The 116,268-nt window shown below is 40.9% G+C and overlaps 2 protein-coding genes across 9 annotated transcripts; one reads left to right on the top strand and one right to left on the bottom strand.

Annotated features, from left to right (window-relative positions):
• The first annotated feature begins 725 nt into the window (after nt 1–725).
• Nucleotides 726–86,630, top strand: ZDHHC20 (zinc finger DHHC-type palmitoyltransferase 20). Of its 8 annotated transcripts, none has more exons than XM_054446292.2 (13): nt 1,445–1,700; nt 32,905–32,931; nt 37,410–37,513; nt 44,848–44,968; nt 56,369–56,438; nt 57,548–57,580; nt 58,737–58,857; nt 67,358–67,490; nt 71,761–71,887; nt 76,408–76,497; nt 77,873–77,985; nt 80,690–80,767; nt 82,316–86,630. In XM_054446292.2, exons 1-12 carry the CDS (start codon nt 1,583–1,585, stop codon nt 80,725–80,727), a joined length of 1,095 nt encoding a protein of 364 aa, XP_054302267.2. In that variant the 5' UTR covers nt 1,445–1,582; the 3' UTR covers nt 80,728–80,767; nt 82,316–86,630. The 8 variants fall into 8 exon arrangements, with proteins under 8 accessions (XP_054302272.1, XP_054302269.1, XP_054302271.1 ...); XM_054446295.2 differs by having other exon boundaries at nt 77,870–77,985; XM_054446297.2 differs by lacking the exons at nt 1,445–1,700; nt 80,690–80,767 and adding an exon at nt 726–874 and having other exon boundaries at nt 77,870–77,985.
• Nucleotides 86,631–106,569: 19,939 nt separating this feature from the next.
• On the bottom strand, nt 106,570–111,364 carry LOC129011394 (serine/arginine-rich splicing factor 9-like). The gene has a single exon (XM_063650612.1). It carries the CDS (start codon nt 110,866–110,868, stop codon nt 110,509–110,511), a length of 360 nt encoding a protein of 119 aa, XP_063506682.1. The 5' UTR covers nt 110,869–111,364; the 3' UTR covers nt 106,570–110,508.
• Between the last annotated feature and the right edge of the window lie 4,904 nt (nt 111,365–116,268).

The raw sequence follows: 116,268 nt of genomic DNA, 5'->3' as shown, positions 1-116,268 counted from the left end.
TGTTGAGGTCTAACCCTCCTAAGCAGCCTCTCTGGAAAACTAGTTGAACTTGAACCTGAACCTACTGTCAACTAGGCCACTAACTAATATGACTTTTAAGGCACAAAATCGGGAAGAACAGAATCTTTTATACATGCTTTATTACTCAAGCAGCAGTGTGCAGTGATTAAATAATTACTCGCTTTTACTACATTTCTCTGACACTGCAAAGGGTGAAGTCTTCTTCATGGAGACTTTAGTGAACAGTAGCTAATTTAAAGCTCAGTGTAGGCCGGGCGTGGTGGCTCACACCTGTAATCTCAGCACTTCTTTGGGAGGTGGAGAGGGGTTGGGATTCCTTGAGCCTTGGAGTTCAGGGCCAGCATGGCAACAGGGCGAAACCTAGTTTTTGCACAAAATACAAACATCAGCTGGGCATGGTGGCGGGCCTGCAGTCCCTGCTACTCTGCAGGCTGAAGCAGGAGGAGTGTTTTAGCCGGGAGGTCGAGGCTTCAATGAGCCCAGGTCGCGCCACTGCACTCCAGCTTGGGCGACAGAGCGAGAAGACCCTGTTTCAAAAAACAAACACAAAAATTCATTCTAACCAAAACTGAATGCTAGTAGCAGGAACTGGTATGAAGATTGCGGTCTGCAATCCCTTCTAATGCGTCTGACCTTGCATTGTGAAGTCTTCACAGTGATGCTTCTGGGTTCTATACGATTATCGTCATTGCTTAGCAATCTCTAGTTGTAAATAAATTCTTTAGATTTCCGTAGTCGTTTGCGGGGCAAGGAGAGGGTCATTTACATGCCCTTTCCTTCTCGCTACTCAATCTTAAATTTGGGTTACGAATCAAACTGATGGACCCTACATGGCTTCTACCCGAAATTACAGGTATCTACCGTTCCATCTTCAAGAAAGGGAGGGGTTCCGCCAAGATGGACATAAAAACCACAGGAGGAGCCTTCTAACAATGCATTCTTCGCACACTGAGTGGGGAATGGCCTTGTCATGTTTGAAACAGTGCCCCTACTACTCAATGTCCCAGGAACCCCAGTGGAGCGAGTTCTGTACACAGAGAGGCCCAAGATCCACAAATCAGCTAAGGAATTATTTCCATAGTCTCCCTCCCCCAATGAGTCTAGATCCACAAAAGCTATCCCCTGTCCCTCTCATCCATCAAGGGCGTGTTTTTCGCCTCTCCTTCCCCGGCCTCCCGCGTCTGCCCAGCCTGTCCGCATCCAGCCCCGCCACGCCCCATGGGCGGTCCCGAGCTGCGGCCCCGCCACCTCACCGACTCCCCGGCCGCGGAAACCCCGCCCCAACGGCGCGGAGACCGGGGGCGGCCCGCAGCCCGCGGCGGGCGGGCGGGGACGGACGCGGGGGGAGGGGGGCGACGGGATGTGGGGTGGGGGCGGGGCCTGGCCGGGCGCCGGGACGGGAGGAGTCCCGGCGGCGCCTCGGACTTTTGCTCCCACAAGTCCTGCCTCGGAGGCGGGGGAGCTGGACCAGCAGCCGCCTGGAGCGTCCGAGTCGCAGTCGCCGGGGCTCCCGCGTTCCCCAGAACGGTGGGACGCGGGGCTTGGCAGCCGCCAGCGGAACATGGCGCCCTGGACGCTGTGGCGCTGCTGCCAGCGCGTCGTGGGCTGGGTGCCGGTGCTCTTCATCACCTTCGTGGTCGTCTGGTCCTACTACGCGTACGTGGTGGAGCTCTGCGTGTGTGAGTACCGTCCCCGGGGACTGCGGCGGAGCGCGGGCCGCGGCTAGGGCGCTAGATAGGCCTCTGCGCCCGGCGCCCGCCGCCTTTCTGGAGCCAGCGCCGGACGCCGGGCGTCCGGCCCCGAACGCGCTCGGAAGCGCCGAGGTCGCTGCGCCCGCCGCTTTGTTCAATCCTGCGGCGCGGCCTTCGGGCGACCTGGGGCTCCTGAAGCCTTGCGGCGGCTTCCCTGGTGCAGGTCTGGCCCAGGGAGGCCCCAAGAGCTTCCTGGTTCCCGCCGACACCGGGGGTCCGCATCCTTCTGGGAAGGAACGTGCAGAACGGGAGTAGTCGAGCTTCTTAGAAGGTTTAGGTTGTGTTTGTGGCCTTTTTGGCTTTTGTTCATTTTTTCAAAAAAACCAAATCTGTTCCTTCTGGATTGTTTTTGTTCAAACTGCGCGAGAAGAAACGCCTGTTACCTGTAGAGCCGGCTGTGGCGGGTTGGGGGAAGGGAGGTGTGTGTTTTGGTAGCCTCGGGCTGGAGGCGAGTCAGACCTGGAGGACGAGTAAGCTCCCACTTTTGATTTTTTATGGTACTTGACTCATTGTAAAATTCATTTATTTCTACTCTGAATCCAGCCGACTTTTGCAAAAGGTTAAGACAGAAAGAATGGGTGGGAAGAGACATAACTTGATTATCTTTTTCTTGGCTGATTATTAAGGAGGCTTATATTTCTTATACTCATATTTTGGCGTGTTGTTTTCGTTACTTCCATTTCCCTGATTAGTTCTTAGCACAAAATTCTCATCTGATTCCCTGGAAAAAAAGGAGTAGCATTGCAGTGTACTTCAAGGATTTAACCTACTGGCTTGAATTGGTTGCCTTTAAGATTGAAGGAAATTGGTTGTCATTAATCAAAACACTGTTTAGGGGTGACTGCTATATTTGTGATATTGGGCAATTTCTCCAAGATTGTTTTGTCTTAAGTAAATTCTTCTTAGGCTTTGAGTACGTGGGTATTTTACACTTAAACCGGCCTCAACTAGGTTGTTCTGTATACATCTGCTGCCTATATCAATTTTTTATGAAAACCTAGGACCAAATGGTAAGTGGTGTTTGTAAACGTTATTGTTATTCCAGAATGTTCTACTCTTAGTCCTTAGACTGAATCTACCATTTTATGAAGGACTGTTAATAGTATTCTTTGAATAAAGAACCACATGAGCTAGAAACTAATGCTATGAATGAGAAGAATCTGTACCACCCACTCTTGAAAGTGGCAGAATCAAGACTTCAATTATGTTTGGATTTGTACAGCTTTCAACCAAGTATTTGGTTAAAACCCTAGTTCTATACATGGGAGAGAATGCTTTGGCTCAGAAAATTTATAAGTTTTGAAATTAAAACATCCACTGTTAAAATTACTTTGTACCTATAGAACGTTTAATTTTGAGACGACTATCCCTGCAGGTAGGCCCAGAATAAATTAGTTGTGGAATACATTTTCAAATAATATTAATCTTTTCAATATCACTGTTTAGTCTCATCCTTTTGGATACCAGAATGTTTACTAAAAATGATGTTTGAGTCAATTAAAATTACTAGATTTAAATATTTCTGGGAGCTACTTCCAGAAAGTGATAGTGATCGTAGGATTCTCATCAACTTATGATGATACCTCCTTTATCTTATTTACTCTGAAGTGAGCATTTATTCCAAAAGTTATATCATTTCTATTCTGTCAGAAGATTATTCCTACCATATTTTAATTCCCATAGTGGTTTTGAAGTAAAGCTGAAGGAGCACTAAAAATGTGCGTTTATGTTGAGATTCCACAGCTTAACCTGTAGATGGTTTTTGTCAAAAATATTAAAAAATGAGATCAAGCAGTGCTGTGAAAAGTCTTAAATTGCTTCTGATTTCTTTTACCACTTCAAATAAAGAAAGAGAAATGAACTTGAATTGAGAAGTGCCATGTGCTAGTGGGCATAGAGGGGACATTTCATTCACCCTCTCCTTTAATTCTTTCAGTATGTCACAGCATAGGTATCTCTACAGGTGGAGGAAGTGAGACTGAGCGAATAGGTCTTTTTGATTAGGTCACACAATTGTTGATTATTGGAATGTGACCCACATCTTTCCGTTCTTTCATATAACTTCAGTGAGCTATGAGGGTCAATGGAGCTGTAATTCTTTGGTCCATAATGGTGTGGGGGGTTAAAGACGTTGGCATATTTTTGGAGATCACTTAGTTAGGCTTGAGGCCCATTCTGTAGAGATTATACCCTACAATTTCATTAAGTTAAAACATTCTACAACTATGGCCTGATGCTTGGCAGAATCTTAAAATATTTGGTGATGAAAGGTCTTATGTAGAGGCTGTATTAACTTCTGAGTTATCTCATTTTAACTAGAGAGAATTTGGGAGGTCTGCAGTGTCACTGGAGTATAAAATAGTTGAGCATAAAAGTGCATTTACTCATATTAAAACTATCCTTTAAACTACTTGTATGTATTTGTTTTCATAAGTACTGACCCTCCCACTGAAATATGTATAGATATATTACTTTATAGGAGGACTTAAATGGAGGGAAGTGTGAGTTTTACTTAAAAGTGCTGTTTTAATAATTTTATAGATATTCTTTTTATTTATATATATATTTTTTGAGTCGGAGTTTCACTCTTGTTGCCCAGGCTGGAGTGCAATGGTGCGATCTTGGCTCACTGCAACCTCTGCCTCCTGGGTTCAAGTGATTCTCCTGCCTCAGCCTCCCAAGTAGTTGGGATTACAGGCGCCCGACACCACGCCCAGCTAATTTTTTTTGTATTTTTAGTAGAGATGGGGTTTCACTATGTTGGTAAGGCTGGTCTCGAACTCCTGACCTCAGGCAATCCACCCGCCTTGGCCTCCCAAAGTGCTGGGATTACAGGCATGAGCCACTGCTCCCGGCCTATAGGATATTCTTAGATTCTGATATTCTTTATCAAACTAGGGGGAGAAGATCATAATTATATCTTTACATGTATGTATTAATTCATTTAATCTTAATAATGATCCCCATAAGGTTAAGTAATTTGTCTACGGTTATAGAGCCAGTAAGTAGCATGGTAAGAATTGGAATTCAAGGGGTTTGGCTCCAAAGCCCATGCTGTTAACCACTATACAATGAATGACTAATCTATTTGGTGTCCAGATCTGGACACTCAGGACAGATTTCAGTCCTGTATATGATATATTTTTATAAAGTACTTTTCTCCTAAAAGGCAGCTGCAGAAGATTCCTAAATATCTCAGACAATAAAAATACCTGGCCCACAGTTGGCTGTAAGTTGAACAAATTGTTGATTACCAAGAGGCCCTCATTCCTTCTCACCCTCTGTAACTTCCTAATTTTGTAATTAGACGCACACACACACACACACCCCACTTCACTGGGAGTAATACTGAGGACGAAATTGAGGAAGAAGGTTAATGCATGTAAAACGGCCATCTCACAGGAGTGATAAGCTGAGAAGCAAAGATTAAGTAATTAGTAATGTTGGTCCTTGATTTTAAATTAGACTGAAATTCTCCTATGATTTTTTTCCCCAGGGTTGATATTTAAAGTATGAATGGATTGAATAACTTCTTCTCTTTGGTTAAGGTGGTTATTTTTGAGTAAAGTGCTAATTCTGGTTCCCAAGGTTTTATCAGAATATCTTGTTGTTCAGGTCATCTTGAGTTGTTAGTAGATGTGTACCTCTTCTTTGGCATGTAGAGAATCTTAGAACTTAAAGAGATTTTAAAGATAATCTCATTCAGTCCCTTTACTTCTGAGGAAACTGTTGCTCAAAAGAGCTATGTTGGCCGGGCGTGGTGGCTCACACCTGTAATCCCGGCACTTTGGGAGGCTGAGGCGGGCGGATCACGAGGTCAGGAGATTGAAACCATCCTGGCTAACACGGTGAAACCCCGTCTCTACTAAAAATACAAAAAATTAGCTGAGTGTGGTGGCGGGTGCCTGTAGTCCCAGCTACTCGGGAGGCTGAGGCAGGAGAATGGCATGAACCTGGGAGGCGGAGCTTGCAGTCAGCGGAGATCGCACCCCTGCACTCCAGCCTGGGCGACAGAGCGAGACTCTGTCTCAAAAACAAACCAACCAACCAACAAACAAAAGAGCTATGTTGTTTGTCCAAGAACAGGTATACCTTTTACATTTTTTCAGACAAATTTGTGGAGTGGACTCTAAACTTTGAGTCTGTATCAAATACTTCCTTGTGTCTCCTGCATAACTTCTTCAAATTTAGAGACAGATTAAGATAAATAACTTAAGCACTATCATTGCACACACTAGCTTGACACAGTTGATTCTGAAGTATCTTATTGTTCTTGAAAGAACCAGTTTTCTGTTTCATTGATTTTTCTCTTTTCTGTTTTGTTGTTTTCCTGTTTGATCTTTACTATTTCCTTTCTTTTACTTTGGGTTTAATATGCTCTTTTTCTAAATTAGTGTGGAAACCAAGGTCATTGATTTGAGCCCTTTCTTAGGTAGTTAGTCGTATAAATTTACTTCCAAATATTGCTTTAGTTTTATTCTATCAATTTTGATATGTTGTGTTGTCATTGTCATTCAATTCAAATTATTTTCTTGGGCTGGGCACAGTGGCTCACATCTGTACTACCAGCACTTTGGGATGCTTGATGAAACCTCGTCTTTTTGTTTGTTTGTTTTTGTTTTTGTTTTTGTTTTTTTGAGATGGAGTCTCATTTTGTCACCCAAGCTAGAGTGCAGTGTGGCGATCTTGGTTCACTGCAACCTCCTCCTCCAGGGTTCAAGCAATTCTCCTGCCTCAGCCTCTTGAGTAGCTGGGATTATAGGCATGTGCCACCACGCCTGGCTAATTTTTGTATTTTTAATAGAGATGGGGTTTTGCCGTGTTGGCCAGGGTGGTCTTCAACTCCTGACCTCAAGCGATCCACCCACCTCGGCCTCCCAAAGTGCTGGGATTACGGATGTGAGCCACCATGCCTGCCAAAACTCCATCTCTACAAAAAATACAAAAAATTAGATGGGCATGGTAGCTTGTGTCTGAAGTCCAACCGGAGGCTGAGACGGGAGGATCCCATGAGCCCAGGAGTTCAAGGCTGCGTTGAGCCATGATTGTGCCATTGCACTCCAGCCTGGGTTACAGAGCAAGACCCTTTCCCAAAGAACAAACAAATCCTTTTATTTTGTTTTGTTTTAAGACAGTTTTGCTCTGTTGCCCAGGCTGGAGTGCAATGGCGCAATCTCGGCTCACTCAGCTTCCACCCTTCAAAATTCAAATTATTTTCTAATTTCACTTTTGGTTTCATCTTTGACCCCATGGATTTAGTTTCCATTTATTTGGGGGTTTTCCAGATATCTTTCTGTTATTGATTTCAAATTTCCTTGTGGTCAGAGAACATACTTTGTATGACTTAAATCCTTTAAAATGTATTCAGGCTTGTTTTATAGCCCAGAATGTGGTCTGTCTGAGCTGTGTTCCATGTGTGCTTATGAAAAATATGTCTGTACTCAGCAATGTATTGTGCTGTTTGTTGCTGGGTGGAGTATTCTGTTATGTCATAATGCTCCATAAATGTCAATTAAGGCAAGTTGGTAGTGTTATTCAAGTCCTCTATATTCTTGCTTTCCTGTTTGTTCTCTCAATTATTAAGAGAGGTATAACTATAATTGTGATTTATTTCTCCTTGCAGTTCTATCAGTTTTTGCCTCATGTATTTTACATCTGTGTAATTAGGTGCATAAAACATTTAGGATTGCGATATCCTATTGACCAGTTGGCTCATTTAACATTATGAAGTGACTTTATTATCCCTGGTGATATTGTTTGCTCTGAAATCTGCTTTGGCAGATATTAACATGGGCACTAATCTTTCCTTTAATTATTGTTAGCATGGTGTATCTTTCTCCATCCTTTTAATGTGTATATGTCTTATATTTAAATTGTAATTCTTGTAAAGAGCATATATTTGGGTCTTTTAAAATCCAACCTGAAAATCTCTGCCTTTTAATAGGGGGTTTTGACCATTTACATTTAATGTGATTATTGATATAGGCTTAAGTCTATCATTTGCTCTCTGTTTTATTGTCTGTCCTCTTCTTTGTTCCATTTTCCTCCTTCTTTGACCTTCTTTTGAATTAATTGATCTTTACAATTTTTTTAATTTTGATTTTTAAAAATGATTCATTTTATCTCCTTATTGGCTTATTACTAGTAATTCTTTTTGTTACTTTATTGATTGCTTTAGGGCTTGTAACATGCGTCTTTGAGTTATCACAGTCCACCTTCAAGTTACATACTGTTTCATATATAATACCTTATAAAAGTATACTTCTATCTCTTCCATCTTGGCCTTTATGCTATTATTGTGCATTTTATATGTTGTAAACCTCACACTGTATTGCTACTAAGTTTAAACAGTTGATTATATTAATAGTTTTTAAAGATTTAGTTTTAAAAAACTCAAAATATATATATTTATTCCTATAGTTACCATTTCTAGTTCTCTTCATTCCTTTTTATAAACCCATCTAGTGTCATTTCCTTCTGCCTGAAGGGCCTCTTTTAACGTTCATTGTAGTGCACGTCAGCTGGACTGAATCATTTCAGTTTTTCTATGTCTGTAAAGTTTTAATTTTGCCTTTGGTTTTTAAAAGACAACTTGATCGAGATATAGTTTGCATGTCATAAAATTCACTAATTTAAGATGTACAATGCAGTTATTTTTAGTAAATTTGCCAAGTTTTGCAGTCATCACAACAATCCGTTTTTAGAACATTTCTGTCGCCACATTAAGATCCCTCATGCCTATTTACAGTTAATCCTTCTTCCCACCCCCAGCCCGAGGCAACCACTAATCCATGTTGTCTCCAAATGCCTTTTCTGAGCATCTCATACAACTGGAATAATACATGCTTGCAACACATATACTAAAATTGGAAGAGTACAGAGAAGATTAGCATAAAAACCAAGAAAAATTTAAAAAGGGAAAAAAATAAATGGAATCATACAATAAGTGTTTTTTTGTTTTTTTTGGAGATGGAACTTCACTCCTGTTGCTCAGGGTGGAGTGCAATAGTGTGATCTTGGCTCACTGCAACCTCCACCTCCTGAGTTCAAACGATTCTCCTGCCTCAGCCTCTCAAGTAGTTGGGACTACAGGTGTGTGCCGCCATGCCCTGCTAATTTTTTTTGTATTTTTAATAGAGACAGGGTTTCACCATGTTGGCCAGGCTAGTCTTGAACTCCTGACCTCAGGTGATCCACCTGCCTCAGCCTCCCAAAGTGCTGGGGTTACAGGTGTGAGCCACCATGCCCGGCCAATAAGTGGTCTTTTTGTCAGGTGTATTTTGCATAGCATAATGTTTTTGAGGTTCATCTGTGTATTATGTATCAGTATTTCTCCCCTACTCTTCACTTCACATCCTAATTTGTATTTTTCTGTTTTCAAAACATATTCACAGTTTTATTTAGGAATATATTTCTAGTGAGCCTCCCCACATCATTTGTACATTGAATTAGAATATAAATTAAAAGTATGCACTTTCTTATATTTATTTATGTACCTGAATAATCCTGCTTACAAGACTTGTAGTATAATTGGGTCCTGTTTGTTCTTGTATCCATTAGAGCCTAGTGCTAATAGACTTTAAATTAATATAACTTGAATTGAATTGAATCATACTCTTGTAAACTCACTTGAATCATGTTTGAATGTTAGGACACACAAACATCTAGAATAATAATACTAATTATAGTTACAAAACATGTATTTCACAATCTTTAGTGGTAAAGTCTACCTGAAATGGCTTATTGGTCCTACATACAGTCTTTGTTTTGGGTTATGAAACAGTGATTCTTTGAAATTATGCTGACATGGTTTAAAAAAATCTATTTCCCTAAATCTTATCCTCAGTGGTTGGCATACTTATAGGAAAAGTTAAATGTGATTAGAATTAAAAACAAAAAACTTTTGGCCAGGCATGGTGATTCATGCCTCTAATTTCAGTACTTTGGGAAGCCCAAGTAGGAGGATTGCTTGAAGCCAGGAATTCAAGGGCAGTTTGGGCAACATAGCAATACCCTTTACAAAAATAAAATAAAAAATTAGCCAGGCATGGTGGTACCCACCTGTAGTCCCAGCTACTTGGGAGGCTGAAGTAGGAGGATTACTTGAGCCCGGGATTTCGAGGCTGCAGTGAGCTATGATCACACCACTGCACTCCAGCCTGAGTTACAGAGACCCTGTCTCCCCCCCCAAAAAAAAAACACCTTTTTATTAATTTTATCATTTTGCATCTATTTTCAGATGCGAGAGTGTAGTAATTTTCTAGCTAACTTGCCTTTGAAAGATACAGTGGCCAGAAGACCTATTTATTTGAATTCTGCAGTTACCTTAGCCTTCTCTTTTACTTTTTGTTATTTTTGAAGAAAAGGGTTTTTTTCTCATGACTACTGGTGAGTTAATCTGTCCTGGTATTATTTTCTGTGTGACTAGATAGCAAACTGGTCTGAGAGAGCTCTGTAAATATATATTTTTTAAAACCCACCTAAACTCAAATGAAAAAAAAGATCTGTTTTATTTCCCCTCATAAACTAAACCTTCTTTGGGGCTTCCCTGCTTTCTTGAAAGACAGGAAATATGGAGGAGAAAGATGCTGGACAACCTAGAAACCAAGTCAGACTGTTTAGAAGAACCTTATGCCCTAGTCATGCAAATAACAGCCTGGCTGCTTCTCTGCCCACTCGCTTTCCGGCAGAGAAGTAGTACTATGCTGAACTCCAGACTCTAATCTGTTTACTTGACATCTCTGCTTGGAGATCTAATAGGCATTGTAGACAAAACTCTTGATTTTCTTTTTTGTCCTCACTTGAACCTGCTGCTCCTAATAGCTCAGTAAATGACAGTTGTATCCTTCTACTTCTTGGGTTGAAAAGTCATTCTACATCCGGTTAATCAGCTTGTTCTGTCATTAAATGTATAAAATCCAGCTGCTTCTCACCGCTACTACTGCAACTGTTATACTCCTTTAAACCACCATGATCTCTGCTTAGTGTAATGGATTGAAAAACATGACTATAATAATTTGCACCGTCTAGGTGCAGTGGCTCACGCCTGTAATCTCAGCACTTTGGGAGGCCGAGGTGGGCAGATCACCTGAGGTCAGGAGTTCGAGAGCAGCTTCATCAACATGGCAAAACCCCATCTCTACTAAAAATACAAAAATTAGCTGGGAGTGGTGGCACACACCTGTAATCCCAGGTACTCAGGAGGCTGAGGCAGGAGAATCGCTTGAACCCGGGAGGCAGAGGTTGCAGTGAGCTGAGATCATGTCACTGCTCTCCAGCCTGGGCGACAGAGTGAGACTCTGTCTCCAAAAATATATATATATATAATAATAATAATAATTTGTACCATCTTCCATCAAGAAATAGTCTGTTTACCACCCATTGAATCTGGGCTGGCCTTGTACTTGCTTTGGCCAGTAGAATGTGGTAGGTATGTGCGTTCTGGAACTCAGGCCTCAAGACAGCATACATCTTCTGCCTTAGCTCTTTTGGGACATTCTGGTCATCGTGTAAGGAGTCCAGACTAGACTGCTGAGTGAGAGACCACATGGAGAAGAGGCCCAGCCAAGAGAAACCAGAACCCCTAATGTGTGAACAAGGCCATTTTAGACTCCCACCCCATTCGAGCTGCCTGATGACTGCTGTTAGTAGAAAAACATTCCAGCTGATCATAGCCCAAACTGCTGACCTACACAATTGCAGGAAATATTGAACAGTGGTTGTTTAAAGTAACTAAGTTTTAGGGTGGGTTGTTAATGCCATATTATCACCTATATTGTTATAGTATCCTTGTAAACCTGTCTCTTTCTCTACTTCACCCCCACCTTTATTCCATGTGTTCTCCAGGAAGCAGTCAGAATGGTCTTTTTCAAATTAATATCAGTTTGTTACTCCCATTCTCAAGACCTCGACTGGCTTCCTCTCTTGCTCAGCAAGATATCTAAAAGCCTTACCATGGCCTTTAAGGCATTATGTATTCATTACTTCATTACTTCTCTGACATAATTTCCTTTCCACTCTTCCTCTAATTTTATCTCTAACTTAAGAAATCTATTTTCTATAGACAGAGGTGTGGGAGGGTGTGTTGTCTAAGGGAGGGAGCCCTCCACATCATCACCATGTGGGATTTTAAGATTAATATCTGACACTATTCCTGTAAGCATATAAGCAATGCATTTAGATACTGCTCAAATATGTAGAACATATACTTGAACAGATGGGCATTACACTTAAGTAACTGATATAATAAAGAATAAAGGTGACTAGTTTTATGGAGAATAGATTCCCTTAAGTAGAGATCCATAGGTCTTTAAAATAAAATGTAAAAAAAAAATTGGTTTTAAAACATCTCTATTTTGGCTTTCCCAATGCATTTTACTAACTATCGTGAACTTTGAACCACTCATTGGAATCATAGGAAGAGTTAATTTTTATGGACATACTAATTCAACAGCATATAAAAACAAACACAGACTTATTAAATGTGAAGTCTTCTGGGAAGCTTTTAAGACTAATTGCAGGAAAAGGATATCCTCAGCATCTGAAGGAAATAATACCAAATATACCAAAATATTAACAGTGTATGTTGCTGGGTGTGAGATTATACTGATTTTTTCCTTATGCAATACATAGCCTCTTAATAGACTTTTGTATTTTCCCCTTACAGCATATTCTTCCCTTATCCCCCAAAGAGCTAATGAATCTGCTAAAAAAATACAAGTCATGATTATTACTCCTCTGCTCAGCACCCTCTGATGGCTTTCCACTTTGCTTAAAATGAAATTCAAAGTTGAAAATATATAAGGCTCTAGATGCTCTGGCCTGCCACTGCTTCTGACCTAATTTCTTCCTTTGCTCATTCTGCTTCAGCCAACAGACCACCTTTCTTTTCATCTGTCAGGCCACCGGAGGACCCTTGAACTTCCTGTTCCTTCTGCCTGGAATGCTTTCCTCCCAGATTTCCGCATGGCTAGCTCTCACTTCGTCTAGATCGCTGTTTAGATAGTCACCTATCAGAGAGGCGTTCCTGACTACCCTCTGTAAAAGAAGTACTTGTCTTTTACTGTCTCCTCACCCTGCATTTTTCCCCCCTCATAGCGCCTATTATTACTTGACATACAGTTATTTTTGTTTCTCTCCAGAGTCGTATATTCACTGCTGTATTTCCAGAACCTAAAATAGGGTCTGGTATAATATGTTCTCAATAGGATATTTGTTGAATGAGTGAATTGATTGTGTAGCTGCTAGTTCCCATGCTAGTAGAAGAGGGAGAATTGGAATGTTTTCATATAGTAGACAACTTGCAATTATTGATAATCGGTATTATTGATAATCTTAAAGTTGCCTCTCGATTTCAGATAGCCTGTTCATTAGGCAGGTGAGGAAACTGTCTTGAATTGTCAGGAGGAAATGTTAATTATAATAGCTATTATTATTATTATTTATTGTATGCCCACTATGTGTCTGACATATAGTCTAAGGCATTTCACTTATGTTAGGTCTTTTTTAATTCTAGCTGTATTGGAGAGAGATTGTTAGCATTATTTTATGGATTAAAAACAAAGACTCATAGGTTAAAGATCTCTTTTCAGGCCATACAATTGATACATAAAACCAAAGCTCAAATCCACATCTGTGTAACTCTATAAGTTGTGCCCTTTCCATTATACATTTGTCCATTAAAATATTTAATAATTTATAAGCTCTATTTGCAGGCCTTTCATTATATTTGTTATAACTAGTCAAATCTTGTGTTTGGGGCATGTAATGCAAATAAGACAAAACCTCTCCCATATATATATATAAAAATATATAAAACATACATGTAAAACGTGTGTGTGTATGTGTGTGTGTGTGTATGTGTTTTGAGACAGGGTCTCACTCTGTTGCCCAGGCTGGAGTGCATTTGGCTTGCTGCAGCCTCAAACTCCCAGACTCAAGTAATCCTTCCACCTTAGCCTCCTGAGTAGCTGGGACTACAGGCGCATAACACCATGGCTGGCCAATTTTTGTATTTTTTATAGAGACGAGGTCTTGCTATGTTGCCAGGGCTGGTCTCGAACTCCTAAGCTCAAGCAGTCCTCCCACCTCAGCCTCCCAGAGTGCTGGGATTGAAGACATGAGCCATTGTGCCCAGCCCTATATTTTTATGCAGGTGACATTTGGTATAACAGTACCTATCGAGCAGTTTGGAGGAAAAAGATCATAAAAAGGTAGGGGATGGATATACCTACTAACTTTCACGTAGAGAAGGCTGATTTACTGGCTGTTTGTATTTATAACTATTTCAGATCTATCCTTATTTCTTGGGTTTATGGCCCAATACAAATAATTTAGTAGAACAACATAAATTTACAATTTTATCATATATAATGTATTTTTTGAAAGTACCCTTTATTATCACTATCATTTTATAAAAGGATATTCTAATATCAAAGTATGAGACATCATCTGAATGAAGACTTCAGTGCTTTTAAATTATGGCAGTTTATGAAAAATTATCTCCTTTTTGCTCATGTTTCTTGTTTTACTGTGGCCTGGGTCATAGACTTGGATTTGGGAGTCATTTCTTCAGCATACCAATTTATCTCTCCAACTAGTTTCTATGTTGATCTACATATTAAACAAGTAACCTTCCGTGACTTCCAGGCAGTCTGTTTAGAGCCTAAAGCCTTAACCTGAAACCAGGGAGGTGAGGTATTCCTGGTTCTAACAACAAAATTTTGCTTATTTATTTATTAATTTTTTTGAGACAGAATCTCGCTCTGTCACCCAGGCTAGAGTGCAGTGGCACAATCTCAGCTCCGTGCAACCCCCACCTCCTGGGTTCAAGCACTTCTCCTGCCTCAGCCTCCCAAGTAGCTGGGACTATAGGCACACGCCACCACACCTGGCTAATTTTTGTATTTTTAGTAGAGATGGGGTCTCCCCATGTTGGCCAGGCTGACTCTGACCTCAAGTGATCCTCCCGCCTTGGCCTCCCTAAGTGCAGGAATTACAGGTGTGAGCCACCGCATGCAGCCAAAATTTTAGAACACAGACTAATCATAAGATCATGTTATCTATAGCTGTATGTGGAAGTTCTAGAAAAATGAGAGTTGGCAGATAATATTTTAAATCCTTCTGACAATATTGAAGGACCCCAGGAAATAGTAATAATTATCCTTACTATTCATGCATTTAATGCGGTAAGTAATTAAGTGGTCTCTCTATATCTTTTGATCTTTACAATAACTCTACAAAGGAGATGCATATTTTTCTTCAATTTATAATTTGACAAGTTGACTTAGTTCCTCAATTCAGACCTTTCCACATATCCTTCTAAAACCCATACAGGTTAGTAAGAGCAAATAAAATCAACTATATAACCTGGTCCTATGGCATAACTAGGACATAGAGAATTTTTAAAACTGCAGTTTATATGTGAGTGGGGAAATAGTCATCTAAGAATAGCTAGGTGAACTCTGGTGACTATATCAGAACTAAGAGTAAGGGACTCTGCAGAGGATAACAGGCTCTTTGCTCATCCTCAGAAGATGAGAACCCTATCCGGAGTGGGAAATACTGAAAACAGGTCTGAAATCTGGTGGATCAGAGCATGGCAGCTGAGAATGCAAAAGAAAAGGGACTTGTAAAAGTGTTTATGACTTGAGATGGCAGCCTTAAAAAAAAACTCCTAGGGGAGAAGGTGGCACCTTGGAAGTTGAAAGTGTCCCATGAAGTATTAATATTTAATAGTAAAGAGAAAGAAGGAAATAACTGGAAGGACACAGCTGAAACAAGAGTATCAAAGCAATAGAGGATAAATAAATGCACTGTCCATCTAGCAAATAAACTGTACTTCATTGAAGTAACAGGAGAAGGCACTGGTAGAAATAAGAAATTAAGCAAGCCCTTTTGCCCCAGAGGGTGTCTTGCTGTGGATGGTCCATGAAAATCAGTGTAACTCAGCATGAACAATAATTAAAACAGCATCCATGTAGATTTCTCTGATTCAAAAAATGAGAATCAATGCTTTTCAGTAGATGAAAATACATTAAAAGGCAACAAAGAAGAGAACTAATTCAGCATCCAGACATAAATTAAATATAAATAAATATCTGCTGAATAAAAGAAACTCCAAGTCAAAAGTTGTTTTTTTTTTTTTGCTTGTTTTTTTTTTTTTTTTGAGATAGAGTCTCGCTCTGTTGCCCAGACTGGAGTCCAGTGGTGTGATCTTGGCTCACTGTAATCTCTGCCTCCCGGGTTCAAGCAATTCTCGTGCCTCAGCCTCCTGAGTAGCTGGGATTACAAGCGCATGCTACCACACCCAGCTAATTTTTGTATTTTTAGTAGAGACAGGGTTTCACCATGTTGGCCAGGCTGGTCTTGAACTCCTGACCCCAAGTGATCCACCCGCCTTGGCCTCCCAAAGTGCTGAGATTACGGGCGTGAGTCACCATGCCCGGCCAAGTCAAAAGTTTTTAAAACTCAATAAAAACAGTCAACGAGCCGGAAGATCTGAAATAAAAGCTGTTCAAACTCAGGAAAGAAATGGAAAATAAGACAGTATCAGAAATGAAGACTAAACTACAAGATACCCAAAGGTGAACAGATGTGATTGAAGATACAGTGAAGGCATAGAGGATAGAAATGGAAAAAGCCAGGAGCCTGAAATCACGATAAAGGGAAAGGTAAAAGGATTGGAGGAAAAAATGATGGATATACAAGCTAGGCTAAGATTCATTATTATAATTCACCATCTTAATACATCCAGTAAGAAAAATCATTATTTCTATATATACCAAAAAGGTATTTGAAAAGTCCAACACATCCATTCTTGATAAACAGTAAAATAGGGATACATAACGTAAACAACGTAAACAAAATTTATGATACCTAACGTAAACAAAATTTATGTACACACAAAGTGCTTGATAAAATTCCACTATAAAACCAGGAATAATGATGCCTACTATGTCCATTACTTGGTAATATTGTATTGACGGAATTAATTACCACATTCATTCAAGAGAAAATAATCAGGAGCGTGAGACTTTGGAAAAGGGAAAACTATTTCTGTGTGCAGATTATCTGATAGTGTATGTTGAAAAGCCAAGAGAATAACAACAGAAAACCTAGACAAAAAGAATTGAGTAAAATGGCAGAATAAAAAATTAGCAAACAAAACCCAATACTTTTTATATATACAATAATTTAGTTTGAAAATATAGTGGAAGAGGGCTGGGCGCGGTGGCTCATGCCTGTATCCCAGCACTTTGGGAGGCCGAGGTGGGCAGATCACGAGGTCAGGAGATCAAGACCATCCTGGCTAACACGGTGAAACCCCGTCTCTACTAAAAATACAAAAAAAAAAAATTAGCTGGGCGTGGTGGCGAGCGCCTGTACTCCCAGTTACTTGGGAGGCTGAGGCAAATGGCATGAACCCGGGAGGCGGAGCTTGCAGTAAGTGGTGGTCGCCACTGCACTCCAGCCTGAGCGACAGTGCGAGACTCTGTCTCAGGAGAGAAAAAAAAAAAAAAAAAAAAGAAAAGAAAAGAAAATAGAGTGGAAGAGAACTGTCCATATCTGGTAACATCCAAAAGAGAAAATACCTTAGAAAAAAACAAGAAAAATGTCACATTCACAAGAGGAAAACATTCTTAAAAGACCCAAAATGTGACTTGAACAAATGGAAAGACATTTCATTCTTTATGTTCATAGACAGAATAATTCAACATTACAAAGATGCCAGCCAGTTCTCCCCCAATTAATGTGTAAGTGAATTCTAATCCCAGTAAACATTTTTTTGTTTCTGGTGCTAGACAAGTTGATACCAGAGGTCTTATGGAAAAATAAGAAAGAATAAGCCACCAGGAAATCTCTGAAAAATAAGAGCAATAAGTAGGGGAAATACCCCAGATTTTAAACCAAAAAGCCTTATAATTAAAATTGTGGGGGCAGGAAGTATATGAGAACTTTCTACTTTCTGCCCAATTTTGCTGTGAACTGAAAACTGCTCTAAAAATAGTCTCTCTCTCTCTCTTTTTTAAAACTGTGTGGTATGGTGCATGGACAGATGTGTTGACTAATGGAACAGTATATAATGTCCAGAAATAGACTAATTCAAGAAATTTAGAATATTGTAAAAATAGCACATCAAATTACAGAGGAAAAGATGGGACAACTGGATACATATTTTCTAACAGTAAAATCAGGTCCATACCTCATGCTGTGTTTTAGTATAAACTAAAAATGGATAAAATCTTTTGTCATACACACACACACACACACACACACACACACACTTTTTGTTTGTTTTTGAGACAGAGTTTTGCTCTTGTCATCCAGGCTGGAGTGCAATGGCATGATCTTGGCTCACTGCAACCTCAGCCTCCCGGATTGAAGTGATTCTCCTCCCTCAGCCTCCCAAGTAGCTGGGACTACAGCTGTGTGCCACCATACCTGGCTAATTTTTGTATTTTTAGTAGAGACAGTTTCACCATGTTGGCCAAGCTGGTCTCAAACTCCTGACATCAGGTGATCCACCCACCTCGGCCTCCCAGAGTGCTGGGATTACAGGCGTTGATCCGCACGTGGCGGATCTTATATTTTTAACTTTTTATTTTAAAATAATTTGACTTTTGAAAAACAGTACAAACAATTATCATATAACCTTCACCCACATTTTCTAAGTGTTACTATTTGTCATATGTGCTTTGTCATTCATTCATTCATTCTCTCTCTGAAATGTATGAGACTAAGTTGTAGAGCTAATGCCCCTTTACCTATGTTTACCTTTATTTCCTAAGAACGAGAACATTGTCTTTTTTTTTTTTTCTGAGAAAGAGTCGCCCAGGCTGGAGTGTCGTGGTGCGATCTTGGCTCACTGAAACCTCTGCCTCCTGGATTTGAGCAATTCTCGTGCCTCACCTCTCGAGTAGCTGGGATTACAGGCGCATGCCACCATACCTGGCTAATTTTTGTATTTTTAGTAGAGATGGGGTCTCACCATGTTGGCCAGGCTGGTCTTGAACTTGTGACCTCAGGTGATCCACCTGCCTCAGCCTCCCATATTGCTGGTATTACAGGCATGAGCCACCATGCCTGGGAATTAGAATATTATATAACCAGAGTGCAGTTATTAAAATCAATAAATTAGTATTGATTAAATACTAATCTTTAATCTGTAGGCCTATTCAGACTTCATTTGTCCACTCAGTTCCTTGTTCTGCTCCACAGTTCAGTCTAGGATCACACAGTGCAGATGTCATGTCTCTTTAGTGTCCTTATATTCGGAAGAGGTCTTCAGTCTTTATTTCATAATCATGATTTTTTAAGAGTACAGGTTTGTTTTACTTTGTTTTGTTTTGAGACAGGGTATCACTCTGTTATCACTCTGCTGCAGTGCAGAGTGCAGGCTGGAGTGCAGTGGTGTGTTCGCGGCTCACTGCAGCCTAGACCTCCTGGGCTCAGGCAATCCTCCTGCCTCAGCCTCTTTAGTAGCCGAGACCACAGGCATATGCCACCATGCCTGGCTAATATTTGAAATTTTTGTAGAAACAGGGTCCCACTATGTTGCCCAAACTGGTCTTAAGTTCCTGGGCTCAAGCGATCCTCTTGCCTCAGCCTCCTTACGTGTTGGGATTACAGGCGTGAGCCACTGCACTCGGCCAAGGTTTATTTTGTAAATGTTCCTCAATTTAGGTTTATCTGATCTTTCCTCATGTTTAGATTCAGAGAATTGCAGGCATGCCTTGGTGGGAAAATTGCAGGTTTGATTTCATACCACCACAATAAAGCAAATATCAAAACAAAGCAAGTCACACAAGGTTTTGGTTTCCTACTGCATGTAAAAGTTGTGTTCACTCTATACTGTAGTCTGTTAAGTGTGCAATAGCATTATGTCTTTAAAAAATACTTTTTGCTAAAAAATGCTAGCAATTAGCAATCACCTAATCCTTCAGCAAGTCTTGATCTTTTTGCTGGTGAAGGTCTTGCCTCGATCGTGATGGCTGCTGACTGATCAGGGAGGTGGTTGCTGAAGGCTGGGGTAGCTGTGGCAATTTCTCAAAACAAGACAAGAACGAAGTTTGCCACATCTGTTGACTCTTCCTTTCACAATATTTTTCTGTAGCATGTGATGCTGTTTGATAGCATTTTACTCACGGTAGAACTTCTTTCAGAAATTGGAGTCAGTCCTCTCAAACCCTGCTGATACTTTATCAACTAAGTTTATGTAATATTCTAAATCGTTTTTGTCATTTCATCAGTGTTCACGGTATCTTCACCAGGTATAGATGCCATGTCAAAAAAACCATTTTCTTTTCTCTTCCATAAAAAGCAACTCCTCATCTGTTCAAGTTTTATCATGAGGTTGCAGCAATTCCATCACATCTTCAGCTCTGTTTCTTATTCTACTTCTCTTGCTGTTTTCACCACATGTGCAGTCCCTTCCTCCACTGAAGTCTTGAACTGTTCAGTGTCATCCATGATCTTGTACTGGAATCAGCTTCTTCTATGCTCCTGTTAATGTTGATATTTTGACCTCCTCCCATGAAAAACGAAGTGTTCTTAATGGCATCTAGAAATGATGACTCCTTTCCAGAAGGTGATCGATGTACTTTGCCTAGATCCATCAGAGGAATCACCGTGGCATCGATAGCCTTGTGAAATGTATTTCTTAAATAAATAATAAGACTTGAAAGTTGAAATGACTCCCTGATCCATGGGCTGCAGAATAGATGTGTTAGCAGGCATAAAAACAACATGAATCTCCTTGTACATCTCCATCAGAGCCCTTGGGTGACAAGGTGCATTTTCAATGAGCAGTAATATTTTGAAAGGAATCTTTTTTCTGAGCACTTTTTCTCAAGAGTGGGCTTAAAATATTCAATAAAGCCACTGGGTGCGGTGACTCATGCCTGTAATCCCAGAACTTTGGGAGGCCGAGGTGGGTGGATCACGAGGTCAGGAGATCGAGACCATCCTGGCTAACATGGTGAAACCTTGTCTCTACTAAAAATACAAAAAATTAGCCGGGCGTGGTGGCTGGCGCCTGTAGTCCCAGCTACTCAGGAGGCTGAGGCAGGAGAATGGTGTGAACCCAGAAGGTGGAGGTTGCAGTGAGCTGAGATTGTGACACTGCACTCCAGCCTGGGCGACAGTGTGAGACTCCATCTCAAAAAAAAAAAAAAAAAAAAATGAATAAAGCATACTGTAAACAGATGTGCTGTCACCCAGGTTTTGTTGTTCCGTTTCTAGAGTGTAGGCAGAGTGGATTTAGCATAATTCTTCAGAGCCCTAGGGTTTTTGGAACGGCAAATGAGCATTGGCTTCAACTTAAAGTCCCCAGCTACATTAGCTCCTGAGAAGAGTCTGCCTGTTCTTTGAAGCTGGACATTGACTTCCTCTCTCTGGCTAGGAAAGTTCTAGGTGACCTCTTCTTCCAATAAAAGGCTGTTTCATCTACAGCAGGCATCTGTTATTTAGTGTAGCCACTGATGTGGTGTGGCTCTGTGTCCCCACCCAAATTTCACAGTGTGAAAATGGACTAATATAGCTACCTTCATCAATTATCTCAGCTAGATCTTCTGAATAACTTGCTGCAGCTTTTACGTAAAAACTTGCTGCCTCGTCCTGTACTTTTGTGTTATGGAGATGGCTTTTTTCCTTAAACCTCATAAATCAGCTTCTGCTAGCTTAAGACTTTTCTCCTGCAGCTTTCTCATCTCTCTCAGCCTTCACAAAATTAAAGAGAGTTAGGACTTTGCTCTGAATTAGGCTTTGGCTTAAGGAAATGTTGTGGCTGGTTTGATTCTCTGTGTAGAAAACTCAAACTTTTTTTGTATCAGCCTCGTTGCACTTTCTTATTCATCTATTCACTGGAGTAGTACTTTTTTAAAATTAATTAATTAATTTTTTAATTATACTTTAAGTTCTAGGGTACATGTACACAACGTGGGCCAAAGTTAGTGCTACTCCATTGGAGTAGTACTTTTAATTTTCTTCAAGAACTTTTCCTTGGCATTCACAGCTTGGCTAACTTTGGCCCAAGAGGCCTAGCGTTTAGCCTGTCTTGGTTTTTAACATGTCTTTCTCACTAAGCTTAGTCATTTCTAGCTGTTGATTTAAAGTGGCAGGTGTGTGACTCTTCCTTTCACTTGAACACTTAGAGGCCATTGTAGGATTATTAATTGGCTTGATTGCAGTATTGTTGTGTCTCCGGGAATAGGGAGGCCCAAGGACACGGAGAGAGAGGAATGTCTGGTCAGTGGAGTGGTATATTAAGTTTTCCATCGTATATGGATGCAGTTGGTGGTACTCCAAAACAATTACAGTAGTAACCTCACAGATCACTGATCACAGAGCACCAGAGCAGATATTATGATAATGAAAAAGGTTGAAATACTGTGAGAATTAACCAAAATGTGACATGGAGACACAAAGTGAGCACAAAGTGTTGGAAAAACAGCACAGATAGACTAGCTTAATGCAGGGTTGCCACAACCTTCGATTTGTAAAAAACATAATGTCTGCAAAGCACAATAAATCGAAGCACCTTATGAGGTGAAATGTGCCTATATGTATTTTCAGCAAGAATATCACAGAAGTAATGCTGTGTCATTATAATATTTTGGGGTCCGTTAATGTTGATCAGCACCTAAGGTAGTGTGTGCTATGTTTCTCCATTCTATAAAGGTACAGTTTTTCTTTGTAATTAATATTCTATTAGACCACCACATCACACGGATTCCTTTTTGAGGAAGGACTTGTTGCTCAGTTTTGGTCAGTGCAGTCAGCAGGATAGCTTCCAGCACTTTCAGCATGACTCATGTCACCCAAGGTCACACCCTTCCTGGTGCAGCTTGCACACAATGCCTGAGTGAGGTGGGGTGGGACTGCCCACTTCAGAGCTCCCTGCCAGTTGCTGAAGCTGGGCCTACATTGCAGTGAGATTGCTCCCTTAGCCCGATTATACCTCTTCCCCCTTCCTTTCACATATGCTGGTCCCTAGTAAATACATTGTACCCCAAACTCTTTGTCTTAGCATCTGGTTCCAGAGAACCCAACCTGAGTCATTTCTTATTGGGAGACATTTTGAAACCCTGTGAATAATCTGTTATTACTTTCACTTACTCCTTTTAGCATCTATTGAGAATTCTTGCTTGAAACAGTTATTACTGTGCTGGTTGCCAAATGGTGGTTTTCTAATTCCACGATTTCTTCTACATTTACTAGTTAGAATTCTACTGTATGGAAGGCATTATCCTTCTCCCATTTACTTATTTATTGATTCACTCACATATATCAGCATTCACCGGCAAATTCTACTTTGTGAATTATAATCTAACATTTATTTTATTGTTCAATTTGTCCCAGATTTGGCCAGTAGGGGCCGTTTCCATCTTGTTTCTGTGTGCTTTGATGTGTCCTTATTGTTTTTTTAGTACTTCCTTTCTTTCTGGCAACATATTTCAGCATTGTTTGATACTTTTCCTGCCCCTGGAATTGGTCATTTCAACAGGGACCAAGAATGAATATAAAAAAATGGAAACACTCAAGCATTAGAAGAAAATATGGGTGGATGATCTTAAGGCAATGAGGAAAGCCTCTAACATCTCAGAATCACCAAGCCCAATAGAAAAAACAAACAAACAAAAAAATAAGCAGATGTTTCACAGGAAAAAAAAATGAAAATGACACATAAGCATAAGAAAAGATACTGACCCTCACTTATAAGATAAATATGAGGTAAAATTACCCTGCCATACCAAAAGATTGAAAACTTCATTGACTAGACTGCAGAGAAACAGTTTCATTCATTGCTGGTAGAAGTATAAAATGATACAACCCGTATAAAAGGGTTTTTGCAAAAAGCTAAAGACATGGTGGACAGATTTACTTATGGTTCAGTAATCCCACTATTAGGAATCTACACTGAAGATAAACTTCCAGAAATAAACAACACATGCACAAGGTTATTTATTGCAACATTGTAGTAGCAAAGGATTGGAGACAACACAGATGCCCATCAATAGAAGGCTGATTGTATAACTGGAATATCCACACAATGGAATATTGTGCAATGCTTTTAAAAAAAAAAAAGGATGTCTCTGTGTGCTAATGGGTAGTGATTTCTAGAATTTGTAGGACATTTCACAAGACATATGGCCTGATCTTTTCAAAAAGTCATCATCATATGGATTTAGGGAAGATGATGGTAATAGTGCATTATTTTTGAGTCACTCCAAATCACTGCATAAAAACAGAACATGAACAGTAATTGTAGCAAAACTAGTTTGCTAGAGAATGACAGTGAGCTTCAGACAACCACATTGACTGCAGAGATACAAATTAAACTCTAATACGAACATTAAATATTTATTTTATTGTGGACCCAAGACTAAGACTAAATGAGGAAAAATGTTTGTAATGAATACTATATGCTTTAACAATGTAGATTCAGCACAACTACTAGAGAATGGAGTGAGAATATGTGAAAAAATTATTCAAACTTTTAAGTAATCATATTACTGGCAGTGTTATTGGTGTCATTATCTTGAGATTATTGGGTAAGCAATATGGGATATTCTAATTCTTCATCCCTTGTGTCCTTGAGAACCAGAATTCTCAATGGAAAAAGGAGATACAAATGTGAGATAGAAGATGTTAAGTAAAAACCCTGTAGACTTTAATTTTAATTGGAAATATCAGTGTCAACTTATCAGGTATTTAATCTTCCTTTTAAAATGGTATGCACGCACACACACAGACACACACACAGACACACACACACACACACACACACACACACTAGGAAAGGAAAACAAACCCTGTTGATTACCAGACTAGTCATTTATGTAGAAAATCCCAAAGAAACTGCAAACAAGCTACTAAAACCGAAAAGTGAATTTAGCCAGCATACAAGGTCAATAAAAAAACTAAAACATATTTCTAAATAGTATTCTATAGCAATGAGTAATTAAAATTGGAATTTTTAGAAATGCTGTTTATAATAGCATCAAAAACATGAAATATTTTAGGGATAAATCTAACAAAATATGTGCAAGGTTCTATGTGATAGAGAAAATCTAAAATGAAGAGCTACGCCATGGTCATGGGCTGTAAGACAATATTTCTAAGACATTAGTTCTCCCCAGATTGATCTGTAAGTTCAGCCAGTCAAAATCCAGGCATCAGCCAGCACTGGATCTGCCAGAACAAACAAACAAAAAACAAAACCAGGCAGATTTTTGTTTGTGAATTCCCACCCCCCACCCCCACCAGATGGAGTCTTGCTCTGTCGCCCAGGCTGGAGTGCAGTGGAGTGATCTCGGCTCACTGAAAACTCCGCCTTCCGGGTTCATGCCATTCTCCTGCCTCACCCTCCTGAGTAGCTGGGACTACAGGCGCCCGCCACCACGCCCAGCTAATTTTTTGTATTTTTAGTAGAGACGGAGTTTCACTGTGTTAGCCAGGATGGTCTCGATCTCCTGACCTCATGATCCGCCCGCCTCAGCCTCCCAAAGTTCTGGGATTACAGGCATGAGCCACTGTGCCTGGCCTTGTTTGAGTATTTTTTTAAGGAAATCAATAAGATGAGTTTAAAATTTACATGGGCCAGACACAATGGCATGCAAACTGTCTAGCTACTCAGGAGGCCTATAGTCCTAGCTACTTGGGAGGCTGAGACAGACAGATTGCTTGAGACCAGGAGTTTGAGACTAGCCTGGGCAATACAGCAAAATCCTGTCTCTAAAAAAGGTAAAAACAAGTAAATATTTATATGAAAATGCAAACCTAAAATAGCCAAAATACTTTTGAAAAATAGTAAGTTGGAGGGCTCACACTATCTGATTTCAAGATTTACTGAAAGCTATATGTAATCAAGACTGTAGTATCTGAGTAAGAATGGACATATAGATCAGTGGAACAAAATAGAGTTCAGAAATAAACCCTTCCACGTATAGTCAGTTGATTCCCATAAAAAAATTCCAAGTTAATTTAATGAAGAACAAATAGTCATTTCAACTGACAGTGTAAGAACTATTCGCCATTCATATGTAAAAAAAATTAACCTCAACCATTACCATATACAAAGTATCAACTTTTAAAATGGATTACATGTCCGGGCATCGTGGGTCACACCTGTAATCCCAGCACTTTGAGAGGCCATGGTAGGCGGATCATTTGAGGTCAAGAGTTCAAGACAAGCCTGGCCAACATGGTGAAACCCTATCTCTATTAAAAATACAAAAAAGTTGGCCAGGAGAGGTGGCTCATGCCTGTAATCCCAGCACTTTGGGAGGCCGAGGCAGGTGGATCACGAGGTCAGGAGATTGAGACCACCTTGGCTAACATGGTGAAACCCCATCTCTACTAAAAAATAAAAAAAAAATTAGTCAGGCATGATGGTGGGCACCTGTAGTCCCAGCTACTCGGGAGGCTGAGGCAGGAGAATGGTGTGAACCCAGGAGGTGGAGCTTGTAGTGAGCCGAGATCACGCCACTGCACATCAGCCTGGGCTACAGAGCGAGACTCCATCTCAAAAAAAAAAAAAAAAAAAAAAAATTAGTGGGACATTGTGGTGCATGCCTTTAGTCCTAGCTCCTTGTGAGGCTGAGGCAGGAAAATGACTTGAACCGGGAAGCGGAGGTTTTAGTGAGCTGAAATCGCACCACTGCACTCCAGCCTGGGCGACAGAGCGAGACTCTGTCTCAAAAATAATAAAATAAAATATGAAATAAAACGAGAGCAAGACTCTGTCTCAAAAATAATAAAAAATATGAAATGATAAAAAATGAAAAATATATTACAGACATAAATATAAAACTTCTAGAAGAAAGCATATGAGACACTGTGACTTTCATGGGTTGGCAAAGATTTCCCAGGCATGAATGATAAAAGAAAAAAATTGATAAATTAAGACTTCATCAAAATTAAGAGTTTGTGCTCTTCAAAAGACACTGTTAAAAATATAAAGAGGCAAGTTATGGCCTGGGAGAAAATATTGGCAAGATTTGTATCCAGAATATATAAAGAACTCATGACTCAATAAGCAATACAGTTAAAAGAGGGGCACCATTGAACATATAAGTTCACAAATAAGGGATAGTGATTGTTAATAAACACATGAAAAGATGCTGTAGTTATTAGAAAAACACAAAAGTAAAATGAAGATACCACTGCATATTTTTTAGAACAGCTAAATTTTAAAAACTGTCAATTCTAAGTATTGGTGAGGATGTGGAGCAACTATAACTCTGATCCATTTTAGGTGGAAGTGCCAAACACTTTGTGCCAAATACAGCCACTTTGAAAATAGTTTGGCCGTTCCTGGTAAAGTTAAACACATATTTAACATTAGACCCAGCAATCCCATTTTTAGATATTTACTTAAGTAATGAAAATTGATATTGTTTGGCTGTGTCCCCATCCAAATCTCATCTTGAATTGTACTCCCATAATTCCCCTGTGTTGTGGGAGGGACCCAGTGGGAGATAATTTGAATCATGGGGGTGGTTTCCCCCATACTGTTCTCCTGGTAGTGAATGAGTCTCAAGAGAGATCTGATGGTTTTATCAGGGGTTTCTGCATTTGCATCCTCATTTTCTCTTGCCTCCACTGTGTAAAAAGTGCCTTTTGCCTCCGGCCATAATTCTGAGGCCTCACCAGCCATGTGGAAATGTAAGTCCAGTTAAACCTCTTTTTCCTCCTAGTCTGGTATGTCTTTATCACCAGCGTGAAAATGGACTAATAGAAAAATATTATGTCCACCCAAAGGCTTGGTGAATACACGAGTAATCATAATAGACAAAAAGGTGAAATCATTCAAATGTCAATGAACTGATTAATGGATAAAGTTGTCGTACCTCCATATAACAGAATGCTTTTTGGCAGTAAAAGGACAAGCAGGGACTTCCAGTTCTGAGACAAGATGAAATAGAGACTCTTCTTCCTTTTCTTAGTAAGTACAGCTAAAATCCCTGGAAAATGTACAGAAAACAAACCTGAGAAGACTCTGAAAGGTAGCAAGAAGAAGCCAGATCAGCTAGGGACCTTGTGACCTGAGGAATAACATGGTGATGTGTTCCCTAGATTTTTTTTTTTTCTTCATATGTGTGCTAGAGAAGCTGTCAACCTGGAAACACCAATGAATACAGACCAAGACAAACCCTAGAAAAGACCATTTTTATTAGTCAAGCCAGGAAAGGGACAACCTAGTAAGACAGAAAACTTGTAGACAAAAACTGCCCTACTCTAGCCAAAAACAATAGACAAACTGTGCTCCATCCCCCACTCTCACCTGCAAAGACTGAGTATTGAGCTTAAGACTTCCCCCGTTTGCCCAGCTGTAACAAGACCCCCCTTCCTGTGTCTCTTCCCCAACATTCCTGCTGGGATAGTATCAGAAAAGGTGAAGCCCTAGTCAGGAGCCTAGATTTTCATTCCCACTGGGCAGTAATGATGTGTCCCTTCCATCCCCCCAACCCAAACAGTAACAAGTTCCCTCTCATGGTGTCAATGGAGGCTATCTGGGAAGCACTAAGGAGGTACCTCTACCCTTCCCAGCCAAGATGTGTGTGCAGAAGCCTAGCGGGGAGCTGGGACTTGGACTCCCACCTGATGGCAACAAGGTGGTGCTCCCACATCTCTCACTGCATGGAGTCAGATGAGGCCTGCAAAAACAAATTTAAATAAGATCTAGAGTCTCAGCATAATACTAAAACATTTCAGGATACAATTGAAAACCATCCATCCTACCAAGAACCAGGAAAACTAATTTAAATGAGAAAAGACAATAGATACTAAAACCAAAAAGACACAGATGTTGGAATTACTTGACAAGGACTTTAATGCAGCTATCTTTAAAATGATTCAATATGCAATTGAATCATGAAAAAATAGAATTCTCAACAAAGAAATAGAAGATGTAAAGAACCAGATGGAGATTTTTAAACTGAAAATACAATAGCCAAAATTTTAAAAAGTCAACTGAACAGCAGAATGGAGAGGACAGAGGAAAAAAGTGAATGAACTCGAAGATAAAACATCAGAAATTACCCAGTCTGAACAAAAGAGAGAAAATATACTGAAAAATATAAATGAACAAATCATCAGGGACTGTGGGACTATTTTTAGAAGTTCTAATATTTGTACCGTCAGAGTCCCAGGGGAGAAGAAAGACGATATGGTTGAAAAGGTATTCAAAGAAATGATAGCTTAAAATTTTCGAACTTGGCGAAGGACATATTCAAGAAGAACTCAAGAAGTTCAGCAAACTCCAAACAGGAAAATCCCAAAGAAATCCACTCCAACATACATTATAACCAAATTTCTGACAACTAAATATAAAATCTTGAAAACAGTGAGGACACTTTACCTGTAGGGGAAAAACAGAATAACAGCAGATTTGTCATCAGAAACCATGGAATTTAGAAGGCAGTAGTACATATTTAAAGTACTGAATGAAAAGAGCTGTCAACCCAGAATTCTATATCCAGCATATAACTGGCCCATCACGGTTGAAAGTTGACAGTTGTACCTTCAGATAGCACATCCTCAAATTATAAGAATACAAAGCAAAAACAGGATAAAGGAAATAATACAGCTTCTTTCTCCACATGCTTCTCATTTGTTAAGGAGGGCAAAAAAAAATTTTCCCAGTGACAGTTTTTCCCTCCCTCAAGATCTACGCATTTGCAAGAACTGGATCCCATAGCCATAGTAGATACAAGTATACTGATAAAGTGAGTATCTGACGTTTTCAGGCTCAATAAGTGGGAGACAGGCAAGAAAAAGGGGCAATGAAGTGAAGAATAGGACATAGCCAGCCCTCATGTTCACAAAGAACCATAAATTAATGTTGTCTCTAAATGAGGTTAGTGTCATTGACAAGATTGAAATATGACATTTCTTACATTAAAAAAATCATGTATAAACATTTAGTGGTCCTAATAGGTTTTTTTGTTGTTGTTATTGTTGGTTTTTTTTTTTGAGACAGAGTCTCACTCTTTCACCCAGGCTGGAGTGCAGTGGTGTGATCTTGGCTCACTGCAACCTCTGCCTCCCAGGTTCAAGCGATTCTCCTGCCTCATCCTCCTGAGTAGCTGGGACTACAGGCACACGCCGCCACACCCAGCTAATTTTTTGTATTTTTAGTAGAGATGGGGTTTCGCCATCTTGGCCAGGCTGGTCTTGAACTCCTGACCTCGTGATCCACCTGCCTCAGCCTCCCAAAGTGCTGAGATTACAGGCATGAGCCACCACGCCCAGCCCTAATAGTTTTTATAAGCTTGGTTTTGTCATCAAAAGAATTTTTAAAAAACATAGTTTGGAGTTGGGTGCGGTGGCTCACGCCTGTAATCCCAGCACTTCAGGAGTCCAAGGCGGGTGGATCATGAGGTCAGGAGGTCAAGACCATTCTGGCCAACATGGTGAAACTCCGTCTCTACTAAAAATACAAAAATTAGCCAGGCGTGGTGGCATGCACCTGTAATCCCAGCTACTCAGGAGGTTGAGGCAGGAGAATTGCTTGAACCCGGAGAGTGGATGTTGCAGTGAGCCAAGATCGCGCCACTTCACTCCAGCCTGGGTGACAGAACAAAACTCTGTCTCAAAAACAAAACAAAACAAAAAAGAAAAAAATATTTTGGGATCCCCATAAAAAGGAATAGCCTTGTCTCACTGTGAGAGGTTCTGCAGATTGCTGTTCCCAGCCATGTCTTTGTCTCTGTAGTTAGAGGTGCCATTAGCAAATATTGAGAGTTTGTTCCATGCTGTACACTGTTTCAGATGCTGGTGAAAAAGTCATGTCCTCTACCTCCAGGAAAAAAACCTAGGAGGAACTATGAACTGTAAACCAGTAATTACAAGTGTCAGGGGTGTTATGAAAGGGAAAGTATAAAGTGTTGTGAGAATATATACCGAGATTTATTTAACCCATTCTGTGGTCAGGAAAGTCCTCTGTGAAGAAGTGATTCTAGCCATTGTTGGTTTGGTTTTTTTTTTTTTTTTTGAAACAGAGTCTAATTCTGTTGTCCAGGCTGGAGTGCAGTGGTGCAATCTTGGCTCAGTGCAACCTCTGCCCCATGGGTTCAAGTGATTCTCCTGCCTCAGCCTCCTGAATAGGTGGGACTATAGGTGCATGCCACCACACCTGGCTAATTTTTGCATTTTTTAGTGCAGATGGGGTTTCACCATGTTGGCCAGGCTGGTCTCGAATTCCTGACCTCAAGTGATCCGCCCATCTCAGCCTCCCAAAGTGCTGAGATTACAGGCGTGAGCCACCGTGCCGGGCCTAGCTTTGTTTTTATATGAAGCAGTTTTATTGTTCCCTGAATATCTTAGTGAGAAACTGGAAGAGACAACCACTGGAAACTGTTAGCTAGATGTTATTTTAAATTCAGATTTTCTACTTGGAGGAGGGTGATAACACAGTATATTATCAAGTTTTCGTCCTTACCAGTAGTCTGAACAGACTTAATTCAAATCCCATCTATACTACATATACTAGCTCTGTGACCTTAGGAAGGTCATTTAATTATTTTGAGCCTTAGTTTACTTATCTGTAAAATGGAGCTAATGATAACTTGCAGGGTTGTTACTATTCTAAGACATGATTCCACACTTCAAGGAGCATTTATTCCAGTAAGGTGAGACAGACATATTGACAAGTAATTGAAAAAATAAAAAGAAAAGAAGAAAAATGAGATGGTGTGGTAAAGATGGAAGAATGATCAGTGGTGATATAAAGGAGTGATCTACTCTGCCTAAAGAGGGACTCAGGAAGGCTTTACAAAGGAGCTAGTATTCAAAACGGGCCTTGAAGGATGAATAGACAAGGTACATGGCACATATGAAACAGCTTGATGCATTTGGGAAACCACAATTTGTTTAGAATAATTAGACCAGAAATATGGGCAAATGACAGAAGAAACTAGAGAGAGCCTGGCGCGGTGGCTCACATCTGTAATTCCAAAACTTTGGGAGGCTGAGGCGGGCGGATTCACTTGAAGTCAGGAGTTCGAGACCAGCCTGGCCAACATGGTGGAAACCCATCTCTACTAAAAATACAAAAATTAGCCAGGCGTGGTGGCACGCACCTGTAATCCCAGCTACTCGGGAGGCTGAGGCAGGAGAATCACTTGAACCTGGGAGGTGGAGGTTGCAGTGAGCCAAGATTGTGCCACTGCACTCCAGGCTGGGCGACAGAGCTAGACCCTGTCTCAAAAAAAAACCGAAAAAAAAGGAAGAAACTAGAGAGGTAGACAGATTGTAGATTACAGAGGGCTTGTAGTGTTTGCTACCCTGAAGATTTTGGACTTCATTCTGAAAGTGACTCACAGATATTGAAGAGTATTCATCAGATTTGCTAGTGGTGGTGGTGTGTTAACACTGACTGTAGGAAGATGCCTTAAGCTGTTGCATTTGAGGAGGACAGTGGGGAGGGATTAAAGAATAGGTGACAGATTATAAAGAGACTTAGATAGTAGAAACAACAGGACTCGAGGCCATTGAATTATCCAGGAAGAAAGAGTAAATAGCAGTTCACAGGGTTTCAGGCTTGGTAGACTGAAGTGGTTGTTGGCTTTATTCATCACAATAGTAATACAAGATGGAAAAAAACATAAGAGAGGTAGACACTGAATTACTGTGCGTAGTCTGACTTTTTCAGTATTTGATTATTCAGAGAAAAAAACACTAAAAATTAGCAGGGTAAGTTCATCTACTTTTTTCTTTAGAAAAATACATTTGTCTTGAGTATAGATTCACAAAGAGGTTGATAAGAGTACATCACAGACTAACAAATAAGTTATGGGGGTCATAGAGGACAGTTCTGTTCATTCTGCGGATATCATTAAGGAAAGAGCTAAAGAAAACATTGCAGCTATAACCATGTGGATACACTTAATAAAGTTCTGAAAACATTTAGTGTGACTGTAGTGTTAATGATCAAGAATTTGGATTTTAGCATTTTAATGGTTTTGGAGTTTTTTAAGTGCAATTTTGACTTTGCATTAGTGTCTGCAATTTATAACTAAAGTTTATTTTTTTGAAAATGATATTAAGATGAATATTCAACCTGAAATAAAACTTACATACAAAATGTTTAAAGTATATTTATTCACTATTTTTTCTTCTATTCTAGTTACTATTTTTGGAAATGAAGAAAATGGTAAGGCACTTTTAGTTTCAATTTAAGTTAAATGCTTAATGATATTTTAATTGGAACATACTTTTTATTTAGTGATGAATGCATGTGTTTTTGCTTTTTAGAAATAAAATCCCTGTCTTTACATTTTAAGTAATTAAAAGGAGATCTAGTAATGGGGTTATTTCCAGACCAAGACATTTCATGTATTCTCATTTTGTATTGTGTATGTAAATTAAAGTAGACATTATTTTGTACAACACCTAGTACCCAAACTTCTTTGTGTATTTATATAAATATTTCTGTCTCATATGTTCTTCACAACTTTTTAGTTAGATTTTTTAATGAGTTCTAGCTAGGTTGAGGAGACAATTCTGCTTTCGTGATGTCTACATTTTATTGATGGTTCTCGTTGAGGCATTTGTTAAAATCGCACTTTACAATGCACAGATATTTAAGAAAATAACCAGACTGTAAATTTGTAAATTGCATTACCAGTTTAAGGAAGCTAAAGTTTTTATAACAACTAAGTAAAAAAGATGGTGCCTAGAGGGAAAAATCATTTCTCAAAATTTCACTGGGATAAAAGCAAATTTCATAAGTCTGTTGAGATTAAATTTAAACAAAATTTAATTGGACATACAAAACTCCAGAGGATTTCTAAAATACTTGAACAGTTAGAAATTATTAATAAATAGTAATTCCTCTTACTGGAGACAATTAGGCATTAAGTGTGTAAATCTTAAATTACCTTTAAATTTAATTTGTCAGTAACAGAATAAACGCAGACTCAATCTTGGTTGGCTTATTTTCTTTCTTTAAATCAAAAATGTTTCCTGTATGTTGGAAGCACAGATATAGAAAGCAAAGAATTTCAGAAGTTCTTATAAAAGAACTTTTAACTTATATCATTATCTCTTGGGGCTATTTTTACCGTGTCTCTCAAAGAGTCTTTTTTTTTTTTTTTTTGAGACAGAGTCTCGCTCTGTCGCCCAGGCTGGAGTGCAGTGGCGCAATCTCCGCTCACTGCAAGCTCCGCCTCCCAGGTTCACGCCATTGTCCTGCCTTAGCCTCCTGAGTAGCTGGGACTACAGGCGCTCGCCACGACGCCCGGCTAATTTTTTGTATTTTTTTAGTAGAGACAGGGTTTTCCTGTGTTAGTCAGGATGGTCTCGATCTCCTGACCTCGTGATCCGCCCGCCTCTGCCTCCCAAGGTGCTGGGATTACAAGCATGAGCCACGTTGCCTGGCCAAAGAGTCTTTCAATACAGTCTTTTGTTGTTGTTAGCTTGTTTGTTTTTAAATTCAGTTACAGGTGATTTTTGAACTTCTGAACACAGAATTTGGTATATAGGTTTCAGGTTTTTCTTTCAACTTTGATTTAATTTTCTCAGTTAACTATGATTTTACTTCCTATATTACTTGTAACCAATGGTTTAATAGCATGTATATGTAACCAGAAGTTTGCCTATTGATAATCACGTTAATTTGAATGTAGTGAAAAGCATTGTTTTCTGTTATTCTTTACTCATTATAATTTAATGGCAACATCTTTTAGGTACTTACTATATTCTAGGTCTTGTGTTAAGAGCTTTATCTATTTTTTAACAGAATATATTTTTAAGCAAAACCATTTTCTTTTGTTTTCATGAAGAAAGGAAATTTTCTAAAATTATATTAAATGTTTTTAAAACTATGAAGAGTATATTGTTTTTACATTTAAAGTATCTCCAAGTTACCATCTATCTCAAAGTTATACGATAGTGTATAGATGAGGAGCAACAAGCTTGATTTAATATGGGGTCTAGGCAAAAATATTTATAAAGGAAGTAAGCAAAGTGAAGATAACATTGCATGGTTGTTAAATGGTCTCAGTGTTATCATAGCAGTAGGAAACTAAGTTCTTGCACGCTTTTCCAAAGGAAAAACAAATGAAGCAATTATATATAATATATAAAATATACATATAATATATATATTTTTTCTTTTTCTTTTTTTTTGCGACGGAGTCTCGCTCTGTCACTCAGGCTAGAGTGCAGTGGCATGATCTTGGCTCACTGCAACCTTTGCCTCCCAGGTTTAGGCGATCCTCCCACCTCAGCCTACCAAGTAGCTGAGATTACAAGTGTGCACCACTACGCCCAGGTAATTTTTTGTATTAGTAGAGATGGAGTTCTACCATGTTGGCCAGGCTGGTCTTGAACTCCTGACCTCAAGTGATCCGCCCACCCCAGCCTCCAAAAGTGTCGGGAATACAGGCGTGAGCCGCTGCACCTAGCCAAAGCAATGATACTGAGTCCATTGGGTACACCATGGGGTTCAACCTGAAGGGAACTGACAGGATAGAGAAAGCAGATTTTGAGAAACCAGTTTTTAATGTGTATGACAATCAATGTTAGTGGAAACAAAAAGAGCACATTTGAAAATGGAAGGAAGTTAGGGTTACGATTTTATCTTGGCATCAGATATTGGCTTAGAAGTAGAATATGACCATTAAGATGGTGGTTTAAAACGTGGAGGAAACTATAATTTTAGCTAGGACATAGTGAAAAGAACCTTGGATTATTGTCAAACAGATATGGGTTTGAATTCTGGCTTCATCATTTAATAACTAAGTGATGTTGGGCAAAGTATTAAATTCTCTGAGCCTCACTGTTTACATCTGTAAACTAGAATGATACCTTAGAAGACTTACTGTGAGGGTTAGAAATAAGGCATAGATTATATGCCTTCTAGTTGGCTTTCAGTACATAGGAATGGTGATTTCAGTACCTGTAGTCAAATATGGTGACTGAGTAGTCCCACGGTTTTACTAGGATGCACTGGTCGTGAGGTTGGAATTATTTCTTAGGAATTCCACAGCCAAGAGGGAAAAGAAACTATGAGCAACATGTTTTACATCAACCACTGAGATGGATTGGAAGCAAGGAGACCAATTGGCTTTTGCAGCAATCCAAAGAACATAGGCAACAATTTATGAACTATGCACTGGCAGTGAAAAAATGATAATTATTGAAATTATTGAAAAATAATGAAAATAATAATAATGAGTTCACTTGGAGAGAAATTCTAGGAGCTAGAATTAGTAGTATTTGTACTGATAAGCTGTGAGATACAAGGAGTCATTTCAGGCCTGGGTTTCTGCATTGGTCAACTGCGTGACTGGAGTTTCTGTTCTCTGAGATCAGGCATGAATCCAATACAATTTCAGAAGAAAAGGTTGGGTTGCAACAGAGTGGTCAAATTATTATTATTATTTTATTTGAAAAGTACAAGCAATTTTTAAACCAAAAACATAAAGGAAAATAAACCTCAGACCAAAGGAAGGACAGTACTTCAAACTGAATACATGTTAGCTTTTACAAAAGCCTCCTTACATTGTTCTTGGTCTTTCTTTTCTTTTTTTTTTTTTTCAGCGCAGACCAGTGAACACTTTGTCACTTCTTAAAATTGAGAAACACTGATATAGGGAATGCACAAAAAGGACCAAATTTTGGAGAAAATAATTAAAATACCTGGATAAGACTAATAGTAATAATATTAATAATCAGTATTTATTGTGTGCCAGCCATTCTTCTAAGTGTTTTGCATGTATTACCTCATCAGTATTAAGCAGCTAACTTTACTGAAATAAGTACTTTAATTGAAATCTAAGCAAATTATTTGGAGAGTGCAATATGAAGAAGTAATGAATTCTGAAAGTAACAGAAAAGACCTTTGTGGAAGGAGTAGCATTTTATCTGAACTTTAAAAATGAGTAGAATTTCAGACTTGTCTGTATTTATTATCTTCAGTGGGTTTATGGTGCTGCATTACAAACTGAAAAAGAGTTTAAGCATCTGGTAGATAGTTCTTGCTTCTTAAAGAAATCAGTACTGCTTCTTTCAAGTATGTAGAATACAACAAAAAGCTTTTGAAATATGTTGGAATGTTACATTAATCTACTTGGGAAACAGTTATGTTAGATATTCAAAATGGCCAAAACTTTTTCTTGTTAGCCTGTATTGAACAGGAGAATGAAATTTAGGATACTTTTTCTGAACAATACAGGGAATGAGTTATTCAGATGTATTCATCATTTATGGTGATGGTAACTTATTTTATTTACTTTCAGTTGACAGTTCCTTGGATTTAATGCTCATAGTAATAGATTCTGTTTTAAATAATTTTAAGTCATTTAAAATGAACTTTTGGAGAACTTGAAATACAGTGAGTGAAGGAAGTGTTTTAGCTTAAATCCAGCAATTTAATACAATCAAATCTCATCTTAAATCTCGTCTTATAAACCAGACTGATAATCCTTAAATATAGGAACAGAATATTTCTTCATATCTAGTAATGTTTCCTCATGCAAGTAAAGTTTATATATTTGATGTTTCAGTACATTTTGATGTAATTGTTTATTGGATTCTGCCTCCTGACCCAATTATTGTGTTTTAATGTAATGCTTTTTGCTGTTTTCACCTGGATTCAATGAACTGTTATTTGTTTTTATTTACCAGGAAAGACCGTTGTTTACCTTGTGGCTTTCCATCTGTTCTTTGTTATGTTTGTATGGTCCTATTGGATGACAATTTTCACATCTCCCGCTTCCCCCTCCAAAGAGGTAAATTTAATGTTGGTAAATTACCAAATGTTTTAACTGATTATGGAATTTTTTTCCCTTGTGTTACCTTTGTTAAAACTTTACATAATGCATGTGTTCTGTTTCCATTCATAAAACTGCTTGGTTGCTCTGTACTGTGAATGTGAGTCATCAGCCTATTCTCAGATACAGTCCACTGACACAGCATAGTAAAAGTTCAGCAGTATAGAAATGCTTACTATTTTTCTGCCATGCTATGTTTCCTTAAAGACATACTTTATATTACTGGAATAAAAAGTCTTAAGGAACAGAATTGAGTTAGGAAAGTAGAGTTTATTTTTAGAAACTCTCAACATTTATATTTTCTCAGGCATGAACAGATATGCTGCAATTAAAGAAAGTTTTGTGATGGAAACAAATTGTCTAGGCTATTGCTTGCTGCACTTTAATATGACTAGTGTTTCTTCTAATTGGAGGTTCCATTTGGAAAATAATATAGGTAAACATTTATGTGGAGTAGGTTTTATGACCGGTATGTCTCTCTTACCTCGCCATAGCTGACTGAATTCTTCCTTCACTGAAAATTTCATATAGCAAGGTGGTTAAGAATATATTCTCTAGAGTTAGAGTTGTCTGAGTTTGATCTTTTGCTCTAATAATTTAATCTCTCCAAGCTGCAGTTTTCTTATCAAAAAATGGAACTAACAATTGTGCCTGTCTCTGTAGGATGTTTGTAAAGATTGTGAGATTTATTCAGTTAAAACATGTATATTTATTTATTTATTTATTGAGATGGAGTTTCGCTCTTGTCACCCAGGCTGGATTACAATGGCGCGATCTTGGCTCACTGCAACCTCCGCCTCCCAGGTTCAAGCGATTCTCCTGCCTCAGCCTCCTGAGTAGCTGGGATTACAGGCACGCATCACCATGCCCGGCTAATTTTTGTATTTTTAGTAGAGACGGGATTTCCCCATGTTGGTCAGGCTGGTCTTGAACTCCTGGCCTCAGGTGATCCACCCGCCTCAGCCTCCCAAAGTGCTGGGATTACAGGCGTGAGCCATTACGCCCGGCCTAAGCTTTTAAAATAGTAGTGTACCTGCCACATTGTTAGGACTCAAATATTAGATGATGATGATAATGTAAGCGTTTTCCTTTGTGTTAAATTTATCAAAATCATTAAAAATTATAGACCATATGTTTAAAAATAGTATCAACTTCTATTTAACTTTGCAATGAAGAACATATATACAAAAAGTATGCATATGTGTACACACCTGTGTAACTACCACCCAATTCAAGAAACAGAACATTACCAGAACCCCATCAACCCCCGATGCTTCCTTTCAGTCATCCACTTTATAAGAAGCCACTCTCTTGCCTTCTAACAGCATAGATTAGTTTTGCCTGTTTTTTGTATTAAATATAAATGGAGTTTTCTAGTAGTGTGTGTATGTGTATGTGTGTAGTCATAGTCATATGTGTGTGTGGCTTCTTTCATTAACATTCTATTTGTAAGATTCATCTGTATTACGTATAGTTGCAGATCATTTATTCTCATTATTGTTTAGTATTCAGCTGTAGTATGTAACACAATTTATTTACTCAATCTACTGTTGATGAGCATGTGGGTAGCCTCCAGCTTAGAGCTGTTACAAATAGGGCTGCTGTAAACATTCTAGTGCATGTCTCTTGGATAATATATATGTAGTTCTTTTGAGTAGATGCCTAGTAGTAGAACTGGTATATATACATTTAACATTAGCAAGTAATGCCGTACAGTCTTTTGCCTGCTTTTTCTGTTAGATGCTTTTGTTTTAAAAGGTAAAGTAAACCATAAGTCAGACTTTCGTGTTGCTTCAAATATATTCATCAGGCATTTGTTACTAATTAGTCAACTCTTAAAGTTATGTTACAAACTATCCATTTCTTAATCTTGAAATTGAAAAGGACTTAATTTTACTTAATCAATTACTAGTAGTGATGACTATTGAAAACATAGCATGTGTAAAAAGTAAATAATTCTCATTTCAGGAAATAAGAAATAGAATAATAAAAATAATTGGTAGTACTTTTGAGAAGCAGTATAATGTAGAGGTTAAGAATACAGGCCAGGCGTGGTGACTTATGCCTGTAATCCAGCACTTTGGAAGGCCAAGGTAGGCAGGCAGATCACTTTAGCCCAGGACTTTGACATCAGCCTTGGCAAAGTAGCAAACCCCGTCTCTACAAAGGATAAAAAAAAATTAGCTGGGCATGGTGGCATGCACCTGTAGTCCCAGCTACTCGGGAGGCTGAGGTGGGAGGATCACTGAGCCCAGGAAGGTTGAGCCTGCAGTGAGCCGTGATCATGCCACTGCACTCCAGCCTAGGCAGCAGAGTGAGACCATGTCTCAGACAACAGCAACAACAACAGTACCACACGGACTCTGGACTAAAACTGTTCAGGTTCAGCTCATCCTTCTGCAGCCTACTAGCTGTGTTAGCTGTGTGACTTTGGAGACTTTCCTTAGTTGATCCCTCCTCTGTAAAGTGAGGGTGATATTAGTACCCACCTCATAGGATAGCTATAAGAATTGGGCAAATTAGCAATCTATGTAATTAATAATAGATAATTAATATATGGAGTTAATAGTGTATATAAAGAGCTCAGAAGAATGCTTAGCACCTAATAAGCACCATCAAAATGTTATTATTAATTTTTTTGGTGGTGGTTCTAGCATATTGCATCCATTTAGCATTCAGCCCAGAGCTTAAGCCTTTATATCAACTTCTCCTTCATATTCTCCTCTACTCCTATAAGGTCATCTGACTGCCCAAGCCTGTATCCAGTGACCTTGCTGTGGCATGCTCCATTTGCCCTGTCAGAGAACTTACCATCTGGTAGTGTAATTGCCTGTTTACTAATATGCATCACATTATTAAATTTTAAATTTTGTGAGGGCAGGGATATTTACATTGCATTCTTCACTATATCCCTTCCCACACTGTCTGGCACTTAGTGGATTTTCAGTAACTATTAAATGAATTAGTTATTAAATCGTCATGGGCTAGCTAAGCTAAGCTCTAGAGACAACCAAGAACAGGAATTTAAGATTCTCTTTGTCACTGAGCTTACAGTGTGCTGACTGAAGTAGGCCTGTATAAGCAATTACAAAGCTGTGAGTTTGGTGCTAATGTAATACCAAGCTCACAGCTTTGTTAGGAGGATTCTGTCAGCTCAGAGGTTGGTGCTAATATAACACCAAACTCACAGCTTTTATTAGGAGGATTCAGTCAGCTCAGAGGTCAGAACAATGCTTGGAGATCTAGGTCTAGGGGAATTGATTGGGTCTAAAAAGCAAAAACTAGGGCCAGACGTGGTAGCTCACGCCTATAATCCTAGTACTTTGGGAGGCCGAGGCAGGTGGATCACCTGAGGTCAGGAGTTTGAGACCAGCCTGACCAACATGGTGAAACCCCATCTCTACTAAAAATACAAAATTAGCCGGGTGTGGTGGCGTGCTCCTGTAATCCCAGCAGCTTAGGAGGCTGAGGCAGGAGAATTGCTTGAACCTGGGAGGCAGAGGATGCAGTAAGCCAAGATTGCGCCATTGCATTCCAGCCTGGGCAACGAGAGTGAAACTCTGTCTCAAAAATAATAATAATAAAAAGCAAAAACTATAAATCTTTAAGGAAGTTAAGTTATAAATACGGGTGGGATGTCTTTTCTGTTTTTCATTGTTTCAATCAAGTACTTCTTGACCACCCACCGGATATCAGACTGTGCTAGGCTTAAAGGTAGAGACAGACAGTAAACAAATAAAATAATTATAAATTGTGATAAATTTAGAAAAATAACATGGTAATATGATAGAATATAACAAAGTAACAGCTACTTTTGGAGAGAAAGAGCTACTTTAGATAGTATGGTCTAATAAATCTCTGAGGAAGTGGTATTTAAGCTGAGACCTTTATAAATATCTCTTCCACTAAGCTTTTTGAAGGAAAAATCTTTGTTGTTTATTCCTGTATCCCCAGTACTTAGAATCAGACCTCGTATATAACAGGCAGATTGATAAAGACTTAAATGAAGAAATGGTGAGGAAGAGGCAGCATGTGAATAGCTGATAGTCATCTCCCATCACCAAGTGTCATCTTTTCTAAAAAGAAAATACGGTCCCATCCCTTCCCTGACTGTAATCCTACAGAGTTTGCCAATTAGCTGTAAGATAAAGCTCATGTTCATTTGCATGGTACACCAAATCCCTTCATGAACTAAAATCTTACTAATTTAATCTTCATTGCTTCTTCATAGAACTCTATACTCAAGCAGTGTATTGAGCTGAATATACTGTACTATTTTCACATCCTTGTGCTTTCTGTATGCTGTTCCCTTTGCCAAGATTTTCTTTTCTTCTCTGTCTTCCTGAAAGATTCCTGTTTATCTTTCAAAACTTAGGTACACTGCCTTCAAGAAACTTTCATTGATATCTCCCACTACCTCCCAAGGGAGCTTTTATCATACCTTGTAATATATTACTAATGTTGTACTTTATGCTGATTCATATTTTGTAATTCTTTGTTTATATGGCTCTCTTACTAGACTATAGAAATATACTTTTTGAAGTCAAGAATTGTTTTTATTCATCTTTGGATCTCTGATATCTGGGACAACACCTCACTCTTAATTGGCATTTAATATATATTTAAATAGAACTGTATGAACACTGAATTTAAGGCAATAATAGCATTTCATAGTTTGAATTCTGTTCACTAGTTTTGAATAAAAAGACAAACTTGTAGTACTAATTCAAAATTACAATCTGTTTGAATATTTGTTTTGTTCCATTCCTCATCTTTCCTCATCTAAAATTCTGAATGTCTCTTGAAATTTTCATTTGGTTTAAGCTTTTCAAAGTTTCATAACCTTCATTCTTTTTTTTTTTTTTTTTGAGACGGAGTCTCACTCTGTCACCAGGCTGGAGTGTAGTGGTGTGACCTCGGCTCACTGCAACCTCCACCTCCTGGGTTCAAGCAATTCTCCTGCCTCAGCCTCCCGAGTAGCTGGGACTACAGGCGCATGCCACCACACCCAGCTGATTTTTGTATTTTTTTAGTAGAGGCGGGGTTTCACCATGTTGGCCAGGCTGGTATTGAATTCCTGACCTCGTGATCCAACTGCTTCGGCCTCCCAAAGTGCTGGGATTATAGATGTGAGCCACCGCACCCGGCCCATAACCTTCATTCTTAAGGAAAAGTAATGATGTTGAATAGCAGCAGTGAGGCTTGAGGCCTGGGATACTACTGCAGACTAGGAATAGGATAGCCCAGGGAAATCTGTTGAAGTTTTATAAGGAATCTGTAAAATTTGATCAGAACATCTTCTATTCAAATATATTTAACATGTTACCATGTGATTTTTATACTCTACTATGAATATGTAAGAGACACATGTCAGGAAATAACTTTCTAACAAGTTAAAATTCTCTTAAAAGAGAACATGCCATCTTGCAAAATAGAAAAATATTTCTCTGAAAGTGTTCAAGAGGGGCCCAATCTGTCAGAAATGTCTGAAGACCCCTGCTTGTGATGGAAGATTAGATAAGGGACCTCCATTGTCTTTAAGACTTTTTCATCTTTAAGATTATGTGAGTCTTTCCTGACTTCTTACTGTCCTGTTCATCTGTCCATGTTGCTTCTTGTCCCCCATAAATAATTTGGGGGTTTCTTGTCCCATCACAATTTGATTGTGGAAGCTGAGCTAGGTAATCTAAATAGACTCGTCTATTTCCTAAAGTATGGTGTTTTAGTCAGGTTAGAGTAACAATCTATAAAAAGCAAAAACATTTATTTTACACTGTAATATAGAGGAAAATGTACCAGAGTAGAACACAGAAGACCTGTATTTTACTATTGGCTCTGCCAGTAGTTCTGCAATCTTAGAAAATTGCCTGAGTCTCTTAGAATCATAATTTCCTCAACCCAGAGCTCTCTCTACTATGCCAAACTGTTGCCTTGTTTATAGCAGAATACCGTGTTGTTAAGCTAATACCATTAGCAATGATGGGGCAGCAAAAGGAGGAGACATTTTGGTATTTAAGTTAGCAACTAGACGAACTACTCCTTAAACATGGAAAGTCAGGATTCCTTAGGGCTTTTTAAGCAGAACCCTACAAGTAGATAAAAATTGAGGAATTGTATTATTAAAATGTAAAACACAATGAAGAACAAATCTCAAGCCATTGTTTTTTTTTTTTAATTTATGAAATAAAGACTGATAGAAACCTATAGTTCTGGTAACATGAAATTGAGATATAAAACTTAGGATCCTTGAGATGTTAGGATGACATATGAAAAGAACAATTAAACATAAACGAGTACTCTGAAGGGAAAATGCTATTAAGAGAAATGAACCAGAGGCTGGCAACACATGGGAACAAACAGTAAGAAGTAAAAACATGAAACAGCCCTAGGCCAGGCGTGGTGGCTCACGCCTGTAAATCCCAGCACTTTGGGAGGCTGAGGCGGGCAGATCACGAGGTCAGGAGATCGAGACCATCCTGGCTAACACGGTGAAACGTCGTCTCTACTAAAAATACAAAAAAATAAAAATAAAATTAGCTGGGCATAGTGGCGGGTGCCTGTAGTCCCAGCTACTCGGGAGGCTGAGGCAGGAGAACGGCATGAACCCGGGAGGCGGAGCTTTCAGTGAGCCGAAGTCACGCCACTGCACTCCAGCCTGGGCAACACAGCGAGACTCCGTCTCAGAAAAAAAAAAAGAAACAGCTCTATAAAGGACTCCGTCCTTGAAAAGGCAACTATGCTTGCCTTGACACTCTTTCATAATTCTGGTGAAACTAAGTCCTATTGGTTAACTTTTTAAAAGCTAAAAATGGTTAAAAAAAAAAAAAAAGACTCGTTGGCCTTCATGAGACATTTGGCTAGAAGTTAGCGGGACCCCATGACTGTGATTTAGCCTTTCACCCAAAGCAAGTAAATCTTTGGACATTCTTGCGAAAATTAAAAATCTCTTGACAGTAACTTTTAAACAACTAAAATTTTTACTAATGGAGACTATATATTAAGCCTTTCCTTTGTAGAAATTTAATTTTATTTGTGAAAAACAAAGATGGAAAAATATTTAGTTCATGTTCTTTGCCATCCGGTGTGGAGGGCAAATATTTTTTAATATGCCAAAGGTATGTAGTTTTTGTTAAAATGTACTTGATTTATCTGCTTAACAGTTAAGTTTGAAGACAAGTTTTGTCTTCATAAAATAGTTTTTGGTTTTCTTTTTTCTAGATAAAACTTTTTCTGAGCATGATAATTAACATCATGGGATTTAAAAAATTTAATAGTCCTCTTTCCTTTTATAGTTCTACTTGTCCAATTCTGAAAAGGAACGTTATGAAAAAGAATTCAGCCAAGAAAGACAACAAGAAATTTTGAGAAGAGCAGCAAGAGCTTTACCTATCTATACCACATCAGCTTCAAAAAGTAAGAAAAATAATAAGTTTTCCTTTTCAAATGATTTTTAAAATATGCTTATTCCTGCCAGGATATATTTGCATGGTTTGACTATTAAATGGAAACTATGATTGCCATAAATATTATGTGTAGCAACAAGACTTTCCTGTTTCCTTACTGTGGTATTTCAGATGCAGAAATAGATAAATATATAAAAATAATATATAAAAATAATAATCAATATAAATTGTTTAAGGGGCCCACTTTAATATGAATCTCTTCTGTCCTTGTTTTTTTCCCCCAACTCAACTTTCATGGCTAAAAATTTTAATTATTATTCTTAGTAAACTGTCATTTGGAAGTCTGAATTTGAGTATTATGTGTCATCACTGAGTAATTAAAAAAAAAATCTAAAAGTGTGCTAAGAATGGGGAACAGTAAAAGACACAAATAGGAAGAAACTTGTTCAGATGTATAAGGCTAATATTCTGAGAGTCAGGCTGTGAACTCAGGTTGTCTAGTTCCAAAACCCTTGGTGTTTCCTCTGTACTAATGCCTCCACTGAGATCCATGACTGTAACAGCAGCTTCCTGTTCCTAGGTTGTAATCTTTTGACAGGCAAGAGTCTATGAGTGGCTGGTCGTTTAAATACAGGGAATTGTTTTATTTTGTTTATTTAAAAAAATTTTTTGTTGTTGTTCAGGAAATTGTTTTAAATTATGTATTATATACTTCATTAATTGGTTTAAACACCAGGTAATGATTGCAGCTTAACAGTTACTCTGTTTACATGTACGAACTCATTCAGAACTCACAACAACCTTATGAAGTGTAGACTATAGTTTGCATTTTACAGTTGAGGAAACTAAGACACGGCGAGGCTAAGTAACTTGTTCAAAGTCATACAGCCAGTATAAAAAACAACAGGATTTTAAGTCCAGATGCTCTGCCTCTTCAACCCACTAAGTTTCTAAAACTCCAATGGGAAATTACCTTTGTGTAGCTGTGTACAAATTGTGACTCAAGAAAATTTAAAGTGTCTACAGGATTTTAGGAGGGGATATTTGACTGACTGTCCTTTTTTCATAACTAATATGGTATAGGAAAACATGGATTACAGATCAAACCCTGGCTTTTCCCTTACTAATACAATGCAAGTCACTTAAACTTTCTAAGCACTAACTTCCTCATTTTAAGGTAAGGATAATAATATTTACGTGGCTGGGTTAGTGGAAGTATTAAAAGAGACAATATATGTAAAGTACTTAGTATAGCTCTTTGCCTATAATAATACATTTCCAGTAATTTTCTTTTTTTTTGAAACGGAGTCTCGCTCTGTTGCCCAGGCTTGAGTGCAGTGGTGCAGTCTCAGCTCACTGCAACTTCCACCCCCAGGGTTCAAGCGATCTCCTGCCTCAGCCTCCTGAGTAGCTGGGATTGCAGGCACACGCTACCAAACCCGGCTAATTTTTGTATTTTTAGTAGAGATGGAGTTTCACTATGTTGGCCAGGCTGGTCTCGAATTCCTAGCCTCAAGTGATCTGCCCACTTTGGCCTCCCAAAGTGCTGGGATTACAGGTGTGAGCCACTGTGCCTGGCCTATTATTTTATTTCATTTTCCCTTGATTGTAGGTCTTCTAGGTGGTTTGTATCCAGGGCCTCACTTCCTTCTAGTGAATTCCAGGCAACAGGCTTTCATTCTCCCTACCAGGATCAGTGGCATTTTGTCATTCTGTCTTCTTGAAACGCTTTCCTCTTTGTGTTTTTCTGTAGTTTTATGCTTCTGTTTTTGTATACTTGTATGATTGTTCTTCTTCATCCCACATTTGTTGTTTTCTCCTGTGTCTTAACTTCACAATGGTGCCTTACCCCATTTTTTCTGTACTGTCCTTTCAACTGTTACTTTTAGCCTTGGAATTCTAGTACCACAATATTGTGATCATTTGCTTATTGTGCTGCATAATTTGTTTTATTTAATAGTTTTCAGTAATGAGTTACCTTCTTAATAGAAATCACAACAGATAGAAGGATATTAACATACTAGCACTCACCTACATTCCAAACCCTTTCTCGTGTGCCAGGCCCAGGGGTAGATTTGCAGCTGCATACAAGGATTGCACGTCTACAGAGTGGTCTGCGATCTAGCTGCACTCTGGGATGCAGCGCCCTTCCTGTTGTTTCAGAGGAGGGAGCTGCAGACCTCTGCCCAGAGCATCCAGTCGCCACTATCAAGCCTTCATCATTCACCTTGGCATGTGCCCTTCAATTCAGCGTTTGTAGCTCTCACTAGAGCTCCACTCGTGGATTTGCAGCTTCCAAAGGATAGCTGTACTTGAATGGCCTATTATCCAAAGCTTCAAGCTCCTACAATACTGGATTCATCATTTAAAACCTAATATCTTGGAGGAGGGGCCAAAAGTCTGCCTCGTTCACTTTTATATTTCCTGCATCTAGCAGTATTTGTCACATGGTAGAAACTCTCTAAATATTTGTCAATGAAAAACACTACCCTCACCCAAACTCAGCTCTGTTTCTATCCTTGGCACCATCATTCTTCTAGCCACCCAAGAAACTCAGATTTCCTTTGATTGCTACTTTTGAGTTCAATCTGCTCAGTCATCAAGCCTCCTTTTCCTACAAGATCTGTTTGGTTTAATCCCATCTCAGAGCCTGAGTAATTTCACAGCCTTTGCAATGTCAGAATGTTGAGTGGAGAAGGGTAGGGGAAAGAGAAAAGAAGATACTCGTTCCTGATGTTACCACTCGCTTAGCCATTCAACCTTCAACAGATGACTCTCTAACCTTTGGGGTGTCTTTGATCTGTAAACTGGAGAGATTGAACTAGGAAATCTCTAAGGTCCTTTATAGCTCTACTTTTTCTACATTATATGGTTTTACCTCCCTAGTGCCTAACCCAGGCAAGGTGTTATAGAAGGCCCTCAATAAAATATAACATACTTGGTCAATCGGGGCAAGATGGCCAAATAGGAACAGCTCCACTCTGCAGCTCTCAGTGAGACCAACGAAGAAGACAGGTGATTTCTGCATTTCCAACTGAGGTACCCGCTTCGTCTCATTGGGACTGGTTAGACAGTGGGTGAAGCCCACAGAGGTTGAGCAGAAGCAGGGTAGGGCGTCGCCTCACCCAGGAAGCGCAAGGGGTTGGGGAACTCCCTCCCCTAGCCAAGGGAAGCCATGAGGGACTGTGCCGTGAGGGACAGTGCTATTCGGCCCAGACACTATGCTTTTCCCATGGTCTTCGCAACCCACAGACCAGGAGATTCCCTCGGGTGCCTACACCACCAGGGCCCTGGGTTTCAAGCACAAAACTGGGTGGCCATTTGGGCAGACACTGAGCTAGCTGCAGGAGTTTTTTTTCGTACCCCAGTGGCACCTGGCACGCCAGCAAGACAGAACCGTTCCTTCCCTTGGAAAGGGAGCTGAAGCTAGGGAGCTGAGTGGTCTTGCTCAGCAGATCCCACCTCCACAGACCCCAACAAGCTAAGATCCACTGGCTTGAAATTCTCGCTGCCAGCACAGCAGTCAGAAGTTGACATGGGACGCTGGAGCTTGGTGGGGGGAGGGGCTTCTGCCATTACTGAGGCTTGAGTAGGTGGATTTTCCCCTCACAGTGTAAACAAAGCCGCCAAGAAGTTCCAACTGGGCAGAGCCCACCACAGCTCTGCAAAGGCACTGTAGCCAGACTGCCTCTCTTGATTCATCCTCTCTGGGCAGGGCATCTCTGAAAAGAAAGGCAGCAGCCCCAGTCAGGGGCTTATAGATAAAACTCCCATTTCCCCGGGACACAGCACCTGGGGGAAGAGGCAGCTGTAGGCACAGCTTCAGCAGACTTAAACGTTCCTGTCTGCTGGCTCTGAAGAGAGCAGCTGATCAACCAGCACAGCACTCGAGCTCTGCTAAGGGACAGACTGCCTCAAGTGGGTCGCTGACCCCCATGCCTCCTGACTGGGAGACACCTCATACAGGAGAGCTGCAGCTGACATCTGGCGGGTGCCCCTCTGGGAGGAAGCTTCCAGAGGAAGGAGCAGGCAGCAATCTTTGCTGCTCTGCAGCCTGCGCTGGTGATACCCAGGCAAACAGGGTCTGGAGTGGACTTCCAGCAAACTCCAGGAGACCTGCAGAAGAGGGGCCTGACTGTTAGAAGGAAGACTAACAAACAGCAGTGGCATCAATATCAACAAAAAGGATGACCACAAAAAAACCCCATCTGAAGGTCACCAACATGAAAGACCAAAGGTAGATAAATCCACGAAGATGAGGAAAAACCAGCGCAAAAAGGCTGAAAATTCCAAAACCAGAATGCCTCTCCTCCTCCAAAGGGTCACAACTCCAAAGGGTCCAGCAAGGGAACAAAACTGGACCGAGAATGAGTTTGACAAATTGACAGAAGTAGGCTTCAGAAGGTGGATAATAAACTCCGCTGAGCTAAAGGAGCATGTTCTAACCAAATGCAGGGAAGCTAAGAACCTTGATATGACGATCCAGGAACTGCTAACTAGAATAACCAGTTTAGAGAAGAACCTTTGACTTGATAGAGCTGAAAAACACAGCACGAGAACTTTATGAAGCATACACAAGTATCAATAGCTGAATCGATCAAGCAGAAGAAGGGATAGCAGTGATTGAAGATCAACTTAATGAAATAAAGCATGAAGACAAGATTAGAGAAAAAAGAATGAAAAGGAATGAACAAAGCCTCCAAGAAATATGGGACTCTTTTAAAAAAGATTAACAAAATAGACCACTAGCCAGACTAATAAAGAATAAAAGAGAGAAGAATCAAATAGACACAATAAAAAAATGGTAAAGGGAATATCACCACTGATCCCACAGAAATACAAACTACCATCAGAGAATACCATAAACACCTCTACACAAATAAACTAGAAAATCTAGAAGAAATGGATAACTTCCTGGACACATACACCCTCCCAAAACTAAACCAGGAAGAAGTCAAATCCCTGAATTGACCAATAACAAGTTCTGAAATTGAGGCAGTAGTTAATAGCCTACCAACCAAAAAAAGCCCAGGACCAGACGGATTCACAGCCAAATTCTACCAGAGGTACAAAGAGGAGCTGGTACCATTCCTTCTAAAACTATTCTAAACAATAGAAAAAGGGGGACTCCTCCCTAACTCATTTTATGAGGCCAGCATCATTCTGATACCAAAACCTGGCAGAGACGTGACAAAAAAAGAAAATTTCAGGCCAATATCCCTGATGAACATCAATGTGAAAATTCTCAATAAAATACTGGCAAACTGAATCCAGCAGCACATTAAAAAGCTTATCCACTATGATCAAATTGGCTTCATCCCTGGGATGCAAGGCTGGTTCAACATACACAAATCAATAAATGTAATCCATCACATCAAACCAATGACAAAAACCACATAATTATCTCAATAGATGCAGAAAAGGCCTTCAATAAAATTTAGCACCCCTTCATGCTAAAAACACTCAGTAAACTAGGTATTGATGGAACGCATCTCAAAATAATAAGACCTATTTATGACAAACCCACAGCAAAATATCATACTGAATGGGCAAAAGCTGGAAGCATTCCCTTTGAAAACTGGCACAAAACAAGGATGCCCTCTCTCACCACTCCTATTCAACATAGTATTGGAAGTTCTGGCTAAGGCAGTAAGGCAAGAGAAAGAAATAAAGTGTATTCAAATAGGAAGAGAGGAAGTCAAATGATCTGTACAGATGACTTGATTGTATATTTAGAAAACCCCGTCGTCCCAGCCCCAAAACTCCTTAAGCTGATAAGCAACTTCAGCAAAGTCTCAGGATACAAAACCAATGCGCAAAAATCACAAGCATTTCTATACGCCAGTAATAGACAAACAGCCAAATCATGAGTGAACTCCCATTCACAATTGCTACAAAGATAATAAAATACCTAGGAATACAGCTTACAAGGGATATGAAGGAGCTCTTCAAGGAGAACCACAAACCACTGCTCAAGGAAATAAAAGAGGACACAAACAAATGGAAGAACATTCCATGCTCATGGGTAGGAAGAATCAATATTGTGAAAATGGCCATACTGCCCAAGGTAATTTATAGATTCAATGCTATTCCCATCATGCTACCATTGACTTTCTTCACAGAATTAGAAAAAACTACTTTAAATTTCATATGGAACCAAAAAAAGAGCCTGTATAGCCAAGACAATCCTAAGCAAAAAGAACAAAGGTGGAGGCATCACATTACCTGACTTCAAACTATACTACAAGGCTACAGTAACCAAAACAGCATGGTACTAGTGCCAAAACAGATATATAGACCAATGGAACAAAACAGAGGCCTCAGAAATAACACCACACATCTACAACCATCTGATCTTTGACAAACCTGACAAAAACAAACAATGGGGAAAGGATTCCCTATTTAATAAATTGCATTGGGAAAACTGGCTAGCCACATGCAGAAAACTGAAACTGGATCCCTTGCTTACACCTTATACAAAAATTAACTCAAGATGGGTTAAAGATTTAAATGTAAGACCTAAAACCATAAAAACCCTAGAAAAAAATCTAGGCAACACCATTCAGGATATATGCATGGGCAAAGACTTAATGACTAAAACACCAAAAGCGATTGCAACAAAAGCCACAATTGACAATTGGCATCTAATTAAAGAGCTTCTGCACAGCAAAAGAAGCTATCATCAGAGTGAACAGGCAACCTACAGAATGGGAGAAAATTTTTGCAATCTATCCATCTGACAAAGGGCTAATCTCCAGAATCTACAAGGAACTTACATTTCCAAGAAAAAAACAACCTTATCAAAATGTGGGTGAAGGGTATGAACAGACACTTTTCAAAAGAAGACATTTATGTGACCAACAAACATATTTTTAAAAGCTCATTATCACTGGTCATTAGAGAAATGCAAATCAAAACCACAATGAGATACCGTCTCACGCCAGTTAGAATGGCGATCATTAAAAAGTCAGGAAAGAAACCAGGTACGGTGGCTCACACCTATAATCCCAGCACTTTGGGAGGCCAAGGCACGTAGATCACGAGGTCAGGAGTTCGAGACCAGCCTGACCAACATGGTGAAACCCCGTCTCTACTAAAAAAAATACAAAAAAAAAAAATTAGCTGGACCTGGTGGCAGGCGCCTGTAATCCCAGCTACTCAAGAGACTGAGGCAGGAGAATTGCTTGAACCCAGGAGATGGAGGTTGCAGTGAGCCGAGATCGCGCCACTGCACTCCAGCCTGGGTGACAGAGAAATAGAAACACTTTTACACTGTTTGTGGGAGTGTAAATTAGCTCAACGATTGTGGAATACGGTACGGCAATTCCTCAAGGAGCTAGAACCAGAAATACCATTTGACCCAGCAATCCCATTGCTGGGTATATACCCAAAGGATTATAAATCATTCTGTAAAGACACATGCACATGTATGTTTATTGCAGTGCTGTTCACAATAGCGAAGACTTGGAACCAACCCAAATGCCCATCAGTGATAGACTGGATAAAGAAAATGTGGCACATATACACCATGGAATACTATGCAGCCATAAAAAAGAATGAGTTCATGTCCTTTGCTGGGACATGGATGAAGCTGGAACCCATCATTTTCAGCAAACTAACACAGGAGCAGAAAACCAAACACCACGTGTTCTCACTCATAAGTGGGAGTTGAAGAATGAGATCATATGGACACAGGGAGGGGAACATCACACACTGGGGCCTATTGGGGGGTGGAGGGGATAGCATTAGGGGAAATACCTATTGTAGATGACAGGTTGATAGGTGCAGCAAACCACCATGGCACATGTATACCTATGTAACAAACCTGCATGTTCTATACATCTATTTTAGAACATAAAGTATAATAAAAAAAAAAAACATAGAAAAGCACAGATAACAGAAACCCGGTTGAAATGCTTAACTAGAGTCAATTAGATGTGCAGGAGTAAGTAGTATAAGAAGAATCAAGTCCAGGAGTGATCGGGAAATGAGTATTAAACAGTATTTGAAAAAGAGAACATGTACCAGGGCCCGAAAGTCAGAAGGGACCCACCAGCCAGGCAAGTTGCTTAGATGCTGTAAGTAGGTGTAGCCAAGGGAAGCCAGGAGTATTTGATATATGGCAGCAGGGGTTTATGGCTGCCAGGGGGAAATAAATGGTCAAGTGTTGGGCTTTCAGTTAAGATCTAATTTAATTTCCTTTCCTTCATTCTGCTGCAATCAGAATACACAATCTTAACGACTGAGTCCTTAGTGGTTTTGTTCCATTTTACATTGGATGTTTTCACTGCCTCACAGAGTCCATTTCAAATGTTTTGGCTGAAAGGGCTTTTTGCATTTGTGTGTTCTGAGTTCAGATCCTGCTGGTGCACCCAAGCATTATGGAAACAGGGACTTAACTTAGCTCTTCCAATACAGTGATGAGGGATTCTGCTTTTAAAATTTGTAGCATTTATCTTTTTATATAAGGTTTTCATTTGCAGTTGAATAGGTCTCCATATTTTTCCATCATTAGACAAATACTAAAATGGACTAAATAATTTTAAGCGATAGTGGAGGAGAGGGGGTACAGATTTCCTTCTTAGAGAGTGTCAAAGAATATGCTCCCAGTAGTGGAAAAGGAAGATTTTCAGTCTAGTGGCTAAGTACCTCCTACACATTTCTCATCAATCAGAAAACAGGTGCACTTTAGGCACCCTGAGAACTCATATTGTAATTTCAACACACCCAAAATCAAGGGCCCAGATGCCAGCAGCTGCAGCAAACAGGTTTTTCCTCCCTGTTGATCAAGACAGGTGAGTGAGACAGAACTTGGCTTGCTTATGTGATGCGGGATTATCTTGTGACTTGTGTCTTTTTCCCTAATGTGCTAGAGGGAAAAAAATAGCTGAGCTAGATTTCTAAAACGATAGCTCTCTATTTTTAAATGAATTTGAAAAACCAATTAAATTATGTATTTTATTGCCTCTGTATCATATTAAATGAATGTTTTCTTTTAAAGGCTTAAATAAATGAAAATGATTTTTGTTAAAAAATAACATTTATTTAATAAGTAGATATTTGTGTAAATTCTCTTTGTTCTAGAGAAATTCTTATTTACATTATAGAAGTAATACATGCCCATTATTTAAAAAAAAAATTTTTAGGGGCACCAAAAAAGATTGAGTCTACACATCTCACCTGTGACACCACTCATCAGAGGCTACCACCTTTTCTTGTGTATCCTAGCAGAAATGTTTTATATATAACAGAGTATTGTAGAACTATATACAAGTGACAATCAAATAGCTAAATATTAACTAATACAAATTTGGTTACCAGGATAGAGCTTTCTATGAGCTATAGCTTCTAACATTGCTTCAAAATATACTGTTTCCCTGTTATATGTATTAATTGACATCTGAAAGATGTATGAATTTTATTTGAGATAGGGTATATAGTTATAAAAAGAAAATATATATTCTTTTCCCTTTGGAGATGGGAACTCTATTCTGTATATACAAACTATTGTATGAATTGCTTTTTTTTTTTTTGAGATGGAATCTCACTCTGTCGCCCAGGCTGGAGTGCAGTGGCGCGATCTCAGCTCACTGCAAGCTCCGCCTCCTGGGTTCACGCCATTCTCCTGCCTCAGCCTCCTGAGTAGCTGGGACTACAGGCGCCCACCACCACGTCCGGCTAATTTTTTGTATTTTTTTAGTAGAGACGGGGTTTCACCGTGTTAGCCAGGATGATCTCGATCTCCTGACCTTGTGATCTGCCCGCCTCAGCCTCCCAGAGTGCTGGGATTACAGGCGTGAGCCACCGCGCCCAGCCCTGAATTGCTTTTTTTCCATGTAATGTCCTTGTATTTTTCCATAGTAGGGTTGTCCAAAACCAAAATTTCAACAAATTGAGTTTGAAAGATCTAATTGCCTTTTATTAATGATTTATGAACTAGGCCTCATGCATTCTACAAAATAGAAAGGAGCTCCAATGAGCTGGACAGGGAAAGTGGGCTTTAGAAAAGGCTGAAGAAAGTAGAAACGAACAGAAATCAGATTGGTTATTTCCAAGTGAGCCACCGCACCCAGTCATAAATGTATTCTGTATGGAAAATTTTTGTGAAACTCTGCATTGTGTTTCACTGGATATACCATAAGATGGTTAACTATTTTTATAGTTCAATTATTCTCAGTGTTTTAGTAAAAACAATGCTGTAATGAACATCACTCTTCTTTGCTAATCCTTGAACAAGCCAAGCATACTCACACCTCAGGGTCCATTCTCTGATTAGAATCCTCATTCTCCCTGCCAGGCACGGTGGCTCATGCCTGTAATCCCAGCACTTTGGGAGGCCGAGGTGGGTGAATCACCTAAGGTCAGGAGTTCGAGACCAGCCTGACCAATATGGTGAAACCCTGTCTCTACTAAAAATACAAAAATTACCTGGGCATGGTGGCACACACCTGTTGTCCCAGCTACTCGGGAGGCTGAGGCAGGAGAATTGCTGGAACCCGGGAGGCGAAGGTTGCAGTGAGCCGAGATCGTGCAACTGCACTCTGGCCTGGGCGACGGAGTGACACTCTGTCCCAAAAAAAAAACAAAAAACAAACAAAAAAACAACCTCTTTCTCCCTGATGGACATGACTCACTAACTTGCGTCTTTCAATTTCATTTTTCTCATATCTTTCTAAAATTACAATTCCTCAATGTTTCCTTCCCTGCTATCTATATTATCACTGTCTAATACATTGTTTATTTTGTTAACTTGTTTATTATTACTCCCCATTGCTTCCTGTAAAATGAAAGGTCTATGAAGGCATGAACAATATCTGGCACCTAGCAGGTGTTCCATACATTTTAAATGAACATATGTATTGGGCAACAATAGTATATATTAGGAGTTAGTGGAAAACAATTCAGAGTTTTTATTCAAAAATGCATTCCCAATTTTATTGTTTATCTGGGGTAGGGATGGCAGATAAAAGGTGTTTTTTTTTTTTAATAAAGCTATTTCAGAATTTCAAAAACAATCCCACAGGATGCCTTAAAAGTCTAAATTTTGATACTGCTATAGGCATTGTGGTATAATAGAAAAAAACACTGGACTTGGGACTTAGTAAATCTTGAGTTCTGGTCTAGTTCTGCTACTCACCCTGGTGTTTGACCTTGTATGAGTTATTTATTTGCTTTGCATCTACTTTTCATCTAAAAATTGCTGAGCGAACTACATTCTGATGTTCTCTTTTATCTCTTGATATTTTGATTTGAGAAGCTCTCTAGCTTCTCAAACATTTTGGTATTGTTTTAAAATTGTTAGTTATCAATTACCCAGAGTTGTTTATTTTTTTTAGAAAATCAAGTTTTAATGTCAAATTAGTTAAGTTTGTACATCCTTCAGCATCTTCCTTTTACTTCTTTCATGTAGCTATCAGATATTGTGAAAAATGTCAGCTGATTAAACCTGATCGGGCACATCACTGCTCAGCATGTGACTCGTAAGTGTTACTCACACATATGCTTAATATCTAGCACTGGAAATCAGTGATGGGAAAGTGCAAGGGGAAGGAACATTTTGTATGCTTTACACTTGACAAGAACACTTCATCCTCTCCCATTATTTGCTGTGCATACAGGGCAGACAAAAATATTGATAAAAGCTGGAATATACTCACAAGTTATCTTTGATAACAGTTCCTAAACCAGTTAATAGAATTTTCTTGGACTTTATGCTGTCTATGCTTGTGCTTAATATAAGTCCTTGTGCACATGTAAGGAGATAATATGTTGAAGGAAAAATCACTAGTTTGGAATCCCAGATAATCCTTGACTTTTAGTAACACAGTTACTTAACTTTTTAAGTATTAGATTACTCATTTTGTTATTTTTTTTTAGATGATCTGTGGTCTACCTTCATATAAGTATAGAATACATATTCTAGTAGGGAGGCAAATTTGGGGTTTGGTGTTTTTTTTTATTACAAAAATACAGTAGTGCTTATGCATGGGGTAAAATTTTATAGAATATGTGGAAAAATAACCATCTCCAAGCCCATTAGTGTTAATATTTTGGCTTATTTCCTCCTAAACTTTTGTTTTTATGACCTGCATGTGTTTAAAATAACATAGGGGCCATCTGTATTGCATTTTATCTCCTTCAGCTAATTTGTTAGCTGGATCTATCTTATGTACCAAGTACTGTGCACCAGATCTGAATTTTGTTTTTTTCAGGACAGGGTCTCACTATGTCAGCCAGGCTGGTCTCGAACTCCTGACCTGAAATGATCCTACTGCCTCTGCCTCCCAAAGTGCTGGAATTAATTACACGCATGAGCCTGTGCCCAGCCCAGATCTAAATATTACAGTATCATTTGATGTGGTCTAAGGCAGCTGAATATGTTCAGCTGAATTCCCAGTATGAAAATCATGACTTTTTACCTATGAACATTCTTGTGGAAGCATCAGAAATTATCTCTAACCTAGTTTCTGGGTTGATTCTCTTAAGATGTAGTTGTAAAGGGAAAATTTTAAGTCAAAAGAAAATTATGAAAAGTTAGAATTAGAAGAATTTTTCTGCATGGATTTTCTTATGCTTGTTTGTTTCCTAGATGTATTCTTAAGATGGATCATCACTGTCCTTGGTATGTATAAAAAAACAGAAGAAATTGCATTGGTGGTGAGAAAGAGAATTTAGAGTAACTTCAGTATTCCTAAATTTTGAAGGCCAGTTTACTCATAGATATTAAGATTGATCTCTTTACATATATGCATATATTTGTATGTAAACAATTATATTAAATGGTTTCTATTAAAAAATCTGCTGAAATTAACCCAAATAACAATGTATTAAGTATTAACATTAAAATTCCACATTCCTTATGGAATTTATTAAATACAAACATTCACAATTAAGACACCACTTTCAGCTTCCCAGATGACCCATTTCTAGGTAATAATGATTAAGTTTTCTGATTTGTCTTTCTTTGTGTTTCTTTGTTTTGTTTTATTTTATTTTTGAAACAGGGTCTCTGGTTGCCCAGGCTGGAGTACAGTGGCATGATCTTGGCTCACTGCAGCCTTGACCTTCTGGGCTCAGGTGATTCTTCCACCTCAGTCTCTCAAGTAGCTGGGACTGCAGGCATGCACCACCACGCCTGGCTGATTTTTTGTATTTTTAATAGAGATGGGGTTTCTCCATGTTGCCCAGGCTGGTCTTGAACTCCTGGGCTCAAGCAATCCACCCGCCTTGGCCTCCCGAAGTACTAGGATTACAGGCATGAGCCACTGCACTTGGCCCAATTTATTTTTTTAATTATTATGTTTTAATTGTTTTAAAAAACATCGAAGAGGTCAGGAGTTCAAGACCAACCTGGGCAACATGGTGAAACCCCATCTCTACTAAAAATACAAAAATTAGCCGGGCGTTGTGGTGGGCACCTGTAATCCCAGCTACTTGGGAGTCTGAGGCAGGAGACTCTTGTGAACCTGGGAGGCAGAGGTTGCAGTGAGCCGAGATTGTGCCACGGCACTCCAGCCTGGGCAACAGAGCAAGACTCCCATAAGATGTACCATCTTAACCGTTTCTTAGGGTATAGTTCAGTAGTGTTAAGTATGTTCAAATTGTTGTGCAATTAATCTCCATAACTTTTTCATCCTGCAAAACTGAAATTTTATTCTCATTAAAGAGCTCCCCTTCCCCACACCACACCAGCCCCTGGCAGCCTCCATCCTACGTTCTATTTCTGTGAATTTGTGATTTGTCTTACTTTTATAATGTGGCTTTCTTTATTTTTCCAGGGTGAATAACTGTGTGGGATTTTCTAATTACAAATTCTTCCTGCTGTTTTTATTGTATTCCCTATTATATTGCCTTTTTGTGGCTGCAACAGTTTTAGAGTACTTTATAAAATTTTGGACGGTAAGTTTTTTTTTCTATCTTGAAACATGTATTTAAGACTTTAAGATGCTATCTTCCTAATTACTTCATTTTTTATGACAAGTAGATATACTTTAGTTTAATTTTACAAGTTAGAGTTTTATAAATCCATCAGAGGACAGATAGGGCTACAATTTACTTTCATATATACACATGTTTATTTGTAAATAAATGTATATTAAACAGGATATAGTGAGCCTCTTTTAGTGATCCAAATTATTTTCACCCACATTCTAATAAAGACATATTCATTTTAGGGAGGTAAATTGCTTTTCTTTGAGTCGGTGAGACTTATTGCAATTTTATAGTAATAAAATCTGTAAAGACAGGAAGCAGTTTAGTGGTTGCCTCAGCCCCAGGCAGCCACTAAACTGCTTCCTGTCTTTATAGATTTTACAGCATTTCTTAAAATGGCAAATGAATGAAAACAATCAAATATCTTATCAACTGAGGTCTCCTTAAACTATGATACATCTGTACAAAGGAATGCAATGCAGCTTAAGAAAGAATAAGGAAGCTCTTTATAACAAATGATGTGAAGTGATCTTTGAGATCTATTATTAACATGAAAAAAACAAGGTATGGAAGAATGCATATAGTATGCTGCCATTTCTACAGCAAAATAACGTGTATATATTTGTATATGTCTTATCTGGAAGAATGCAGTAAAAAATTCTTAACAGTGGTTGCCTCTGGGGAGGGCACTTAGAAGGGAGACATGCTTTTTACAGTTATCCTTTGGATTTTGTATAACATGGACAAATAGTAATATATTCAAAACAGATAAATATAGCTTTAAAATTTTTTTTAGTATGGAAGTGTATATTTTTTGGGGAAAAACTACCAAAAACATTGAAAGTAACTGCCTCTTGGAAGTGGGAGAACTGCTGTTTTTCATTAATAGCTTTTTAGCATTATTTGAATTTTCTCTGTGCATGTACCATTTTTTTAAAATTTAGAAATTATTTTATTTATATTTTATTTTATTTTTATTTTTATTTTATTTTATTTTATTTTTATTTGAGACAGAATCTTGCTTGGTCACCCAGGCTGGAGTGCAGTGGCGCGATCTCATCTTATTATAACCTCTGCCTTCTGGGTTCAAGCGATTCTCCTGCCTCAGCCTCCCAGAGTAGCTGGGATTACAGGTGCCCTGCCACAATGCCTGGCTAATTTTTGTATTTTTAGTAGAGACAGGGTTTCACCATGCTGGCGAGGCTGGTCTTGAGCTCCTGACGGGATTACAGGTGCCCTGCCACAATGCCTGGCTAATTTTTGTATTTTTAGTAGAGACAGGGTTTCACCATGCTGGCGAGGCTGGTCTTGAGCTCCTGACTTCAAGTGATTTGCCTGCCTCGGCCTCCCAAACTGCTGGGATTTCAAGTGTGAGCCACCGCACCTGGCCAAGAAATAATTTCAAAATAAATGAACATTTTCTCCTTCATTTAAACTCTCTTTAAGTTTCAAGATAATATTAATTCCTTTCTCTTTCCCCTTCAGCCCTTTAAATATAGGTTCAGTCCTGGGCTGTCTCACTCTTGGTTCTTTCTACTGTGTTTCTGGGTTATTGCGTGTCCCCCTGTGGCATTCACAATTGCTGTTCCTAGCCCTAGCGCTCACATGGGCTGAGCCCATTCCCCTGTTTCTAGTTGCTATTTATTGAACCAGCAGACATGAGGAAGACACCATAAAAATCAGCATGTCTCAAACCAACCTCATTTTCTTTTCACTGTTCTTTCTATGTTTATCTGATTGGGAACAAAATCTTTACAAATCTATCAGTTTCCAACCTAGAAAAATTAATAGCATCTTGGAATTATTGTTATTCCCTTATGAAACTGAGGTATAGAATCAGGGTGGTATACTAGGGAAAAAAAATGAGCTTTCTTTACACATAAATGCCATGTATGTATTTATTTGCCAGAATCTAAGCTCCATGAGAACACGAATATTCATTTATTTTGTTTATTTATGTTTCTTTTTTTCTTTTTTTTTTTTTTTTTTTTTGAGACGGAGTCTCGCTCTGTCGCCCACGCTGGAGTGCAGTGGCGCGATCTCGGCTCACTTCCAGTGCCGCCTCCCGGGTTCACGCCATTCTCCTGCCTCAGCCTCCCTAGTAGCTGGGACTACAGGCGCCTGCCACCTCGCCTGGCTAATTTTTTGTTTTTTTAGTAGAGACAGGGTTTCACCGTGTTAACCAGGATGGTCTCGATCTCCTGACCTCGTGATCTGCCCGCCTTGGCCTCCCAAGGGGCTGGGATTATAGGCATGAGCCAGCGCCCCCAGCCTGCTTGTTTATGTTTCTTAATCACCCAGTACTGAACACACAGTAGGTGTTCAGTAAATATTTGCTGATTGAATAGCCAGAATCAAGATACTTAAACTTTAGACTCTTAGTTCTTTCATTTTTAAAACTGAGGTAATAACTTACAGGATTGATGCAATGATTAAAATAAATAGTGTAAATACATGGAAAGCAGTCAGTAGATGTTTTTTATTTTGTTTTTTCCAACTCTGTGCCTCAAATCATTCCTATTCCTAATATCACAGACATGGTTTAGACCCTCCATCTCCTAATTTCCTGTCTTTATTCTCTCCTTTCTTAAGTACAATCCCTGCCAATTTATGAGCAGAGGAAAATTTTTTTTTTATATGCTTATGAGGATATGCTTGCTAGCTACTGGCATGTCTTTTTTGTGAAATTTCTATTGTGTTCTTTGCCCATTTCTAGTAGGTTTTCATATTTACACATGAAAGAGTTTTTCTTATATTAAAGATACTAATCTTTTTTGTTGTTGTTGTTTTGTTTTTTGAGATGGGGTCCCACTCTGTCTCCCAGGCTGGAGTGCAGTGGTGCAATCACAGCTCACTGCAGTTTCAATCTCTCAGGCTCAAGCAATCCTCCTGCCTCAAGCCCCCGAGTAGCTGGGACCATGGGCAGGCACCACCATGCCCAGCTAATTTTTGTATTTTTTGTAGAGACGGGGTTTCACCATGTTGCCCAGGCTGGTCTATAAGTCCTGATCTCAAACAGTCCTCCCACCTCAGCCTCCCAAAGTGCTGGGATTACAAGTGTGAGCCACCGAGCCCAGCCACTAATCTTTATTCTTAACCTTGAGTTAGATGAGGATTTCTTTTTTTTTTTTTTTTTGAGATGGAATTTCACTCTTGTCACCCAGGCTAGAGTGTGATGGCACAATCTCGGCTCACTGCAACCTCCACTTCCTGGGTTCAAGTGATTCTCTAGCAGAGACGGGGTTTTACCATGTTGGCCAGGCTAGTCTTGAACTCCTGACCTCAGGTGATCCGCCCGCCTCAGTCTCCCAAAATGCTGGGATTACAGGCACGAGCCACCGCGGCCAGCCCAAATGAGGATTTCTTACATTGAACATAGCAATCACCATAAAAGAAAAGATCAATAAATTGGACTTCATTAAAATAAAGAACTTTTTATAAAAAGGTGACTTTTGGAGTGAAAAAGCAAGCTACTGACTGGGAGAAGATATTTACAATGCATATATCTCACAAAGGACTCCTAACCAGAATATGTGAGACACTTCTAAAGATATTAATCCTTTTTCTGTCATGGGTTGCAAATGTTTTTTCCACATTTTCTGGGTTTTCTTTTTTTTTTTTTTTTTTTTTTTTGAGACAGAGTCTTACTCTGTCATGTAGGCTGGAGTGCGGTGGCACAATCTCAGTTCACTGTAACCTTCACCTCCCAGATTCAAGCGATTTTCCTGCCTTCGCCTCCTGAGTAGCTGGGACTACAGGCGTGCACCACCACGCCTGGTTAATTTTTGTATTTTTAGTAGAGACAGGGTTTTGCCATGTTGGCCAGACTGGTCTTGAACTCCTGACCTTAGGTGATCCACCCACCTCGGCCTCCTAAAATACTGGGATAATAGGTGTGAGCCACCACGCCTGGCCCACATTTTCTGTTTATGTCTTACATTCCTGCTTTCTTTTGTTTTTGTCACATCAAAGTTTTATAGTTTTAAAGCAGTTCTTTTTATATATGATACCTGTCTGTTGTCTATTCTATATAAATTTATACAGATACTGTCCTATTTTTTCCCTGGAACTTTTGTTATTTTTGGTTTTACCTTTAAATCTCTGATTTTGGAGGAGAGATTATTGTAGTTAAAAAGTACTTTTACATCTACTCTTTCTAAAAACCTTGTGAAGGTGTTTTACAATGTAGGATTTGTTATTATTCAGGTGGTGAGGCCAATAGATCAGGAGACAATTGCCACTGAAAAGACAGTTTGTTACTCACAGTGCCAAGAGGAAGGGGCCCCAGGATAGGAAGCACCACGTGGGAACCAGAGCCTTTATTGTGGTTCCTGTGGGGAAGGCAGGGTAAACAGATTTCGGATTGGCTGGCTGCAGGAATTGCAGAGGACTCAGGTATCGGGGCTATCTCTAGTTGTCTTATACCTGGTCCTGGGATGATGAAGGCGGAGGACTGCTGCCTTCTGGAGTATAAAAGGCAGATAGAAGAGGTGGTTCTCAGTGTAGGATCTGGATTGTTTAGTTTGTGTATGAAAGATGTGCTCCTGAGTGAGTGGTTTGCTGTCTCTTAAGAACTGGCTATCCTGGGGAGGAGCAGTTTCTCCCCAGTTAGTGAGGCCCCAGATGCCAGACCATCAGGAATATAGAAAATAAGAAAAGAGGGTTGGGTGCGGTGGCTTATGCCTGTAATCCCAGCACTTTGGGAGGCCAAGGTGGGTGGATCACGAGGTCAGGAGATCGAGACCATCCTGGCCAACAATGGTGAAACCCCATCTCTACTAAAAATACAAAATTAGCTGGGTGTGGTGGTGGACACCTATAGTCCCAGCTACTTGGGAGGCTGAGGCAGGAGAATCGCTTGAACCCAGGAGGCGGAGGTTGCAGTGAGCCAAGATCACAGATCACGCCACTGCACTCCAGCCTGGTGACAGAGCAAGACTCTGTCTCAAAAAAAAAAAAAAAAAGAAAAAAGAAGAAAATGTGGTTTATATAGAAGGGGGCCGTTATTATTTCAGTTTTCAGAGTTGGAAACAAATTGGAGAAATTATGCAACTACCGAAGGTCACATACTTAATAACGTAGGAAGAGTTTAGGCCGGGGGCGGTGGCTCACGCCTGTAATCCCAGCACTTTGGGAGGCCGAGGCGGGCGGATCACGAGGTCAGGAGATCAAGACCATCCTGGCTAACACGGTGAAACCCCGTTTCTACTAAAAATACAAAAAGTTAGCTGGGTGTGGTAGCTGGCGCCTGTAGTCCCAGCTACTCGGGAGGCTGAGGCAGGAGAATGGCGTGAACCTGGGAGACGGAGCTTGCAGTGAGCTGAGATTGCACCACTGCACTCCAGCCTGGGCTACAGATCGAGACTCCATCTCAAAAAAAAAAAAAAAAAAAAAAAGGAAGAATTTAAACTAAAATCTAAAATCTGGCTATTCCAGCATCCAGCTACTTTCCACTGTAACTTGCTACTCATAGTTGGGAAGAATATAATTAAAGCCCTGAGTCATCAAGCACAATTCTATTTCTAGGAGATATCTACTACATTTTAGAAGGATTTAAACATCATTAGATGTTTAAAGTTTGGGTATGTAAAACCAGGGGATGCTAACACTTACAATGCCTTTGCACATATTAGAAGAGAACACCCCTACCTGTGTGGTGTCAGCCTCATGAATTTTGGCGTTTGATTTCCCCCTTAGCTGGGCACCTTTGTTGAGTTCACAACATACTAACCATACCCCTTATTTAAACAGATTTAGTGCCAGATAGATGAAATCTAAATTACCTAATTTCACATTTCTCTATCAGAAAATTCAGCAATGTTTGTGTGCAATGATTTATTAAAGAATGAATAACTTTTGGATTAATTCTGAGTAAAAAAAGACTAGTAAACGTAAATCTACCTTTTTCTTCATTCATTCAAGAAATATGTATTTAGTACCTACTATATGGCAGGTAGTACTCTAGAGACTTGTAGTATATCTCTGAAAAAACGGGCAGAGTTCTGTCTTTGTAGAGCTTGCTTTTGAGAAGGGGGGGACAAGTAATAAATAATAAGCAGGGTAAGAGATTTAAGTATTGGGCAGTGGCATGATAGGGCAGGTGGCAGTATTGAATAACACAGTCAGGGTAGACCTCATTTAGAAGGCAGGATTTAAGCAAAAACTTGAAGGGAATTAGTGGATATCTGAGAAGAGCATTCAGGCCCAGAGAACATGATACGTGTCCCTGCCATGTTTCAGTAACACAAGAAGGCTACTGTGGCTGGGGTAGAATGAGCGGAAAGGAGACTGAAAGGAATGGACCAAAAGGAGGCCAGAATGACAGAGGGCCTTGGAGAGTATTGAAATGACTGTGGCTTTTACTAGCAGCCAGGTGGGGACATGATCTGACTTGTGCAAGGCTCACTCTGATTGCTGAGCTGAGAATAGATGGGAGAGGGCAAGTGCCAATACACAGGCTGACATGGTAGAGTGTTGCAGCATCCCGACTGGAATAAGGTAGAAGCAGTGAAGGTGGTAAGAAGTCATCAGATCTAATTTTTGGAAACTAGTCAGAGGTTTGTTTGTTTGTTTGTTTTCAATATTGGCTAAAAACATTTTATTTTATTCTTCCCCAGACACAAATCTTTGTTTTAAAACCTCACTGGAAAAGTGTATTTTTAAAGGATGCTTGAAATGTGTCTGCAGGCCCAGCGCGGGTGGCTCATGCCTGTAGTCCAGCACTTTGGGAGGCCAAGGCGAGAGGATCACTTAAGACCAGGAGTTCAAAACTAGCCCTAGCTCTGGTGCCTTAGTGAGACCTTGTATCTTTTTTTTTTTTGAGACTCGCTGTGTTGCCCAGGCTGGAGTGCAGCAGTGCGATCTCGGCTCACTGCAACTTCCACCTTCTGGGTTAAGTGATTCTCCTGCCTCAGCCTGCCAAGTAGCTGGGATTACAGGTGTGTACCACCATGCCCGGCTAATTTTTGCATTTTTAGTAGAGATGGGGTTTCACCATGTTGGCCAGGCTGGTCTCGAACTCTTGACCTCAGGTGATCCTCCTGCCTCCGCCTCCCAAAGTACTGGGATTACAGGTGCGAGCCACTGCGCCCAGCCAAGACCTTGTGTCTTTAAAAAAAAAAAAAAAAAAAAAATGCTTGAAGAGCTACATGTTCTTGTCTATTTTCTCTTTTGTATTTCTTGAGAAAATGTTGTAGATGGCCATTAGAAAGCAACATCTTAGTGTTCCTTCAACAGGATTTATAAAACTAGTGTTTAGGATAATTTTGCATAAAAATTGGTTTCTTAATATATGTCTCTATTTGCACAAGCTTTGCCGCAGGAAATCTACAGAGAGTTGTCCAAAGGTAAAATACATCATTACCATGACATTCTCATGATCTCTTTTGTGACATTTATAGTGAATATGTTTAATAAAAATTTGCTTCACAAGATGGTCAGATAGAAGACTCACTTGATATGTTTGAAACATTTGAAACATGTTGGTTACTCTGGAAGAAAAAGAAAAAGATCAATGTCACAATAACCTAATGCCAATAGCCTTCTTTTAGTCTGTAATACTTTTTAAATCAAGCAGAACAGCCTCGTGTTCTGGTGGAGTAAGTGCTTTGCCTATACGGTTTATTTTAAGAGCTAACATTTAAAGGCCTCCTCCTTCTATTAAAGGTATTAATTTCTTCTAGGCTCTAGTTTGCTTCTGTTAAAGTGTATATAGCCATAAGAAGGGATACCAGAGAAGCTGTTTTCATTCATTAATACCTTGTGGTAAATTTATTTATCAAAATTGCTAACTGTGCACAAAGGCTCTGTAGACACGCAGATGAAAAAAGTAGGAATTGAAGCAGCTGAAGGCACGGGTACCTTTCAGTGGTGGTCTGAAAGTAGAGATTAGAGAAGTTCAAAAACATTTCACAATTAGTTTTTAGTTAGCAGCAAATCTAAATAGAATAAGCAAATATTTTTGTATAGATATGGGGAGCTTATATATGTTGGATGTTGGAGAAAGCTTGAATATATACATAAAGTACAAAAGAAAATTTGTTGGGTAGAAGAGTCGATCTTTTCACTTTATTACTGAAAGTATTGCTATTTTTTTTTTTGTATGAGACAGGGTCTCACTGTGTTGCCCAGGATGGCCTAGAACTCCTAGGCTCAGGTGACCCTCCTGTCTCAGTCTCCCCAATAGCTGGGATTACAGGTATGCACCACCATGCCAAGCTCAAATTAAAAAAAATTTAAGAGCAGTATTTTAAATAACTCTTCCTGAACTCCTAGATAAGCAGGTTGCTTTGGTAATACCAATTCTTTGCTTTTGCCCTTGTTGCATTGGGATATATTAAGTAATTTATTATTTTTCAAATGTGGCAAGTATTTTGATATATTCAACAATCTTTAGGCAGAACTAACTTGTAAGTTATATTTTAGAGGTTGACTGTCCTTAAAATTAACTTCTTTTTTTTGTCCTCAGAATGAACTGACAGATACACGTGCAAAATTCCACGTACTTTTTCTTTTCTTTGTGTCTGCAATGTTCTTCATCAGCGTCCTCTCACTTTTCAGCTACCACTGCTGGCTAGTTGGAAAAAATAGAACAACGATAGGTAAGTAGGTTAAAATAAATGATAATTACTTAGGACAGTGACCATAAATAAATATGAAATCTAGAGAAGGACAAAGGTCAGATGATACAGAAGTGTAAGACAATTCTGACTCTGGAATTGGTGGCACGTGCCTAATAATCCCAGCTACTGAGGAGACAGAGGCGAGAGAATCCGCTGAGCCCTGGAGGACAGCCTAGACAACACAGGGAGACCCAGTCTCTAAAAAATAAAAATAATGAAATAATTCTGTAGTAAAATTAATTGTGACTGGATGGGAACAATGGTTTTATAATAAAGATTCATTATTTTGGAGAAGGTTGAGGAAATGAGATTGGCTTTTTAACATTTTCAGTAATGTGTTATATATAAAAGTGGAGAACTATTTTATAAATTTTAATAAATAAAAACTTTCCTGCATTCATACAGTGTCATTTCAAAAATTAATCTTATGAGAGGCCGGGCACAGTGACTCACACCTGTAATCCCAGCACTTTGGGAGGCCAAGATGGGTAGATTGCTTGAGTCCAGGAGTTCGAGACCTGGGCAACATGGAGAAACCCTGTCTCTACTAAAAATACAAAACAAAACTAGCTGCAGTGAGCCAAAATTGCACCATTGCACTCCAGCCTGGGCAATGAGAGTAAGACCCTATCTCAAAAAAAAAAAAAAATTATAAGGGATAGACAGTAGATTTACATGCTTTAAGGAAGTTTGTTCTCAAATAAGAAAACCTTTATATCCTCAATTACAGCTTATCTTTTAGCTGAAACATAACAATGTATTTCATGTATATTCTTTTTTTTCCTTTTTTTTGAGACAGAGTCTCACTCTTGCCCTGGCTAGAGTGCAGTAGTGCCATCACAGCTCACTGCAGCCTTGGCCTCCTGGACTTAAGCAGTGTTCCCACCTCAGCCTCCCAAGTAGCTGGGTCTACAGGTGTGCACTACCACACCCAGCTAATTTATTTATTTCTTATGGAGATGGGGTCTTGCTATGTTGCCCAGGCTGGTCTCAAACTCCTGGGCTTGAGTGATCCTCCCACTTCGGCCTCCCAAAATGCTAGGATTACAGATGCAAATCACCTTGCCCAGCCCATATATATTCTTTACTTTTTTCCCCCACAGTTAAACACATTTAACTGGCATACGTTCCATGACTGAAGCCAAGGAATAGTGCTTTTGACGTGCCTCATTATTTCCATCTTTGTGTCAGTTGTCAGTGAGACTTATGTATTGTGTCACTAGTATTAGCATTTATTTCTCTTTTTGTTTGCTCATTTTAAAAAATGAAGATATAGGGGGAAAAGTAAGGTATTCACGTAATTGGACAAACATTCCCTAAACAACAATGGTGGCATTGCTCACTGAACTATTGACATGTAAGAAGCACTGCTATGTTATCATTGAAATATTCATGTATCTGCTAACATACCAAGACACAAAATAAGGATTTTTATGGTAGTGTTTTGTAAAAAAGTTAAAATCCACCTGCAATCTGCAGCCATATATCTGCCTGGTAAGTTGGAGGGAAACAGTTTTTAATTATAGAAAAATTAAGGGATTTGGGGTGAGACATGTAGATGCTTTAGTATTGGATCATTTTAATGTTGTGTTTCTGAGCTGTGTTGTAAGTTATGGTGGGCTTCCAGTGTGAGGATTTGTTCCTTCTCTTCCAATTCCATCATGCCTTCATCCCTTTTCCATGTAAATAAAATTTCTTATCCCTATTAACTACTTTCTTTTGTCGTCTTTATAGAATATTCTGCCATCTCTTTACCTTTAATTGAAAATGACAAAAAGGCAGCCTACAGGCAAAGTCCAGCCCTTAAGTTCTCCCCAACCAATAAAATCTATGTGAGCGATTTCACAAAGAAAACCAGATTTCTTCTTTTCAAAACTGATCCATCTAGTGGTAGTAGGCCCGTTTTCCCACTTGGCATCAGTGAAATGGAGCTAAGCAGTGGTGAACTGCCCAAGATAGGGCATGGATTTAGATAGGGTGTGGACACTGTCATTTGCTGCAGGTCTTGCCGGTCGTGTCTTCTTTGTTTCCTGCCCGCCCCCATAGGTATGTGAGAGATTGGCATTTCTAGGGAACCTGCTGTTCTCGAACAATCTTTTTCAAACTTTTTTTTGCCGGTGGCCACAGTAAGAAATGCAGCATTTCATATCATGACTTAGAACATGCACAAATATTTATAAAATTATATAAATAAGAAAAAGTTTCACAAAACCTTTTTAATCTCTACTATATGCAGTGTATTCTGATATTTTCTTTTCTAGTTTCTTAAAAAGAAATGCGGGTTGCAAGTCACTCAGTTGATTATGTGGTCTATTAAGGTGTTTTAACCCCCACTTTGAAAAAACATTGCTTAGCACACCACTTTTTTTTTTTTTTTTTTATTAAGTATTTATTGATCATTCTTGGGTGTTTCTCGGAGAGGGGGATATGGCAGGGTCATAGGATAATAGTGGAGAGAAGGTCAGCAGATAAACACATGAACAAAGGTCTCCGGTTTTCCTAGGCAGAGGTCCCTGCGGCCTTCCGCAGTGTTTGTGTCCCTGGGTACTTGAGATTGGGGAGTAGCACACCACTTTTTTACAGCTTCATCTCCCACAGCCCTGGTCTTTAGCTAATTCTCCACTGCTACATTCAGATGTTTGTTCTTGGATTTTTTGAGGGTGTCTTACTCTGCTGTATCACCTCTGTCTTCTTCATAACTGTCACCTACCCGCCTTGAGATCGTTTACCCTCATTTAGTGAGTTCCTACATTTAAGCTAATGCCATTATCCCAAACAGGCAAGCTAGTCCCTTTGATTCTGAGCTTTTTAATTGCTTAGAACTGAAGAGCCCGTGAAAATGAAATTTTAAACTTGAATATGTTATTCTCTATTTGCTGTATTCTAATGTACTTCCTGAGTTTTCTATTCTCCAACAATTTTCTCCTAAGTTTCTCTTTCCCTTCTGGTTTTATTTCTCACCCATGTCCATTCTAGATCCTATGATAAATGACTTTAACAGCTCTTGACAAAAACAGCTCCTTACATCTTTGGTGCCTAGACTTTCTCCCATTATTCCTTTGCTAATTCACGGCTCTGCTTATCCAGCCATCCTCTCTCCGCGTGCACAGTGGGGCTGTTGAAAGCTGTCGAAGGATCTCTTCATAAGGTTTGCTGTAGCTACAGACGTTAGGCCTCATTGAGGGCCTTAGCTGTGTTTGGCAGTAATGTCACATGTTTCTGGTCAGGTCCCACACCTGTTACCCAAGACGGTTATTCCAGATTTTCATAATTCTCCCACTCTCCTTACCCATTTTATGAGTCCCTAGTAGAAAAATTAGAAGGAGTCACAAGTAAACTCTCATTTTCACATCTTTATAGCCTCATACAAACATTTCTTCTTTCACACCCATCACTCTCACCTTCCTCTAACTTCTGAGGAAGAAAGATGTCTTTTCTGGTATTCAAGGTTAATCTTTACAACTTTTCTAGACCCTTCCCATCTCTTCTAGGATCCCTTTCTTCAGTTTTTATTTTACTTTTTTATATCAGCAATCCCTCCCAATGCCCTGGGTTCTTATCCTTAGCTTATAAAACACACTGAAGTGCATTCTATTTTTAAATTAAGAAACATTTTTTGTGAAGTCCATATCTTTCTCCAGACCTCACTCTACATCACTTAACAACCAAGCTTGAAATAATGGTCTAGTCACCCTCAGCTTGCTCACCTTTCCCCACAAGCACCCCCAAGGCACATATATGTCTCTATCGAGACAAAGTTAGTTTCCTTCACCTCTGTGCTCCCAGTACATCATGGCTATGTTAGCACATATAATACTGTAATTTTTGCTAGACTCTAGGTTCTTCGGTAAGAATTTTATCTAATTTATCTTTGAATCCCAAATACCTGGTACAATGCTATCAAGGAACATAGTAGGAAATTCATAAATAATGAGTGAAGTTGCAGGAGTTAGAATATCTTATAGAAGAAAAAAGCCAAGAGATACTGAGCACACAATACTAGATTTTCAGTAATATTTGATAATTATTTTGACATGTTACTTTATAAGGTTGATGAAATATTAAATGTGCTATTTTTTCCCAAAAGAAGTTTCAGAAATTTATCTTTTAATTGCTACTAATGTATTATTTATTTTAAATTATATTTACAGTTTTTATGTCAAAGATATAAGCAAGAAAATTGGTAATTTCCATCCCTCCTATAATTTTTAAATAGATTAATTAGTTATTATGTATATATATTTAACAGAATCATTCCGCGCACCCACGTTTTCATACGGACCTGATGGAAACGGTTTCTCTCTTGGATGCAGTAAAAATTGGAGACAAGTCTTTGGTGATGAAAAGAAATATTGGCTACTTCCAATATTTTCAAGGTAATTTATAAAATGTGGGTCTCAGAGATTATGGCATCTGTGGTGGTCTCTTTTTCTGGTTAAATGTCTTCAGATTTAGAGAATATAATATATAATGATATTCTTACAGACTTTGAGAATGAAAACTCAAAATATCTTCCTTTACACATAAAATATTTTATTTTTCATTTTTTAATTAGATAAGGTTAAGGAGAGTTTATATATTTGAATGGAAAGTAGAAGAAAAAGATGATTCACTAAAAAAATAAGATTTTTTTTTTTCAAAATGCAAATAAGTTGTTTGAAGTAAAGAATTTTAAAAATTTATAGTTATTAGCCACAACTTCAAAGATCCTATCACAGAAATGAATTGTGTGTTCTGTTGTGTCCTAAATCAAAGACGACCAACCACATACTGCAATTTTACCCCAAATGTAAATGAGAATATATTCTTGAGATGATTGATAGTTTCCATTTCTTTCCAGTTCCCATCCATTTTAGGCCAGCTATATACCAAAGTCATCAAAAAGAAGGGAAAAATATTGAAGATTGAGTGATATATTTGTAAAAGTTATGCGGTTTTTTCCCTAGATTAACTGAATTGCCTTTTTTTGGTCTGAAAATGACTTATTTGCTTTCATTTTTTAAAGACATTTTTCCTTGGTATAAAATTCTAGATGTTAGCCAGACACAGTGCATCATGCCTGTAATCCCAGCACTTTGGGAGGCCGAGGCAGGTGAATCACTTGGGGCCAGGAGTTCAAGACCAGCCTGGCCAACATGGCGAAACCCGGTCTCTACTAAAAATACAAAAATTAGCTGGGTGTGGTGGCACACACCTGTAGTTCCAGCTACTCAGGAGGCTGAGGCACAAGAATCACTTGAACCTGGGAGACAGAGGTTGCAGTGAGCTGAGATGGCACCAACACACTGCAGCCTGGGCAACAGAGCAAGACTCTCTCAAAAACAAAACAAAACAAAAAATTTTAGATGCTAAATGTTATGCTTCTGGGTTGCATTTTTCTAATAAGTTGTGATACCTCTTATTTTTGTTAGTCTATATATGTTTTTTTCTATGGCTACTTTTAAGACTCTATCACTGCTTCATGCAATTTGATTATGATATATCTTGATCTAGTTTTCTAGTTTCTTGTGCTTGGTATTAGTTGAGCTTTTTGGATCTCTGGTTTTAGAGCTTTAATCAAATTTGGAAAATATTGTTAACCATTATTTTGTCATCTCCTTCCCCCTATTACTGTGAGGACTCCCAATTACACGTGTTATCAGTCACTCACAGTCCTCCCACAGCTCACTGATGCACTGTTCATTTTTTGTCTTTTTTCTGTGTTTCATTTTGTATAGATCCTATTGCTGTATCTTCAAGTTCATCGATCTCTTTTGTATACTTTATCCATTGTCTAATGTATTCAAGATTTTCCCCCTCCCATTGGTTGGAACACAGATTACTTGTTTTGAAGTTATTTTCTCTAAACAGAAATTTTGAAGTTATTTTCTGTAAACAGCGAATTCTAAGTCAATAGGATTTTGTTGTTGTTGTTTGTTTTCCTTCCTTTAAAGATGTTCCATTATCTTCCGGTCTGCACTGTTTCTAATGAAAAGTCAGCCTGACTCCCATCTTTATTTCATTGTTTATAAATTACTATCCTTTCCCCTCCTGTAGCTACTTTTAAGATTTTATCCTTATCATTGGTTTTAAGCGGTTTGATGAGGTTCCTTGGTGTTTATCCTCCCTGGGGTTCATTAGGCTTCTCGGATCTGTAAGTTCATAGTTTTCATCAGATTTGAATAATTTTCATCAATTATGTCTTTATTTTTTTCTGCCTATTCCCCTCTTTCCACCTCCTCCCTGACCAGCTTTTCTGGTACTCTCAGGTATACATATGTTAAATAGCTTGATAGTGACCCACAGGTCATTGCTATTTTGTCCTTCTCTGCCATCTTCTTTTCTCTGTTTGCTTCATTTTGGTTAATTTCTACTGCTAATATCCACAAGTTCACTGATCTCTTCTATAATGTCTAGCCTGCTGGTAAGCTCCTCCAATGAATCTTTCACTTAAGATTTTAAAAATATTTATTTATTTATTTATTTATTTATTTATTTAGAGACAGAGTCTTGCTCTGTCACCCAGGCTGGAGTGCAGTGGTGCAATCTATAGGCTCACTGCAACCTGTGCCTCCTGGGTTCAAGCAATTCTTGTGCCTCAGCCTCCAAAGAAGCTGGGATTACTGGTGCATACCACCACACGTGGCTAAGTTTTGTATTTTTAGTAAAGACAGGGTTTCACCATGTTGGCCAGGCTGGTCTCAAACTCCTGGCCTCAAGCAATCCGCCCACCACGTCCTCCCATGCTATTACAGGCATGAACCACCATGCCTGGCCCAGATGTTGTATTTTTCAGCTCTGGAAGTTCGGTTTGGTTTTTTTTATATCTTACATTTCTCTTTTCATTGTATCTTTCCTTTTAATTCACAGGTACATTTATAATCATTTTAAAGTCTTGTTTGCTAATTTTCACTGAAATTGCTAATTTTCTGATTTTTTTCTATTGACTTTTTTTTCTTAGCTATAGGTCACATCTGTGCTACTTTTCATGTCCAGTAACTTTTGATTGGGTGGTGGACATTTTGAACGCTACTTTGCTGCCTATGTAGATTGGCCTCCCGAAGGGCTAGGATTACAGGCATTACTACTGCACTTGGCCTGAGGCTTGTTTTAAGCTTTATTACGTTGAGTCCAGAGTAGTACGTTCTGTAGTGCTAGTTTAGCGCTCCAATAAATGGAGTTTCTACCAAATCCTGTGTTTAGTGAGATGACCCCAGTCAAGCTGGTCAAATTTGAATGCTTCCCAGTGCTGTGAAAGCTCTGTGAATTATTCATCATTCATTATTCCCAGTTGTTCTTTTCCTGAATTCACAAGTGCAGCTTAGTATTTATCAAAAGACCTCAGGTACACCACAGGGCAGATTTCTGTAGCCATTTCTCTGCATATCTTGCTCTCTCTCAACTCTGTCCCATAGATTTTAAGTCACCTTAGCCCCTCTTTTTTTTTTTTTTTTTTTTTTTTTTTTTTGGAGACAGAGTCTCACTCTGTCTCAAAGTGAGACAGACTGAGTGCTCAGGCTGAAGTGCAGTGGTGCGATCTTGGCTCACTGCAACCTCCGCCTCCTGGGTTCAAGCGATTCTCATGCCTCAACCTCTCTAGTAGCTAGGATTACAGGTGCCTGCCACCACACCCAGCTAATTTTTGTGTTTTTAGTAGAGACAGCGTCTCACCATGTTGGCCAGGATGGTCTTGAACTCCTGACCTCAAGTGATCCGCCTGCCTCAGCCTTCCAAAGTGCTGGGATTACAGATGTGAGCCACTGCACCTGGCCCACCACAGCCTCAAAACTCCCACCTCTGTCATCTCAATTCAGTGAAACTACCTTGTTCTGCTTGGTTTCCCACCCCCCGTAGTGCCAAGGTCCCGGCAGAAAGCTGTGACTTACTTGGTTTTGTTTTTCTTTGTTCTGAGACCACAGCTCTCTACTGCCTATTTTGAAAACAGTTATTTCCTACTGTTCAGTTTCTGACTATGTACAGTTTACCAGTTATTCCATATTGGCTAGAAATAAAAGTCCCTATAGTATACAATTTCGATGTGTTTAGATAATATGAAAATAAGGCATAAGTATGCTCTTTTTAGACCGTAAGTTTCTTGAAGGCAGAAATTTTCTTCTGTTTTGTTCACTATTTCCTATATCTGTAGTGCTTAAAATAATACCTAGAACATCATAGGCATTCAGTAAATATTTTTTTAATGAATATTGTTGAATAAATAAATATGTAGAACTTACATCATGAATTTCAGTTTGAGCCTGAATGATTACAATAAGCAGGTCAGTTACCCGAATACTTGAATACCTATGCTTGGGGTGCTATACTAGGCATCATAATCTTAACAGGCACAGAAGACATTGTTTCTAAATGTATGTAAATTATAAAAGAAAAGGGCTTATGTCTGCAATAGAGGTAGTAGTCTGTTCTCACACTGCTGATAAAGACATACCAGAGACTGGGTAATTTATAAAGGAAGGATGTTTAATTGACTCACACATGGCTGAGGAGACCTCACTATCATAGTGGAAGGCAAGGAGAAGCAAAGTCACGTTTTACATGGTGGCAGACAAGAGTATGTGCCAGGGGAACACTCGTTTATAAAACTATCAGATCTCGTGAGATTTATGCATTATCATGAGAACAGCACAGGAAAAACCTGCCTCCATGATTCATTTACCTCCCAGTGGGTCCCTCCGTTGACAGTGGGAATTATGGGAGCTACAATTCAAGATGAGATATGGGTGAAGACACAGCCAAACCATATCAAGGTAATAACCCCTAAATTAGAAATTTTAGGAATTACTTCCTTATATGACAAGTTATGATAATGTATGCCATGTCTCTGAAAAATGGGTGTTAAATTTGACCATTTTGATTTAACATAACATTATTTAAATTATTACTATTTTTCATTATGCAGCTTGGGTGATGGTTGCAGTTTTCCAACTCGCCTTGTGGGGATGGATCCAGAACAAGCTTCTGTTACAAACCAGAATGAATATGCCAGAAGGTATGCTTCTTGTCCTTATGCTTTTCCATATTCATCATAAAGCAAACCGTATACATGTGTTGTGTGTACATCTTATGAGTAAATACAGTAGTGATTTAGTAAGCCAGCATAGTTAGGGAAAGAGAAATTTAAATTTCTTTAACTGAGGGTTAATAAAGGTATATGTGCTAATGACCATAATTTTTTATAATCTAAACCAGAACACTTAAGAGTAGGAAAGAGAATGCTTGTTTATTAATAGTTAAACCAGGATAATCACATAAGGCTGGAAATGTCTGGGCAAGCTGGGAAGCAACTAAGACCTTTCAAGATTTGATAAGATTGGTTTATGTCAGTTATGTTTTTGCAAATAAATTAGTCATTATACTAATCACCATTTTATTTTGATAAACAAATTTTAATATACTATCAAAATAATGAGGATTCAAAAATACAAATTTTTTTTCATTAATTCATCTTAGAGGAAATTTTCCCATAATATTTGCATGGCAAGTAAACTTTCATACATTCAGTAATAGTTCATTTTAAATGAAATTTTAAAGAAGCTAGAGATACTTGTGTCCAAGTAAAACATTCATAATTTATTCACTACAGAAATAAGTTGTAGGAGAAGAGGAATGATAAGTTCTAAGCTAGCATATTAATATTGGAAGAACCATAAGTCTTAGAACGTAGCTTAAAGCCTTAGACCTTTGAGTTCTAACATTTGTTAGGGTTCTGGCCAAGTCACTTAAACTATGAGCCTCAGTTTCCACCTCTATAAAATTAGGATAATGATACTTACCACCAAAGGTTATTTTGAGGGTTGAGATAATGTGTATAAGATGCCTAGCATCATGTCTGGCCCATAATAGAGAACCAACAAATATTAGTTTCCTTTTCCTCTTCCTTTCCTTCCTCCATTCCCTCCCTCCCTGGATCTTTTAGCTAGAAAAATAAGTCTACGCTAAATCACTGAATCATTTTTTCCCCTTAGATCTAAACTGCAGAGGTAGAAAGCAGAAAACTTGGGAAATGACAGGTAATTGTTTTGTACTGGCCACAGATATAGATCCTCACCTGTCCTTGTACTACCTATGGCTCCTGATTAACATATTAAGAACATTTCAGACTGGCCTCTGAAGCTTTTTAAATTTTGACTAATTGTTTTCATTGGCAGTGTTGGAATACAGATTCTTGGGTCTAGAGAGCCATTTAATGGGGGGTTGTGGGCCTATTTTTATTTTGAAGATAGTTTTTTCAGAGTGCTAAGATCTCATGAGTTGCCCTCACATATTTAGGAGAAGGAATATTAATTTGCTGCTTATTAATTTATTAAGTATCCATAGTTGAGCATTAAGCTATTTACTAAGTTGTTTGCTCTTCTTTTCAGTAGTGGCTCAAATCAGCCTTTTCCTATCAAACCACTTAGTGAATCAAAAAACCGCTTGTTGGACAGTGAATCTCAGTGGCTGGAGAATGGAGCTGAAGAAGGCATCGTCAAATCAGGTAATAGTTCTCATTTGAAACACTGCTTTGTCTGGTTCAAATGAAAAGCACCAGATATAATACATGTGGAAAAATCAAAATAATGTAACATTTAAAAAATACTAAAATATGTGAAACTTTTAAATATATGCTGGGCGCGGTGGCTCACGCCTGTAATCCCAACACTTTGGGAGGCCGAGGCGGGCGGATCACAAGGTCAGGAGAACGAGACCATCCTGGCTAACACGGTGAAACCCCGTCTCTACTACAAATATAAAAAATTAGCCAGGCGTGGTGGCAGGCGCCTGTAGTCCCAGCTACTTGGAAGGCTGAGGCAGGAGAGTGGCGGGAACCCGGGAGGCGGAGCTTGCAGTGAGCTGAGATCGCGCCACTGCACTCCAGCGTGGGTGACAGAGCCAGACTCTATCTCAAAAAATAATAGTAATAAAAAATAAATAAATAAAATATATATAGGGTGTTTGTGTTTCTTAGTAGCTTCTATGAGGAAGGGATAGAGCAAGGAGAGTATAGTGGCTCATGTTGTTTTTTTCTATGCAACTGCAGGTTTTTGTTAACCCAGCCACATATTTCTCCACTCAGATATGGAAAGTTCTTTTGGCATTGACTGTTCTGAATAAGCAACGTTATTCTTTTTTTTTTTTTTTTTTGAGATGGAATTTTGCTCTGTTACCAGGCTAGAGTGCAGTAGCACGATCACTGCTCACTGCAACCTCCGCCTCCCGGGTTCAAGCGATTCCCCTGCCTCAGCCTCCCGAATAGCTGGGACTACAGGTGGTTGCCACCACGCCCAGCTAATTTTTTGTATTTTAGTAGAGACGGGGTTTCACCATGTTGGCCAGGATGATCTGGATCTCCTGACCTTGTGATCCACCCGCCTCAGCTTCCCAAAGTGCTGGGACTATAGGAATGAGCCACCACGCCTGGCCAGCAGTGTTATTCTTTAGGGTCCCAGCTTTTGCTTAGTTGAAAATAATTCTTGAAAAGCATTACATTCTTTGCTGCCTTAGTTAAAAAAAAGAGCACGCTGGCCAGGCACGGTGGCTCATGCCTATAATCCCAGCACTTTGGGAGGCCGAGGTGGGCGGATCACAAGGTCAAGAGTTAGAGACCAGCCTGGCCAATGTGGTGAAACCCCATCTCTACTAAGAATACAAAAATTAAGGCCGGGTGTGGTGGCTCACGCCTGTAATCCCAGCACTTTGGGAGGCCAAGGCGGGCGGATCACAAGGTCAGGAGATCGAGACCATCCTGGCTAACATGGTGAAACCCCGTCTCTACTAAAAATACAAAAAAATTAGCCGGACGTGGTGGTGGGCGCCTGTAGTCCCAGCTACTCGGGAGGCTGAGGCAGGAGAATGGCGTTGACCCGGGAGGCGGAGCTTGCAGTGAGCCGAGATTGCGCGCCACTACACTCCAGCCTGGGCGACAGAGTGAGACTCTGTCTCAAAAAAAAAAAAAAAAAGAATACAAAAATTAGCTGGGTGTGGTGGCACGTGCCTGTAATCCCAGCTACTCGGGAGACTGAGGCAGGAGAATTGCTTGAACCTGGGAGGTGGAGGTTACAGTGAGCCGAGATCGTACCACCGCACTCCAGCCTGGGTGACAGAGTGAGACTCCATCTCAGGGAAGAAAGAAAAAAAAGAGCACACTGAAGATATTTTAATCTTTTCTAGGTGACTCTTAATCATTTATGAATTGAGGATTCAGGTATAGAATAGTCAGTAAAATTGAAGTGGGAATTTTCATCAAACCTGGGTTTAAAATATTGTCTGGCTACTTAACTAGCATTACAGCCTAAAACACATCTGTTTTTTAATGATAATAGTAATAACACTGATTATCTCCTTGCACTATAGAAAAGTGGTTTTGGGTCAGGCACAGTGGCTCACACCTGTAATCCCAGCACTTCGGGAAGCTGAGGCAGGAGGATCACTTGAGCTCAGGAGTTTGAGACCAGCCTGGGCCACATAGCCTATCTCTACCAAAAACTTTGGGAAAAAAATTTTCTAGGCCTGATGGCATGTGTCTGTAGTCCCAGCTACTCAAGAGGCTGAGGTGAGAGGATTGCTTGAGCCTGGGAGATTGAAGCTACAGTGAGCTATGATCATGCCAGTGCACTTCAGCCTGGATGACAGAGCAAGACCCTGTCTCAAAAGGAAAAAGAAAAAGGATTCTGGACATTTAGCTCCATTTGTACTAACTGTAGCAAATACCCTAAATACCCTTAAAGACCTACTGTTAGAATTTCTGAGGTTTTTTTGTTGTTGTCTTAACTTTTAGCAGCATTTAAAACATTCTCTTAAATTAGTATCTTTAGGATCTTCATTAGGATCATTACACCTTTTGTGTAAGGTCAAGGAAAAATTTGGAAGTTTAAGGCCAGCCTAGGCAATACTATTGAGGCCCATCTCTAAAAAATAAAGATCTAGGGAAAAGTTCATTTTGTGAACTTCTTAATTATTGCTGTTTAACATCTTTAAAGCCAATAGGTATTTCCACGAGATAAACATAAAATCAGACTTTTGACTGCTAATGTTAGCTCTTTACTTACAGAATCTAGGTTCTATAAGAAGACAAATGGTTGACACCATAAGCCTATTTTGTATTTACATGATAGTCATTTTTGCTGTCATTTTACCATTTAGCCAGAAACTTAATACTTCTTTTTTTTTTTGTCATGTCGTATATAATTATGTGCTTACAGGGACAAATAACCATGTAACAGTGGCAATAGAAAATTGAGTACCACTTGTTCATAACTAACCATTTGAATAAGAGCAAGGTAAGACAGTATAAAGGTAATCCTTGAATAAATGCAGCTTATTTGCATATTTCATAATCTTTAAACAATTTGCAGTTCTATTTTTTTAGTCTTTTTAATTATATCAGCAAAATTAGACAGTACAGGAAAGACTAGAATGTAACATCTGCCCACATCTCATTTTCCTTATTCCTTATAGCACAGTCTTAGTAATTATTTGTTGGTAAATTAATGCAGAAACTAATAAAAATAGTTTAGGACTAGTATGTGGACCACGGGCCTTTTCAGTAAGCAGCACCTTATTAATTAAAGAAAAAACGGTGGCCAGGCAAGGTGGCCCACACCTCTAATTCCAGCACTTCGGGAGGTCAAGGCGGGAGGATCACTTAAGCCCAGGAGTGAGAGAGCAGCCTGGTCAGATACTTAAATTAGTATAGTGAGACCTCATCTTGACAAAAAATAAAAAATTAGCCAGGTTTGTGTTGATGCACACCTGTATAGTCCCAGTTACCTGGGAGGCTGAAGTGGAAGGATCACTTGAGCCCAGGAGGTCGAGGCTGCAGTGAGCCAAGATAGCACCACTGCACTCCAGCCTGGGTAACAGAGCAAGGCCCTGTCTCAAAAAAAGAAAAAAGAAAAAAAGGTGACTTTTGTCCACTATTGAGGAAATTCGACCCAGAGAAAATTGACCAAAATTAAAGGCTCTAAAAAAGAAATAAGAGGTTTATTTATGTTATATGGTTTTTGTAAAAGACACAGCAAGAGAAAATTGCTAAGTAGTAAATTACCACAAACATGGAGCTTATCACATTTGTCATCCTGTTCCTGTAAAACAGGAGTTTGTTTTTCTAAAAGTATCTTATCTGGAGTGTCAGCTAGAGGAGCATCTGTGTCCTCACTTGTGGGCTTGTCCTCAGCAGTTAGGTCCTTGCAGAGGACCTTGAGCCTGCGTGCAGGGCTGCAGCCAGAGCCTAAGACCCAGGACAGAGTCAGATCACAGGCACTAGGGGTGGAGGTCATGTCAGGCAGAGTGGGCTGCAGTCAGAAGAGGAGCTATATGTCCCGCCTACGGTGATTGTAAGCCAGGTCCATGCCACCAAGAGCTGGAGCTGTGGAGTAGTACTTGGTCCCCAGACAAGCCCTTAGTCCGAGGTCTACATTTCTTCTTAGTGTGGGTGGAATAATTGCTGATGCTTGTGGTTGTTGAGAATCCTCAGCTGCAGTTCCTTTAACAGTTGCTGTGGGAAGTTTTCTACATCTTGCACCAATCTTAGGACAGGTGTCAGTGGACCAGATGTCTTCTCAAATGATGTCCAAGTTAGCAGTCTGGGAGTACTGTAGGATTCTTCCTTTTAAAATACTCTTTTGATTGCTTCTGGGGAAGACAGTAATACCCGCTCATTTACTGCTACAAAAATCTTTATTATTATAATATTAGTAGTGTTAAGGAACTCATTTTCCATCTTGTTATATTAGTAGCTTTGTACCTTAGCTCACAGAACCATTTAGTAAATATTTTCAGAAATAAAAAATCAAGTTTTAACCAATGATTTGTTTCTTTTTTTGTAGGTGTATGAAAACATTATAGACTGATATTTTCAATTTTCATTTGCAAGAAAATGATCAAAGGAATGAAATAATTGAAGTATAACAGAAGTTATATTTTTTAAAACAGAAAGCCTTTGTACAGTTTCTGGGATTCACAGAAGCACGACTCCAGAGCAGAACGATGCCTTAATCTTAAGTGTCCATTTGTGCAGCATTGACTTAGAGCTACGAAAGTGACTTAATGTTATTCTGGAAATAATACTTACCTGTTATGAGATGCTATTATATGAGCTGTCATCACATTTTAACATGCATATGTATTTTTTGATACCTGAATTATATTATTAGAATAAGTATCCATATACATTTTCACTCCAAAAACACAAGCTTAAAAATTTGAAAGTAAAGTACATCTAGGGCAAATGGTGGCTGAAAGTGAATAATATTCAAATTACTGTTGCTTGTACTGTATAAGGAAAACTGCTTTTTTAAATTGAGTATTTGCTAATTTATAATTACTATTTTATACTTTTCAACATTTTTAATAACTTTTTTTATTGTTGGCTATAACAGAAGGATTCAGATACCTAAATATCATTTAGAACATAGAACACATTGGTCTAATTCATTGAAAGCTTAGTTATAAGCATTAATACAACCATGTAGTAGAGCAAGTGCCCAAGGCTTAAAGGGAACTTGGCAGTGTAAGAAATATTTTGGGTTCTCTCTGCTATTTTATAACTTTTTTTGTTGATCTTTCAGGGGTATGTACATGGGCAGAGAATCACAAAGGTACATGTGCTGGAGAAATACTGGACACAGTAGGAAGAAGTATAGGTGTCCAGAAGAAAAGCTAAGAGGAATATTGTAATTTGTTAAAAAAAATAGTTTTGAGTTTTAACAGCAGTTAGCATAAAGCATGCTGTTGACTTGACTTTCAAATTTCAATGTAGGTAATGACTAAAAATTACTTTGAAACTTTTTACAGTGATACTGTAACAGCTTAAACAGTGATTTAAAATGCAATTCAAACTAGGCAAAAAAAACTTTAGAATAAGTTTTCCTCCTGGCTGTCAGTTGGAAATTCTAACCTGAGTGGTCATTTTACATTCCCAGTCTCTGAGAAGTGGATTCTACTCTTAGATGCACACTCTTAAGTCTGACTTCCTAACAGCAACCCCTTTATGACTAGACACATTTCTCCCTTTTCCTTTTAAAATCTAAGCGACAGGAGTTGTTGCATTAACTCCAAAGAAAAGTACAGGATAAACAATGTAGAAATGTTACTCCTCATTTACACGTTTTAGTCAGACACACACGCACGCACGCACGCACGCCCGCCCGCCCGCCCGCCCGCCCGCCCCATAATAATTAATTGATTGCTTCCAGTGAGTGGGTGGAGACGAATCTCAGCAGCAGACACACACACACACACACACACACACACACACACACACACACACACACACACACACACACACACACACACACACACACACACACACACACACACACACACACACACACACACACACACACACACACACACTCCCGCCCCATAATAATTGATTGCTTCCAGTGAGTGGGTGGAGACGAATCTCAGCAGCATCTGTGAGTACTACAGGTTGGAGTTTCCTGTCTGTAAAATGGGACTGCAGGGGAGGGGGTGTTGTGAATGAGTTGGACTGGATGACTTCTAACATTCTGCGATGCCTAATTTTGCAAAATCACTTTTCATTCACCCAATAAATTTTTTTCTTCTTTTTTCCAGAGTCTTGCTCTGTCTCCCAGGCAGGAGTGCAGTGGCGGGATCTTGGCTCACTGCAACCTCTGCCTCCCAGGTTCAATAGAGTCTACTGCCTCAGCCTCCCAAGTAGCTGGGATTACAGGCTCATGCCACCATGTCCGGCTAATTTTTACATTTTTAGAAGAGATGAGGTTTCACCATGTTGACCAGGCTGATCATGAACTCCTGACCTCAAATAATCCACCCCCTCCCAAAGTGCTGGGATTACAGGCGTGAGCCACCACGCCCCGCCCCAATAAGTTTTTTGGAGTACCTTCTGTATGCTAAATAATACACTAGGAATAGCTCTATCATTTCCTAGTACAGCATAAATTTTATGGTTGCTACTGTAGGTTTATAATTTGTTGTTTATAGTTTGGTCTAATTTCCATCAGCCATACTAACATTAGATTTTAAAAGGAGGCAACTTTTTTTCTTTTTGAACCAAAGGAATGAGTTAGCTTTGAAAACATAATTTGAGATATTATAGTATGGATTCTTCTACCTTTGTTTCAACTCCTTAATAATGTTGATTCTAGCAAACTAGAATGAGATTTAAGAGATAACAATTATTACTGGGCGTGGTGGCTCATGCCTGTAATCCCAGCACTTTGGGAGGCCGAGGCTGGCGGATCACCTGAGGTCAGGGGTTCGAGATTAGCCTGGTCAAAATGGCAAAACCCTGTCTCCACTAAAAATACAAAAAAAAAACCCACAAAACTGTCCAGGCATGGTGGCACACGCCTGTAGTCCCAGCTCCTCGGGAGGTGGAGGCAGGAGAATCACTTGAACCCAGGAGGCGGAGGTTGCAGTGAGCCGAGATCATGCCTCTGCACTCCAGCCTGGGCGACAAGAGTGAGACTCCATCTCAAAAATATATGTATATCAATTACCAACTAAAAACGTAACTTCAGTTTGGCAGTTTGCATATTATTATAAGGAGATAAATGTTAAAACATACTTGACTACTTTCAGAAATGTTCTCCTGGTACTTTTTGCATTTCTACATTCAGATAAAAAGATTTGCATGTACCTGGCTAACGCCAAGGAAACTTCATTTTTTTCTTCACTATTATGCACTTTCATGGTATAGTCTTTCTCAGTTCTTTTAATTTTTGTTATTTAACATCTTTAATAGCACAGCAAACATCTTTTCAGAAATTTTCAGTTAAAGCCTTTGAATTACTTATCTTTGATTTAATTTACAGCCAGCATTTTGCCACGTTCTAAATAATATTTAGCTGAACTGATTCATATGTATTAATGACCATTCTAGCAAAGGCCTGCAAGTGGTGTGGGAATCAGGGAAAGGCTGCCTCTTTGGTATCTCAACTGGTATTGATTATTGTTATCAACTATTTGGGGAGAAAAAATCAAAATGAAGCCCTGTCAAATTTTAGAAGTACTATCTTTGGTCCTTCAAACACTTGACATTTGTGATGACACCTTAAGAAAAATAAAGTTGAAATTCAGGTCTTGCCATTGCCATTACAAACAAATTAGGAGACCTGGTGTACCTGGGAACAAATTTACTTGAATATTCAGTACCTGAAACTATGCCAAACCAAAGAGCAGCTGCAGTACATTAGTTATTTTAAATGAACAAGTTTACAAAGTTTATTTTCATCTATACGTAAGGATGATTTTTTTAAAACTTTTTACATATTAGTGGTTATGATTCAATGTATCATGAGTGAATTTAACTGTAAGGTGGTTTAAATCAAATATGCAATGTTTACTTGAATTGTATTTCTATTAGCAGATTTTGACTATGTTTACAGGACTGTTTAAATTAAGGATTATCAGGCATGTGAGATCTCCTTTCAGTTATCTTTAAAGTAGATGTATATTAAGGGCTTAGATTTAGGATCTGCATATTCTGGGCATTGAATAGGCAGTAATTTACAAATAAGTTTTGCTTACCTTTTGTTCTAGGGACTAGCACTGCTATCAATGGAAAGTATTTTTAACTAATCTGTTATTAAGAAAGTCATATTTTTGCATTTCAGCCAAAATAAAGACCGTATCTAATAAACTGTTAGAAACAGATAATACATGTCTGAAATCCATATGTTTCATATGATCTAAACTGTATTTTCCAATTTAAATTAAAAATGTAATATAGATTCAGAAAGGTTCATATTTTTCTAATGACTACATTCTATGTTATTTTGTTAGGTTGCATAAAGAAGCAAGGAGTTGTACTTGTATTAAAAGATGAAGAAAGCTATTAGGTATATTTGTACATGACTGCAAATGAGTCTATGCCCGTTTAAAAGAAAAGATGGACACTATTTTAAAGTGAGCTTTAATATGCTTTTATATAAACAAATTTGAAGTACAGTTTAGTTTGGTGGTGTTTACCTAACAAGTACCATAAGCCTTGTATTTGTTCTTATTTGTATAATTCTAGCCTGTGACTTAATGTTGACGCTTTGCTTTGTCTTTTGGCTGGCCTAACCTACATTGACATGTACACAGAACATTTTAAAACTTTTTTTTCAAAAGTCATAATGAATTACTTTATTAATAAACAAATAAAGTCTTGTATTTGAAGTGTTTTCTTTGTTATAAAGTGGTATTTACCAAATGAGAGAATAACTATTATTTTTATCAACTTGAAAATCTGGTAAAATAGTGCTTAGTTAGAGAAAGAGATTGGCTAATAGTTTGGGGAAACCACGTTTAAGATAGGTATTATTTTAGTGCAACAAAATTGTTTATTTAGGTTTATTCAAAACCTAAAGAGTTTAACTTAGCTTTTTACTGAACATAATTTAATTTCAGAAGTCATTTAGGATCTTGAGAACCTTCAGATCACTGTAAGTTGTTGAATTGTGATTGTTAAAATGCTGAATAATTAATAGATTTTATTATGTAGAATTATTTTATGGCATCTGTGTTCCACTGCCCTTCCAAAGAGGCCAAGTTTGTTATTAAAGCCATTTAAAGATTTCCTGTAGCTACATTTATAAAAATTGAAGTATCTCCATGAGAAGGGAAAGATCTTGAAGACAGGTAAAAATATCAAATTGCAGACCGGGCACGGTGGCTCATACCTGTAATTCCAGCACTTTGGGAGGCCGAGGTGGGTGGATCACTTGACGTCAGGAGTTCGAGACCAGCCTGGCCAACATGGTGAAACCCTGTCTCTACTAAAAATATAAAAATTAGCCGGGTGTGGTGGTGCATGCTTGTAATCCCAGCTACTTGGGAGGCTGAGGCAGGAGAATCACTTGAACCCAGAAGGCAGAGGTTGCAGTGACCCGAGATCGTGCCACTGTACTCCAGCCTGGGTGACAGAGCAAGACTCCGTCTCCAAAAAAAAAAAAAAAAAAGTCAAATTGCTGAAATCTGCAATCTGCATATAATATAATCCCACTTAAGAGTTTTACAGTGTCCATGCTGTGTACCTGTGTGTTCAAACTCAGCCTATTAATTGAGTGCCTACTCCAGGGGATGGGTGAGTAGTGGAAATAGAGCCACAGGCATCCTGCCTTTGCAGGCAGTGGCCCTGTGTGGGGTACACGCATACAGGTACAACACCCCTCTGGGTGTTAATTGGTAGAGGGAGTGAGAAATGATGGCTTATGGTTTGTCTCATTCAGCCACCGAAGTGACAACCCTCTATTTAGAAGATTTACCAACTATGATCCTGTGCGTATAACATGGACCAGCTGCTTTAAGTTTTTTACCGCAACCTTCTAAAATAAATTTGAATTATTTGTAACATGTAGCCTCTCTAGATGTGGAGAGGTTGTCAACAATGCTAAAAGTAAAATGAGAAAAACTTGTTTTCCAACCCTTTTGTTAAGATTCACTGGAAAGGAACATTGCCTTCTGGAAATCGCTTATGGGAATGCAATTTTTACAGCATTTCTTGGACTCATGTCCTCATTCGTTTCATGGGTTGAAGGAAGGGCAGAAGACAGTGAAGGAGGGGAAAGGTTCCGGCCAATGCATTTAGAAGCACTGATCCACAGGCGTGCTATTACTCAGCACTCCTGTGGATACAATGATAAACTTCACTCAGCACTCCTGTGGATACAATGTTAAACTTAGGTCCTTCATTCAAATGCCTGTATCTAGCTTTTCTACATGTTTAGATGTGCTCACCACATATTAAAAATAGATGTGAAGTAGTGTGAATATTTTCAATACAGTCATCTCTTGGTATCCATGGGGATACAGAGGTCTGCTTGAGCATCCTCGGATTTTGATACCCATGGGGATTGGTCTAGGACCTCCCGCAGATACCAAAATCCACAGATGCTCAAGTCCCTGATATAAAATGGCCTAGTATCAGGCACAGTGGCTCACGCCTGTAACCCCAACACTTTTAGAGGCCGAGACAGGTGAATCACTTGAGCTGAGGAGTTCGAGATCACCCTGGGCAACGTGGTGAAATCCTGCCTCTACAAAACAAAAAACAAAATTAGCCAGGCATGGTGGTGGACGCCTGTAGTCCCAACCATTCGGAAGGCTGAGATGGGAGGATGAATTGAACCCCGGAGGCTGAAGCTGCAGTGAGCAGTGATGGAGTCATTGCACTCCAGCCTGGGTAACAGAGCAAGATCCTGTAAATAAATAAAATGGCCTAGTATTTGCATGTAACCTATGCATATCCTCCCATATACTTTAAATCACCTCTAGATTACTTATAATACCTAATATAGTGTAAATGCTATTAATATATATGTTATATTTTTATTATTATTATTATTATTTTTTTTGAGACGGAGTTTTGCTCTTGTTGCCCAGGCTGGAGTGCAATGGCATAATCTTGGCTCACTGTAACCTCTGCCTCCCAGGTTCAAGCAATTCTCCTGCCTCAGCTTCCCAAGTAGCTGGGATTACAAACATCCCACTATACCTGGCTGATTTTGGTTTGTTTTCTTTTTTTTTTTTTTTTTCAGTAAAGACAGCGTTTCTCCATGTTGGTCAGGCTGGTCTCGAACTCCCAACCTCAGGTGATCCGCCCGCCTCAGCCTCCCAAAGTGCTGGGATTACAGGCATGAGCCACCACACCCGACTTTTTATTTGTATTTTTTATTGCATTGTTATTTGGGTGGAGAGTTCCCTGAATATTTTTGAGCCATGGTTGGCTGAATCTGCAGATGCAGAACCCGTGGATATGGAGCATTGCTTTAGAAAGATTGTCTCCCTAATAGAAAGTGCTAAACCATCTACAGCCGTACCGCTCTGAACATGCCTGATGTCATCTGATCTTGGAAACTAAGTAGGGTCGTGCCTGGTTAGTACTTGGATGGGAGAATGTTAAACCACTGAAAATTACATTAATCTATGCTCTTCTCTGAGTAGTTGGAGGATAGGGAGAAGGGAATTATGCACGTTTATTTAATGTTGAAGTATATATTCTAATTTCATATGACACATTTAATGTTGCTGTATACATAGAGTATATAAAAGTATGTGTTCTAATTTCATGACAAATATCGAGTTAGCAAATATATTTTAGAATACTGTTGGTTAAATTCAAAAGAAAGTCTTTTTTTTTTTTTTATTTGAGACAGAGTTTTGGTCTTGTCACCTAGGCTGGAGTGCAATGGCGTGATCTCAGCTCATAGCAACCTCTGCATCCCAGGTTCAAGTGATTCTCCTGCCTCCCAAGTAGCTGAAACTACAGGCATCTGCCACCACACCTGGCTAATTTTTGTATTTTACTAGAGCCAGGGCTTTGCCATGTTGGCCAGGCTGGTCTCAAACTCCTGACCTCAGGTGATCCACCTGCCTTGGCCTCCCAAAGTGTTGGGATTATAGGCATGAGCCACTGCACCCAGCCAGAAGAAAATGTTTTAAACATTGCTTTTTAAAAATTTTTAAATAATATCAACATATTTATTTGAGAACAGGCGATGAGACTGGCTAATTTTTGTATTTTTCTGGTGGAGACGGAATTTCACCATATTGCCCAGGCTGGTCTCGAACTCCTGGGCTCAAGTGATCTGCCCGCCTTAGCCTCCCAAAGTGTTAGGATTACAGGCGTGAGTCACTGCGCCCAACCTTCAACATTTATTTTAGATTGAAAGGGAACATGTGCAGATTAGTTACACAGGTACATTGCGTTGGTCCTGAGGTTTGGGGTACAGCTGATCCCATTGCCCAGGTAGTGAGCATAGTACTTGATAGACCTACTGTCTACTGTTGCCATCTTTATGTCCATGTTTACCCAATAAACATTGCTTTTATTTTTTATTTTTTTGAGAGGGGTCTCATTCTGGTGCCCAGGCTGGAGTGCAGTGGCACAAACATAGCTCACTGCAGCCTCAACCTCCTGGGCTCAAGCAATCCTCCCACTACACCTTCCTGTGTAGCTAGGACCACAGATGGGCATCACCATGCCCAGTTCATTTTTTTTTTTTTTCTGTAGAAACAGGGGTCTCACTTTGTTGCCCAGGCTGGTCTTGAACTCCTGAGCTCAATCTTCATACATCGGCCTTCCAAAGTGCGGGGATTACAGGTGTGAGCCACCATGGCCAGCCCCAAACATTGCTTCTAGAAATGAAATTCCTAATCTATTTCTGTAGTACATCTGTACTTTGCCCATTGAGAAGTGTTCTGAACCAAAATGTCCATATTCAGATTATAGCCATTATCCCCAATGTGCACTTCATTCTACAAACAGCTGTGTGTAGAGTGGATCTAGTAAATCCATATTTTAATATCTAGTCCTAGGTATTTTGAAGTGAAGATGTTTGTGACAAATTTTTAAAAATGAGATGGTGAATTGGAATTGGCCCACAGGCCATAGTTAACCAACCCCTATGTTAGCAGCTCCATGCATTCCACACCAGTCTCTATAGTAGCAAATAGGAAGCCCTGCTCCTCCCCCACAAAAGGTGACACTTTTGACACATTTTTGGGGTTAAGTTCAAAACCCAATGTCCTTTGGCAGCATTTGTAAAGGAGGAAGGACTCTCTCCAACTGATGGTTTTTTGTTTTTTTTTTTGAGACGGAGTCTCGCACTTTCGCCCAGGCTGGAATGCAGTGGTATGATCTCGGCTCACTGCAAGCTCCGCCTCCCAGGTTCATGCCATTCTCCTGCCTCAGCCTCCTGAGTAGCTGGGACTACAGGTGCCCGCCACCGCACCTGGCTAATTTTTTTTTTTGCATTTTTAGTAGAGACAGGATTTCACCATGTTAGCCAGGATGGTCTCAATCTCCTGACCTCATGATCCGCCCGCCTCAGCCTCCCAAAGTGCTGGGATTACAGGCGTGAGCCACTGCACCAAGCCAACTGATGTTCTTAAGCCATCTCTTTGAGCTGTATCTCATTAATGAATGCTTTACTGGAGAAATCAGAAAAGCATAAAAGGAATGGTTCTATTTGTTTTTAGAAAACACTCCAGATTATACTGTAGTTCCATGTCAGTTCCACTTAACACAGCTGTGTTGCTAGTGGATGAAATTAAGTCCCTTGTTTTGAAACACGTTAGGCTTCTGGGTGTTCGGAGGTGATGACACATGATAAAGTACAGCTAGTAGAATAATACATGTTATAAATATCTCTTTAATTATTTGAACAAATGAAATACTATTTTGTAGGTGGGATTGTTCATTCAGTACTTATTCCTGGGTTTGTGAGTGGGAGAGAGAGGCAGCACCAGGGTAGGTTGCTACAGATGTGTCTTTTTTTTTTTTCCTTTTTTTCTTTTGAGACGAAGTCTCACTCTGTCGCCCAGGCTGGAGTGCAGTGGCGCGATCTTGGCTCACTGAGACCTTCATCTACCGGGTTCAAGCAATTCTCCTGCGTCAGCCTCCCGTATAGCTGGGATTACAGGCATGCACCACCATGCCCGGCTAATTTTTTGTATTTTAGTAGAGACAGGGTCTCACCATGTTGGCCAGCCTGGTCTAAAACTCCTGACCTCAGGTGATCGGCCCACCTGGGCCTCCCAAAGTGCTGGTGAGCCCCTGCGCCCAGCCAGATGTGTCTTTTTAGATGACAGGTGCAGAGTGATCTGTGCCTGTATTTTATATGGCTCTGGCTGTGTACACACTCTTTTTTGAGACAAGAGTCTCACTCTGTCACCCACACTGGAGTGCAGCAGCACAATCACGGCTCACTGCAGCCTCCACTTCCTAGGCTCAAGCAATCCTCCCACCTCAGCCTCCTGAGTAGCTGGGGCCACAGGTGCACGCCGTCATGCCCAGATAATTTTATGTATTTTTTGTAGAGAAGGGGTTCCACCATGTTGCCCTCACTGGTCTTGAACTCCTGGGCTCAAGCGATCTGCCCGCCTTGGCCTACCAAAGTGCTGGGATTACAGGTGTGAGCCACTGCGCCCAGCCAATACTGTCTCATTTACCATTATATTCTCAGTGACTAAAACAGTGCCAGACACATACTAGGCAGTCAGTACTTTCTGAATGAATAGTATAATTCCCTATATATGAACAATCACTATGTATATACAGAAACCTGGAAGGATGTATACCAAAATATCAACAGTAGTGTTTTCTGGTTGGTAGACATTAGGGTAATTTTACTTTCTTTTTTTGTTTAAATTTGCTACAACAACTACATATTATCTTTGTAAACAAGGTGGGGAAAGTTCATTCACTAATTCCTTCTCAGAGTATGATTGTGGTGGCATAAATTGATGCAGTATTACAGGCACAAAGCCACTTCAGCAAACCCTTTTTATAAGGGCCCTAATACATTCATGAGGGAAGAGTCCTCATGACTTAATAACTTTCCAAAAGGCCCCACCTCTTAATACTACCACAGTGGGGATTATTTTGGAGGGGCCACCATCATTCAAACCACGTAGGTGGTATCAGAGAAGACTACATGTAAAATGGGAATTTTTGTCACCATCCAGCGATAATAAGGCCTCACACCTCCCATGGTGACATTAGAGACCACACGGGGAGCAGTAATGAGGCACCTCTCCCCCACCCAGCAGAAGTGTTGTCAGCGGAAGCCAACTGGGGGGTCCCAAAATACCACTGCTACCAACAGTAATGAGATACTCCTCCTACCTACTGGAGTATCAAAGGAAGACAAAGGGGGAACTTTCAAACACACACCGTAGAAATGAGATATGTGTGTGGTTAGTTCAGTTCACATGGCTGTGAGTGTTTAGTGGGTCTGGGGTTAGTCGAGGGAGGAGGCAGAGAGAGGGGAAGGAAGGTGCAGCCCAGAGGTAGAAAGAGGCCAGAGGTGTTCGGATCTGCAGGTGGCTCCTGGGGCGGCAGATAAAACGGGCCTGGAGGGGCAGGTCAGGGCTCTGTTAGGCAGGCCTCCGTGACAGGCTCATGAGTGGAAATTTCACCCTGAGAGGAGACCGCAGACAGATTTTAGGCAAGAGTCTGACATCAGAGAGACAGAAAGGTGTCATGTGGGGAAAAGTGCAGGGAGGAAATGCTGCTGGCCTGAGGCCACACAGGCAGTGGCTGGAACTCAGGATGTCATGAGACCCAAAGCAAGCCAGGCCTGGTGGGGCTGAGAGGTGGGCATGGGTCTGAGAGGTGTTGTAGAAGGCAGGGTGTGCAGGGTTTTGTGCTGAGAGACGGGGGAGGTACTGAGGTCAATATCTGACGTTTTAAGCTCCAGGAGACTGCGAAACATTAAGATAGTGTGATGGACAATTTAACGTGTCATCTTGGCTGGGCCACTGGGTGCCCAGGTATTGGGTCAAACATTATTCCGGGCATGTCTGTGAGGGAAGTTTTGGATGAGGTTAACGTTGGAATCAGTAGACTGAAGAAAGCAGAGGGCCCTCCTCAATGTGTGTGGGCCTGGTCCAGTTAACTGAAGGCCTGAGTAGAACAAAAAGGCTGAGTGACAGGGAACTCTTCCTCATGCCTGACCTCTGAGCTGGGACACGGGCCTTCTTCTGCCCTCAGACTGGAGCTACACTAATAGCTCTCCTGGGTCTCCTGCTGGCTGACCATAGATCTGGAACTTCTCAGCCTCCACAGTTATGTGAACCAGTTTCTTTATTATTATTATTATTATACTTTAAGTTCTAGGCTACGTGTGCACAACGTGCAGGTTTGTTACATACGTATACATGTGCTGTGTTGGTGTGCTGCACCCATGAACTCGTCATTTATATTAGGTATTTCTGTTATTGCTATCCCTCCCCCATCCCCTCACCCCATGACAGGCCCCGGAGTGTGATGTTCCCCACCCGGTGTCCAAATATTCTCATTGGTGAACCAGTTTCTTGTAATAAACGTATTTATACACACACATACACCCCTCCCCCCACACACCCCCCCATTGGTTCTGTTTCTCTAGAGAACCCTGATGTATAGAGATAGAGTCTACAGGAAAATTTAATTTCTGGACTAGAGCAGAGAAATCTGGCTCAGACAGATCAACACTTCAGTGGTGCATGAACCACTGAGAGAGTAATTGTGAGAGAAACGTAGAGCAGCCCTGGGAAACTCATGTTCACGGGGTGAGACTCAGGGAAGACGGGCCTGATTTCAAGCTGAGACCTGAAGCAGGAGTAAGAGTTTCCCAGGCCAGGTGCTGTGGTGGGTAAGCTGAGGGCCCCGCTGGGCACGGGCACAGCAGGTGCAAAGGCCCCGGGGCCAGGAGGAGCCTGCTGGAGGGATTGCAGCAAAAGGAGCTGACAAGGATGTGGTTGCAGAGGTGGGCAAAGGTAGGGCCAGCCATGCAGGGGCTGTCACAGCCCTGGCACTAAAGGCCCCTCTCTACCTGGTAACAGCACTAATGAAGGGAGGTGGTGGTGATGGATATTGTGATAGAAGCATATTCTTTCTGGTTTATCATCCCAAAAATGTATTATCCTGGATATGACTTATGTTTTAAGTATGTGAACATTATTGTGCTTTCTTGGACATCCACTGCCTAGGGCAGACCTCTGCCCTGATGAGTGTTCAGGCACTGGGTGTATTACCCATGTCTTTACTTTTCCCTATTCATTCATGATACTTTGACATCTGGGGCCTTGCTGACTCTGGGGGGACTGCCCCACCTTCCCTATCAGGCTCTCACATGAGGGCTACTATCCATCCACCTGCCTTAGTCACCCCAGGGCCATTGCCAGACATTAGGGATAGTCATCTGCCCCAGAGCCCTGAAATTAAACTAGACAATCCTAAGCCTGTGTGCTCCACTCACCTACTCCTCCCGTGGAAACCATAAAAAGGCTCCAGCCCACAGTTCCTCCCTCTCCCTCTGTTCCTGACTGGCCCAGTGTCTCCTGTGAGGCCCTGTGTGCTGTGCTGGGCCTTCTATTTCTAGGGATGTATGAGCAGAATAAGCTTCTTCCCTCATAAGAGTCATTTTTGTGTCTGTGTGCCTTATCATCCTTAATTAAAACAGATCCTGGGGACCCTTAAACACAGGTAAGCACTTGCTCATCCATTCTTCAGGAGGCTAAGTCTGGATCATCCGCCTCTGTCTCTTCTCAAACCCTTTCAGGGCGTAGCATGGGGCCGGGGTTGCAATAAGAGCTCAATGAACGTGGCTGGCTGAGCTCTCCTGTGCTGTCCACCAGGCCTCCCCATCGGGTCTGTGCCTCCCATGGGGCTGTCTGTGTGTGTGTCTGATGTGGGGTGCCAGCAGCACAGACACACCAGTGTGTTGTATTTCCCTCAGAGGCAGCCTCGGGGCTCAGCCTGCTAAGGGTGAGGACAAGGAGGTGCTGGGTGGTGACGTCTTAGACTTCATCTGAGCCTTCAGTGAGTCATAATCTTTTTGCTGGTGGAGGGTCTGGCTTCACTGTGGATGGCTGCTAAGTGATCAGGGTGGTGGTTGCCAAAGGTGGGGGTGGCTGTGGCAATTCCTTAAAATAAAACAACAATGAAGTTTGCCTTGGCAATTGACTCTTCCTTTCACGAAAGATGTCTCTGTAGCATGTGATGCTGTTTGATAGCATTTCACCCACAGTAGAATTTCTTTCCAAATTAGAGTCCATCCTCTCAAACCCTGCCACTGCTTTATCAACTGAGTCGATGTAACATTCTAAATCCTTTGTTGTCATTTCAACAATGTTCATGGCATCTTCACCAGGAGTAGATTCCGTCTCAAGAAACCACTTTCTTTGCCCATCCATATAAAGCAACTTCTCACCTATTTAAACTTTATCACGAGATTGCAGCAATTCAGTCACATCTTCAGGCTCCACTTTTAATTATAGTTCTCTTGCTATTTCCACCACATCTGCAGTGACTTCCTACGGTAAATTGACCAAAGTCTCAGTTGAGCTTTTCGAAGTCATCCAGGGTTGGAATCAACTTCTTCCAAACTCCTGTTAATGTTGGTATTTGACCTCCTTCCATGAATCATGAATGTTCTTAATGGCACCTAGAATAGTGAATTATTTTCAGAAGGTTTTAATTTCTTTTGTCCAGATCCATCAGAGGAATCACTATCTGTGGAAGCGATAGCCTTACAAAATGTATTTTTTAAATAATAAGAATTGAAAGTCAAAATGACTCCTTGATTCCTGGGTTATAGAATGGATGTTGTGCTAACAGACATGGAAACATTCATCTTCTTGTACATCTCTGTCAGAGCTCTTGGGTGACCTGGTGCTCAATGAGCAGTCACAATTTCAAAAAATCTTTTTTTTTTTCTGAGCAGAGGGTCTCAACAATGAGTTTAAAATATTCAGTAAGTCATGATGTAAGCAGATGTACTGACACCCAGGGTTTGTTGTTCCATTTATAAAGCACAGGCAGAGTAGATTTAGCATAAGTTTAAGTGCTCTAGGATTTTTGAATGGTACATGAGGACTGGCTTCAACTTCAAGTCACCAGCTGCATTAGCCCCTGACAAGAGAGTCAGTTTGTCCTTTGAAGCTCTGAAGCCAGGCATTGACTTGTCCTTTCTAGCTATGAAAGTCTTAGGCGGCATTTTCTTCCAATAGAAGGCTCTTTCATCTACATGAAAAATCTGTTGTTTAGTGTAGTGACCTTCGTCGATGATCTTAGCAAAATCTGGAGCGCTTGCCGCCTCATCTTGCACTTGATGTTACGGAGATGGCTTCTTTCCTTAAACCTCATGAACCAACCTCTACTAGGTTCCAACTTCTCTTCTGCAGCTTCCTCACCTCTCTCAGCCTTAATAGAACCAAAGAGTTAGGGTCTTGCTCTGGATTAGGCTTTGGCTTAAGGGAACATTGTGGTTGGTTTGCTCTTCTATCCACACCACGCACACTTTCTCCATATCAGCAGTAAGGCTGTTTCGCTTTCTTATCATTCATGTGTTCACTGCAGTAGCACTTTTAATTTTTTTCAAGAAATTTTTCTTTGCATTCACAGCCTGGCTGTTTGGCACAAGAGGGCTAGGTTTCAGGCTCTCTTGGCTTTCAACAGGCCTTCCTCACTAAGCTTAATCATTTCTAGCTTTTGATTAAAGTTGAGAGACATACCACTTTTCTTTCACTTGAATACTTAGAGGCCATTGTAGGGTTATTAATTGGCCTAATTTCAATATTGTTGTCTTAGGGAATAAGGAGGCTTAAAGAGAGAGAGAGAGAGAGAGAGAGAGAACAGCCTCAGTGGAGCAGTCAGAACACACATAACATTAATTGATTAATTCATTGTCTTATATGGGTGTGGATTATCATGCCCAAAAACAATTACAGTAGTAACACCAAAGATCACTGATTACAGATGAGTATAGCAGATATAATAACAATGAAAAAGGTTGAAATATTGCAAACAACTACCAAAATGTGACAGAGACAGGAAGTGAGCACCTGTAGACTTGCTCGATGCCATGTTGCCATAAACCTTCAGTTTGTAAAAAATGCAATCTCTGCAAAGCACAATAAAGCGAAGTGCAATAAAATCAGCTATGCCTGTATAAAAAGTGCCCGGCATATGGGAGATGCCCCATGCGTGGTACTTATTAATATTGGTAGTTTTCATGTGCTGCCCTAGGGAATACATAGATAGATTAACTCAAATGAACTCTAAGGAAACTTACGTTAAGTCTTAACGTCTCTTTCCTCCAGATGTCATGGGAACAGACATATCTTGGAGAGGTGCACCCTGGGATCTGTCCAGGATCAGAAACTCCTGGAGCCAGCCCAGCCAGAGGTACTGCTCAAGGACTTGTTCTCCAAAGTTTCCAGTCATGAAAGTGCTCAGCCCAAGGTGGGTCCCAGGGTGACTGTGCCCCACTGATGGCTGGGCTTCTTTCTATACCTGGTTCAGCCCAAGCCACTTAAGGCAACTGTGGATTCACAGCAGTACCTCTAACTCTTCCCACCCCATGAAGACCTGGGCACGAATGAAAGGCTAGGAGGACAGCATAGAATTTGGCCACTGGCCCCTACGGCCATGGGTGGTGGTTGGTGACTGAAGAAAGAGATGAAGGCTTGTCAGGGAGGTGCTTGGACCCTGTCTGGAAGCCCACCGAACTGAGATCAGAGGCTGTGGAGGCACTGCTGCCTCCTGGGCTCTAAATGAGCAAATGTTTGGGAACGAGGGTGCCAGAACAAAGCTGTCTGCGCTCCTGTCCTCGTCCCTTCTCAGCTCAAGTCACACATGTGCTAAGAGGCTTTTGGCTCCAAGTGGCTGGTAGACATTGGCTGACAGATTTGAGATGTGATAAGAGGCTGTTGATTTCATTCGTTTGTGCAATGTCGGAGAAAAATTTTAACAGTTAAAACAGGGAAGGAAAAAAAAAGCCCTAGAACTTTGCCAGCATCACAACCCTGCCTGTTTCTTCTAACGGATTTCTTGAAACTGTCAACTGCCTGAGCTGGAGAAGCCCACTTATAAGGAACATTGTCGTGTGTCTCCGGGGGTGCCAGGACCGTCCGTGGGGTTGGCTGGCCCTTCACAATGTGACCCCACTTCCATGGGCTCCCTCTTTCCTCCTGCACAGCCCTGGGGTGCAGGGCTCCCTCTGGAAGGCAACAGCTTCCAGCAACTCAAAGGCCTGCAGGATCGTGTGAACCCAGCATCACAGGTCTACCCACAGAGCCAGCAATTTTATCAGTAGTATTAATTATCCTCTGCAAAAAGAGACCCTGAAAACAAAGTTCCCTTTCTCAAAGAACTCTGATGAGAAATTAAAAAATATATTTGACCTTGGAGGATTCATTGTTTTGGAAATCTCGGAGACCTGCATCATGCAACCCTAAAGAAAGATTGCATCTGTGATGTGTGGGACGGGCGCGAGGGGCCTCTACAACCAATTTACACTGTGTCTTGACTTCTCTGAGAGTTGCATTGGGTTCAACAGTGATTCCATTTCCTCCCAAAGTGCCACTGGGAGATAAGCAGTATCGAGCTTATATCCAAAAAGCTCTATGTAGTTTCAAGGTGTTTCCAAAGCACCTCTTCTGATCCTCGTACCCTCCAGGGTGGTAGGCACCACAGGGCATTTGCGTTTGCTCTGAGATGAAGATACGACCATAGAGTTGTACCCAGAAGGTCTCAGGACTGGACATCCAGCTCTTTGCACCACACTCCAAAGGGAGAAGTGGTCCAGGTTGCCCTTCTGAGAGTGAATATCACTTCCAGCATAAGCTGCAGCCTGCATCCCAGCCGGCCCTGCTGATGCCTCCAAGGATGTGAGTGAGCGTTGCCCACATCATGGGAACCCTTTGCTGGTCTGCAAAATATCCCAGAGGTTGTTCCTTTGAACTGTGTGTGTGGAGACCTTTGACTTAAATGTGCCATGCATAGAATGAACCCCTGCAGGGGTGTGTCACCCCTTGGCTTCCCAGGAAGACCACCCACTTTTCTGACACTGTCCCTGGAATGACCAACTGTGGCCTTTTTACAAACTCTTTAGGCTTGAGAAGTGCACATCCTCATTTACAAGGGACATGTGGAAAGTCTTGAAATTGGATCCGAAAAGTGTGGTTTCTCCAAGAACTAAAGCTCCCGAAGCAGTTTTGAGAAGAGAGGGACATAGGCTAGCATGGATTTTGGCATGGATTCTTTTCCTTTGCTCTTAGGATGTGTGTGATCCCAAAGAGTTTGCCGGCAGGCTATGGGAACTCCATCCCCACACACTCAGCCACTGCCTCAGGTGGCAGGGGCCCTGGCTAGGGTTTGGCTGTAATATTCAGGACTGACCGAGCATCCTGCACACTGGGGAAGGGAGGGGTCCTCTGGAGACCATGCCTCTCCTACAGTAAGCTCCACCCCCAGGTGGGAGGGATGTGCCAGTGCCTTCTCACCCCCATGTGCCTGCATGCCACCCTTCGTTCTGCTGTTTCCTAATCACACCTGCTCTCAGGAACAGGTGCAACATAGTCCCACTAGGTGCATAGCTACTCACACTGTGACACGGACATCCCCAGGAACACCAGCCCCATAAAGCCTCGGAGGAGAGGGCTAGAATTCTAGGCAACCTTGAGCTAGGGAGAGCTCCTTTGAACTGGGAGATTCTCAATGTCTTTGGAGTCTTATTCTTATCAAAAGTCCCTCTGGAGAAGCCTCGTCTTGGGGATTGGCCAGAGGGAAAAGTTTATGGTAGCACTTGCATCAAAAGACACCATAGCCTCACATCAACCAATGACCAACTGTAATGATTTCACCTTTATCAGTATACACATGATTAGAAATTTTGGAAACTGGACCACTCTTCTGTTCTACTAACCAAACACTCAATACCATGAATCATGTGAGAGGACTGTTGCCCATGTTAGGTTATGTGACCTTTTTCTTTTGGCTGGGGACGGTATACTTCATTGATGGTGCATGACAAGCTGGAGCTGCCTAAGCCCCTGTCCTTCCTCCAGGAGTCTGGAATGGAAACTGACTTTGGGGAGCCTGAGTGGGGCAATGACTCTCCAGCAGCTGGGAGTTCACTCTTCCTCTCATGCTCTTGATGGAGCTGGTGGTCTGGGGGTCTTACTCCTTTGAGGCCGTGTGGACCATAAGGTCCACCACCCTGTTGCTGATGCCAAATTCATCCCAGGAAAGGAGGCTGACAAAGTGGCCATTGAAGGTAATGCCAGTCATGGCATTGAAGGTAGAAGAGTGCGGGTGCCACTCTTAAAGTCAGAGGAGACAACTTGGTCCTCAGTGTAGATCAGAATGCCCTTGAGGGGGCCCTCCGATACCTGCTTCAGCATCTTCTCATGCCATCATATTTGGCAGCTTTCTGCAGATGGCAGATGAGAGCCACAACCAACATATTATGGGTGGGAACACAGAAGACCATACCTGTGAGCCTCTTATCTGGCTCAGGGCTGACCTTGCCCATAGCCTAGGCCACACCAGTAGATACAGGGATGATGTTCCGCAGCAGTCACGCTGAAGTTTCTCCAACAGTCTTCTGGGTGGCAGTAGTGGCATGGACTGTAGTCATAGATGACCTTGGCCAAGGGTGCCAAATGTTGATAGTGCAGGAGGCACTGCTGACAATCTCGAGAAGATAATTCATACTTCTCATGGTTCACAACCACCACAAACATGGATCTGCACAAGAGCACAAGGGCAAAGATGACGACAGTTTTGGCTACTTCAAGTGAGCCCCAGTCTTCTCCGTGGTGCTGAAGACACCAGTGGGCTCTGCACCATATTCAGCACCAGAGTTGCCTCATTTGATGTTGGCGAGATCTTGCTCTTGGAGGATGGAGATAGGCTTCCCATTGATTACAAGCTTCCTGTTCTCTTTCCTTGACTGCCTCTGGACTTGTCATGAAATACACTGGAACATGGAGACCATGGAGTTGAGGCCAATGAAGAGATCATTGATGATGACCATGTCCATTTTGCCAGAGTTAAAAGCTGCCCTGGTGACCAGTTATCCAATATGGCCAAATCCATTGACTCAGACTCTCACCATTGTATCCTGGATGAGGCTGACACTGCATGAGCAGATGGGGCTGTTTGTCCAACGAGGAGGAGAAGAGAGCCACAGCTTTTTTCTTTCAAAAACAGACTTCATTTTCTGAGCAGTTCTAGATTCACAGAAAAATTGAGCAGAGTACAGAGATATCCCAGGTACCTTCGCCCCTACACATGCACGGCTCCCCTCATTATCAACATCCCCCACCAGACTGGCATGTTTGTTTCAATCAATGAACCAACATTGACACATCTCTATCACCCAGAGTCCATGGTTTACCTTAGGGTTCACTCTCTGTGTTGGACATTTTATGGGTTTTGACAAATGCATGATGACATTCATCCATCATTATAATATCAGAGTAGGCTCACTGCCCTACAAATCCTCTGTACCCTACCAGTTCCTCCCTTCCTCCCACTTCCCCCCTTGGCAACCACTGACCTTTTTATCCTCTTCATAGTTTCACCTTTTCCAGAATGTCATACAGGTGGAATCATACAGTATGCAGCCTTCTCAGACTGGCTTCTTTCACTCAGTGTATGCATTTAAGTTTCCCCCATGCCTTTTCATGGCTTTGCAGCTCAATTCTCTTTGGCGCTAAGTAATACGCCATTGTCTGCATGTATCCCAGTTTATCCCCTCACCTACTGAAGGCTATCTTGGTTGTTTCCAACTTTTAGCAAATATGAATAAAGTGTCTCTAAACATCCATGTGCAGGTTTTTGTGTGGAAAAGGTTTTCAACTCCTTTCATAAATAAGGGGCGTGGCTGCTGGAAGTTAACGCAACTTTTACTTTGCCTTCATGGCTCTCAAGCCGGGCTGCCCATTGTAACCACCTGGTGAGCATTTAACAAATCCCTGTACCCACCCCCACCCAGGCCACTTTAAACCAGATGCGGAGAGGGGTGGGGCTTGAACAAAGTGTTGACCAACCCATTGGGAGGTCCTGAAGTGCAGCCGGTGTTGAGAATCACCAATCCAGAGGCTGACACCAGATTCCCGAGTTTCTGCAGATTTCTAGTCAGCTTCTCTATCAAGAGACATTTAGACGTTGAGAGCAATAAGAAAATGCTTAAATGACCAAGTATTTATGTTTTATAAAACATTTCTTTTTAAAAATTTATATATATGTGTGTATATATTTGTATATATATGTGTGTATATGTGTGTGTGTGTACATATATATATATATATATAGAGAGAGAGAGAGAGAGACTCACTCTGTTGCCCAGACTAGAGTGCAGTGGTGTGATCATGGTTCACTGCAGCCCTGAACCCAAGGGCCCAAGTGATCAAGTGATTCTCCTGACTCAGCTTCTCAAGTAGCTGGAACTACAGGCACATGCCCTCACGCACAGCTATTTTTTTTTTTTTTTTTTTTTTTGAGACTGAGTCTTGCTCTGTCACCCAGGCTGGAGTGCAGTGGTGCAATCTCAGCTCACTGCAACCTCCACCTCCCAGGTTCAAGCAATTTTCCTGGCTCAGCCTCCTGAGTAGCTAGGATTACAGGCTTGTGCCACCCTGCCCAGTTAATTTTTTTTTTTTTTTTTTTTTTTGTATTTTTAGTAGATATGGGGTTTCACCATGCTGGCCAGGCTGGTCTCAAGCTCCTGACCTCGTGATCCTCTTGCCTCGGCCTCCCAAAGTGCTGGGATTACAGATGCCCTGCTAATTTTTTAAACTTTTTTTGTAGAAATGGGGTCTCCCTATGTTGCCTAGGCTGGTCTCAAACTCTTGGGCTCAAGTGATCCTCCTGCCTCAGCCCCCCAGAGTGCTGAGATTTCAGGTGGGAGCCACTGTGCCTGGCCTATGAAACATTTCTATTTTCATTTCTAGAAAAATCAATTTCATTTTCTAGAAAGTTTCTATGTGAAATTAACATCTGCCCTTTTTCACCCCCTTTGACTGACAACAGGCCCCAGAAGTTCCCCTTTTAATGAATTTCAGCATCCCTGGGCCCAGCCAGGCCACCACGGGCATTCCAATCAATTCCAACTTCTCCCAGCTCCCAGGGGCAACAGTTCTTGGTGTGAGGAACATGGACTTGATCCAACTCCCTTCCTTCTGCACCAGCTTGACCTGGCCAGTTCCTTGTGGCTAACAGAGTGGACATCTGTCACCGTCTGCCTCGGGCAGGGTGAAGACCAGGCGATGTCTGAGGTAGAGGGGTCTTTGGTGGGGGGTGGGGGTGGGGTCCAGGCCAGTCATCTATGTATTTATGTTAAAGCATTTACATATTTATTTATTTATTTATTTATTTATTTTTTGAGACCGAGTCTCACTCTGTTGCCCAGGCTGGAGTGCGATGGTGCAGTCTCGGCTCACTGCAACCTCCGCCTCCCGGGTTCAAGTAATTCTCCTGCCTCAGCCTCCTGAGTAGCTGGGATTACATGCACCTGCCACCACCACGCCTGGCTAATTTTTTTAATCTTTAGTAGAGATGGGGTTTCACCATGTTGGCCAGGCTGGTCTCGAACTCCTGACCTCGTGATCTGCCCATCTTGGCCTTGCAAAGTGCTGGGATTACAGGCATAAGCCACCGAGCCCAGCCCCAGAACGTCTTTTTTAAACACATTGAACAGATATAAACTGAGTAGCTCTCCTTGGATAGTGGACTGGAGGGTCAGGCCCCCCATGCAACATCCCCTGCTTGACGACCTGGTGGCTCCGGCACTTTTAAGAAACTTGTAGAGTCCCAAAGGCGACATGTTGAGCCTTATTTTCCACAGATGACATGGGGGTAGGAGTGGGCAGCAATCCAAGAAGAAACCCCCTCATTTCACAAGATCTCTTGGGGCCAGCCTTTCAGTCTTTAGATGTGTCTGTGTGCGAGACACTGTAGCTGCTCTCCAAATGGTGTCAAGTGTCTCCCTACTCTCCTCCACCTTGTTCCTCCCACCTGTGTTCTGTCCTTGCCCTCCCTGCTCTCTCCTTACCCTCCCCTCCCCTCCTTCCACCTTCCCTCCTCCCCCTCCCCAGGCTAGCTCTGAAGGACAGATGTCTTCCCCCGAGAGGCAGCTGCTCTCAGATGAGGAGCTAACCTACGAATGCATCAGATGTCCCAATGTTAGGGGAAATCACTTCCTCGAAAGTCAGAGCCTAAGCATTTGGGCTCTCCCGGGCTTCCCTCTGCCCGAGTGGAGTCTGGAGCCACTGAATTCAGATCCAAGTGAAAAGCAAGTCCCAGGGCAGCTGAGCAGGCAACTTGTAAGCAAACGAGTGTGGGGCTCTGAGTGGGAGAGAGGAGGAAGTCTGAGAGTGAAAAGGCAGTCTGTTGCTCTTCCATTTCTTCCTCCCCTCCTTCTACTTTCTCTCTTGCTTTCTCTGCCTTTTGTTGCTTTGACTCTCCAGAAAGTCTCCCTGGAGCTGGAAAGTGGCATCACTGAAACATTCCAGAAACGAGCTGAAGTCACTCAAGGAAGGCCTTGGGAAAGAGGGTTTGGCCCGGTGGGCAGCGCATCGTACACATTCACATGCACTCCAGCACCGAACACTGTGCGACCTGTCAGGTAAGTACTCAACATTTATGATGGCAGTAATGAAGCGAGGTAACACCTCCAGTGCACGCTTCCTTTCTCTGCCCCTGGAACATCGCTGAAGTGCGTGTGATGCAGAATCTTTGAAGTGGTAATTATGAAATGTTTTGCACTGAGCTCTCTGCTCTGACCCAGGAAGAGGCGTTAGAGGAATTCTGTGGAAGGTTTGCAGAGGTCATTGACCCAGGATGCTGCTGGAACCCCAGCAGGAGGGGAGGTCCCAGGAATAGCACATCACTTGTCCTGCACAAAGGGAACCACTGGGAGCCCGCACCGGAAAACACCATGCGCTTCTTACTCCTGCTGCAAACGAAGAGGAGAGACCCAGAGAAGGTTGCAACAAGAGCAGTTGAGATGACCACGATTAAGGAGATGTGGCTGCAGAGGTCAGACTCCAAAAGGACTCTCAAAGGTGAGTGGCTGGGGGTTGTTAGGGCTTATTCATGAGGATGCCTACCACAAAGAGCTTTAAAATAGGCAGCAACTCCAAGAAGTCAACAATGAAAGCACAAACGTCCCAATTAAAAAGCAGAGAGGACTTGAGCAGACATTCTTCAATGGAGACAGATAGCCATCAAACACATGAAAAGGGGCTTAACCCGATAATCATTAAGAAAATGCAAATCAAAACTACAATGAGATCCCACCTCACACCCATTAGAATGGCCATAGCTAAAAATAAACAGAAAATAGCAAGTACTGAAGACATGGAGAAACTGGAACCCTCATGCACAGTCAGTGGGAATGTAAAATGGTGCAACCACTGTGGAAAACAGTATTGAGTTTTCTCAAAAAAATAAACATAGAATTATCATATGATCCAGCAATCCCACCTCTGCGTATACAACCAAAGAATTGAAAGCAGGGGCTCAAACAGATATTTGTACACCTATGTGCCTGGCAGCATTACTCACAATAGCCTAAAGATGGAAGCAACCCATATGTCCATTGAAGGATGAAGAATAAACAAAATGTGGTCTATCCAGACAATGGAGTATGATTCAGCCTTAAAGAGGAAGGGAGGCCGGGCGCGGTGGCTCACGCCTGTAATCCCAGCATTTTGGGAGGCAGAGGCAGGTGGATCACGAGGTCAGGAGATCGAGATCATCCTGGCTAACATGGTGAAACCCTGTCTCTACTAAAAATATAAAAAATTAGCCGGGCATGGTGGCGGGCACCTGTAGTTCCAGCTACTCAGGAGGCTGAGGCAAGAGAATGGCATGAACCTGGGAGGCGGAGTTTGCAGTGAGCCGAGATTGTGCCCCTGCACTCCAGCCTGGGCAACAGTGTGAGACTGTGTCTCAAAAAAATAAAATAAAATAAAGAAAGAAAGAAAGAAAGAGGAAGGGAATTCTGCCACATGCTGCCACATGGATGACCCTTGAGAACATCATGCTCAGTGAAACGAGCCAGGCACAAACAGACAAATTCTCTGTGATTCCACTCACATGTGCACCTACAATTGTGAAATTCACAGACAGGGAGTGACATGGTGGTTGCCAGGGACTAGAGGAAGGGAGGAATGGGGCGTTAGTGTTAACGGGTTCGGGGTTTCAGTTTGGGACAGTGAAAAAGTCCTGGAGCTGAGTGGTGGTGATGGCTGCACAACAGCATGCACGTGCTTAATACCGTGGAACTGTGTCCTTAAAAATGGCTAAGATGGCACCCTTTATATTATGTATATTTTATTGCATGATGACATTTAAAACATGGGCAGGAAAGGAAGTAGTGATGAGTGTGGGCAGGGGTTTGAATTTGTGTCCCAGAAACCAGAACAGGGCAAGAGGCCAGGAGAGAGGACCTACAGGAGAGGCTCCCACACACGGGCCCTGTGGAGGGTCCTTCCCCCAGGCCTGTGCGTAGGTGCCCAGGGGCCCAGGTTCCTTGAGGGTGGTATGAACCCCCTGCAGGCAGGGCCTGGCAGAATCAGAGCAGCAGAGGATTCCAGCAAATGTCCCCAGGGGCAGGAGGATGAGGCTGCGCTGAGGTTCTGGCAGCAGAACCACTGCATTCTGGGAATGCAGAACCCCATTCCCACTCTTCTGCATTCCCAGCAACCACTAGTCTACTTTCTATTTCTGTGGATTTGCCTATTCTGGACAATTCATATAAACAAAGTCGTACAATATACGTGACCTCTTTTTTGTATTCCTAACAGAGCAACAGAAAGCCTATATATGTGACCTCTTATGTCTGGCTCTGTTCACTCAATGCTGTATTTCTTCTTTCTTTCTTTTTGCTTTTCTTTTTTTTTTTTTTGAAAGAGTCTCTCTCAGTCGCCCAGGCTGGAGGGCAGTGGCATGATCTCCACTCATTGCAACTTCTCTGTCTTCCAGGTTCAAGCAATTCTCCTGCCTAAACCTCCCGAATAGCTGGGATTACAGGCACCTGCCACCACAACCGGCTAATTTCATATTTCTAGTAGAGACGGGGTTTCACCATGTTGGCGAGGCTGATCTCGAACTCCTGACCTCAAGTGATTCACCAGCCTAAGCCTCTCAAAGTGCTGGGATTACAGGCATGAGACACTGTGCCTGGCCTTTTTTGTTGAGGCAGGGTCTCACTCTGTCACCCAGCCTGGAATGCAGTGGCATGATCACGGCTCACTGCAGCCTGGACCTCCTGAGCTCAAGTGATCCTCCCACCTCAGCCTCCCAAGTAGCTGGAACTACAGGCATACGCTACTATGCCAGGGTCTCGCTATGTTGCCCAGGCTGGTCTCAAATTTCTGGGCTCAAGTGATAATCCTGCCTTGGCCTCCCAAAGTGCTGGATTACAGGTGGGAGCCATCGTACCCAGCCTATCATATTTTCAAAGTTCATCCATGTTGTAGCAGGTATAGTAATTCACCTGCTTTATCTCTCAACACAATAGTTATAAAGCACTTGGCGCACACACTACTTCCCTGTCTCCTCCTTTTAAACAATACCTCGTGGCTCTGCCTTGCCCAAAACCTAGCATGGAGCCCGGCAGAGTAGACTCACAGTAATATTGGTTGGCAGTCCATAGAAAAGCCTTAGAAAAGCCATTCATCCTCATGCCTGTAATCCCAGCACTTTGGGAGGCTGAGGTGGGCAGATCACTTGAGGTCAGGAGTTCGGTAACTCATCCAAGGTCACAGAACTGGGAAGGGGTGGACCAGGATTCCAGCCCAGGGTCTCCTGACCCAACGCCTCTGCTTGTCCTTTTACTTTTCTCCTTGAGCAACAAAGATTCCTCCAACAGCAAGACCTGGCCCCACTGCTCCATGACCTCAGGAACCCGATGGCATCACGTTTTGAAGAAGAATAAAAATTTGAAAGGAAAAATAGCTCCCGAGGGTTCAGTTTAAAATTAAGGCCTGCTAGTAAATATTATTATAGGTTTAAATTTTTAAAAATATATTTAAGTCAGGCCCATAGATGGAAAATGGGCCAAACCTGTAATTAAATAAACAACTATGTTCAGAATATCTCCAAACAGAATAAGATAATATTTTTAGTCCAAAATGCATAATAGATATTTTAGTTCCTTTCATTTGGTTCAGAGAAGACAGTTCTGTAAACAGGCACAGACTCTACCAACAGACACACCAATATTTTATAAATATCATTTCCATCTGGGTAGGAGCAAGCAGAATATGCAAGTTGAAGGGAGAAAGGAAAGATTTTCAACACATTTCCCACTGAAGCCTCATTTCACCTCCTCATCACCCACACCAGAAGGGGGCAGTTTTGGGAATAAGTCACTTACTCTCCCTGAGCCTCAGTTTCCCCTTTATTTATGTCTTTTGTAGAGATGGGCTCTCTCTATGCTGCCAGGGTGGTCTCAAACTCCTGGGCTCAAGCTAGCCTCCTGCCTTGGCCTCTCAAAGTGCTGGGATTATAGGTATGAGCTACCATGCCCAGCCAGTTTCCCCAGCTCTAAATGAGAGGGTTGGATGAGATGATACCTGGGGCATGTTCAGGCCTAAAAATTGATTATATCATCATATTAATTCAGCTTTGATTTTATGCCAAGTTCTAATCCGTAGTAAGAAGATATAGCTGAAGATCTAAAAAAACATACTTCAAGTAGGCCGGGCGCGGTGGCTCATGCCTGTAATCCCAAAACTTTGGGAGGCGGAGGAGGATGGATCAGGAGTTCAAGACCAGCCTGGCTAACATGCTGAAACCCTGTCTCTACTAAAAATACAAAAAAATTAGCCGGGCATGGTGGCGCGCACCTCTAGTCCCAGCTACTCAGGAGACTGAGGCATGAGAATCACTTGAACCCGGGAGGCAGAGGTTGCAGTGAGTTGAGATCATTCCACTGTACTCCTGCCTGGGCTACAGAGTAAGACTCTGTCTCAAAAAATAAATAAAAATAAAAACATACTTCTTTTTTTTTTTTTCAATTACTAAACGTTTAAAATATATTTCTAAACAGAATGGGCCGACTCAGTCACAGTAACTGTTGATCTCCATAGTAGAGCAACCCACAAAGACAGAACTGATTTTTTTCCCATAATCAGCGGTGAAAAATATACAACTTGTTTCTGAACCAAAACCACAATTTCTGCAGTTTAAAATGTTTCACTGCTAATATGGCCCTGGTAGAAATTATGTAGTTTTTTTTTCTTCTTTAAAAAAAAAAAAATTAAAAAAATTTCCTAAGACACTAAATCCTCAATCTGGAATGTAGATTCTGAGCACAAAGCAGCTCAGTTAACCTAAAAAATAAAGAAAAAATTCCCATCACCTGTCTCAGTAGGGCCTGAAAGGAGAGAAGTAGTGTGGGGAACCCCTGCTTTGGTATGGAGAGTCACGGCCCCTTGACCCAGACCGAGACCGTGAGTAGCCATAGCTGGTGCTTCTCTCAGGATAAACTCGGATGTAGGAAGTTTCACCCTCATGAGAGTGGAATTTGGTGTCATCCAGTTTACACAGGGCATATTCCATGTCTTCTTTTCTGAGATACTCAACCACCCCCACTCCATCCTTCCGCACATCAGCATAACAGACATCCCCAGCTTCTCGCATGTGATCCTTCAGGTCCTGCCAGCTGCCTGACGGAGGAAGTCCTGATGTCATGAAAGGGAAATGTGCTCCTGCTCGCAAAGGCTGTGTTTACCGCTCACAGCTCAGGACTGCAGCCATTTCCTAATAGTTTTCTGAAACAAGAACTCGGAAATCAGATCTTCTTGTAGGAGGCCCATTCCTCCCACCACGGGGCCACCCACCCCGACCTCCGTAAGTCCTGGGGAACTCCACACGAAGCCGACACTGGCCATAATCATAACCATTTCTTCCATAAATAGCATCCTCTGCATCTCGGGGGTCCTCGAAGCGCACGAAGGCGAAGGGCACGAGGCCGTGCCGGTTCTTGAGCTCCATCTCGCGGATGCGGCCGTACTTGTAGAACAGGTCCTCCAAGTCCTTCTCGCGCACGTCGGTCGGAAGGTTCCCCACGTAGATGCGCCCGTCGCCCTGGCCGCCGCGCTCGTCCGCCCAGCCCGACATCCGCACCGCCAGACGCCGCGGGCCCGCCGCATCCCAAGTCGCCGCCGCCGCCGCCGCCGCCTCAGCACGGGTCCCCCCGCAGCGTCCCCGCGGGCTCCGAGGCGCTCAGCCGCACTGCATTGTGGGAACGCGGAGCGGAAGCGAAGGGAAAAACATACTTCTAATAACGCTTACAATAGCCTCTTTGCCACCAGAGCAGACCAAGTCAGCAGAACCTGGAGTTTTAATCAAGAGTTGGAACAGATCTTTGATTCTCTCTAGGAGTTAGCAGGGGTCAGAGAGAAGTTCAGATAAGGATGGGAGGAGGAGATAGAAGAAAAATTCCCATCCAATCTGTTTCTCAGCTGGACACAGTGGCTCATGCCTGTAATCCCAGCACTTTGGGAGGCCGAGGTGGGCAGATCACCTGAGGTTAAGAGTTTGAGACCAGCCAGGCTAACATGGCGAAACCCCATCTCTACTAAAAATACCAAAATCAACTGGGTGTGGTGGCAGGGGCCTGTAATCCCAGCTACTCAGGAGGCTGAGGCAAGATAATCACTTGAACCCAGGAGGCAGAGTTTGCAGTGGGCAGAGATCGTGCCACTGCACTTCAGCCTGGGCGACAGAGCAAGACTCCATCTGAAAACAAAAACAAAATCTGTTTCTCATCTTACAAACCTTTTCTCATCTTCACAACACCTATCTTACAGGTAAGGAAGCTGAGGTTAAGAGAAGTCAAGTTATTAGCTCAAAGTGATGAAACCCTCCTCCATCTAGAGCCAAGTGATTTTCTTTTTCTTTCTTTCTTTTTTTTTTTTTTTTTTTTTGAGATGGAGTCTTGCTCTGTTGCCCAGGCTGGAGTGCAGTGGTGCAATCTCTGCTCACTGCAATCTCCACCTCCCAGGTTCAAGCAATTCTCCTGCCTCAGCCTCCCGAGTAGCTGGGACTACCGGTGCACGCTGCCACACCTGGCTAATTTTTTTTTGTATTTTGTAGAGATGGGGTTTCACCGTGCTGCCCCGGCTAGTCTCGAACTCCTGAGTTCAGGCAATCCCTCTGCCTCAGCCTCCCAAAATGCTAGGATTACATGTGTGAGCCACCACTCCTGGCTGTGATTTTCAGCAAAGGTAGCAGGATGATTCAATGGGGAAGAGTCTCTTCAACCAAGAGGGCTGAGATAACTGGATAACAACATGCAAAACAATAAAGTTCAACCCCCTACCTCACTCCGTAGACAAAAATTAACTCAAAATGGATCAATGACCTAAATATTAGAGTTAAATATGATAAACCTATTAGAAGAAAACTTAAGGGTAAATATTTATAACTTTGGATTTGGCAGTGGATTCTAAGGACACCAAAAACATGAGCAACAAAACACAACAGATTAATTGAACTTCATCAAACTTAAACACTTTTGTGCAAAGACACATCAAGGAAGAGAAAAGACAACTTACATAATGGGAGAAAATATTTGCAAATCACATATCTGGTGAGTCAGTATCCACAATATATAAAGAACTCTTAACTGGGCATGGTGATTCATGCCTGTAATCCCAGCACTTTCAGAGGCAGAGAGGCAGAAGGATAGCTTGAAGCCAAGATTTTGAGACCAGCCTGGCAACATAGGGAGACTTTATCTCTACAAAAAGTTTAAAAATGGCCAGGCATGGTGGCTCACACCTGTAATCCCAGCACTTTGGGAGGCCAAGGCAGATGGATCATGAGGTCAGCAGTTCGAGACCAGCCTGGCCAACATGGTGAAACCCCGTCTCTACTAAAAAATATATAAAAATTAGCCGGGTGTGGTGGCGCATGCCTGAGACAGGAGAATCGCTTGAATTCAGGATGCGGAGGCTGAAGTGAGCCGAGATCACGCCATTGCACTCCAGACTGGACAAAAAGAGTGAGACTCCATCTCAAAAAAAAAAAAAAAAGGCTAAAAATTAGCTGGGCACTTGGCCAGGCACACTGGCTCATGCCTGTAATGCCAGCACTCTGGGAGGCCATGGCAGGTGGATTGCTTGAGGTCAGGAATTTGAGACCAGCCTGACCAACCGGTTGAAACCCAGTCTCTACTAAAAATACAAAAATTAGCTGGGTGTGGTAGTGGGCACCTGTAATCCCAGCTACTCAGGAGGCTGAGGCAGGAGATTCGCTAAAACCTGGGAGGCAGAGGTTGTAGAGAGCCGTGATCGTGCCACTGCACTTCAGCCTGGGTGACAAAGTGAGACTTTGTCTCAAAAAAATTACCCCAGCATCGTGCCACACACCTATAGTCCCAGCTACTCACGAGGGTGAGCCAAGAGGATAGTTTGAGCCCAGGAGTTTGAGGCTGCAGTGAGCCATGATCATGCCACTGTACTCCAGCCTGGGTGACAGAGCGAGACCCTGTCTCAACAAGAGAAGTAAATCAGGATTACCGTATGACCCAGCAATTCCACTCCTAGGTATATACTCCAAAATATTGAAACCAGGTACTCAAATAAGTATTTGTTCATGAATGTTCATAGCAGCACTATTCACATAAGCCAAAAGGTGGAAACAACCCAAATGCCCATCGTTGAATGAATGGATAAACGAAATGTGATCTATCCATGCAGCAGATGTTATTCAGCCATAAAAGGAATGACGTACTGACACATGCTATTAATACAACATGAACAGGATGGGTGTGGTGGCTCATGCCTGTAATTGCAGCACTTTGGGAGGCTGAGGCAGGCAGATCACTTGAGGTCAGGAGTTCAAGACCAGCCTGGCCAACATGGTAAAACTCCATCTCTGCTAAAAATACCAAAATTACCCAGGCATGGTGGTGCACATCTGTAATCCCAGCTACTCAGGAGGCTGAGGCAGGAGAATCGCTTGAACCCAGGAGGCGGAGGTTGTAGTAAGCCGAGATGGCACCACTGCACTCCAGCCTGGGTGACAGAGTGAGATTTCGTGTCAAAAAAAAAGAACAAAAGAAAATGAGCAAACCTCAAAAACATTATACTAAGTGAAGAAGCCAGAAACATAGTGTATGATTCTATTTATATGAAATATCTAGACAGGGTAAATCCAGAGATAGAAAACTGGTAACCTGGTAAGTTTACCAGGTGTTGGTGGTAGGGAGGAATGGGAACAGATTGCTTAAGGGGAAAGGGATTTTTTGAGGCAGAGTGATGAAAATGTTTAGGTGGTGGATGGATGACATTGTGAATATACTAAGTATCACTGAATTATACACTTTAACATAGTTAATTTTATGTTATGTCTATTGTCTTTTTTGTTGTTGTTGTTGTTTTTGAGACAGAGTCCCACTCTGTCGCCCAGGCTGGAGTGCATTGGTGCAGTCTTGGCTCACTGCAACCTCCACCTCCTGGATTCAAGCAATTCTCCTGCCTCAGCCTTCTGAGTAGCTGGGATTAAAAGCACCCACCTGTATTTTAGTAGAGACATGGTTTCACCATGTTGGCCAGGCTGGTCTGGAACTCCTGACCTCGTGATCCGCCCACCTCAGCCTCCCAAAGTGTTGGGATTACTGGTGTGAGCCACCAAGCCCAGCCTCTTTTTTTCTTTACTCTTTTTTTTTTTTTTTTTTTTTGAGACGGGATCTCACTCTGTTGCCCAGGCTGAAGTGCAGTGGTGCAATCTTGGCTCACTACAGCCTCAGCCTCCCTGGGCTCAGGTGATCCTCCTACCTCAGCCTTCCAAGTAGCTGAGACTGCAGGTGCAAACCACCACACCGTGCTAGTTTTCATATTATTTGTAGAGATAGGGTTTCACCATGTTGCCCAGGCTGGTCTTGAATTCCTAGGCTCAAGCCATCTGTCCGTCTTGAGATTACAGGAGTGAGCCACAGCACCGAGCCTGTTATATCTATTTTCAAGTAACAGAAAATAGAAAAAAAGGGATGGAACTAGTGGTCTGGATCATGACTAGCTCTTCAGATAACTTTTGAGTCTCACTGCCGAAACTCAAGCCTTATCTACATTCTCCCTGTACCATTACTCACTTCCTAGTTGTTTTCATTGTTTTAGCTTTCTTATTTATTTGAAGGGAAACTATAAATGGAAAATGCCATATATCAGAATGGAATCTATTTCTTTTTGTTATTGTTTGAGATAGAGTCTCACTCTGTTGCCCAGGCTGGAGTACAGTGGTGCGATCTCGGCTCACTGCAACCTGTGCCTCTTGGATTCAAGTGATTCTCCTGCATCAGACTCTCGAGTAGCTGGGATTACAAGCATGCACCAACATACCAGGGTAATTTTGTATTTTTAGTAGAGGCAGGGTTTCACCATTGAGGCTGCTGTCAAACTCCTGGCCTCAAGTGATCCACCTGCCTTGGCCTCCCAAAGTGCTGGAACTGTAGGTGTGAGCCACAGCACCCGGCCCAAAATGGAATCTTAAAAATAAATACCACAGCCAGATGCAGTGGCTCACGCCTGTAATTCCAGCACTTTGAGAGGCTGAGGCGGGTGGATTGCTTGAGGTCAGGAGTACAAGACCAGCCTGGCCAACATGGCGAAACCTCATCTCTACTAAAAACACAAAAATATTAGCCAGGTGTAGTGGCGGGCACCTGTAATCTCAGCTACTCAGGAGGCTGAGGCAGGAGAATCACTTGAACCTGAGGCGGAGGTTGCAGTAAGCCAAGAACACGCCATTGCACTCCAGCCTGGGCAATAGGAGTAAAACTCTGTCTCAAAAAAAACAAACAAAAATATCAAAAAACAAACAAAAAAACCCACACTCCAAAAACAAACAAACAATAAATAAATAATATAAACATAAAACACTACAGTCCTTATGTTATTGCTTTGTTTCAAAATCTGGTAAGATTGCCCTGAGGGACCTGAGGTTTTTAATTGCAGGGTTTTTTTTTTTTATATCTTTAGAAGTGGTTGGTTAGGTAAATTTTTTTTTTTTTTTTTTTTTTTTTGAGACTGGTTTTGCCCTGTTACACAGGCTGGAGTGCTGTGGCTCGATCACAGCTCACTGCAGCCTCAACCTCCTGGGCTTCAAGCGATCCTCCCACCTCAGCCTCCCAAGTAGCTGAGATCACAGATGTGTGCCACCACGCCTGGCCAATGTTAAAAAATCCTTTAACTTTTTTGTAGAGATGCACTCCTGGCCTCAAGCGATCCTCCTTCTGGTCCCCACCCCCAGACCCTTTCTGATAAACATTTACATTGTTTATTATCTGATGCCATTTCTGTCTTCTTCCTTGTCATCCAGACATCAAAGAATTAGGTTTCTTTAGGGTTTTCTTTTTCAAGTGCTCAGTGTTAAAGATCACTCACATTAGGGCCGGACACCATGCCTCACGCCTGTAATCCCAGCACTTTGGGAGGCCGAGGCGGGCAGAGCACTTGAGGTGGGGAGTTTGAGATCAGCCTGGCCAACTTGGTGAAACCCCACCTCTACTGAAAA

Source organism: Pongo pygmaeus, chromosome 14 (genome assembly GCF_028885625.2).
Source record: "Pongo pygmaeus isolate AG05252 chromosome 14, NHGRI_mPonPyg2-v2.0_pri, whole genome shotgun sequence".
Classification (NCBI taxonomy): domain Eukaryota; kingdom Metazoa; phylum Chordata; class Mammalia; order Primates; family Hominidae; genus Pongo; species Pongo pygmaeus.
Note: the sequence above shows the minus strand (reverse complement) of the source record. Positions and strands in the feature narration are given on the sequence as shown.

Bases quoted from the DNA above. Each gene is read 5' to 3' on its own strand.
- ZDHHC20 (XM_054446294.2), top strand. From the start codon at position 1,382: ATGTGGGGTGGGGGCGGGGCCTGGCCGGGCGCCGGGACGGGAGGAGTC. The intron at 56,439-57,547 runs GTAAGTGTTACT...TTTGTTTCCTAG, and splicing joins CACTGCTCAGCATGTGACTC to ATGTATTCTTAAGATGGATC. The intron at 76,498-77,869 runs GTATGCTTCTTG...TCTTCTTTTCAG, and splicing joins CAGAATGAATATGCCAGAAG to TAGTGGCTCAAATCAGCCTT.
- LOC129011394 (XM_063650612.1), bottom strand. From the start codon at position 110,868: ATGTCGGGCTGGGCGGACGAGCGCGGCGGCCAGGGCGACGGGCGCATC.